Source organism: Gorilla gorilla, chromosome 2 (assembly GCF_029281585.2).
Source record: "Gorilla gorilla gorilla isolate KB3781 chromosome 2, NHGRI_mGorGor1-v2.1_pri, whole genome shotgun sequence".
Classification (NCBI taxonomy): Eukaryota; Metazoa; Chordata; class Mammalia; order Primates; family Hominidae; genus Gorilla; species Gorilla gorilla.
In genome coordinates this window covers 43,665,998-43,810,176 of record NC_086017.1, presented here as the reverse complement: position 1 = coordinate 43,810,176, position 144,179 = coordinate 43,665,998, and the positions used below count along the sequence as shown (strand labels likewise).

The window sequence follows — 144,179 nt, the reverse complement described above, 5'->3', positions numbered from 1 at the left end:
CCCCATAGACAAAGGTAAGTGTGTGCATGCACACACACACATATGTACACACACATTCACTCACTCATGCACATGCACACACATGCGTGCGTGCACACACACACACCCATCCCACCCTGCCAGCATCCCATCACCAGGTGCCAGAAAAACCCCAACTGTATAGCAGGTCCCCCTGATCTGAATATACCACAGAGAATATAAGACCTCTGAAACTTGTATCCCACAGCTCCAATCTGTAAACTCAGTTTTCAGAAGCCTTTCTTCCCTGCACCTTGAGAAGCCCCATGTCACGTTTGTCTGACCATACACTGGGGCTGTCAGTGGAAGGGTAGCCACCAATGGCATGGGCCTCCCCACACTCCTTTTTCAGTGTTTCACAAGCCTCTGACAAAAGCAGCTGCAGAATGCCTGCGTAGCATATTTTCACACTGTCTCCCTAAGAAAATTCCACTGTCTCTCTCATTTATCATATTCGCATAAGGGGCATGGGGATGTGATCCACAACTTGTGGCTGATGCAACCACATCTTTGCCTGCACAAGCTGGAGACAGAAAGAGACAGAGCCAAATTGAAGTTTGAGGGCAGCCAATCTGGTCAGAGAAGGCTCTGAGAAGAAGTACTCACCTCTGGAATGAAAAAAGAATCAGAAGACCATGAGAAAACTGACCCCTATAGAGCAGGGAACCTAGGAAAGAAAAAGAAAACATGTGTCCACCATGGTGTCAGGCAATCTACACCCTCGAGTTTAATCCCAGCTTCCATCCTGTCCAAGGACCAGCTGAGGCTTCAAAAAAGGGGTGGTGGCAGGAGCTGCTTCAGATCATGGGCCCTGAAGCTCTCAATTGTGGCACTCACTCACTGAGTAACACAGCTCTGGGCCTCAACACTTTATAAATGGGCCTCAGTTTGTCCATCTATAAGGTACAGATTAGGATTAAATGGCTAATGTATATAAGGCCCAGGGCATCATGTCTGGCACATAACAAGTACTCAAAATTACATTAGAGATTAACGCAAAGATAAATAAGAATCTCAACAAGATCTGGAGGGCTGTTCTTAGTCCAGAACCACCACTGCTAAGGTTGTTTCCGGACAAAAGGCATCATTCCACTCGTGGCTCTTTTGTTATCACCTCCCCTGGACAGCCTGGGGGACCCTCTTCAGTCTCCGGATGTTCCTTGGGCCATTGTTATCACTATCCATTTTTCCTTCTGGTGACAGGAAGAGGAACAGAAAGGAAAGAGCAATGGGAGGGATTGCTATGTCCACCCTACTTTGTGCCATGATGGCCTCATCACTCAGAGGCACCCACAGGCCTGGCATTCAGGGCCCAAGACTCGCTCTCCTTCCCAGAGAAAGCCCCAACTGCAGGCCTGTCCTGAGTCATTGGGTGAGTTCCCCAGCAATGTTCTCTGTCCCCACCACCACCATAAGCCCATTCTTGGGGTTCCTTGTGCACGTACAGCCCAGGAAACTGGATGCCTCCATGGTCGAGACACCTGGTGATCTCCAGGCCCTTGGTCAACATCTTTTGAAGAAATTGATTATATTTTAAGTCAAGATGGAGATGAAGGAGCCAAGAAATCCCCCAGTCCTCTTTCTCCTGCACGAGGTTTCTACCTAAGAAAAAACCTCTTGTTCTTAGCCTGAGAAGACACAGTGGTGGAACCTGAAAGTTTATGAGACTAAAGAGACTTAAACAAGATGAAAAACAGGAGAAAGAGAAATAGCTGCACCAGTGTATGCGTGGGAGGAAGCTGAGTCCAGGGTGGGAATTAGAAGCCTGGGTAGTGATGGTGAAAAGTGAGGGGCAGCAGGGAGGGAAGAAGTCTTGGGGCCCAGAGTAGGGTGAGGAAGGAAGACACAAGATAAACATTGAAAGGATAAAAGACCAGCCCAAGCTCCTGAATCTCTACCTCACATTCATCATCTCGAAAATAGGATGCCTGCCATCCCCACTCTAATCTTGACAGGAAGCACTTCATAAATATGCTGTTCTATAGAGGTGTTTGTTGTCATACAAATGCCACCTTTTGCCAGGCCTCCCTGTCAACTTGCTCCTTTCGTCGTGAACTGCAGCTAATTGAATAAAATAAGAGTGGTTTTGTACCCGAGAGCAAAAACACTGAGCATCCTCAGTGTTTAGGAGTGATGGCACACCTTCAGGTTTCCATTCCGAAAAAAATATATATATTTTTACCAAATGTCTGTGAAAGGCAGATAACCTAAAATGGAAAAACGCTTACAGCAGAGATTAAGAGGGAATAAAGGAGAGAAAGGGACGAGTGAAACAGCTTCTACATCCCAGTTTCTTCCAGTTACGTTCGGAAGGTTGAAACATCCCCCAAATGCTCAGCTCGCTCACTTCTCAGAATCCACGTGCTTACCCTCTGTACATTCCAGGGAATGACACTCCATGCAGAGGATGCCAGAAGGTGCTAGAAGACACTGGAAGGTGCAGGTAGCCCTTGTTGACTGCACAGCAGCAAGAGATTTTGAAGGACCCTCAAGCTTTTCTCTCCCCATCTTTATGATCCCATTTACTGAACCATCCCACTGAACCTCCAGCTGCACAAGCCTTGTCTGCATCTTCATCCTCAGAGCCTGTCACGGGAAATACACATCAAGCTCAGGAAGTTCTCATGCACTTTTCTGGAACAGGAGGGCCTAGATACTCAATTTCATACACACTGATAGGTCACTGATATAACAGGCATGGTTATCTGGTTGACCTGGAAACTCATAGTTCCTCTCCATGTTATAAATACTGAAGCACTTCAAACAGCAGAGACAGTGAAAAACCAAGAAAGCTAAAAGGATAGCAAATAAGGGGGGAAGGGTGGAAGAAAAACATAACAGTCTGGAGGCATTTGGTGCAAACTTGAGTGAAGTTCCTCAAAATAGCCCCTAAGTGAAGCCACAGAGACGGTGCTGCAGCTCAGAACAAGAGGAGCCGCATCATCTTCATGCAGCAAATGATGTACTCAGCATACTCAGAATTCCTCATGCCTATCTCAAAATCCTTCTCAAAAATGAATATTTTTCCATTTCTTTGCATCTATTAATAATGACTTCATTTTCAAAGGGAAAAAAAAGTGCTACCACAGCACAGTACAATAAAACACCCTCATTTTTAAGAGATGAAAGAAAAGTCCTAAACTTCAATTCTCCAGAAAGAGCCTGTGAATGCCCAAGGTAAACCCGGTATTAAAATTCAGCTAGAAAAGTCTCTCTCAAACTCTATGTGTTCTTACTTAACATAGAATTTCAACACCTTTCCAGACTGGATTACAGAAGACAAACTATGGAAAGTTCTGGTAAAGGCAAGGATACAGATAGGAGAAATACACTGAAGGGTAATATCTACTACCACACATACTACATAAGTACTGTTCATAATGATGACCTTAGGTCCGCATAGAAAAGGTGAACTTACATAATCTATGGAAGAGGAGGGGAGTGGGAAATATAGATGGAATAAGGTTGGTCAAAGTTGGCTATGAATTGTTGAGGCTGGCTGTTGGGTACATGGGGTTTATCACATGATGCTCTCACTTTTGTATATGCTTGAAATTTTTCACAATTATAAAAAGGTATTTTAAGGCTGAATTGATTTTAGGGTACTCTGCTTTAAAAGGGTAGAAATCACATCATACATTTTGAAACTATTTATTTCAAAAACAATCCCACTAAAATATGAAGGCACTTTAAAGGATATACTCCAAAAATACACATTCATCTAAAAATAACTCATTTCTCGGCAGTAATTTCTTTATGTGGGGAGAGGGGCTGTGTCTATGTGGATCCTCTCTCTCCCTCTCCTTCCCTCTCTCTCTGCCAGGGCCCAAGTCTATTCTTTCTGCACTGATAATCTCCTCCACACAAACCAGCCAGCTCTGAAACATGCAGCCCAATGCACTGGTAGCCATAGGAGATGAAGATGCTGGGCTTTTTGCCAGATCTTGCATCAGGAAAGATGCCTTCCCGAACTGAAGGGCACAGGTACCTGGAATCAGGATTTCTATCTGCCACTGACTGACTAGGTAGGCTGGTGAGGGCCAAGCTAGATTCAGGTTCTCAGATTTGGGGTTGGCACACATGCATCATCACTACCCTACTCCTGGAGCCTGAAGGGTTTCACCTACCCGCTTCACGTTGGCCATTAGGGAAAATTGGTGCTGCAGAGCAATGCACTCTCAGACCAACACCAAATTGAGTTTGCAGGAAACATAAGCAGTCAAGTCTGAGCAGAATCTAATCATTCATTCCAAAGCAGGTTAATTTGTTCTTTATATGTTCACATCAACAATGTCGCAATGATTTGGGCTCAATATCCCGGGATTGTGGAAGGCAGCCAGCCTTGGTATTCCAGGGGGTGTGCTTTGAAGCTGCAAATTATTTGCTCTTTGTGAATACTTAGAGCTACTGGCCTTCCCTATGTGCTCCTGTCAAGAACCATTTGAGGGGGACCTTGGTAGTGATTCTTGAGGAAACAATGCACCAAAGTGGGTAACTCTTATGGACAGTCACTTAAGGCAATAGTGGTCATCCACTTATTTTATATCAGTCCCCATCTCATGGAGTGGCACCATCAGCAATCTGAAAACAAACCTGGACACTCACCCAGATGCTACCCTCTCCACTACCCCACATCCAATACAGTCCATTTTAATTCCTAAATATCTCTCACACCCATCCCAACTCTCCGTTTCCACTGCCAATGCCCTCATCCGCTCTAATTTCCTTCAGCTTATTGAGAAAAAAGTTCAAAATGAGGCCAAGGAAGGGAGGAAGCACCTCTGCACCCCAGGAAGGAAGATGCTCCATTCCTGCAGGTAAAATGTGGTATCATTGAATGTCAAATCCTCCCTGTGTCTCGGCATCTGACTCAACCCGTCATCCAGAAGTGGAGCTAGTCAGGCCCAGCACCCAGGAGGGAGATTTGCTTGAAGGGTTATCCCTGAGAACCACTCAAGGTAGGAAGCAGAAAATCAAAAGCTCCATCCCAAGGAGAATGAGAAGGTGGTTGAGGAACCCAGTCACGAATCTGGCATGAGGCTGCTGGGGTAAAAAGCTAATGGTTGCATCTTCCAACAAGGCAGGCTGGCTCCATGTGAAGCTCATTCTAACTCTTGAGGTACTCAGAGAGATAGCCTGTTGACCCAACCAAAAGCAGATTTTGTTCATGGTGTTTTCCAAAACTGCTCTTCACAGTCTTTAGCTGGAACACGCCATCTCCATTTCATCCAATGCCCCACCATACCTGACAGCATGAAACATTTCTGCAACCTTCTGAACCCTCGACACATTTAATTTTTTACTCCCATAATTTGAGCCTAACTGTCAACAGAAAGGCCCAGGGGAGCACTTTTCTTCCTGATCCAGTGGTTTCTAGAAAAGGAGGAAGGTAGGGTCTGGCCCAGGACCTCATGCCAAAAACAAAAAATAAGGCAAGTCAAATGTCCTTCAGGTATTCACAGGCCAATAGACCCAAAGAGAAAAGCAAACAGCCCTCAAAGTCAAACTAATGAGAAGTAGAGTGTACAGCAAACTTCTAAGACCAGGCGGCATGGGAGTGGCGGTGGTCAGGGATATCACCCAGCTGAGGGGCTGGCTCATGTGTCAGCCTCCCTTGGTGCCAGCCACACAAATGGCTCATTTGAGGAACCCCTACAGAGGTCATCAAATGGATGGCTGCAGTCTCTTCCATAGTCCCTGCTCCTGCCTGTGCCTTCTCACCAAGGGCAGAACATCCCTGGGTGAAAGAACAGTTGAAAGATCAAGGCTGCAGGTGTCCCTTCCCCTGTGCTTGCCCCAGACAAGACTCTACTACCACTGGCCCTCAAGGGGATAGGAGGCCTCTGTCAAGTCCTCCCCATCCCAAGTGGAGTTCCTCATGTCCAGTAAGGTCCTGGCACTTCCATCTCCTGCCTTTTAAAGAATGTGGTTCAACCTGGCCGGGCATGGTGGCTCATGCCTGTAATCCTAGCACTTTGGGAGGCCAAGGCGGGTGGATCACCTGAGGTCAAGAGTTCAAGACCAGCCTGGCCAACACGGTAAAACCCCGTCTCTACTAAAAGTACAAAAATTAGCCAACTTGGTGGCAAGTGCCTGTAATTCCAGCTACTCAGGAGGCTGAGGCATGAGAATCACTTGAACCTGAGAGGCGGAGCTTGCAGTGAGCCGGGATCTCACCATTCCACTCCAGCCTGGGTGACAGGAGCGAAATTCTGTATCAAAAAATAAAATAAAGAATGTAGTTCAATCCAGCTATTTTTTTTTTTTTTACTTTTGAAACCCTTTATAGAAATCTATATTATCCAGAATCCCAGGTAGAAGGAGCCAATTTCTGGGTGGTTCTGGAGGTGGTAGTATCCCTCCCAGACAGAAGAGATCCTCTCCAGGAAGCCCAGAGGAACCATCATAGACTTGAACACAAAAAGGAAAATTCTCGTGTGTAGATAAAGAAATTGAAACCCAGATAAGTTAAATGACTTTCACAAGGTCATGCATCTGTTTTACAATAGGCTAGAACTAGAAAGTACATTTTCTTATAGGAATATGCATGGCGCTGTCTCACCAGACATCATGTTCTCTTCCTAACTTTGAATAGCAAGCACCCTCACCTCTCAAGGAGGGACCTAGTTTTGCATCATAGAAATTGCCTGAAACTGAAATATAAATATGAGTCTAACTAATGATAGAATTCTTATCCTTAGGTGAATAACATTCTGTTAAGAATGTTAAAAGGATGGGAAAACTATTTGGCAACTTATAGAAGATCCTCATATGTCATCATACTTTCCAAGTAAAGTTATTTCCAAAAATATCTACCTGTAACTTCAATTGAATACAATATGCATAGATAAAATCATAAAGATTTATGTCAGCTACTTGAATTAGCATAAGTCCCCGGCCTGAAAGAAATTAAACAAGTTTTTTTTTAATGTAGTGTCTTGAAAGTGTTTGAGTTAAAAAAAAAAAAAGATACACTCTCATACACTGTGACAGACTATATGAAAAAATAGTCAAAAATTCTTTGCTATGTGACTTCACAACTTCTCCCATCAAAAGGTAGAGTCTATTTCCCCACACCTTGAATCTGGACTCATCATGAGATTTGCTTTCACCAATGAGATGTTAACAATAAGTACAAGATAACTGGAGGCTAGAAAAGCAATTGTACCCTGGGACTTGCCCTCTCTCTTACTGCTCAAGGAACCATGCAAACACAACCACCATGTAAATGGGTCCAGCTAACCTCCTGGAGGATGAGAGTCCATATGGAGGAGAGCGGAAGTGTCCCAGCTGACAGCCGGCCAACCACCAGTCCATGCAAGTGAGGTCATCCTGGACTGGTCACAAGCCAATCCACTAACTGCCCACAGACTCAGTGAAAGCCCATGTGGAAGGCCATCATTCCAGCGATGCCAGGTCAGGAGAACCATGCCAACCCACAGAATCAAGAGCCACCAAGTGTTGGAGTGGCTCGTTATGCAGCAAAAGCTACCCGATTCATTTTCCAGCATGGCAGATACCTTCATATTATCCAAGTCCAATGACATCAGAAATCTCTTTCATTTTGTTAAGGAAAAGAAAAAATAGTATGGAGTGGGCCAGCAGAGATTTCAACCTGGGACTGATAATTATTTCTCTGAGTTTTCTTCCACACCAGCCCAAGAAGCCCCGTGGTGAAAGGCCTCCCATTTGTTTTTATTTCTTTGCTGATAACCACCACTTCACTGTGGTTGAAACTTCAGTGTGGGTATCAGAAATCAATAATCAATACCAAGACTCATCTAATGTCCACCAAGGATTCCAAATGATGAAAGAAAGCAACAGAGATTAAGTTACGTGGTACCCACAGATTGGTCTCTTTAATTTCACCAACCATGTTCATTGTGATCCTGTCACTGAGCAGTACGGGATTGGATCTTCTTTGAGTTTCAAATCCTAGATGAGTTGTACATGTCAAGCAATGGCTGCTCTTTTCACCTGTTGGGATCATTCACTCCTGCATTCATGTTTTTATTTGCCCATTTGTTCATTCATTGCTATCACACACTTAGAATAAAACTTGAAGTCCTCATTTTGGCTTACAGGGTTAATAGCTACATCATATCTCAACACTCAGTTCACCCTGACCTCCTAGCTGCTCAAGTCACACACATAAAACATCTTTGTCCTCAGGGCTTCTGTACTTGCTAAGGCAATTCATCAGCTCCATGTAGTCTCTCATCCTCCAGAAGCCTAGCCTGGGCCTGCCTACACGGTAGTAGGTAGCTCAGCAAGTTTCTGAGAAAAAGAAAGCAAGCACACAAGACCTAGGGTGGGAACTGGCACTTAGTCACTGCTGCCACATTCCACTGACCAGAGCTGGTCACAGGGCCAGCCCAGATTCAAGGGATGGGGAAGCAGACTCCACTTCTTGACAGAAGCAGCTTCAAAGTCACAGAGAAAAGAGGGATAGGTAGTGGAAGGAGAGAAACTTTGACCATTTTTGCGATCCATCATATTGACATAAGCCTACAAAAAGGCCTAAGAGAACCATCCCAGGGGTGGGAGCTGGGCTTTTTACTTTTTAAATTTTTTATTGGTCTGTAAGAGTTGTATATATTGGGTGGGTACATGTGATATTTTGATACATGTATACAATGTGTCATGATCAAATCAGGGTAACTGGGATATCCATCACCTCGAACATTCGTCTTTTTTCTTTATATGCTTTCTCATCTCTGTTGGATTTTGAACCCATTAAACGATAAATAGACAAATTTTAACTAAATTGTTTTGAACCTTTTTTATTCTTAATGTCTAGTAAGGAAGGAGATGGAAACTTTTAGCTAAAGAAAACATGGGGCTTTGGGCTGGGCACGGTGGCTCAGGCCTGTAATCCCAGCACTTTGGGAGGCCAAGGCAGGCAGATCACCTGAGGTCAGGAGTTTTCGAGACCAGCCTGGCCAACACAGAGAAACCCCGTCTCTACTGAAAATACAAAAATTAGCCGGCATGGTGGCAGAAGTCTGTAATCCCAGCTACTCAGGAGGCTGAGGTGGGAGAACTGCTTGAACCTGGGAGGCAGAGGTTGGAGTGAGCCAAGATCGTACCACTGCACTCCAGCCAGGGTGACAGCGAGACTCCATCTCCCAAAAAAAAAAAAGAAACAAAGAAAGAAAGAAGGAAGGAAGGAAGGAAGGAAGGAAGGAAGGAAAGAAGGAAGGAAGGAAACATGGGGTTTTACCATTTAATATGAATAACCACATGTTGGCTGGGTCACATATCTCATTTGTCAACTTCTTTGCGTTTCGGTTCTTTCTAAAGTTCTACCTGTCCTTAAAGTGTGAGATAGCTGAAGTGTCAGTCCAGAGGGGCAGTATAATGTGATGTTACACCCATGACCTCCAAGTCACACCTACAAGGGTTTGAGTTTGAGTTATGCCATTTCCTGTCTGTGAAATCTCAGGCAACCCATCCATCCTATTTCAGTTACAGTTTCCGCCTCTGTAAAATGGAGATAACATTTATCCTGTAAGATTTGGGTAAGGATTAGAGAAAATATATACGGAATACCTAGGGAAGTATCTGGCACATAAGAGATGCAACAAATGGTAAGTATTATTTAGAAAGTAGAAATTTGCATTTTCTTTCCACAAACCATTTCCTATATTACTTTTAAAAATAAACCCTTTCAGATCAGACAGCTAGCTAGTGCCCCCACAGGAAGCCTGTTAGTCAACTCTTGAAAAAGGCATGAAAATCTGCTTATTGTCTTTGATTTTCAAAACCCAGGTCTACTTAAGGTAAACAATGCTGGTGTTAATCATTGTCACTCAGAAAGCAAACCTATCCCCTAATCCATTAAATATACCATCAAAAGACACTGGGCATTTTTTACAGATACAAATGAGTCAGGTCTCCAGGCACCCAGAGGCTGGGACCAGCACAGAGAGGAGTAGGGTTTGGAGAAAATTAGACTCTAATTCAGAATTTAGGTGGCTAATAAGAAAACAGTATGATGCTATATGCTCTGAAGGTCTCCTATAAACTCCAGAGAAATGAGGCTCAGGTCTATAAGATGCCTCCTGGGATTTGAGCCTATAACTGGGATGGATCAAGTGGATTATCAAAATTTTAACTAGGCTGATTGCATTCTTGCCAGCTTAAGCACAAAGGCACATCTCTGGAAGGGTAGGGCTCCACCCTGGCTAAGAGCTCAGAAACAGAAAGCTTATGGTACCCACCCAGTGGGGGTCAACACCGTCCTGGGCTAAGATGTGAGGCAGCTGTTCGGGGTGCCTGCTGGGTGGCTAAAGACTAAAGACATTTGCTTTCCAAAGACAAGCTCCAGCTCACGCTCATTCACACATACAGATTTATTACCCAAACACTGTCTGAGAAGCAAAATTTTATGTCTTTGACAAAGAAAGAGCATTGTGAACTAAGAATTTACAACAACCAAGAAACAACAAAAAGATACAGTCCTTTGCATCCAAACAGTGCGGCAGTCTGAGAAAAGATCATGGCTGCGTTCCTTGAGGGCATTCATCAGAATGACAATGAGAAACTGGAAACTTCCACAGTGGAAGGGCCAGCGCTGGCACAAGTGTGATGAGGGCTGAAGTGCTCATCCAGACTGCTGGCTGTTCTTGCCTCCTAGTTAGCCTGCCCTGTGATTCACCCCTGTATCCTCTCCCTCCTCCATCCCATTCCTCCAACATCAAAAGCTAACCCTGAGGAATGATCGAATTAATCCAGGGACTATCAAACGTTTTTCTGTTAAATGCCAAATAGTAACTATTGGAGGTCTCACAGGCCACATGGTCTCTGTTGCCAACTACTGAATTCTGCCACTATAATGCAAAATTAGCCATAGACAAAACGTAAATAAGTGGCCATAGATGTGTTCTGATAAAACTTTATTTATGGATACAAAAATCTGAATTCCATATAATTTTTGTGTATTATGAAATCTTTTGCTTTTTTTTCCAACCATTTAGAAATGTAAAAATTATTCTTAGCTCACAGGCCACACAGATACAGGCTGGCAGGCAGAATTTGGCCTTGGGGCTATAGCCTGCCAACTCCTGATCTAATCAATTCACACATTCTGAGGAGTAAATGACTACTGAGGTTGAAAGTGTCACCTTTCCCAGGGTTATATGCATGTAAGGGCTCAACAGAATCCATTCTTTCAATAAGTAGTTACTAAGCACCTTCTAAGGGCCAAGCAACAAACTAGACACTGGAGATATACCAGGTGACCAAAAAAAGGCCTGGTCCCCAAGTTCCTGGAGCGGATGGGTTAGCAGGGAACTTCTCTGATTATACGATGTGAAGACATAGCTGGGCAATGGGGAGAGGATATCTTAAAATGACCACAAGGCTCCCTGGACACAGAATCCACACCTCTGAGCCCAAAGTGGACCTTGGACAAACCCAATGGCTAAGCCAGCCACAACACAGCCCTGCCATTCTAGACAGTTTCTTCAGGCTCTAGAATTTCCTGAGGAAGCCACAACTGCTTTTTCCCTGCAATGCTGTTAGATGATAGGCCTTAACTGTGTGTATCTTGGAAAGACTCGTGCTTTTTGTTTTGTGCTTAGGGTGCAGTGCAGGGGTGAGGGGACCGGGCAAGGGAAAGAATTGAATGATATTAAAGCTCAAATCACAGAGTTGTGATGGGATTAACATCTGTTCCTAGGCAAATTTACCAATGATAATTCAGAACTTCACATTTTCTGGGCAACAAGACTCATTTACACAGAGCATTTGAAAATTCTGTTGTTCTGTCTCCCTAGCCGGTGAAGAGCGTGCAGAACGCAATCTGCACTTGCTTATTTTGTATCTAAGCAACTGTCAGATTCCATATCTACTAATAAGAAAGGGTATAATTATACCCTGATACTTTAATTAGTAGCAGATGCCTGTGTTTGTGAATAAAATGTAAGATTTTTAGAGGCCCGGAAGCTCAATTATATGCAAACTTCAAGTGCCTGATGTTTAGGCCCCTAATTCTTCCTGTTGGTCAGCACAGACACAGAAGCCCAAACTGTAGCCTTTACCAGATTTCACAATAGTGAGGAGGGCTGGGGGTCTATTTGCCTGAGATATTCATATCATTGCATACCACTGTGTAATTGATGCAGCCATTCACTAGCAATTTTCCAGAAAAGATGGTAACATCTTTATTTTTAATTCACCATTTCTTTCTACCTACAAAACCTACTCAAGTAATACACCCTAAAAGAAAAGAAGAAGTAGAACTTGGAGAATGAGGGCAGCCCACTGTAAATTGTGGTTGGGTTGCAGTTTGGACAGCATCTTCCCGGGGGTATTTTTGAGTTTATCTATCGCAGAAGGTGTATTTCCTCAAGCAAAAAAAAAAAAAAAAGAAAGAAAGAAAAGAAAAAAAAGCCTTTAAGTGTACTAGCTTGGTTTTTTTCCCCCTCTTAGAAGTCAAAGCAAGTTCCTATAAATTAAAAAATAAATAAATTTGCTTCCTCAGGTCTAAAAGCACTATGTCTTGTATCAAGGCCTTTGGGGAAGGACAAAAGTGATCAAACATGTCCTTGGAATCACTAATATTGCTGCTTACTCATTTCCACCCGGTAAATGCAAAGCCCTCAAGGTTTAAAATATCATCAGAATTTAAAAAAAAAATGAAGGAAGGAAGGAAAGAGGGAAGGCAGGGAGAGAGGGAAGGAGGGAGGGAGGGAGAGAAGAAAGAAGGAATGAATCCTTCCGTAGTCTATGCCTGTGTTCATCACTCACCAGCAGGCCAGCCAGGTGATGACCTGGGCTTACAAGTTGAATCATAAGCTAGATGGATAAGCTGATCACTAATCCATATACTAATAGATACTGTGTCTCGTACTCTTCATTATAACCTAGATCTCCAGCACAGGGATTGGCCCAGAGTGGGCACTTGCCTATGTTTTGCTGAAATAAACCACATGGAATTCTCTGGGCCTCAGTTTTCCCATCTGAACAAGGCAAGAGAGAGACAGAATAATTTCTAGCATCCATCCTGTAATTCTGAACCCTATTACCTATAGGCTTGTAGACTTCTGCACTGGTCAGCTGTCCAGCCAAGCCTAAATTCAGCTTAGAGAAAGAGAATAACGTGCAAAAGTCCAGATCCTGAACTTAAACACTGAAATCTCTAAGAATAATGTGTCTCTACCCACCTGTCATGACTCCAAGATATTTCAGGCAGCACTCTCACCAACAAGTCAAGAAAACATGGCTTTTTCTTCAATGACTTTCCAACAAAATTCTTCAACTTTTGGCTCCACTGACCATATGAGAGGGTCCTCCTGGAACCAACCACCATAGAATAAAAGAGGCCAGCTCCATAAGGTGACCCTACAATTTGGGGAATTTCACAAAACTTTCCTTTGCCTTGTTTTCTTAGAAGCCAAGTCCCTCAAGTCCAAAGGTGGACTCCAGCCTCTCCAATATGAGTGCAACAGGGCTCCACCCTACAAGTTAGTCCCAGGGAAACTGTGGAGGGTGAAGAAACGAGAAATTTAGGAGCCAGGATAATTCTGCTTTTTTTTTTCCACCCCAGATTCAGCCAAACAGCTGGACACAAGAGGACTGTGATCCAAGCACTTCACCTCCAAGTCTTTAAGAGGCATGAGGGTGTTACCCGCGAGCACCAGGGCAGCGTGTGGGCACATCATGCCAGCACAGGGCATGGTGGGAAAGGATGTGCTCATTCCCTCAGGCCAGCTTTCACTAACCAATGTTGCAGACTGCCTGCCACTGCCTCCCTGACCTCAGGGAGTAGATTAGGAACTTTTTACCCATGCTTAATTCCCTCAGCTTCACCATACCAGCTGCTGACATCCCTCCCCTGTGGGGAGACTGGTGTGTTTAACATAGCTAGAGGCAAAAAAGAAGCAACTACTCTTGCCCAAATCTCTCATTCCACAAAACAACCTTCCCAGACTTGCTGGTGAAGTCTCAGTTTCTTTAATATTATCCCAACAATCTCCCTTCACAACCCAACTGTGCTCAAGCGCACTTCCTCCCCCAGCAACTTGCCTTTATCATTTTGTCTTGCCCCTTGACAGTGACAGAGCTGTGCCTGCTTCCCGCTCGTGCCTGGCCATCCATTGCCATCTAGCGTTTGCACACTGGCAGATCTGCCTAACTCAGAGAGCTGCTGAGAGTATTTCTTTGGGCTATTTTGTTCATTCCCCTGGAAACAGATACTAAAACTGGGTTTGGCTTTCCCCATCCCTTGCAGGAAAATCGTTGTTTCTGACAACAGGGACACACCAGCATGGGACTTCTAGGTGTTGCATCTGCCCCAGCCCCCATTCTGAAAGAAGCCCTTGAACTAGCTTTTGTATAGCAAAAACACCTCTAGAGCTTCTCAAATGGTACACTGGACCAAGGAGGACCTTGTTAAAATGCAGATTCTGATCTAGCATGCCTGGGGTGGGTGGATCCAGGAGTCTGCAGTTCTAATAAGCTTCCAGGCAGTGTCCATGCTGCTGGACAAGAGGCTGTGCTTGAAACACAAAGAGCTAAAGGAGAAACAGAGACTTGTCAACACTTAATTAGCAGCTAAGTACTCAAAAAGAGCCTCAGTTCTGTCTTTAAATAGCACAGTGGCCCCTACACAGTGCACAGGACAACCCTGTTGCAGACAGCTTGGAGTGTGCAGGAAGCCTGCAGCCATAGTGGGCAGCAGAGAGGAGTGTTTCAAGTACTTGCACCTGGAGCTTAAAATCTGACTCCACCACTTACAATGTGGTCTCATCCTCAGTTTTCTTCTTAACAAAATGGGGACAATAATGACCAACTGACTGAGATAATACACATAGAACAATTTAGCCCTGTGGCTGGCACTGAATGGCTCACTATTATTATGATTCACTGTTAGGAAACCACCAAGTCCCCCGTTGCACTGCCCTTGACTGTCACTTTGTTCCACGAGAGATGACGAGTATGAGAATAGACAGGGGCTTCTCGAGGCCACAAGAGCAGACCCTTATATTAAAAAAAGCTGGGAGATGGAGAGGAGAGATGTGAGGAGCAGACGAGGTAATAACTGCTGCTGCCTTTTGATTTCTGCTGAAGCCTCTGGAACCTGCCTCCTCAGTCGTAAATTGTTCTCCAAGGGAATGCAACAACTGATAACCCATCTGGGGGGGTGGGGTGCGGAGGCTGTCCTCCAGCCTTGCTCACTCACCTCCTCCCCCGCCCCTCTACTTGATGGCCACAGCTTTTATTTTTGCAAGATCTTCCTTGCTTCTACCCACTGGGCAGGAGAAGTGGGTAGTCAAGTCCCAGCTCTGGGGGCTTTGGGCCCTGAGGTGACACCATGAGGAGTGGGTGTCACCCAGGACAGTGGTGGGTGATAGGCAATCCTGCTCAGTCCTCTGGCTGAGGCCCCAAGGAGCTGACAGTGTGAGGAGTCAGGGAGGACAGAGCTTGTTTTCTTTATTCAAGTCATCTTGCCCAAACTAACCTGTATTAAAATTCCCACATAAAGGAATAAAGATTATAAACTTTTTTAACAAAGTTCATTCCTAGTTCCAGCTTCCTCAATCTGATAGCTAGAAAGAGTTTTCTGCCTGCTAAATCCCTTTGTTATTTGAACCCATAATCAGCCTGAGAAGCAGCCATGATCTAAAGCTTTAGAAGCACTGAGAGGAGAATACATTTGCATTGTTCTGATTAATTCTTCCCAAGGCCTTTTTCATTGTATTTTTCTTTTTCTTTTGTTTTCGAGACAAGGTCTGTCACCCAGGCTGGAGTGCAGTGGCACGATCATGGCTCACTGCAACCTCAAACTCTTGGGTTCAAGTGATCCTCCCCCATTGGCTTCCTGCCATTCTGTTTTTCTATATTTGAATAGCAATTCTATAGAAAATGATTTTTTTTAAGGTAGCAAACCTTTGCAGGGCTGGCAGTACTTTACAACACATCTCCAGGAAAGCCTTGGAACTAATGACTTCAGAGTTACAGATGGGAAGACTGGGGCAAGTTTTTGAAAGAATTGGAGCCAGAACATCCAGCTGAGGTAATCTCAGGGTAGGCCAGTCTCATCTCACTTCAAGAGGATGCCAGTGGGGTAGTCTCCTAGTGATGGTCTTTTGAGACACCTCGAGCTTCCCCCTCCCTTTCCTCCATATCTGCTTTCCTTGTTTTGAACCTGAACTATGTTCCTACTGACTATAAGGCAGCTTCCTCCATCCTTTCCACCACAGACAACTTTCTGCTAAAAACACTGCACTGAAGGACACTGCCATTTGTCCTTCCAGAAGCGGCCCCATTCTGAGGCTTCAGGGGCAAGAGAAGGCTCAAGCCCCATGCAACGAAGGGCTAGGTCAGGAGGGCCTGCTGTCCACCTTGCAGGCCTTCTGGTGAGAGGGGAAGACAAGAGGTCCAGGTGGTATACTCTTTCCCACCTGTAGGAGGTCACCTGTAGGAGGTCAGAGGGGTGGTGTGGAGAGAAAGAGGTAGGGAGTGGGAGGAGAACAGGTCATAGAGGCCAAAGACCAGATCCTCCAGGGCCTGGTGGGCCAGAGTAGGGACTCCTGAACATGCCAGGCACACCCTCCCTCCGGGTCTTTGCACTTGTTGTGTTTTCTGCTCTGAAAGCTCTTCCCACAGAAATCCATATAACTCACTCCTTCACTTCCAAAAATCTCCTTCTCAGTGAGGCCTTCCCTGACTACCCACCAACACTTTGCATGCACCTTTCCTCCTTTATGTTTTTCTTCCTGGTATTTATCATTACCTACCATATTGCATATTTTACTTATTTGTCTTATTTATTGTCTGTCTCCCCTGTTTGAATAAAAGCTCCATGAGGGCAGGGGCTATTGAATCCTGAGTGCCCAGAACAGTGCCCGTCACATAGTAAGATGTTCAGTGAATTTGTGTGGAATGAATGAATGAATGAGTGAACCTGGGTTCATTATCGAACCTAAACCCTCAAATAATATCAAGTAGTTACGGAGCATTAACTATAGGCAAAACCCTGTGCTGGGTGCTATGAATTCAATGAACAATAATGCATTGTCCCTGTTACAAAATGCACACCGTTTTACCTGGAAGACAAGTCATAAATGTCAGGAAAGTTAAATAATAAAAAAGGACTTAACCTTTTGTGACCTATCAGGATTTTATGGTCTCTCTAAGACAAAGTCTTTATGGTTTAGGAGGCTGAGCTTCTGGTTTTATAAATTAGTGATTCCCTACTCATTGAAGAGCCCCTTATCCTCACAAAATGACAAAAACCTCTTAATATGTGCATGGGGCAGTTTTACAGATATGATAAAGCTAGTACATCAGTCGAGGTGCCAAACCAGAGAAGTAATACACAAAATTTCAGTGTGTTACGAGCTCAATAAGAATTTAAAATCATCATTAAATAAATACCATAAGCAGGTATGTTTAATGTTACCATGTAAACCCCAGAGAATATTATTACCAAGGGAGTCAGGGGCAGTAGAAGTCACTTACGATGGCTTAAATCAGGACAGGTCAGCGGGGAAGCCAGTTCTAGCCAGAGTCTCAGTTGACCAAGCCAATTTGAATGTTGCCTGTGGAGAGACCCACAACATAAATGGAGACATTTCCCAGAGACAGAGGAACTCCTCTGACCCATTAAAAACATGACCAAACCCCAGAACACTATGCTCTCGGAGTTTCCTTCTCAGAAGCTCCCCCCTCCCTCAGGGGTGTCTCGATGAAGCACCCTGAGGGCTTCAATCCACTTAGAGCACCTATGCCATGCTTAGTTTCAAGGATAGTGGTCTTCATTTCCCAAGAGATTTCCCTTTTGTCCTAGTCTAAGGAATGCTGAGCCTCGGGGTGTCTTTTAGGACTAATAGCTCATGCCTGGTGGAGCAGGCCTGTCTTCTCATCCACAACTTCACTTACTGTCTTTCATTCATAAGTAACTCTCACTTTCACTACCAGGTTCAGTGAGTTGCTACTTGGTGAGGCTTTGTTGTGTTGGAAGTCTCTAGATGTGAGTAGGTGTCATGCTCAGGAGAGAGGGAAAGACAATTATCTGTTGAAATGTACAACCACCAAAATAGTAAGGTGGTGAGTCACTGAAAAATGTCAACCATGAAGATTATGATAGTGATATCATCACATTCAAAGAGAAAGAATGAGGGAGAAAAGAGGAAATACTCTCAAATTCATATTCTCCTTTAAAAAAAATAAGAGCTGGAATATGAAATGGGGGTGAAAGCAAGAAATTGTTCTCAGCAATAAAGATCATTCAGCAGAATATGACAGCCTCCTCACTCTTCCAGCCCTCAACCTACCCGCTCCTGGAAAGTGGGTCCTTGCTGCCTAAAGGAAATTCTTGAGATTCATCCAGCAAACATTTTCTGAGCACCTACTGTGTGCTGGGCTCTGTGTTAGGATGAATCAAGTGAGCATCTAACACAAAGGAGTTCAGTCTTTGCAAGGTACTCTGAAGTCTGGTTTCCAATTCCTACTCACAAACTCATCTAGACCGTTTTTATTTTAAGCCTGTCTGAGAAGGAGCTGCCATCTAAAAATCAATCTTACTCAACTCAGCTTCCAAAGAGAGCAGTTTCATTTGCCCCTTGCAAGAGTCTATTATATCCTGTACATGACAACACAGAGCCAAGAGGGGAGGAGGATACTCCTTTAAAGTCTAACAACAGAAAAGCTATGTGCAGAGGGCACTCTGCGGAAGTGTAGATTCCATCTTGATCTACCTGCCTTCTACTTAGGGGGTCCATACAGCAAGACAAAAACTGTGGCCACACCGTGCAGCTTTGTGGAGCCAAGGAGGGTCCTCTCCCAAGAAGAATTAGATGTCTAAGTTACTGCCCTCTCTTGGGAATAGTTCTAACATCCAGCTGATTCCCTTATTAATTAATTAATTAAATAAAAATTTGATACATTTTCATTCTATGTTTGTAGGAGAACAATGTTCTTTACTTTTTGAAAATTATATTTTGATAAATCCAATAGCACTAGATAGCATATAGTTTCCAGTTTGGGTTTGAACCGATTCACCTGAAGGTTTAGGAATAGTGTTTAGTTGGGGAGGGGGCAGTGGTGAGGCAGCTGAAATCTTTGGTTGGGAAGAGGAGCGGTTAATTTGATTGTAGTAGCTACCCATTATAGTTTGGGGTTTACTCCTTAGGCCCTACCGAGATCCTTTTATTTATGATCTTTTTTTATTCCTTCCTACCCTGCAAATATCTCAGTTCATCCTCTTTCACAAAGAAAAATTATTATAAGGTCCTGCCCTCTTTTGACAGAGAAGAAAAGAAAAATAATATTGTTTCTTGCTTGGAGATATATCAGAAAAGCCTGCAAGACAAAATTAAATCCAAAATCAATCAGAACCTCAGAAGAGCCAGATTGCAGGGTTTAGCCCTGCAGAGAGCCCCACCACTCCTCTGGGGAAAAGGGACTTGGAATAGAGGAGCTGCAAAGACCAGGGAACCCCCCAGGTGACCCCACCCCTGCCTCTGAAGGGTGCCCTGAGCTGCCCTTTCAGTCCCAGGGCCTTCTCTTCATGATGATGATAATTTTCTTAAACTTGCTCTGATTCCTGATTTCTAATGTGTTTTCTTCATCTTTTCTCACCACGTTTTCCTCAACAGTGATGTCAGTGATGAAAAGTAAAGAGTTGAGAACATGCGTATTTTAAATAAGCTGAGGATAGTCTTCGTGGGTTGTCAAAGAATGGCAATTAGCAGCTAAGCGTTGTGCCCTTCCTCTGTCATTTTCCTTAACTTGGTAAGAAATAAGTTAGGTTGATTTGGGATTTTCTTTTTTTCATTTTAAATTGCAAGTAGCGGAAGCCTAAAATGTCACAAATACAAAAATAACATCTCTTTACACTTTGCAGCTTAAAAGCGTTTCACAGGGAGAACTATATGTTCTGTTTCTCTACATTTGTTTGGCTTACATCATTCTTTCCCTTCCATGTCTTGTTGATAAAAATCACTGGTTTCTTTCCTATCCCTTAATTTTTGCTTGCTTTCTGATCTTCTGCAGCACTTTTCCTTTCTCAACTTCCCTCTTTCCTGTGGGTTCTAAACCTGCCTATCAGAGTCTCCCAGCAGCCAAGTCTCCCCAGCAGCCCCATCTCCAGCCTAACTTTTGGCCCAGGAATGCCCACCCTCTTATACACAGGAGCCAGTTTCCTTAGGTGATGGACTCTTCCTACCTGCTCCCAGACCTCTCTCATCATTCTCTATGCTGATGATCTGTGGTTCAGTAATTGGAGCTGAGGCTCAGGTGAATGGAGACCTGGGCCTAGCTCCAATGCTATCATTTATCAACTGGATGATAGGAGCAAATCACTCATTGCCTCGTCTACGCGATGTGAGCGATGATAGCCGCAGCATCTCAGGGCTGCTGTGGGGACCAATGAGATGATTTATGAGAAGGCACATCAAAGAGTCTAAAAAGCACTAAACAGATGCTAACTCTGGTTTTCTTTTGCCAAATGCATGGCCATGGTTTCTCTCACTCGGAAATTTCCTGTGAGGTTTTCCTAAGGCAATCCAGCAGAACACCTACCCCAGAGTAAGAAAGATGACTCTGGCTGAGAACTGGAGAACCGGAGTCCTGGCTTCTGAGCAGCTGTGTGGCCCTGACCAAGTATTGAGACTTCCAGGGCCTCTGCTTCCTCATCCATGAAGTAGGAATAACAAATACCTCCCCAATCTTTCTCAGAAGTTATCAGGAGGAGTAAATGAACATTTTTTGTAACCATCAATTTTATAGAAATGAAAGGCATTATTATTTCTTCATTTAGAGAAGAGGGGGCAGTCCTTGGCTTCTATTCGAAACTTTTTCTCATAACCTCCTGTCCCTCCTTATAGGAAAACTGGTCTCTTAGATGATTTCTCCTAAGAAAGCTCATTCATTCGTTCATTTATTCAGTCCATCAACAAAAATTTTCTGAGCACCTGCAATGTCCCTCTGCCAAGCAGTAGGCCTTAAAATTGAGTGAAACAGTCCCTGCTATCTAGAAGGTCACAGGTGAGCAGGAGATTCAAACGCCCAGGTGAGACAGGAAATGTAATGGAGTGGGACAGGGAGCTTCAGGAACACAGGGGAAGCGCAGCCATCTCCATCAAGGCGACGGGGAAACCTGCGCCCCGTCCTTGGTTGATGGAGGCATGAGGCCAGTGACCTTCCCTCTCTGGGCTCAGGGGCCCCTCGCATGAAAAATGGAGAGGTTGAAGTAGACATTCTCTAGGACTCATAAATGAGTCTACCATGTCCTGTTATTCAAAATCCTATTACCAAAGGAAAAAAATGAAGATTAAAAAAAAAAAGATTCTAAGCCTCAGGAGGTCTACATGCTCTAATCAAATTGAGATGCCACACACAAATTTCCTTCCATCATACCTCTCTCTGTCTCTCTCTCTCTCCCTCTCTCTCTCTCTCCCTCTCTCTCTCTGTCTCTCTCTCTCTACACACACACACACACACACACACATGCACACACCCTTACCATTCACTCTGAGGGGACTTGGCACATAATTCACAACCAGTCAGCCTTCCATCCATCTCCCACTCTTTTGGTCATGGCTGAAAAATATTGCAAGGGTCTTCTGGATGCAGCTGGAATAAATTCAGGTTGTAGCCTAGCCTGGCATAAAGCTGCTGAAGTTAATATGGAGGATATCACAGCTTCGGGAGGTGGTTCAGGACTTTGAGCTATTTATAGTCTTTGCAATATGCAGAGCTGTTGCTTTACAATTTCCATTAACCCCTCAGAGGTTTGAGCCATTAGATTAATTTCCCAGTTCCCTGAGGAATGCTGACCTTTATTAACCCCATTAGACCATTTTCTTTTGGGGTTCAATTCTCTGCATATGAAAAACACTCAACATCTTCATAGGCCTATTCAATTTACTTTGTACTTCTTACGCCAGAAAAGTGAAAAAGAGTTTCCAAATTGTAAAAATCCAAAGCACCTTTCCCCAAACACCTTTCAGGGCAAACAAATTCAACATTTGAGGTTGGTGGGAAAGTGGGGAGAAGAGGACATAATTAGAAGAAATAATGCATGACCCATGTATAAGCATGGTATTTTATATACATACATAAATGATAATATGCATGACTTTGTAAGTATTTAATCAAACTGTTTTAAAAAAAACTATATACTGGCTGGGCGCAGTGGTTCAAGCCTGTAATCCCAGCACTTTGGGAGGCTGAGGCGGGTAGATCACCTGAGGTCAGGAGTTTGAGACCAACCTGATCGACATGGCGAAACCCCGTCACTACTAAAAATATAAAAATTAGCCAGGCTTGGTGGTGGGTGCCTGTAATCCCAGCTATTCGGGAGGCTGAGGCAGGAGAATCGCTTGAACCTGGGAAGCAGAGGCTGCAGCAAGCCAAGATAGAGCCACTGTACTCCAGCCTAGGTGACAAAGTAAGACTCCATCTCAAAAAAGAAAAAAAAAAAAAAACTATATACATGACCTGATTTTAGTCTGCAGCTCTGCCACCAACTATTGCCATGACCTTGAGCACAGCTTTCTACCTCTTTGGGCATAAGTTACCTTTTGTGTAAGATAAGAGAGTTGGAGGGCCGGGCGTGGTGGCTCACGCCTGTAATCCCAGCACTTCGGGAGGCCGAGGCGGGTGGATCACGAGGTCAGGAGATCGAGACCATCCTGGCTAACACGGTGAAACCCCATCTCTACTAAAAATACTAAAAATTAGTCGGGCGTGGTGGCGGGCGCCTGTAGTCCCAGCTACTCGGGAGGCTGAGGCAGGAGAATGGCGTGAACCCAGGAGGCGGAGCTTGCAGTGAGCCGAGATCGCGCCACTGCACTCCAGCCTGGGCGACAGAGCGAGACTCCGCCTCAAAAAAAAAAAGATAAGAGAGTTGGAGGCCGGGCACAGTGGCTCATGTCTGTAATCCCAGCACTTTGGGAGGCCGAGGTGGGCGGATCACAAGGTCAGGAGATCGAGACTATCATGGCTAACACGGTGAAACCCCATCTATACTAAAAATATAAAAAATTAGCCAGGCGTGGTGGCAGGCGCCTGTAGTTCCAGCTACTCGGGAGACTGAGGCAGGAGAACAGCATGAACCAGGGAGGCGGAGCTTGCAGTGAGCCAATATAGTGCCACTGCAGTCCAGCCTGGGCGAAAGAGCGAGACTCTGTCTAAAAAAAAAAAAAAAAAAAAAAAAAAAACGGATAAGAGAGTTGGATTAAATCAGTCATTTTCAAAATTTATTTCTTTCTTCACATTATATTGTAGGGAATCTCAGTATATAAAAAAGATGCTCCAATATACAAGGAAGATGCTCCCACAGGCCCAATGGCCCTGAATCCCACCTGCCTGTCCTCTCTTATCCCCATCTTGGCGCCCCCAAGGCATCTCAGATACCCTTAGGGATCCCTGGAGCACAGACTGAAACTACTTGAACTGAGTTTTAAATCCTCACCAAATCCCAAGTTTCGTATTCTCATTGCCAAGTTCAGCCATCATCATCCCAATCACCATCTTAGGATGCTGTGCTGTTTTAAACGGTTCAAATATATAATGGAAAAATGTCTAGGACAAAAAATTATAATGATCATTTCACTTGGGGTAACGACATATGACCCAATTCTTCCACCACACAGCACTGGAGCACTGGGAAGCAAGAAGCAACAGAAGTGACCCCACTTCACAGGGGGCTACAGTAAAGTGTGAGGATTGGACAAATGGCTCAAGATCACCCAGGAAGACGCTGGATAAGTGATAATTCAGATCTCCACAACAGAGCATTCCTTGCACACATGGGTCCACCCATTACCCACCTGCAGCTGTCCCTAGAAAAGGATGCAAAGATGCAGGTGAATCTTCAGGGGAAGTCGTCAGCCACTGGGCAGCATTCAGCTCTGAGTATGAGTAGCTCCAGCAACCATGGGCAAAGCCTCCAAAAGTCTTGGAATTCCTAATCCCTGCAAAGACTCTACAGCTTCCATAGTCCTCAGTCAAAAACTCAATTTAAGGAATTATCTGCAGGCTTCATTGCCTGTTCCATTAGGCAGACAATCTCCTGCTGGACCTAATGAGGAAAGCTAGCAACTTGTCTCTTCCTTCAACAGATATTGAATGTTTATCATGTGCCCTGAAATGCACCAGGAATTAAGCAATAAATAAGACAAACGTATTCCTGCAATGTCACTAAATCCAACAGACATTTATCAGTCTTTATTTTATGGAACTTTTCAGCATTCGACACAACTGACCACCCCCTTCTTGGATCACTTGCTTCCTGTGGCTTCTACAGATGAACTCTGGTTTTTCACTTACCCCTTGCATCTTTCTGCTTCTCCTGTGCAGCTTTATCCTTCTCTGCTTGGTCGGAGACTCCATGCTAGCATTGTAGGTGCTCTCTTCCTCTCACTTGAGACCAGGAGTTTTAACTTAGGGTTGACGGACAGTAAACATAAATGTGAAAATGTCTGCTTTGGTATTTTCATTCACCTCTTCCTGAAATTTAGCAATTCCTTTGATTATGAATGCAGGCAACAAACTCCAGCAGTATTAGCAGGACCTGTGACTTTCTCTCCAATAATGAGGCCAAGTGTCTTCATCCTACACAACAGTTGTTGTAGAGGTCTCAAAATATACACCCATCACTGCTTTGAAATTATAGTAATTGTAAGAACTGCTACTGTTTATTGGCATTTAAGGAGTTAAATAGAGAAGCATATATACCTTCACATCACAAATTTATTTTTAATATTTGATAACTATATTTCAACGCAATTAGTTTCCACTGTTATCCTATGCATTTCATTTTGTACATTTTAAAACATTGGGCTGGGTGCAGTGCCTCATGCCTGTAATCCCAGCACTTTAGGGGGTGAGGCGGGGCGGATCACAAGGTCAGGAGATAGAGACCATCCTGGCTAACATGGTGAAACCCCATCTCTACTAAAAATACAAAAAATTAGCCAGATGTGGTGGCACATGCCTGTAGTCCCAGCTACTCGGGAGGCTGAGGCAGGAGAATCGCTTGAACCCGGGAGGCGGAGGTTGCAGTGAGCCGCGATCAAGCCACCGCATTCCAGCCTGGGTGACAAAGTGAGACGCGGTCTCAAAAACACACACACACACACACACACACACACACGCACAATGGCTGCCAAATGAGTCCAAGGCACCAAAAAAAAATGGTGAGTCACTTCCCAGGGGATCTTATTTATGACTGTGGCTTCAGCTGTCACCAACTCACTTACAAGTGTCTTCAGCTTACACCTGTCCTCTGAACTCCAAACCTCTAACTGCCTGCACAAGATCAACCTTTGAATATCTCAAAGTTATTTCAAACTCAACATGTTCAAAGTTAAATTCATGATAGCCCCTTCCCAAACTCCTCACCTAGTGGAGAGAGCTCTGTGTGATCGAGTCCTGCCACCCTCCCCAGCCCCATGCTGTACAGGCAACTCCTTACTCTCTGCCCTCCAGCCTCTCCTTTCAGTCCTTTATATCCCACATTCTGCCTCCCACCAGGGTATGGTTACAGCTGTCTCACCACACCCTTCCCTTACCCTCAGCCTTTGCCTAGTAACATTTACTCTCCATATCTCAGCACTCAGCAAAGCCTTCCCTGGCCTCCTAACTGTATCAAATTGCCGCATTAGAGAGGCGTACAATGCCATGCACCCCCTCTTTTGTAGAACTTACCTCTACTGCAATTTTACTTTTGTTTTGGTAGTTAGTTCTTAATGTTGGTCTCCCTATGTGATTATAAATTCCTCGAGGGCAGGAACAGGGTCTGTTTGTATCACCACTATATCCCCAGCACCTTAGCACAATGACTAGCACATAACTGGTGTCTTAGTCCATTTTATGTTGCTATAAAAGAACATGTGAGACTGGGTAATTTATAAAGAAAAGAGGTTTATTTGGTTCACACTTCTGCAGGCTGTACAAGAAGCATGGCACCAGCATCTCATGTCAGAAGACAAAAGAGGAGTCACCTGTGCAGAGATCACATGACAAAAGGAAGCAAGGTGGAGGTGAGGAGATGCCAGGTCTTTTAATAACCAGTTCTCTTGGGAACTAATAGAGAATTCATTCACCCCCAAGGAAGGGCATTAATCTATTCATGAGGGATCTGCCTCCACGACCCAAACACTTCCCACTAGGCCACATCTCCCAACACTACCACACTGAGGATGGTGTTGAATGTTGAAATTTGTTGGGGACAAAAAAATCATACCCAAACAATAGCAACTGGCATCCAATAAACATCTGTTAAATAGATGACAAAATTAATGAATTAATTAACTAGTTACAGTCCATGGAATACAGGAAAAGATAGATATTAAACCAACGTTCAAAATAATTATTATTTCATTCCAATGGTCATAAGTGCTACCAAGAAAAGAAAGATGTGCCATGAGAACTTATAACTGGAGAACCTCATCTAGGTCGTCCAGATTAATCAATAAAGATTTCCCCCAAAGAAAGAACGTTTGAGCTGAGACCTGAGAGATGAGAAGCCACTGAAGAGACCAAGGAGGAGTAAATAGAACAGCCTCTGCCCCCATCAGATCTTGACACTCTAGTTGGAGAAAAAGATGGAATTCAAGGAAACTGGACCCCAACTGGAATAATGAGGAGACATCGGGGTTGCCCTTTCAAAGCAGCCTCCCCAAAAGCAATGGGGGCCTTTCCAGTTGGAGCCTTTCCCGACTCCATGACTGCCGTGCTTAATACTCCATGGTTCTGTATGTGGCAAACAAGGCCCTTCAAGGGCTGGGGCCTAAATGCCTACCTCCCTAGACTTAACTTCCCTCACTCTGACCTTCCACCTTCTGCCACAGCAGGAAAGGACAATGGTTACAAGCATAGGCTCCACCTTAAGGCTGCCTGGGGGCAAATCTTAGCCCCACCAGCTATGTGCTATCTTTCTGGGCATCACTTTACCGTTCCCTGGTTTCCTCATCTGCAAAGTAGAGAGAAAATTGTACAGACTTGAATGTTGTGAGAATTAACTAAAATAATGTTTAGCACAGTGCTTGGCACTCAGTAAGTGTGCAGAAAGCATTAACTGCAATCATTAGATTCTGGCTATTATTATCATTATCATTATTATGGACTTTGAAGTCCAATAAACCTGATCCACTCCTTATTAGCCACTTATGAACGTAAATTTCAGATAAGTCATTCAACCTCCCTGTGCCCCAGTTCCTGAACTATGAAATGAGATAATGACACTTCTTACTTCTTAGGCGTAGTGTGAGGACACAAGAGACAAGGCAGAGAAAACAGAACATTCCCTGGCACTTGGTAAATGAGCAATACATTTTAGCCAGGAGTCACAAAGCAGTGTGGTGGTTGTCAAAATATGTCACGCTATTTGGCACCACTGTGACTTTCCTGTTTAAAATGCCCTTGTCCATCCACCAAGCATCCATTCATCATGGGAAACCTGCCCACACCCCTCTTCCCTAGAAGCTTCCCTGATACACATAGTAGCCCAGCCACCCTCTCCTGGGTACAGCTGCTATCAAGGGCACAAGATCTCTAATCCTTCTAACGTTGCCCATATCTCTTTGTGTTAAGGGTAACTGCTCACACATCCGATCTCCATGAGTTTCCCAGACACCTCTGGACCCCCAGAGCCCAGCACAGGGCCTGGAACACAGCAGAACCCAGTAAATGTTTGTAACACTGAACCTACTCGGCAACAGGGCATCTTTGACTCATAGTAAGGCTACAGCTGCAGAGTACAAAGCTCTGTGGACACATGGGTCCCTGAGAAAGATGGGGAGACACTGAGACCTCAGAAGGCAGTCCCTGTGCCCTTGACTTCTTCCCTCAATTCCACCCTCTCACTTTTCTCAGCCTTCCTTGTACTCCTACCCAGAAGGGAAAATGGAAGCCCTGAAGAAGTAAGAGGCTCTGCAGGTAAGGACATGCCATCGGGACTTTTCTGCTAAGTGGCCTGAGTTTGCAGGTTTCCTGAAGGCCTAGCCCAATCCTTAATGAGTTGGCAAGAAAAGATTTCTCATCCCAGCTTGCTGCTCCCACCTGAGTCAAAAAAATGCTAAATGACATCTTTCTGTTCCAAAAGGAAGGAGGGTCACACTGAGTCTGTCACGTTAGATAACACACCAGCAGGCTGGGACTTGTGTGAACCTGGATGCACCTTCCTGTCTCCTACTCTCCTGGTAATTGGCCAGGGCTCTCCAAGCAGGCCCTTTTCCCTGTACTAATGGCCTCACAGCCTGGCACCACCAACTGCTTTGTGCACTTTACCCAATGCTGCCTGGAAATGCTCTCAGGGCTCTCCTCGGTCATTAATTCAAAGTTCCTCATGTCCAAAAAGACTCTGGGTGGTAGGCCTGAACACCAGAAGCCACCTAAGTATCCTATCAACTGTCTCCATCAGGACTGTTGTGTGTGGGTGGGAGGGACAGGCTTGGTGGGAAAGGACAGAAAGATGTTCTCTATTTTCCTTTAAAAATCTAACACAAAATGAAACTTCTCACTCATTTATTTATTCATGTTTTAAAAATGTATTGAGCCGGGCACTGGGGCTCACGCCTGTAATCCCAGCATTTTGGGAGGCCAAGGCAGGTGGATGACTTGAGGTCAGGAGTTCGAGACCAGCCTGGCCAACATGATGAAACCCCGTCTCTACTAAAAATATAAAAATTAGCCAGGCGTGATGGTGGGTGCCTGTAATCCCAGCTACTTGGGAGGCTGAGGCAGGAGAATCGCTTGAACCCAGGAGGGGTAGTTTGCAGTGAGTCGAGATCATGCCACTGCACTCCAGGTTAGGCAGCAGAGCAAGACTTTGTCTCAAAAAATAAATAAACAAATAAATAAACAAACGAATAAATAAAAATATATTGAACACCCACTACATGCCAAGTTCCATACCCATACTAGGTGCTAGGTTCACAGGAGGCAAAGCAGACATGGTCCCTGCTGTCTCTTGTGCGGTTTACACACTGGTGATGGAGGCAGATTTGAATTGAGGGATGTTGGAAGCAAAAGCTTAATTATGCTCTGTAATAGCTGTTACAATATCCAGAGTGATAGCGTTGTGGCCTGCACTACAGGACAAGAGGCCCAGACTGGGTGTGAGGCTGGGGTTTTGCAGAGGGCTTGCTCCTTGAAGATTCAACAGATGGAATGCATCTGATGCAGAAGCAGGAAGTAATAATGCCTGACAAAGACGGAGGGGAATGGGGAAGGACAGAATTAGGAGCATTTTACGGGAAACGGTATGTGTAAAGTCCCCGTGCTGAGAAAGAGCAGAGCCCAGGGAAGAGAGTGATAGGCTTAAGTTGAGTCTGGAGAGACAGATAAGGCCAGATGGCTCCTGGAGAGCAGTAGTTGTTATTACATGAAGACAACTGTAAATATAAAAATGACTATAGGATCTAGTCACTGCCACTGTCGTCATAACACCTTTGCATTCTAGCATGAGCCTTTGATATTGTCACACAAAGGCAGAGGAATATGGCAGTTTCAGATAGAAGTGCAGAGTCAGCGGGGGCCATGCTTTGGGTGTATGCACATGTGCATGATTAGCAGCCTTCCTCCCTCACATACCTCACTCAGCTAGTAGGGAAACTGAGAGCTCTGAGGCTGGTTGTAGGCCAATAGCTGGGAAAGGACCTAGAAGGAGAGCCATCCAGGTTCTGAAGAGTCACCCCTGCTGTGGAACCCACCAATGGGCCCTCCAAGTGTAAGAACAGGGCATGTGAGTGCAGAGGTGGCTCATCAGAACCTGCCTGATCACAACTCCAGGGAAATCAGGCCCCAGGAAGCAGGACTCCAATAAGCAGGACTCCAACCCACCTAATCACAACTCCAGGGAAATCAGGCTCCAGGAGGCAGGACTCAGGAGAGGACACCAAGTGATCTGCAAAACTCAAGTCTCATGGAAGCCAGGTACAACCCTAGAGAGTGTCATCTCCATAAATTTTGCCCCTGCAAGTAGAAGTGGCATGAATGATAATCACAAAAATTGGGAGGAAAAAAGCAACCATGAATATAGATAAATTCTCATTGTTAAGGGCTTCTTTTAATAGAAATGAATAGAAAGATTTCATCCATTCATTCCCTCATTCATTCATTTTTTCAGCTAATATTCATTGGGTATTTACAATATTGGGGTCACTAGCATTATATTGGCATTGTGGAATTAAAATAAAATCATACAGCAATAAAAACATGCAAACTGTTGATACATAGAAGAACATGAATGAATTTCATAGACATGATGAGTTAAGGAAGCCAGATACAAAAGAGAACATGCTGTATGCTTCTACTTATAGGAAATTCAAGAACAGGCAAAACTAGTCCATGATGACGGAAGTCAAAACAGTGGAGATAAGAGAAGTTATTGACTAGGAAGGGTCACAAGAGAAACTCCCAGGGAGCTGGAAATGTTCTACATCTTTGATATGGGTGGTGATTCCACAGGTGTATCTATAAAAAAGTTCATCAAACTGTGCACTTAAGATTAATGTACTTTGCACCTTTTATGTATGTTATGTCTCAATAAAAAAGAAAAAATAAGTTAAATTAGATTCAAGTTCAGACCTCAAATCTGATCACGTCCTGCCCATCTTAAAAAGAGATGTCTGGTCACTCCTAGTCTTTAAACTAGAACCCACACTCCACATCCAAGGTGTTTGACTGTCAAGCTTCATTCCACTCCATCCCACTCCCTGTGCTCCAACAGCCCTGAATACTTCATCACACCTGAACATATTGGGTCTTTCTCTCATGTCTTCTCACAAGTTTTTTTGGTTTTTGTTGTTGTTGTTGTTGTTGCTGTTGTTGTTGTTGTTTGAGATGGAGTCTCACTGTGTTGCCCAGGCTGGAGTGCAGTGGCACAATCTTGGCTCACTGCAGCCTCCGCCTCCAAGGTTCAAACAATTCTCCTGCCTGAGCCTCCTGAATAGCTAAGATTACATGTGCATGCCACCACGCCCGGCTAATTTTTGTATCTTTAGTAGAAATGGGGTTTCACCATGTTGGCCAGGCTGGTCTCAAACTCCTGACCTCAAGTGATCTGCCCACCTCGGCCTCCCAAAGTGCTGAGATTACAGGCGTGAGCCACTGTACCTGGCCATCTTCTCACATGTTTTTCCTTCCCTTGTCTTATCTGCCTAGCAGAATATCTTCATATATTCACTCACCAAATATTTATTGAGCACTGATTGGATTTCTATCAGGCACTCTTAATCTTGCTTCAAGACTCAACTCATTCATCAACACCTCATAGCAGCATCTCCCAGGTCTCTGAGCCCCAACACATTGTAGAATCATCCATGACACTCATTCCCATGTCACAGATCTGTTTCCATAAAAAGCCTCTCCCTTCCAGACTGGGAAATCCTGTAGCACAGCACTAGGACCCTCCCACCCTGTGACTTCAGTACCTGGTAGTGAAAGAGTGCTCACTCTGTGTATGAGGAAGGAGTGACTGGGCACAGGAGGCTTGAGCCAACAGAGAATAGAAGACAGACATAGAAGCCTATAACACAAGGCTGAAAGTGACAGATTCCACACAGGTCCTAAGAAAGGGCTCCTGGACACCACAGGATGGAGAGGCCACAGAGACTAAAAGGTGCCATCCCCACATCCTAGACACTGTGCAAACTCAAGATTATAACAGGGGCTTAGCTCTAGTGAGAGGCACCCCTTTCATGCCTAGAAGAATTACAGCTGTACAGACAGAGCAGAGCAGAGCATGGATACACCAAAAACAAAGAAACCAAAATGAGCCAATCCTCCTTATAAATATCATCGCACAAACTCTTAAATATTAGCAAACAGAATCCAGAAACAAATTTAAAAATTAATACTACATGGCCAAGTGGAGTTTATTCCAGGAAAGCAAAGATGGTTCAATATTAAGTAATCTATTAAAATAATTCAAAAAATAGTTTAACCATCTCCAGAGATGTTCAAAAAGCATCTAACAAAACTATATATCTTCTTGAGGACAATTTCATTTAATAAAAATAGGACTATTTCAGAGACCTGTAGAAACTGTTAGGTGTTTCCAATATGCATCCTTTCCTTGCATAGTAATTAAGTACCTGAACACTATGTGGACACTTGGCTGCCTAGAATAAAAATGGTATTCTCCTAGCTAAGTGTAACCATGTAACTAACTTCTAGATAATGGGATATAGGCAGAAATGGCATGCACAACTTCCTGGACATATACTTAAAAGAAGAGAGAATGTCCATTTTAGTCCTTTCCCTCCTTCCTGCTGGTGGGAAAGTGGCACAGCTCCTGGTGCTGGAGCAGCCATCTTGGACCACAAGTGGAAACTGAACATTGAAGAGAGCAGAACAACAATGAACCTTAAAGTAAACAGAATTTGGTATGCACAGGTAGGAAGCTTCAAGTTACAAAACATAAAAAGTGATATTATCCAGTACAATTAGGGAGACAGCAGACGGCAAAGACATAGACATGGGTACTTGTCTAAGCTGTACATTTTTGCACATTCTAACATCTCTGAAAGTGATCTGCATCCTAAAGCTAAGAGCATCTTACAATTGCCATAGGCCTTTTTTTTATATGTTAACATTTTTGAGTAAGATGTGTCTAACAATTACTAACATCTTACATGAAATACAGTACCACAGGCTGATAATCTGGTGACTCTTATTCCATACAAAGCTCATGGGTGAGTTAAACCCTCACAGGTGGTATCTTGAAGACAACCTGCCAAAAGAGGCTGAAGCATTAGGAGAAAATCTTAGTTTTCGTGGGCATTAGCTGCTTCTGTGTTTTCTTTCATGCAACTCTACAAGACAGATGACCTCAGTCTAGAGCCAGCCCATCAGAAACAGAGATGGAAGGGAAAATAATTTTGCTAAGAGAGGTACTTTCTGTCTGTGGCTGAAAACCTAAGTTGACTGATAGTGCAGTATTTTTATGGCCATGAGCAATAAAAGACAAGGAAGAAAGTTCCCTTGGGCAGAGGCAGGGACATCAGTAGATAATGAACAGGGCATTTTTCCCAGAGAACAGAAACAGGAGATCCAAGTAGCCCCACCATGAAATGTGTTCTACAGCCAGAAAAGGGAATCTTTGCCATTAGAGCCCACTGTAATCTCTGCCATGGACCAACGTCTACAGCATTTCCCATTTTCCCTTTTGAGCATGGGAGTTTCTGTTGTGATTATCCTGTGTCCACTGAGTGACTGTATGTCAGCTGTGTTGTGACTAAATAACTTTTCTTTTAGTTTAAAGACCACCAGACCAAGACAGTGGCTCACACCTATAATATTAGAGCTTTGGAAGGCCAAGGCAGGTGGATTGCTTGAGGCCAAGAGTTCGAGACCAGCCTATACAACACAGTGAGACCCTGTCTGTACCAAAAAAAATGTAAAAATTAGCCAGGCATGGTGGTGTGCCTGTAGTCCTAACTACTTGGGAGGCTGAGGCGGGAGGATCACTGGAGCCCAGGAGTATGAGGCTCCAGTGAGCTATGATCACACCACTGCACTCTGACCTAGGTGACAGACCAAGACCCTGTCTCTAAAATAATAATAATAATAATAATAAACCAAAGGAAGCCTATTTGGACTTCATGGACAGAACTGGCCTTTGGTCAGAGGCAGGACCTAAATGGAACTCCCCTTGGGGCAGGAATTATTATGTTCCACATAGAAAAAAAAGCAGATACTTAGCTACCGTAAGCAGTTGGTTGTAGCAGACACTGCTAATGACAGATGCTTTGTTGATGTGATAGATATATGTATCTCAGTCTTTAAACCAGCCTCATATTTAATGGGAAAACACAAGACGCACTCTCATTAAAGTCAAGAAAAAGAGAAGAATGTCCACCATTGCCCTTATTATTTAACATAATTCTGGAAATTCTATCCAATGAAGTCAACAATAGATGGAAATATAAAGTACAAAAAAAGTTAAAAGTGAAGACAAAGATAGGAGTATTTGTAACTGATATGATTATTAACCAATAAAAGTCCAAGAGAATAAGATGAAAATCTATTGTAAACAATAAAACATTTTGTAGGTTAGAGGGATAGAAAATTAATATGGAGAGCTTAATAGCCAGTTAGAAGGTAACATAGAGGAAAACATCTCATTTGTAATAACCAAAAATGATAAAATACATAGAAATAAACTTAAGATGTGAAAAATCTGTGTGAAGAAAAGTTTAAATTACCCCTAAAGGATGTATAAAAAAAAGACCTGTACTAATAAGAAGGCATACCATATTCTTAAATAGAAAAATCCTTTACATGGGCAAAGAAAGCTTTTCAACAAACATCTCATTTTAAAAAGCAATTTGAGACATTATGATATGTTACCATATTATAGTAATTAAAATAACAGGGCAGGACACATGAAAGAATAAATACATGAAAGGAACAGAATGAAAAGCCCATAAAGAGGCCCATGTGAGTCTGCATAAATAGATAAACACATCACATATGGTCAGGGTTATACTTTAAGTCAGTAAGAAATGGTTTTTTTTTTCAACAAAATAATGTTTGGAAAACTAAATAACTGATAGCAAGGCCACCACATTACAAATATTTTTTCCTAATTTGTTGGGGTTTTTTTACTGTCCATATGGTGTTTTTTGCAACTCAGGTGTTTTTTTTAATTTCCATTTCTGTTTTATGTAGTCAAATGCATCAATCTCATTTACTATGATATCTGGGTTTGTATAGTTCTTAGAAAAGTCTTGCCCATTTTGAGATTAAAATAATTCTATTTTCTACTAATATTTTATGACTTTACTTTTTAAATGCCCAAATCTTTGATCTACCTGGAACTTATTTTAGTGAAAAATGTGAGGTAAGGCCAAGTTTATTTCTTCTAGTGTGACTTCACAGATAACCAAGCTGTGTTCAGTAAGAAAAGAAATCCCTTCTCTGGTTCCAGGTTCTTGCCCCGGAACCAGATGACTTTACCATTCTTGGCATTAGAAAAGTACTTACTGCAAGGAATCAAACAGCCTGCACTGGATGGGGCCCCTGTCTTCAGCACCAACCCTGCACAATGAAATGTGTACCTGTCAGTGACCCTGCATTGCCTCCAACAAGAACAGGCTGAAGGAATTTGGGACCCTGCCCCGCTTTTCACTGCCATCTCACTGTGGCTTGCTCTCTAACCTCATTATCTGGGATGAAATACCTTGTGGTTCCTGAAATTCACCTCTCACCACATTCCTTGACTAACTCATTTTTCAAAACTAAACTTTGCCATTAGTACTGGAAGCCTTGCTTTACACAAGACACAGACACACACACACACACACACACACACTAAACTACACTTTCCTTACCCACACCCATCCCTCTGGGTAGTCCCTCCCTTTGCTTCCAAACCCCTTCACACACACTATGACCAAAACAGAAACCACATTCCACATTGTGCTGTTCACTGCTGTGTATCTTCCCTTCCAGACTCCAAACAAATATATCTGCTGCTTATGCTGTCTCTTCAGTTAGTGCAGAGGGGTGCTGAATAAATGGTTCCTGAATGACTAAAGGTCTTCTAAACCTGTTCCATTAGTAAGTATTTTTCTAATGCCAAGAATGGCAGTCTTCAAGAAGAATATGATATTCATGACACTGCTATACATAATGTCCAAAAATGCAAATTATAAATGCTTAATTTCCAACAGAGCCAATAGTCAGCCAGCCACCCTGGTATGCGACAGCATGGCAGATTTTTTTGCAAAAATAGCCCAAATTATTCTCCTCCCTATATCAACACCTCTTTTCAATGTGACTTTGCACATCCTTCCATCCAGAAGCAGAATCTGTGTCTGTCGTTTGGGTCTGACCCTGGGACTAGCTTTGGCCAATGAAGTATGGCAGAAGAGACATTTTTGCCAGTTTCGAGCACAGGCCTCGGGGATCCTTGCATGTTTTTGCTTGTTTTCTTGGAACTCTGTCCTACCATAAGAAAAGCCTAAGCTGGCCTTCTGGTGGATGAAATACTTGTGGCGAGTTATCCCCATCACTCCCATTGACCTTGCAAGATCCAGAAGCAGATTGCCTAACTGATCAGCAGCAGACCACAGATACATGATTGATGCTAGTCAAGGCCATGAGAATCACCTAGCTGATGCCAGCACAAATTGCCAACCCACAGTTTCACCCCAGGGATGCAGGGATAGTTTAACACATGCAAGTCAATAAATGTGATACATCACATAAACAGAATTAAAAACAAAAACCAAATAATCACCTCAATAAATACAGAAAAGTATTCAATAAAATCCAACATCCCATTATGATTTTTTTTTAAAAACCCTCAACAAACTAGGCATAGAAGGGACTTACCTCAAAATAATAAAAGTCGTATATGACAAACCCACAGCCAACATCATACTGAATGGGGAAATTTTGAAAGCATACCCCAACAACTGGGACAAGACAAGGATGCCCACTTTCACCACTTCTATTCAACATATACTGAAAGTCTTAGCCAGAGCAATTAAACAAGAGAAAGAAATAAAGGACATCCAAATTGCAAGAGAGAAAGTCAGACTATCACTGTTCCCCAATGATATGGTCATATACCTAGAAAACCCTAAGGACCCCTCCAAAAGACTCCCAGATTTGATAGATGAATTCAGTAAAGTCTGAGGTTATAAAATCAGTGCACACAAATCAGTAGCACTGCTATACACCAACAACAAACAAGTTGAGAATGAAATCAAGAACTCAATCCCTTTTACAACAGCTGCAAAACAAAACAAAATACCTAGGAATATACTTAACCAAGGAGGTGAAATATCTCTACAAGGAGAACAACAAAATACTGCTAAAATAAATCATGGATGGCACAAACAAATGAAAACCCATCCCATGCTCATGGATTAGAAGAATCAATATCGTGAAAATGATCATACTGCCCAAAGCAATCTACAGATTCAATGCAATTCCTATCAAAATACCAACATCGTTTTTCACAGAATTAGAAAAAAAATCCTAAAAATCATATAAAACCAAAAAAGAGCCCAAATAGCCAAAGAAATCATAAGCATGAAGAACAAATCTGAAGGCATCACATTACTGGAATTCAAATTATACTACAAGGCTCTAGTCACCAAAAGAGCATGGTACTGGTACAAAAAGTAGACACATAGGCCAGTGGAACAGAATCGAGAACCCAGAAATAAAGCCAAATACTTTACAACCAACTGATCTTTGACAAAGCACACAAAAACATAAATTGGGGAAAGGACACTCTGTTTAATAAATAGCGCTGGTGATTCTAATGCCCCTTCCAAAGATGAAAAAGTTTGGGTATTAATGGAAAGAAGGAGAAATAGTAGCTAAGAGTAAAGAAATAAATAAGTGGGTTATTAATTGAGGAAAATTCAATATTACATTAACGACCCAAGAGTCTCAGAGCAAAAGATGACATTGTCTCTTAGCTCATTATTCCAGATACCTGTAAGGGTGAAGCTGTATATTTACCAAGGCCACTCCTGCTTTTGGAACCTGAAAAGATTGAGAGGAAACCTACAAATGTGAGTGGCCTCATCCTGGGAGACATTCATACAATATGATAGACTGAACTAGTTATTAATGATTGTGTATACAGAGAGATAGATAGATAGATAGATAGATAGATAGATAGATAGATAGATAGATAGATAATAGATAGATAGATAGATGTAAAGGATCCATGGTTAAAAATCAGGAGTAGCCTGTGGTGTTATGATATATATTGATTTTCATCCACAGTTCTGGCTCATAACTCCCATAACCCTTGTTGCAGTCTTTTGTTATAATGCTGGGTGTGTTAGGCCTCTGACCTTCTCCCGCCCTCCTTTCACCTGCCCCAAGGTAGGACTCTAATGTTCTCCACCTTTCTGATTGTGGATGTTAAGACTCTCCCATGAGAGGGTCACACACTGTCCCCTGGGGCAAAGTAATACTGATGTAATGAAGCTTCCATAAAAACTCAAGAGGACTCAAGAGGGTTCAGTGAGCTTCTGGAGAGCGAACATGAGGAAGTTCCTGAAGCAGGGCCCACCCAAGGAGAGCATGGAAGCTCCAAATCCCTTCCCCTATACTTCATCCTATGCTTCTCTTCATCTGTATCCTTTGCAATATCTTTTATAATAAAATGGTAAATTAAATAAATTAATAAATGGTGCTGGGAAAACGGGCCAGCCACATGTAGAAGATGAAACTGGATGCTTATCTCTCACCTTACCCAAAAATCAACTCAAGATGGAGCAAAGAACTATTTAAATCAAAGACCTGAAACCACAAAAATTCCAGAAGATAACCTAGGAAAAACTCTTCTGGGCATTGGCCTGGGCAAAAAATTAATGACTAGGACCCTAAAAGCAAATGCAACTAAAACAAAACTAAATAAATGGGACCTAATTAAACTAAAAAGCTTCTGTACAGCAAAAGGAATAATCAGAGTAAACAGATAACCTACAGAATGGGAGAAAATATTTGCAAACTATGCACTCGACAAAGGACTAATACCAAGAATCTACAAGGAACTCAAACAAATCAGCAAGAAAAAAATGAATAATCCCATCGAAAAGTGGGCAAATGACATGAATAGACATTTCTCAAAGGAAGATCAGGGAAATGCAAATTAAAACTACAGAGAGATACCACCTTACTCCTGCAAGAATGGCCATTACTAAAATGAAAAAAAAAACAATAGATGTTGGTATGGGGGTGGTGAAAAGGGAACACTCACATACTGCTGGTGAGAATGTAAATTAGTACAACCTGTATGGAAAACAGTATGAAGATTCCTTAAATAACTAAAAGTAGAACTACCATTCAATCTAGCAATCCCACTACTGGGTATCTACCCAAAGGAAAAGAAGTCATTATGTCAAAAAGACACTTGCATGTGTATGTTTATTGCAGCACAACTCACAGTTGCAAAGAAATCAATCAGTGTAAGTGACCATCGAACAATGATAAAGAAAATGTGATATACATACACACCATGGAAAATTACTCAGCTATAAAAAAGCACAAAATAATGTCTTTTGCAGCAACTTGGATAGAGCTGGAGACCATTATTCTTTCTTTTTTCCTGGCCCACTGGCTACAAAGGGGAGGAGGCCATTATTTTCAGTGAAGTAACTCAAGGATGGAAAAACAAATACCGTACGCTCTCACTTATGAGTGGGAACTAAGCTATGAGTATGTGAAGACATACAGAGTGAGAAAATGGACTTTGGAGAGTCAGAAGAGAGAGGGTGGGGCACAGTGAGGGATAAATAAACTACACATTGGGTACAATGTTCACTGCTCAGGCGAAGGGTGTGCTAAAATCTCAGACTTCACCGCTATGTAATTCATCTATGTAACAAAAAACCACTTACACCCCAAAAGCTATTGAAATTTTAAAAACTATATTAATTTTTAAAAATTACAAACCCACAGAATTATGGGCTAAATGGATTGTTTCTTTTAAGTCACTCTGTTTTAGAATGGTTTGTTACACAGCCAAAACTAACTTATAAAACTGGTTATTAAATTGTTGCAGGGGCCAGGCACAGGGGCTCGAACCTGTTCCAGCACTTTGGGAGGTCAAGGCGGGAGGATGGCTTGAGCCCAGGAGTTTGAGACCAGCCTGGACAACATGGTGAGACCCTGTCTCTATAAAATAGATAAATAGATGAAAATGAATTGTGGCAGGAAGATTGCTTGAGGCAGGAGTTTGAGACCAGCTTGAGCAACCTAGCAAGACTCCCACCTCTACAAAAAAAGAATTTTAATTAAAAAAAATAGTTACATTTCTTCCATATCAGTTAGTAAATATTCCCTGCCCAACCTCCCAACCACCAACAATCTACCCTACAATCCAGCAACAAGTGAATTAATGTCAGGTCCTTCAGAGAACTCCAGGACATACTCTGTTTCTATAGCCTAGAGTGTTCTGATTGATCAATATGAATATCAGTTGTTAAATATTTTTGAAATTACCACTGGCCAAAGGAGAATGACTAAGCCAATTATGATATATCAAAATATATAGTTACTAAAAATAACTATATGAACTGTATGTTTATAAATCATGCCTATAAAATAATATTAAATGGAAAAGAACAGATTACAATCAACTGATATGCATTCATTATAATAACACTAAATGCCTATGTGCACATTGACAAAGATGAGAATTGAAATTATAGTACCAAAAGCTTGGTGGGGTTTTTTTCTCTGTACTTATTTTATTTTAGTGCATAAGAGAAAACAACTATGATTTTTCCAAGTAGAATGTATTTAGAAACTTTTCTTCCTGGAATTGGGAATCTCAGAGCAAAGCCCTAATCTTGAATATAATGCATTAAGAAAAAGTGTTTAGCTTCCTATAGGCAATATGTCCTAAATGCCCATTTAAATTTCTATTTTTAAAGGCTAAAAATTTGCAACATGAAAACAAAATCAATGTGCTCTAGAATCAATCATACTCATTTAGGCTAATATTTATTCATCTGTAAATAACTTTGCTTAATAAACTCCTATTCCCCAACCCAACATGGAAAGAAACCCTGTTTTTGCCAAGTCAGCTCCCAGATTTTTGTGATGCAAAAGTTATGAGTATGGCAGACATTGCTAGCTTCTTACACAATATCCATTCTTCCCTTATCTATTCAGGGCCTTATTTCCAAGGCTCCCCTGTGGCTAGCAATGGCCATGTGACCATCTCTGTCCAATGAGTGTAGGGAGAATTCTACTGGCTGGGGCTTCCAGAAAATCAATTGTTTTTCTGATGTAAAGAGACCATTCAGCAGGCACATATCTTTTGCTTTTGGCCATTCCCCCTCTTCTAACCCGGAATGTAAACATGACGCCCAAAGGTGCAGCAGCCATCTGTGAGATGAAGCAAACCATCCACCCTAACTGGCAGAGCAGAAAACCAGGAAGAGCTTCTGGCACAGCTGCAGAGCATCTTCCTATGGACTTCTTGTCTGGGGAGAGATTATAAATCTCTTACTTATTTTAGCCACTGTAATGAGGTTTCTGTAACATACTGCCAGACACAACACTGGCAGATAAAACAGGGGAGATGAGTCCTGAGAGACAGGAAGAAGGTAGGGAGGATATGCGCAGAGAGGCCAGGTCAATCTCTTTAACAAAGAACTAGATGAGGAAGGAAGAAGCAAGAGAAAAATCAGCTCTGGATTGTGGTTACAGGAGCAGCTTGGGTGCTGGCACAAGAGACCATACGGAGGAGCTGAGGAGTAGAGGCAAGGGTCCTTGAAAAGTGGAACTGTGGCTGGTGAACCTTATCCCCTCAAAGTTCAACAGAGTCATGCAGCAAATAGAATTCCTTCTCAAGTACTTCTGGCTGCTGAATTTTGTTTTGTTTTTGTATATGGAGAACTCTGCAGAGACTGAGTCATGTGGAGGCCCAGGGTTCACTAGGGTTATAGAAGAACTAATTTGGGAAAGTTATAGATGACAAGGACAAGCGTTGCTGTAGTGAAAAAGGCAGAAACAAGGAAGCAGGGGATGTGAGTTCAAGTCCTCATTCTTTCACAATCTGCTGTGAAGCATTAAGCAAGCACTTTGTCACATCTTGCTTCAGGTGCCCTTTTGTAAAAGCAGGGAGGCAGACCAAATGTACCCTAAGAACCCTGTCAGCTCTGTGACTATAGTATTCCGAAAGCTACTGTAAGGGCAGGACATCTGGACTCCTAGAAGGATATCCCTTCCTCATGTAGCTTTTCTTCTTGTCTTTGATGGCACTATATTGGGTGCATGAGGGTGGGGTTTGCAAGGAAAAAGAGGTCCAATTCACTAACCAATATTCCAATTCAATAAACATCTGCTGATCACCTGCTCTGAGTTGAGCACTCAGATTAATATGGCCAGAGGATTCCATCTAAGCTCCTTAGCAAGCCCCAGAGGCCCCCACCATAGGGCCCTGTCTGACTCCTTGGGCTTACACCCCCCTGGTTCTCACCCACATCCTTACTTCTGGTGTCCCTCAGCCTACTGGGATACTCGGTACCTCCCCAGGCCTACTCCAGATATGCCTTCTTGCCTGATATGCCCATCCCTTTTTGACCTTCCAATCTGGGAAACTCCTACTCAACCTTCAGTGCCCAGAGGTGGAGGGGTGATGGGGAAGCAGCCTTGAGAGTTTTCAGCTGGTAGCTGGCCTCATCTCTACCTGCTAGACTGTGTTGTCCCCTGATGAACACAAAAACTTTCAGAGAATATCAGTAGCAATTGAGAACTTCAGAAAGACTTCAGAAAGAACTTCAGGAGCAGATGGCTGCTCCATCATCAGACCTGAACAGAGGTAAAAACAAAGACCCTGTGCAATCACAAGAGTGACCAAACCTCCCTCTCCCTAGGCTAACATGAGATGCTGCTGCTTCTTTTCCAGTGATACCTCTAACCCCAGTATTAGTATACTAGTACTAGTGTAAGATGCTCACTCACCAAATTGCCCCACTTTCTGACAGCACCAATCCAGACCAGAGCCCAGCTTCATTGTACTCTTCCCCAAATCACCAAACACATGCCCAAATCCTCCAGTAAGCCCCACTAACTCCCTCTTATCCACACATCCACGGTTCTCTGTGGCATTCACTCTCTTTTGGTGTAGCAAATTATGACTGCAGGTGTTTCCCTGGTGGCCTTTGGCAGGTGGCCATTGACAATCTTTTCCACTCTGATCTTCAATCCAGCAGAGCAAAACTTCTCTCTCACGTACTCCTGTGTTACCTGTGCACACTTCCAGCTTCCTTGAATCCTTTTTGGAACAACACTCCGTTGCAACACTTCTCACTCCATATTGCATTTCCTGGTATCCATGTCTGTCTACATCTCTCCCCTGTGACTGTTTATTCACCAATGACAGGGTCCCTGTCTTCCTTATAACTTCCTTCCAGCACCTAGCCCAGGGCCCGGCACAGAGTAGGTCCCCAGGATGTCTTTGTTGAATAAATACCCCAAGACTCCACACAAAGCAGCATGGGTGGACTCTGAGAATCTCAATTCAAAGCACCAATTGGTTCATAACTCTCTTTCCTTCACAGCTCACATCTCATGTGGAACCACAGGAGGAGGATATTAGAAAGTTGCTCTTCATCAGCACTTCATGCGGCTTGTCATTTCTGCCTCGTGTGCTGTTCTTAAATTTGCAAAGTTGACATCACTGTTGATTATCCAGTGAGGCCACCTCCGTGACTTCAACATCCCCTGACAGTGCCAGGCCCGTTTATTGAAAGCAGAGGACTGCAACTGCAGGCAAATAACAGGAACACGAGCTAATGAGTTGGTAACACCAAGATCCTTCACAAGAGGGAAGAAAGGAAGAGTCCCAGGGTTTAAATCACCTCCATAAAACATCCACAAACAGGACTCTGTGAGGCTGTCAGGAGCCTATGGTTTCTGTTTAACATGCACAATTAGCATTTTTACAAAGCAGCCTTTTGGGGATAAGTATGTCCTGAAGTGTACCCTTTTATTCCTTTTTCAGTTAAAACACATCCGCTTAAAGGCAAACCTGCCCCTGCCCTGGCCCATGCACCAACAGTGCACCATCCCTGGCTCCCCTCCCATCCCATCTTCAAAGGTGCTACGGAAGAAACTGCAGCTGCTTTCACTAAGGAAAATGTGATTTTTCTCAGTTTCACCAAATGTGAAGCAAATATTTTTTAAGTGGTCAAAAATAACAGAAGTTTTTTTGTTTTGTTTTGTTTTTTCTCTCCAAAATGGTTCCCTTGGATGACAAGGGTTGTACAGACCCCACTCACTGAAGCTTCAAATGAAAACTTTACGTCCACTCCCGTGTCCTCACTCACTCTGCAGCCCCCACTCCTGGTACCTCGCTCACGTCAGTAAAGAATTAGGGTCATGGACAAATACACAGGAACAAGGCGCCCAGTGGGCTCTCTGAAAAAAGAAAAGAAACAGCTCTCTTTTTTCATAGTTGAGGGGAGGTTTAAATATAACAAAATGACCTTTTTTTCCAACAAAAGTTAATTCTACCAGCCACAGGAAGGGTTGTAAATGAGATGTCACTTCTCAATGGTTTAAGAAACATGTAACCTGGAGAATCACCTCAATTTTGTCACCTATAAAGCAAGGTTCTGTTACCTGACCCCAGCATCAAAAGGTTGTTATAAGAAATATTTGTACAATATCTTTAAAGTGCCTGTGGTTTCTCAAAGAAAAAAAATGGAGTATGAGGCAAGACTATAAAATCGAGTGTGGGCATGTTCATAAATAAATGAAACAAGTTCTGAGACCACAAGCAGAAATTGATCTTGCGGCTTAGAATTCCAGCACACCCAGGACTGACCCAGGCGGAGGAAGCACCAGGGCCCTCTGGGAGAATAGCCAGGAGTCCTGCAGAGCTAGAATCAGGCACACACCTAGTTCTTGAAGTTGGCACTACCATGGTGGTCACAGCAAGGATGGCCTCCAAGGAGTCAGAGAGAAGCGCTGGCCCTCCTATCTTGTCACCACTGCCAGAGTCTGCCACCACCAACTGCTGCCCCTACGGCTCCATCACCACCACCAACCAACTATTCCATCATCATTTTCCAACCTACACTACCAACAGCTACCTCCTCATCACTCCACCAACCCTTCATTATCATTCCATCAACCACACCAACACTACCTGTCCATCACTCCACCACCATCACAAACAGCCACCCCAACCAACCTATCACTCCAGCAACACCAACCACCCCACCATACCAACTATGCACCACCCTCAGTCCACATCATTCCACCAACACCACCATCACCAGAAACAACCACACCAACACCACCTGACCATCACTCCATCACCATCACAAACAACAGCCACTCCACCACCCCACGTCACCCCACCAATGATGACTACCCACCACCACCAGTACACATCATTCCACCAACACCACCATTACCCCAGAAACAACCACAGCACCAACAGCTACCTCACTACCACCACCCAGGCATCATCACACCACCCCACCTTCACCCAACCATCACTCCACCACTGTGGTACCACCACAGTCCCACTGCCACTGATCAACTACCTCCACCATCACCCCCACCACCGTACCACCCAGGTTCATCCACCCCCATCCCATCCTCACCCCACTACCGTAGCATGTTGAGGAAACAGGGTCCAGAAGCATGAGACCACTGGTCTAGACTGTCTGGAAGATTCACACAACTCTTGAAATTTGTCATCAGAGAATGTTTAGCAAGTTGTCTAGGACAATAACAGTAATAATAATAGCTCATAATTTTGAGTAATTGCTAACGTGCCGGGGATCATTCTAAGTACTTTTCATGCATTAACTCATAATAACTTTATGCAGAAAGTACCATTATGGTCCCTACTCTAAAGATGGGAAACTAAAGACAGAGACACTAAGGAACTTGTTTAAAGTCTTGCAGCCATAAGTCATATCTGGGACTTAGCCCAGGCCATCCAGCTCCAGGGCCCATGCTCTGCACCAACTTGTCACACTGTCATCTCACAAAATAAATCCTGGCACTTTAGTGAAGAGCAGTTATTAAGTTCACCAGGTTATTGGCAGCACCAGTGCCATAAAGTGAGGCAGGATGCACCAGCAGCCCATGCTCTTGGCTACTATTTGTCTGTCCCATGCACACCACATGCTTAAGGAACAAAGCTGTGATCCTCAGTAACAATGGCCAGGCACGGTGCTAACTGTGTATACGACCTGTTTCCTTACTTCTCACCACAATCTCCTGAGGTAAAAGAATTCCCATTTTATGTATGAGGAAACTGCGGCTCAGAGATGATCAACAACTTGCTGGTCACACGGTAGACACACCTGAAAGGACCGTATTCAGAGGGGTTGTATTTACCCAACACATGCCAAGCATCCTGTGAGCTCTAGGGATCCACAGCACTTATGGCTGGTTCCCTTCTGTGGCCCCAGCATTTAGGATGGAGCCTGTAAAGCCCTGCTTTCAACAGTGAGTTGTTCAATGTTGCTCATAACTAACATTGGGGGAGAAAAAAAAAACAGGCAACAATCCCTAAAGGCCAGAGAGGCAGAGAGTGTAACAAATGTTAATTTTGGAGTCACAAGTAGGTTTGAACTCAGAACTATGTTCTGTGGCCGCGACTGCGCCCACGTGGACATCTGCTGCATTTCCTCCAGCCTGACCTACTTCAGGGCAAGTGAGGGACTGCAGAGCTGCTCCTCCGTAGGATGCTGACTTGTGAAAGTGGCTGCCGCCCTTTGCAATTAGACACTCTAAGACCTCAATTCTGTGCACTTAAATATATAAGGTGACCTAAGTGCTGATGTGGCCAAACGACAAGGGAACGCGTGAAATTGTTCCCATTAAAATCAGCCCTAGGGGCAACCACTGCATAACCAAGTGGAAGGCCTGGCCAGGTCCTCGGGTTTTTATTATAGCATCACAGCCTCTCTCCACCTCTAAAGCTCTTATTTCCCTCCCTCCCACGCCAACCCTGCCTCTGCCCCCTTCCCACACATACACACAAACAACACATTCTTCTAACAGCCACTGTATTCGTGGAAAACCTTCAGCTGTGTTTCTAACCTGAAGAAGGAACTGTTCCTATGAGAATAAAAAAGGAGGTATCGTCTCTGCTCTACAAGGTTTCAGGGGGCAGGGGGAAGACAGCAAACAAGCTGGGGCGCTAAACTTCGCATTCTCATCTAGTGCCTGGGAGACTCACTTTTTCATATCACATCTTCCTGGATTCATGAGACAGGGATGCTTCAGCTCTTGGCGGGGTATCCGCTACAGAGCCTCATCACAGCACCCCAATTACACTGCTAACGGTAAAGAAGAAAATTCGAACCAATTTTAGAACGAGTTAAGAGGAAATAAGAAAAATCCCAGCTATGCTCTTTTTAAACATAAGTTGTGAAATAGTTCCCTCTTGTGGCTAAACTGGGAATTGCCACTTTATCCTTCCAGTTCTCCAATGTCTAGAAGTTAATCAATTTTTTAGTGTCAGAAGAAGCCTATGGACTTCTTCCGAAATTCATAATTACAAAGAAAACTAATTGCATTTCAATTAATTTATCCAATTGTGAAACAAGTGGGGGCTATGCAGATACATGTTCTTTTTTAACACAGTAAATAACAAGACCTAGTGGCAGGTCTAATTACCATAAATTCATGATATGCTCCTTTATGATGGGCATAAATGACATTTTGAGAAATCAGTGGCAGCTGTAACAATATGTGAAAAGCTGAGATTTCTATAAATAACAAAGTCTCAGTTTCTGGTAATACTACAAAGGTTGGTTTGTTGATATTTATAACTGAAGGAAATTCTAAATTTCAAAAGTTAAGCTCTAATCTCCCATTCTAGTTCATTGAGCTGTTGAAGCCTCGGCCTCCCAAAGTGCTGGGATTACAGGCGTGAGCCACCATGCTTGGCCCTCTAGTTCACTGATCCTTTGAATTCTGTTCCTGGGCCCCTTGGGCTTGGTGAAACCCAGCTATTCTAATCTAGCTTAATTTATTCATTGAGCAGTCTCTCTACATGAGGTGAAGTTACCACTTTTGTAGTATTTCTGGGGAAAAATCCTCCAAGGTGTGTGAGAACTAGGAAATCTGAATTAAATGGTCAACCCAAAACATTGTATCCAGCTGAAGCAAATCCAAAAAAGTCAGGAGCACCAGCTTCTGTCCTGTCCTGGCTGAACATCCCCCTGTTGAAGTGAATTTCAGCAAAATAAAGTGTAGAGAGGATGGGGGCAGAGGAGGGCCAATAAACCCAGCAAAGTCTCCACAAGCGTGGGGTGGTGGGGGCAGGTTTGCCTGTACTAGGAATAATTAAAACAGCCAAGTGTCTGAGCACCTACCAGGGCCAGTCTGTTCAGCTTTCTACCACTCTCAAGAAGGGATTATTACTCTCATTTCAACAGTGAGGCAATGGAGGCTTAGATGCAAAAGTCTTGCCCAGAGTCATACGGCTGCTTGGTGGTGAGGCCACCACTGCCTCCCAGAAGACCCCATGGGTCCCCACGGCTTGGGGAGAAAAGCCAGTCCACAGGGAGGCTCCCTGTTGTATCTGTGCCTCTGGGAGAGGCAGCGAGTAGGCAAGACTGAAGGTCAGTTGAAGGCCCCACAGCCACAGATAGTGACTCCCACAGCACAGCACCCATGGCCCACAAAGGACGCCCTGGATGGAGCACCCAGACCCCTCTCTATAAGCCTCTAATCTACCAAGGAATTCCGCACCAAGTCCAAATGTACTCCTTCTCCCTGCTGAGCTATCTAACCCTCATCTGACCACTCCTCTCCTGTGCTTACGCTTTCTTGAGGCTTTTTACATTTAATTGAGGTCTCCTGCCTGCTGCCCCTTCTCACCTCTGAACCCCTCAACACATGCCTCTTTGTCTGAAATGCTCCACTGCCCAGCCGGCACAAGCACCACCTTCCCCACTCCACACGAAAGCACACACAGAGAGGGCAGCAGTCTCCCCTAGGAAGGAGCACCAGTGGTGTCCTACCAACTACTCTTAGGCCCACCCTGGATTCCTGCCCCCAAGCCCTCCTCAGCCATTAACATCAACTGCAAGATTTCTTGATGGCTGAACACCCTGTGAAATGTCCCATGTCTCCCCACATGTCCCAGTGGCCTTGTCAGGACCAATCCCCAAGGACGGTATGCCTGGCTAACCCCACCGTGCCCCCCACCGGTAGGCCCCCGCTCCCCACAAAGGGCAGAGGGTAGACCCTCACTCTTGGGACCCAGGATCAAAAGCCCATTTCCCAGGAGTTTGGGAGGGCCCTTCAGGATAATTAGCTTTGGTGACATGTCAGCATGTGCTGGCCTGAACAGCAAGGCCTGGGTGCGAGCCACCAAAATCAGCTTTCTCTTTGACTGGTTTCCATCACTCGTTAGTACCCAGCCTTTACAGCGTCTGTGGTTGGGAGCAGGTGTGAGGGTGAGGGTCTGTCAGATAGAGCTTGGAATGGGATATGCCACTCAGGTTTGTCCACACCGGTTCTGAAGACACAGCCCTGGCTTGTGAAGTCTAGCACTGAGGACGAGCCCCTGCACCCTGTCCTCACTGGGTAGGTGCAGACACTTTTCGGCAGCCCACTGTGTGCTGGTGATGGTTGCAGCACCAAGAAAGCCTACTCTGGAGCTCTGAGTAGTCAGACTCAGCACTGAACCTTCCTGTGCTCTGAAAGCCCTGGGGCCCGAGGGCCTCACCCTTGTGATGTCACTGAGCTCTGCAGTTTCTCAGCCTCTGATCTGGTGCATCTCAAAAATGGGCCCCAGGGATCAAATAGGCATCTTCTGACACTAAAAAGTTGATTAACTTCTGGTGCATCTCAGAAATGGGCCCCAGCAAGACTCAAATGCTCTTCTACTGGGGCCAAGTGGGAGCTTCATTCTCCCCAAAACACCCATTGTTTCCAGTGGGTTCATTTCCACCATGACAAAACAGCCTTCCCCACAGGTGGGGCAATGCATTGGCCTAGGCCTTACATGGCATGACCAGGCTGGGCCACTGTAGGAATATTCTTGAATGCCAGGATTCAGGTTCTTCTCTCTCAGTCATAGGGTATTTTGCCTGGGAAATAAGAAAAAAAAAAAGAAAGAAAGAAAGACGGAAGAATCTCAACACTGTGGAATAAGTGATTTACCTCCTCTCCATTCTGGTGACCCTCACATCTGACCAGTGGGTGAGAGCATTCAGGCTGCTCTTCAAACTCAGCTTCGTCTTCATCCCCTTCCCAACAGCGGCTTCTGAGAGCCTTATTTCTGCTCAGCAAATCTCCAATGGGCGTCATCATCAGACCATGGGGTGCAGTTGTGCGTGATGTAAATATTCTTTGCCATTCCAGAGATGGACCAAATGTGGTGGGTGGATGTGAATTGAAGCCCACCAATCCAGGGACACAAGAAATATTCACTGATTGATTGATTGATTGATTGAATTTGTTTCTGCCTCAGAAGCTCATTCCTCAGGGTGCTGAGAAATTCCATCTCAGTAATTACTGGTTCCCCACACAAACACCCCAGGGGTTGCCAGGCACTCCCTGGGCTGCTGCCTGGCCTCGCCGTCCCTTCAGATGTGGAAGCTCCACTTTGTTTGAAGCATGATACCTCTGGGAATGCTGTGATCTCCTAAACCAAAACCTCATCCCCTCTGAAATGTTACCACTCCCTTTGACTCCTGCCAGAGACCCCAGCTTCTGCTCCCACCCACCCTCCAACCCAACAAACAATCCCAGGGGCAGGAATATGCAACGGGTTTAGCCACCTGGCTGGAGATGAAAACAGGGACAAATACAAGAGCACTGCCACCCACAAATTCACATCTTAATACAGTATTCACTTGCAAACCTATCCTTCTAGTTCAATATCCTTCTCTTCTGGAATGCAAATTCCCAGGCACAGTTTAATCCCCAGCACCTAGAAGAGTAAGTAGTCTCTCAACATATAGTTTTGAATGACTGGGAAGAAAAAAAAAAATGAAGGGATAAATGATGGATGTAAGGAATGAGAGCAAAAGTCTTTGTACAAAACAAAACTCCATGAAACAGGAGAAACTTTGAAAACTAACATCTAACTGCAGTGAGATCCCAGCTTCATCACAGGCCAGTCCCAGGTACTCAAGCTCCCTGTGCCTTATTTCTTCCTCTCCTGTAAAATGAGAGATCAAATCAGTGGCCACCTCACAAGTGGTGCTCAGCTAAAATAAGTTAATGGACTTTAAATTCTTAAAAGAGGACCTGTAACATGACAAGCACTCTATAAACATTAGCTGTTTTCAGACACAGAGGCAAGAGCAGCAGACAAGAGGAAGCTACACTTGTTGGAGCAGTTCAGATGAGAGGCAACAGGGCGAAAGAAACCTGAGCCCCAGCTCAGCTACTTGGCAGCCATGTGGCCTTGGACAAGTTGCTCAGCTTCTCTACAACGAAGCTGACTCCTCTGTTTTGAATGAATATGAATGAAAAAATACCATTTTCATAGGGTTCATATGAAACTTCAATGAATTACTACTGGCTGGGCATGGTGGCTCATGCCTGTGTGAAAGGAAAATCTTGGAAATCTTGGGGCTCCAAAATTACTAAGCTAAAGGGAAAAGCCAAGCTGGGAACTGCTTATGGCCAACTTGTCTCCCATTCTATTAAAAGCCAACCTTCTGCTCACTGAGATAAATGCACATCTGATTGCCTCCTTTGGAGAGGCTAATCGGAAACTCAGAAGAACGCAACCATTTGTCTCTTATCTACCTATGACCTGGAAGCCCCCTCCCGGCTTGAGTCCTTGAGTCTTCCTACCTTTGCTTCAAGTTGTCCCCCTTTCCAGACCAAACCAATGTTCATCTTATATATGTTAATTGATGTCTCATGTCTCCTTAAAATGTATAAACTGTGCCCTGACCACTTTGGGCACGTGTCGTCAGAACCTCCTAAAGCTGTGTCACAAGCGTGTGTCCTCAACCTTGGCAAAATTAACTTTCTAAATTAACTGAGACCTGGCTCATATTTTGGGGGTTCACACCTGTAATCCCAGCACTTTGGGAGGCCAAGGCAGGAGGATCACTTGAGGCCAGGAGTTCAAGATCAGCATGGGCAAAATAGTTAGACCCCCATCTCTACAAAAACAAAAATTGAAAATTAGCCAGGTGAAGTGGCACACACCTGTATTCCCAGCTACTTGGGAGGCTGAGGTGGGAGGATGTTTTTGAGCCCAGAAGATCGAGGCTGTAGTGAGCTATAATCATGCCACTGCTCTCCAGCCTGGGCAACAGATTGAGACTCTGTCTCTGAAAAGTAAAAACAAAATGAATTATTCAAACACTCACCAGTGCTTAGAACTAGCAAGTGCAAATACATAGTTGATGTTGAGCAAGTCACTATTGTAAAGTCAGCCAAGAGAAAGGACCAGCAGACCCAAAGTCAGGCAAGTGAGTTTACTGACCTGCCGGGCTGCTCTTTGACAGGCAGAGGAGGCAGCCCTGAGCTCATACGCTGGGGTGGTTTATGGGGGTTGGCTGTGGGGGCTGGTATGGCATACATTCTGCGTAAACCCACATCCTAGAGTTGTTTTGCTAAATTCTAACAGCGCTGCATTATTTCTAGCTCAGGTTACATAACATCTAAAGGAAATGGGGAGGGGGAATCCTTGCAGGAACAGGGGGCTAAGTTTCAACTAACAGCGATTATATAAAAAAGAGCGGCTACCATGATATCAGTGAAATCAAGCAGCTACTATCTACAGGGGAAAATGTGAGATCAGTAAAGATTGTACCAAATCACAAAATATCATGGCCATATTTGAAAATGTTTTGGAGTGCTCAACATCACTAATCATCAGAGAAATACAAATCACAACCACAATGAGATGTCATCTTACCCAGTCAGAATGGCTACTATTAAAAAGACAAAAATAACAGGTGTTGGTGAGGATCCGAAGAAAAGGGAACTCTTATACAGTGTTGCTGGGAATGTAGACTAGTACAGCCACTATGGAAAACTGCACAGAGATTTATCAAAAAGCCTAAAATAGGAGAGGTGGAGCAAGGTGGCCAAATAGAAGCCTCCAGCCATCATCCCCTCTGCAGGAACACCAAATTGAACAACTATCCACAAAAGAAAGCACTTCACAAGAACCAAAAATCAGTGGTTGGACATATAACAACATTCTCTATAAAAAAGAGTATATTGAGAAGTAAAACTTAGTGATGATTTTACTAAAAATGTCAGTCCCTAATCATTCTTACAGTATTTTGCTGTGTTGAGAATGTAAAAGAAAAAAAGTAAATTGCAAAAAAATTATATCTATAAGCAATTTAAAAATCTTTAGTATTAAAGTTAATTCAAAAAAATGGTTTTTAGTTTTTTTTTTAAACTAAAACTAGAATTGCCACTTGATCCAGTAATTCCTCTATTGAGTATCTACTCAAAGGAAAAAAATATCAAAATACCAAAGGGGCACCTGCACCCACAGGTTTATGCAGCACTATCCACAATAGCTAAGGTATGGAATCAACCTAAGCACCTATCAATAGATGAATGGATAAAGTAAAGAAACTGTAGTATATATACACACAGTAGAATATCATTCAGCCATAAAAAGCAAATACAATTATGTCATTGGTAGCAACATGGATGGAACTGGAGGTCATTACCTTAAGTGAAATAAGCCAGGCACAGAAAGACAGATACCGCATGTTCTCACTCAAATGTGGGAACTAAAACATTTGATCACTTGGAGGTAAAGAGTGAAAAACTAGACAACAGAGACTGGGAAGGGTGAGTGGGGGCAAGGAGAAGAAAGAAAGTGGGGTAAAGGGCACAAACGTAGAATAAGATGGAATAAATTCAGTGTTTGATCGCAGAGTAAGGTGGTTATGCTTAACAGAAATGTATTGTTCTTGGGTGATGGGCACCCTGAATATCCTGGCTTGATCACAGTGCATTATATACATGTATCAAAATGTCACATGTACCCCATAAGCTTGGACTAACTTTTTAAAATGCATTGGTGACAGTGTGTGGCAGACCAAGTGCTGCAGAAAAAGGAATTGTGAAGTAGATTATTTCAAGAAACTTCTCCAATCAAGAAAAAGGTTGAAGATTAAAATAATGGGTAAAAAATAATAGTAGCTAACATTACTAAACATTTATTATGTGCTACATAGATAGAAAACATGTGGAGAGATCTAGTATCTGTAACAATAGAGATTCCAGAAGGCAGTCGAGAGCACATGGAAGAGAAGTGAAAAATCCTCCAAGCTTACTAAAGGCTTGAGTATTTGGGTCCAAAGCTCATCTGGACTTCTGGGGTTCTGCTCTGACATGTGAAGAGCTCAGCAACCACCCCTTCATCCTCACAACAAAAAAGAGCTGAACAAACTGAAAATCAACAATTCTTTCTTTAATCCACCAGAGAATTGAGATCGCAGGGCAAACAAATACCCCCAAGACTGGAGAAACAGACAAATACAGAAGCAGGAGCCGAAGCCACTGGAGCCAGGATCTAGGAGGAAAAAAACTGTAATGGACAAACTGCTGGAAGCTGAGTGGGGCCTAGACTGTGTGTTAAAAACTCCTGGGGCCCAGTCCTAGAGAGGCCCCCATGTTTTCATGAGTTTCACCTGCAAAAGCCCTACCAGGGTCTCGTGGTGAAAATTTGGGGGAAATACCCTGATGCTTCCAGCAGAAGGGGAAAGTAACCATCTGAGCATTCTGTTCTCCACTTGCCCTCAAGGGAAACTATACTGGTTACAATGTAGGGGAAAGGAAATACAGTCCCCACTCTGTGTCCATAGGTTTTGCATCCCTAAATTCAACTAACGTTAGACCAAAAAAAAATTTTTTTAATTGTATCACTACTGAACATGTACAGACTTTCTTTACTTGTCATTATTCCCTAAACAATATAGTAAAACAACTACATAGCATTTACATTGTATTTGGTATTATAAGTAATCTAGAGATAATTTAAAGTATATGGGAAGATGTGCATAGGTTATATGCAAATACTATGCCATTTTATATCAAGGACTTGAGTATCCATGCACTTTGGTATTTGTGAGAAGTCCTGGAATCAAGCACCTACTGATACTGACAGAGACAACTGTACCCAACTCCAGCCCCCTTTAACTAACTTCCTGTCTCACCTAAGGAGTAAAACAAAAGCTGGGAAGCACGTGTGAGGGTCACAGGCCATGGCCACAGGCTCCTTGAAAGATTGAGACCAAATCACAGGATTATAGAACACTTCTACCCTCACACCTCAACACCACATCAATAAGGCTCCTGTGTGACAACAGAGATTACAGCTGAAACAACTGCAAGCCTGAGGCTCTGTTTAAGAAAGAATGTCTAGGGAAAACCAAAAACAACAGGGAAAACAAAAATGAGGACACTGAAGAAAACTGAAATCTCAGACATCTACAGCTATGGTAAGTGATAAACACAGCCAAGTTCTTAGCCAGATAAACATAAACCCTTATCCTAAAGATCTGTTTACCTCAGGTCCTTTTAGCCAATATATCAAATCTGCCTTTCAACAGTAAATTACAAGGCACATTAAAAGGCAAGAAAAACACTCTGAAAAGATAAGCAAACAACAGAACAAGACTTACATATGGAAAAGATTTTGATACTATTTGACTGGGAATTTTAAATAACTATACTTAATATGCTAAGGGTTCCAATGTAAAAGTGGACAGCATGCAAGAACAGATGAGTAATGAAAGCAGACAGCTCGAAACTCTAAGAAAGAAATGAAAGAAAATACTAGAAATCAAAAGCCCTATAATATAAATGAAGAATGCCTTTGATGGGCTCACTGGTAAACTAGATACAGATGAGAAAATATTCAGTGAGCTTGAAGATATGTCAAGAGAAACTTCCCAAACTGAAATGCTAAGAATGAAAAATTGGAACAGAATAGCCAACAACTGTGGGACAATAACATAACATGTAATATATTCACAAAGAGAACACCAGAAGCTGAAGAAAGAAAGGAGAAGAATAAATATTTGAAGTAATAATGGATTAGAATTTTCCAGGATTAATGACAGATACAAAACCACAGATCCAGGAAGCTTGGAGAACACGAATCAGGACAAATACAGAAAAGTCTACACTTTAACAAATCATATTCGAACTTGCAGAAAACCAAAGACAGAGAAAATCTTGAAAGAAAGCAGAGAAAAACCTGCCTTACCTATAGAAAAATAAGGATAAGAATTCCATTAGACTTCTCTTCACAAACAATGCAAGTAAGAAGAGAAGGGAAATATTTACGGTGTTGAAAGAAAATAATCACCAACCTAGAATTCTGTATTTGGCAAAATTATCCTTCAAAAGTAAAGGAGATGATCATAGACATAAATATAAAACATAAAACTACAAAATTTCCAGAATATAACATAGGATAAAAGCTAGGTAATCTAGGGTTTGACATAGATTTAACACCACAAGCACGAGCCATGAAAGAATTGGTAAGTTTGACTTCATTAAATTAAAAACTTTTGCTCTGTGAAAAAGCTTTTGCTCTACAAACTGGAAGAAAATATTTGCAAAACACATCTGATAAAGGAACTACATTAAAATATACCCCAAAAAAGCATTAAAATTCAATGAGAAAATCCAATTCAAAAATGGATAGAGGTCCTGAACAGATGTCTCACCAAAGATACAAGATGGCATATAAGCATGTGAAAAGATGCTCAACGGCATAAATCATTAAGAAATTGCACATTAAAAATAGTAATATACCACTACACACCTATTAGAATGGCTAAAATCCAAAAATCTGACAATACCAAATGCTAGCGAGGATGTGGAGAAACAGGAACTCTCATTCAGTGCTGGTGGGAATGCAAAATGGTACAGCAACTTTGGAAGACAGTTTGGCAGCTTCTTACAAAGCAAAACATAGTCTTTTATGATCCATGAATTGTGCTTCTAGGTTCTCACCCAAATAAGTTGAAAATTTATGTCCATACAAACCTGCACATTAATGTTTATTCATAAATGCCAAAAACTGGAAGCAACAAGTGTGTCTTTCAAAAGGTAGATGGATAACCAAACTGATATATCCAGTATTCTCATACAATGGAATATTACTCAGCACTAAAAAGAAATGAGCTATGAAACCACAAAAAGGCACAAAGGAAACTTACATGCCAAGAAGGCGGTCTGAAAAGGCTACATATTGTATGATTCTAACTGTATGACATTCTGGAAAAGACAAAACTATACAGACAATAAAACGATCAGTGCTTGTCCAGGTTGGGGAGAAGGGTGAGTAGGTGGAGCACAAGGGATTTTTAGGACAGTGAAACTATTCTATATGAGACTGTGATGGTGAATACATGACATTATGCATTTGGCAAAATCCACAGATGTACAACACAGAAAATGAGCCTTAACACACAGAAAATGAGCCTTAACATAAATTATGTACTTTAGTTAATAATAATGTGTGAATACTGGGTCATCAATTGTAATCAGTGAGCTACACTAATACAAGATGTTAACAAGAGGAGAAACTGTGAGGGGGTGGGGTAAGGGGGGTATAAGGGAACTCTATGCTTTCTCCTCTATTTTCTTTAAACCTAAAACTGCTCTTAAAAAAATCTATTTTTTTAAAAAAGTTCATACATTACCAGGTAATTTGACTAAAGACAGATCTTTGCTGGAGAAAAATTTCAACTCTAATGGTTAAAAGTTTTGTACCACATTACTTACAAGGAAAAAAAGGCAACAGATATCTCTTCCACAGCACTGTGGTCTGTTTCCAAGTGCCTTCCCTTGTGCAGTCGCCTCACTTCCATCTACATTGTATTTCCTTTCTGAAAACCCCAATAGTGATAAAAGACACTGTTATGGAAAGGGAATAACATAAAGACCCTAAAATACGAAACAAGAAATAAGAAAGTGAATCTTCCTTTAGGAACCAAATACTTTTTCATTAAAGGGAATGGTGCAGCCAACGCTGGGCCCACGTGGCCTTTGTGGAGTCACCACCGTGTTGTAAATTCCCACCTTCCTGCTGATGAGAGAAGCTAGAGGATGCAGTATATTCGGTATAACCCAGGGAGCAGAACAAAGAAGTTGCTAATAAACCAAACTGAGTATAATTTATTTCCTGTTGCTACGATAATAAACTACCACAAACTTAGTGGCTTAAAACAACACAAATTTATCTTACAGTTCTGGAAGTCTGAAGTCCAAAATTAGTCTCACAGAACTGACGTCAAGGTGCTGACAGGCCTGTGTAGGCCTTCCTTCTGTAGGATCTAGGGGTGAATCTTCCTTCCCTTTCCCAGGTTCTAGAAGCTGCCCACTTTCTGTGGCTCATGGCCCCATCTTCTTAGCCAGCAGCATTAGGTCAAGTCATTTTCATTCTGCCATCTGTCCTTTTCTCCTTTTTCCATCTCCTCCTTCCACTTTTAGGAAACGGAAATCACACGGATTCAGCCTGATAATCCAGAATCATCTCCCTATTTTCAAATCAGATGATTAGCAATCTTAATTCCCCTTTGCCAAATAGCCTAACGTATTCACAGGTGCTGGGGAACAGGACACGGACATAGGCCATTATTCTGCCTGACGTTGTCAAAAGGAATTAAATGTGGTTATGCTCTGTTCCCTTTCTAGGTATAGCTATTCTCTGTGATTCAATGTTACAAGTTTCTTGCTGAAAAACTACTTAAATATCAGCCTAAAATGCAAATCTTTATAAAAAATTATGATATATACTTTGGATAAGTTTGAAAGAACATGAAAGCATAGTGGGATTAGAAATTGGCAGTGATTCAGTACATGTTACTGTTCTTAATAATGTCAAGCGTAGCTGAACTTAGAAATAATTCTCTAGCTAAAAACAGTCTTTGGTCTCTATGAAAGAATAAAACTCCAGTTTTAGATGCAACTATCACAACTCATTGTGTGCCTTCCACAGAGGGTCACAACACACCTGCTTCTGGGAGCTGTTAAGTCTAAATACAATGTGAACCCTGTGCGCCCTGGTAGTGGAGACTGTCTTAAGAAAGAAAACTGGGTCAAGCAACAGGGGCAGGAAGGACACTTACTATCATTCACCATTTTCTACCTTTTGAAATTTATACCGTGTGTGTATTGCCTATTCGAAAAACATACTACTTTTAAAAAGAACTCATTATGCAGCCCAGTCCATTGTGGGAGGCTGATGAAGGCTGAAGGGGCCATTCTTATGCACCCCTCTTCTTCCAGGGTTCAGTGGAAAAAGAAGACACTGGCCCCTCAGGGAGTTCCTCATCCAGAATCACTGGCACCTGCTGACAACAGAGAAGCCCACAGGCTGGAGGCAGAGTAAGATTGGTGTAAGAGAGAGGGCAAGACCAAACCTCCTGAATGTTCAAAAGCATCCCAAGAAGGGAACAAGAGAAGAGGACCAGCTATAACCAAGTTATAATAGACCATGTTTACATATTTTATAAATTGAGTAATAAAAAAATGCAAACATTAACAATTATAATCGAGATGTACAATGTAAAAATAATAGTGCATTAGCAATTATGAGCCTAAACCCTGTTTATATGTTTTCCCTTCCCCATCCCCCTCTTTTTTTTTTTTTTTCAGACAGAGTTTCACTCTTGTTGCCTAGGCTGGAGTGCAATGGTGCAATCTCAGCTCACTGCAGTCTCTGCTTCCCAGGTTCAAGCGATTCTCCCGCCTCAGCCTCCTGAGTAGCTGGGATTACAGGCACCCACCACCACACCTGGCTCATTTTTTGTATTTTTAGTAGAGACAGGGTTTCACCATGTTGGCTAGGCTGGTCTCGAACTCCTGGCCTCAGGTGATCCTCCCACCTCGGCCTCCCAAAGTGCTGGGATTACAGGCGTGAGCCACCAGGCCCAGCCCATCCCCTACTTTTTAAGAAACAACATATGGCTGAGAAGGAAAAAAAGAATATTAATGCTTTCAAAAATTATAGGTAATAAACAATATTTCAAACAACTAGGAAACATAAAAGAACACATAATCCAAGCAATGACAGATATAGAAAATAGAAAGGATAAAATATTTGTATCAGACAAAAATATCAGATCATTTAATTTTACCAAAATTGTTAAACTTCCCTTTTAAATTACAAAAAAAAAAAAAGGTTGAGTCAAGTAACTAAATCTAAACATCTAAAACTAAAGCAAGTGCACACATTAGGTTAGAAAACCTGCTAATGCATCCAAAAACAAAACAAGAGTAGTCATATAAAACAGTAGCCGGGTGCAATGGCTCATGCCTATTAGTAATCCTAATACTTTGGGAGGTCGCGGCAGGTGGGTTGCTTGAGCTGAGGAGTTCAAGGCCAGCCTGGGGAACATGGTGAAACCTCCATCTCCACAAAAAAAAAATTAGCTGGGCATGGTGGCAGGTGCTTGTAGTCCCAGTTACTAAAGAGGCTGAGGAGGTTGAATTGACTGAGCCCAGGAGTTTGAGGCTGCAGTGAGCCAAAATAGCACCACCGCACTCCAACCTGGCCAACAGCGAGAACTCGCCTCAAAAAATAGAATATACTGCAAGATGGAAAAGGGCCACTTCATGTTCACAATAAAGACATACTTGATGAGTGTGAATCATGTGGGCTTCAAAGTGTGTAAAGCTTAAAACAGCTAAAAATATAGGAACACTTAAAAACAATGGTAATAGACTTGAACCTCTTCACCTGTATCACCTGTGTTCATAACTTACGCAACTTTTAAGCAGAAAGGATCGCGGGAGCCACAGAACTGAGAGAAGCCAGGATCCTTTGCACAGCACCAATGAGGAGAAAAGGCAGACAACTTGGATGTGCCCCAAATTGCTAACTTACAAAGGCAAGACCGGTCCTTGGGCAGGGACACTGACTGGCAGTAGCCTGTGGTCTGAGGCTCGGTGGCATGAAGCCCTCTGGTTCACAGGCTGTAGTCGGTCTGCTCACAGGGAGTTCCTAAGCCAATCCTGCCCTGTGGTAGTAGTAAATACTAAAGCAGGCCAAGCACACAGCTTCTCAGTCATCTTCACTCGGGATGCAGCAGAACCCATCCCCATTCCCCTCATCAGCTGATGAGTATAGTAATCTTGCTGATCATTTCCAAAAATTAACCTAAAAAGTGGTATTTGAAAAGAATACTCCTAGAGTAAATCACATAAGCAATGAAAAACATGGCCCATCCATGACTGCTAAATTATCAGGTTGCAGGTGTGGAAAAAAAAAAAATTTAAACACTATCTTCCTTTTGTAGTCTCATGCATTTAGTCAAAGTGGGTATTTTTTTTACATTTTCCAATTCACCATTTGTCAAAGAAATAATGGAAACTATAAAGCTGAAGAATAAACACTTTAAATAAGAATTCATACTCCAAAGAAGTAAGAATCTTTCAACTTTTATTTCTAGGATACATTCATCTGGACCTTTTTGTTTCTTTACAATGTTCCCCCTAAGATAAATGAATACAATAAAAATATAATCCAACTACCAGCAATGTTTCTAACCAGAAAAGAATCTATAATCTCTGGTGTGATAATATAGGATTTTTTTAAAAAATATAAACTTCATACCAGAAATAAAGCCTGAATATTCTCTTTCTTTAAAAATATAATTTTTCCTTCTTTGCTCTTCCATGTAAATCTTAAAATGAACCTGTTAGTTCTAGTCTATTTTTAATCCAGCAATTATAACACTACCTAGCAGGGTTTTTTCCTTTATACCTTGTTCTGTACTGTAAATCAACTAATAATTGCAAACGTCTTTAAAAAGTGAGATGCCATTTGGCTGTAGCAAGATTCTTCAAGAGATGCTGAAAATTAAAAAACAAAACACAAAAAATCCCTATTAGCAAACTGAAACCCACTTAACAAATTATATTATCCTGTTTCTGAAATTAGAAAATGTATAAAAGCACTTTTGCAAACTGTAAAGTTTAAATGGAAAACATTTTTTATAATCTGTTTGGACTATAAAGACTGCTGACTGGGACAGAACTTTAGGGACACAAGGCTCTGTGAAATCCATTTTTTTCTGCAACTCCTTAGTTTTGAAGGGGAGGTTTATAAATTGCAAACAAGCTGCGGTATGGATACAGGAATATCTCATAAAGATTGATTGGTTTGTCGTGACATGTGACTGTTTTTCTTAATTGAGAATAAAGACCAAGGGGCACAGGGAGAGTTCTCTTAGATCAATACTTTATACCAGACTGATAAAAATTAGACAGTGTTTTCCCCACTTCTGACTAGTTCCTCTATGCAGAGCTTCATTATTTAAGTACAATCCAGTTTAAAATAGTATTCCAAAGCTCAATATAAATGGTCTGGGGATGATTTCCTTTCCTTGATTTAGGAAGATAATAAAGCCTTATTATAAACATGGGTACAACACACCTGAATCACATAGTAGTACCCTTCCAACTCCAAATCAACAGTATGATCCTTAACAGTAATAAAGGGCTGCATTTATTGTGATTGTCTGTGCCCAGACACAGGTGATCAAAAAGAAACCAAAGGATGAGTGAACTGACAAGAGGGAAAGGGTTTGGGTTGCTACATTTAAAAGGTTACACTAACAGAGCCGAGTGAGTCAGGTGTGCTGTGGCAGGAGCAGCTGTGGGGGCCTCCTTTCCTAGTTTCTGAATGATCTTCCTGTGGCTCTGTGAGCAGGCCCAGCATGGGGAATGGGCTAAAAGGCTTATACATCTCTTTTGGCCCTCAGATGCACTTACCCTTTTCTTTGGTGCCCTCTTTCCCCAAGAGAATATTCAGGCCAATTTTGTTTTTTTCCTTTTTTCTGCATTAGTAAGACATTATAAACTAGCAACTTGTAATACCTCTAACTCTCACTGAGTGTCTTATGTTAGTATAAAGTACCTCAAGTAATAAGAATGTGGAACTTAAATGCCACTTACAGAAGTCAAACAAGCCCATGTCACACTTTGATGAATCCAAAGTATTAAATCTTAGCAACTGATAAAGTAAAAAACTATTTTTGCTAAGGTTTAACTATTGGACTTTAAACCAACTTTAATATTCCATGAAATCAAAGGTCATTTATATTGAATTAACATGCCTTCATGTTTCCTACACACAACAAAGTTTAAAATATACATATATTTTTAAACCAATTCACTCCCTTTTACAATCATACTTTCATTTGAACATTTAAAATATAAATCCAAACTGTCAATGAAAACAACAGTGGGACAAGTAACACTATCATTAAAATGAAACAATAATGCAAGAAAAGGTCAGCGTTGAAACTCAGAAAATAAACATAAATAGATTCACTGGAAATCTGCTCATATGCCTAATGTGTTCAGAAATGAACCTCACAAAAAACAGATCCCACTGTGATGTTAGACAACTCATTCCTTTCTCATTTTCTCATTCCATGATGCATGTCTTCACTATTTTTACTGAGGTTTATACAGTGAGTAGATATCCTAATGGCAGAGATTAATATTAAATACATAGCCTATTCCATAATTGGCATATGCTCCCAACCATTGTTTTGTATGCTCCTTGAATTATAAAATAGTCCAATCTTTAAGGAAAAAAAATTAAATGGCTTAGATCTATTCATACATATTGGGCATTAAATGTCACTAAGTTAACACAGTAAGGTGGAAAAAAGGATGAGAGGGTACAGGAAGTGTTCCCCAAACAATTCCATTATATTATGAAGTATTGCCAATGGCGTATTTATTTTAACCAGGTTATGGGAAAAAAATGCAAGAATTATTACCAGAATTTGCATCAATTTTCTGGAGAAGCTAACAATAAAACATTAAATATACACATTTATTTGTATGTTTATTTGAAGAATCTTTGGTAGCAACTGTTTGTTTCTTCCACATTATAGGACTTTCTAAAATAAATGTCAAAAATCGTTTACTAATCAGCATACGAAAGATAAACTATAATATTCTTTTGATTTCCCTGTAAAACATCCTTGATAATAACTTGTACTATTCATGCACTTAAAAACAGTATCTGTTTAACTTATATACATACAAAATGAGACTAATACCAGAAAAAAAATTAGACAGTAATGAGAATCAATAACAAAACATAACAATGACAACTGTTCTTAAGTAATTTATTTTAAAATTATAAGATTTACAGTGCCTTGATTATGCAAAATAGCATAATGGAAATTAAACCAAATCAATAAACCAAAGAGAAAGAAAACTTAATTTTCTCTAGTATCCATACTTAAACCATCTTTGTAAGTATCTGATGTCCCAACCATGTCTTATGTAGAAAGTATAATCATTTCAAATGTTTCACTTGCAGGTTTAATTTCTCATTTTCAATTTTTATGAACTGTAATGCAATTTCAAATCCTATTATACCTAGTGTTTATACTGCAACAGCAGCAAATCTCACATGTGTAATCAAATGTGGAACTGGGGCACAGCTTCTAGCTGTAGACAGAAATTATACACTGCATTCAGTCCAGGAGAGTACATTACATTAACCAGAGCGTAGAGTTTAGTACACTTATTGCAGGGTTGGTATTTCTTTCCCTCTGATCTGAATCAGCTGAGCTGCTGAGCAGACATATTACTGCTGTGGATAGTAAGACTGCTGTGGGGGCTGAGGGAAGGGGTATGAAGGCTGCTGGGGTCCCGGGTATGGAGCCTGTCCAGGACTCTGGTGATACACTGGTGGATATGGCATATTATACTGGCCATACGCATAAGGATTATAGCCCATGGGCATGGGCATTTGGCAATACCTGATAGGGAGAAGAAAACAAAAAAATCTTGATTGGTAAATCAAATACTAAAAAATAAAACAATAATTATTCTAGAACTACGTTTTTCACGAAAGTCATTTCTATTTTTTAGTCTATTAAAGAATAGTGGAGTGAAAAAAACTGTTTCAAGGCACTTGTCAGAGAAAAGCATTCCTATCCTGTTATTAATTAAAACAAAAGGGTACCAAGTGTTTAATACTATCCAAAAAAAAAATACTGAAGAAAATAAGATTAAATATTTGAGTATTAAAGAAAGAAAAAAAATGGAGACCCTTCATTTTAACGTGGCAAAACTAGTCATCTAAATACATTCCTCTTCCACAATATTCAATATTCACTGTGATGTACATAAATTTACAACTTATAAAGTTCTAATATTTGGCAGACAACATGTACTTACTAAGTAAAATTTAGAGCACATCTTAAAAGGTAGTCAAATGTTTGGATTTTTAAAATTAAGAAATTACCACAGAGATTAACCTTTAAGAAAGTGCAACCCATAATTAGATAAATTTCTATTCAACTGTTTATTAAATGCCAAGTATTCTAAGTATAGGGACGTAAACAAGGCTTTATCAGTTTTGCTATGCTACGCTCAGAAAAGGTACCTGTTTATCACCTAAAGTCCAAGGAAACACCTACTAAACTCTATAATACAGAAAAGATTATTTAATATAAACCCAATATGTAAAATATAAAAACATAAATTTTAAAAGCCTAGGAAATAGCTATCCTATTCATGTAAGTGACCATAACATTATTTTCATTTCTGGATAAGCTGACAGTGTAGCTTATTCATTCATGACACCTCCATTTGGAGAAGGGGTGACCCTGTTTTTAACAGGTTAGCCAGAGCCTAGAAACAACATTAGCCAACTTGGGATATACAATGTTGCAGCCTTACCCAGGATATCCTGGATAGGTGGGATAGGGTGGTCCCTGGGCCTGTGGAGGAGGAGCTGAGCCAGGCGTTTGTGATGGAGCTGGTGCAGCAGTCCCAGCCCCCACTGGAGATGGAGCAGTAGCAGAAGGAGCTCGATTTGCTGGAAGCACAGGTGGTGGAGGCCTGGCTGGGGGCTGGGGCTTAGTAGGCTATAAGAAAAAGTCAGCATTGACTATAAAATGTTTCATGTTTCTCTCAAATTGCTATTAATTAAAATTAATAAGGACATATGAGAAACTCTAGAATCCAACCAAATATATTTTTAATTCCCATTCTTAAATACCGGCTTATTACTATAGAAATATATCATAGTTGAATAATTTTCCAACCTGTGGAAACTCCATAGCCACTGCTTTTTTCCTGGTGCCTAATATTTAATCATTTACTGCTTCCTCCAGTGGTTGGACATTTGAGGTGGAAGGAAGCAGCACAGGTACTGTTTACTACCATCATCTCCTCCTAGTCCCCAAACTTTATATGAAAAATGTCACACACCAGAAAATTTTTTAAAAATAGTATATAAAATAATCACACATCTACCAATGAAATTCAACAACTATTAACATTTGCCATTTCTGCTTTATCTATAACTACATCCATATATATTTGCAGAATCGTTTGAAAGTAAGTTGCAAATTTCATGACACTAGCCCTAAAGACTTCAGCACTCAAGTTCTCATAAGGATATTATCCTACATAATCACAATACCATTTTCATCCTTAAAAAACTAATGCTATTCCCCAATGTCATCAAATATCCACTCCAAATTCAATTTTCCCCTAATTAACACAAAAAAGCTCATATAGCTATTTTTATAAACCAAAAGCAAATAAAGTTCATATACTGCATTTGATTATAGGAAACTTTCATCTCTTTTCATCTAGAATATGCCTCTTTTTTAAAAAATCTATGACATTCACTTTTAGAAATGATCAACTCAGTTATTTCATATAAATGTCCCATGTGATAGATTTGTCCAATTGTTTCCTAATAGCATAATTTAACTTCTTATTTTATCATTTGTTTTATTTGCTATGAACAGAAAGTTTAAGGGCTTGATTACATTCAGGTTAAGCATTTTTTTGTCAAGAATTCTTGAACGATGCTGTGTTCTACATATTGCAAAATATCATAAGGTTGGTTACCTGATGCAGGTGGTAACCACTAGATCCTTCCTACATACATCATGTTTTATCCGTTAGAACAAGTAATCATCGTAATGTAAAACCTCTGTTTAAAATATTTATTTGCCTACTAACCGGCATGGTTCTTGGCGCTGGAGTTGGAGGAGTTGGTGCATGTCCTCCTGCTGGCGAGGACTGATACGCAGGTGTAGGAATTGAAGGAGCACTAGGTTCTCTGGCAATGCTTTGTTGCAAGTCCCTTATCAAAGACAGAGTGTTAAAAATTTACATGATAGAAAAAAATTAACACACATAAAATACCAGCTTTTCTTTTCTTCATACATGAAACATAGAAAATGGATTCCAAACAATGATGGTATTTTAAAATATACTACATTTCAAATTAGTACAGTGACTATGGAAAACAGTATGGAGGTCCCTCAAAAAACTAAAACTAGATCTACAATATGATCCAACAATCCCACTGCTGGGTATATATCCTAAAGAAAGGATATCCACATACTGAAGAGATATCTGTATTCCCATGTTTATTGCAGCACTTCCAACAGCCAAAATATGAATGCAACCTAAGTGTCCATCAGCAGATAAATGGATATAGTGTAGTATATATATGCAATGGAATATTATTCAGCCATAAAAAATATAATGAAATTCTGTCATTTGCAGCAACATGGATGGAACTGGAGGCCATCATGATAAGTGAAATAAGCCAGGCACAGAAAGACAAATATTGCATGTTCTCCTCCATATGTGTTAGCTAAAAACAAGGAGACAGAGTAGAATGATGGTTACTAGAGTCAAGGAAGAGTAGGGGGTGGGGATGAAGAGAGGTTGGATAATAGGTACAAAAATACAGTCAGAGAGAATAAATAAGTTCTAGTGTTTAATAGCACCATAGGGTGATGATAGTTAATGATAATTTATTGTATATTTCAAAATAGCTAGAAGATTTGGAATGTTCCCAACACAAAGAAATGATAAACATTTGAGATGAATATCCTAATTACCTTGATTTGATTATTATGCATTGTATTCATGTATCAAAATATCACATGTGCCCCACAAATATGTGATGAATATCCTAATTACCCTGATTTGATTATTACACATTGTATTCATGATCAAAGTATCACATGTACCCCATAATATGTATAATTATTTATCAATATAACAAAAACTGAAAAAAATAAAATATACTACATTTTTATTCTTGACTAGAATCTAAATCCTCTTTCTTCCTATCGTTTAATAAAATGAAGTTGTATCTTTTTTATATTTCTGAAGACTAGGGGGAAAAAGTAAACATTTTCAGAGATCACAGTTACAGCTAGAGTAAGAAACATGTCAAATTGGGCAAGTAATCCTAAAAGACTGCCCACCCTCTAATAAAAGGTAGTCCCTGGATTTAAAAAACTCCTAACATCATCTATCTAAAAGTTATCAGAAAACTACAGTGACTCATAGTTATGTAGCTAATGTTTTAATCACTGTATCAGTGTTTATACAAAATAAAACAGGTGAAAAGGCTAACCTTTTATGCAAACCATTATGCAAATTTCTAGATAAAAACTTCCTGAAGATATTCAAAGAAATGTGGCACTGAAATATTTTATATTAAAAGATAACACATCACCTGTCACTAAGGTAAACTCATGAAAGATATATTGCTGAAAATACTATTACAATTTAGTATTAAATATTAGAGAATTTTGTCTCCTCTAACAGTAAATTGAAATTTATCCCAAAATCACATTAAACAATACCTAAGGTAAAATGCACTGCATGTAATACATGATGTCAATCATCTTTTCACTGCACTGATTAACGTACACAAAGAAGTAAATATGACATGTCCCAAAACATCTGAGACAGTACCTTTTGCCCTGATTTAACAATTAACAGCAAAGCCCCACACTGACCGCATCCAACCTTCCCTCTCAAGAAGGGCCCCAGTCACTCCAGACATAAAGAAAACTAGTATACATTCATCAAAAAAAAAACAAAACTACTTCTTAAGTAAATAACTGCTTATAAAATAAAGTTTTTAATCAATATCAAAATTCTAAAAGGCCAGATTTTGAAATATCTAAAATATATACGTATATTATAAAGCTTTAACACAATACCTTTCTTTTCCTTTGATAAACTCTAGGGATGGTTGCAGTAAATAACACATTTATAGAGCAAATGATAATTTCCTAGCCACTTATAAAAGATATAAATCAATGCTATTAAATAAAATCAATAATGTAAAAGAGCAAAAAGATATAAAATAAAATGCCACTAGTACTATGCCCAACAACCTGACGGTAGTATTCAAACCATTAGTCAAAAGAAAGTAAAGCTCAGAGTAAAACATTCACTCTTCTTAAACGCTTTAAATTTCTGATGAAAGATTTCAATGAAAACAGAAATTAAAAAGCAAAGCCTCCAGCTAATAAGTATATAAAAAGGACATATTAGTCATCAGGAAAATGAAAAATTAAAATCATACAATGAGATAATACTACAAACCCAGCAGAATAGCTAAGGGCAAAAATGTGGAGCAATCAGGACTCTCATATATTGCTAGGAGGAATATAAATTAGTACAATCACATTGGAAAACTATTCGACAATATCAACTGAGCATACACACATATCCTTTGACCTAGATATATACCCAACAGCACTGCATATAACATGCTCACCAAAAGCATGTACTGTCTAATACAGTAACCATTAGCCACACATGACTATCAAACATCTGAAATGTAGCTAGTCTGAATTGAGATGTGTTGTAAGTATAAAATACATATTAAGCTGGGCTCGGTGACTCACGCCTGTAATCCCAGCACTTTGGGAGGCCGAGGCGGGTGGATCAGGAGGTCAGGAGTTCAAGACCAGTCTGGCCAAGATGGTGAAACCCGTCTCTACTAAAAATACAAAAATTAGCTGGGCTTGGTAGTGGGCGCTTGTAATCCCAGCTACTCGGGAGGCTGAGGCAGAGAATTGCTTGAACCCAGGAGGCGGAGGTTGCAGTGAGCCGAGATCGTGCCACTGCACTCCAGCCTGAGCGACAGAGCAAGACTCCATCTCACAAAACAAACAAAAAAAAAATACAGATTAGATTTCTAAGACTTAGTGTGAAAAAAAGTAAAATATCTCTCATTTGTAATTTTACATTGATTATATGTTAAAATAATACTTTGGACATACTGGGTTAAATGAAATATTGAAATTAATTTCACCTGTTTTTTTTTTTAACTACGGCTACTACAAATTTTACATTTTCAATTGCATATGTCACTGCATACATAGTACTTCACCATATAGATGTAGTTTTATTTAATTAACCAGAACCAGACATTTGACTTGTTTCCATATTTTTACTGCTACCAGCAATATTGGACAGCAGTGATTTACAACATTCATGCCAGCACTATCTATAAAAGCTCAAAACTGGCAACTACTCAAAATATTCAACAGTAGAATAAACAACTTGTATATTCACATAATAAAATATATGCAGAAATGAGAATAAAAGATCTACAAATACACACAACTATACTGATGAATCTCACAAATATAATGTGGAATAAAAGCCAGTCATGGAAGAGTACATAATATGTGATTCTATTTATATACAATGCAAAAACAGGAGAAAGTAATCTATGTTCTTACAAGTTAGGATAGCGGTTGCCCTGGAAAAGAAAGATAAAGACTGACTGACTGGGTGGATGCATTAACAATGCTTTTAGGGTGCTGAGAATTTTCTGTGTATTGATCTAAGTGCTGGTTGCCTGGGTGTATGCAGTTTGTGAACATTCAACAAGATACACACTTATGTATACTTTTCCGGTATACATTATATCCAGTAAGATTTCAAAGGATTTTGGCCTTCAGTATTAACAACGACTTTAACAAAATAAACTCTCAGATATTCAAAAGCTAATATTATTATATGGCCTACTTTTCCATCTTTCATTCACCTTTCAATCACTGAGCTGAAAATACTTGACAAGTGTAAATAAAATATACACTTGTTTACAACAAACCTGATTTTTAAATTAGATATATGAAATATAAAATATTTTAAATGACGATATTCCAATCTTTCTTCCTTAGAATATCCAGAGCTTCCTTGTGCGTAAACAAGCCAATTTCTATATTTGTTATTTTCTTCCTTTTTACACAAAACATACTCTACACACTGTTCTGTGTCTTTTTACCATAACTATCTTGGAGATCTTTCCATATCAGTAAATTGAAAACACCCTGATTTTTAAAATAGCTGCACAGTATTTCACTATACAAGTATAGCTTTATTTCACCAGCCCTGGTCACTTTGTTTCTACTTTTTTACTGCTATTTGCAATGTAGAAATGAATAAGCTCATAAATATGTCATTTCTAGCATATTCTAATATATCCTCAGAATAGACTCCCAAAAACAGAATAGCTGGATTAAAGGATGTTTGAATTTGCAGTCTTATTCTTTACAGCTAAAATGCCCAACACAAGGATTGCACCATTGGGTATTCTCACGGCAATGTATGAAATCTATTTCTCCAACATGTGACAACAAAGCATGTTATCAAACTTTCAGATTCTTGCCAATCTGAAAAATATTACTTCAGACTAATTTTAATTTGTATTTTATAATGAATGAGGGTATTCATTTTTTTTTCATTTATTTAAGAGCCATTTGTATTTCCTTGTCTGCAAAATTCTGTTTGCGTCTTTTCCTCAGTTTTCTATTGGGTTTTCTTCTCGTTCATTTCTAGGAGTTCTTTTCTAAATAAAGTAAATTAGCCTTTTGCCTGTAAATAAGTTTCAAATATTGGATTCCCAATTTGTCATATCCTGACTCTGTTTATCATATTTCTATGAGAAACTTATTCTTTTATTTTTTTTAATGGCTTCTGGATTTTAAGTAGGAGTTATTAGATCCTGCTCATCCCAGCTTTATTACGGAATTCTCCTCCATTCTATTTTACACCTTATATTTCATTTACAAATTTCAAGTTTGGTCCACTCAGAACTTACTCTGGTATAAAGATAACTTTTATTTTCTAAATGGCTGGGCAGTTGTCCACCTCTTCTGGTTGGCTGAAGATCTTTTACACTAAATTCACATATGTATTTGAATCTATTTCTATTTTCTATTCTGTCTTTGTCTAATCATGTACCAGTACCACTGTGTTTTAATTAAATATGGTATTATATATCTTAATATCTGGTACAACTAGTATCCCTTCACTACTCTTTTTATTGTTTTCCTGGCTGACCTTGTTTCTTTTTCTACTTGAACTTTAGGATCAACTTGTCTAATTCCAAATGAAAAGCTGCTGATTTTTTTTAATCAAAAGCATGTTTGCATATCAAAAGCATATGAATGCTTTTAATCAAAAGCATATGAATGCATATGTTTATTTCTTTTGTTTTTGTTTTGTTTCTGTTTTTGAGACAGAGTCTCACTCTGTCGCCCAGGCTGGAGTACAGTGGCGCAATCTCAGCTCACCGCAAGCTCCGCCTCCCGGGTTCACGCCATTCTCCTGTCTCAGCCTCTCGAGTAGCTGGGATTACAGGCGCCCACCACCACGCCCGGCTAGTGTTTTGTATTTTTAGTAGAGACGGGGTTTCACCATGTTAGCCAGGATGGTCTCGATCTCCTGACCTTGTGATCCACCCGCCTCAGCCTCCCAAAGTGCTGGGATTTCGGGCGTGAGCCACCGCGCCCGGCCGCATGTTTATTTCTTTATTTATGTTTGTTATTAGAGATAGGGTCTCACTGTTGCCCAGACTGGAGTACAGTGGCTATTTACAGGTACAATCACAGCGCACTACAACCTAGAACTCTAGGGCTCAAACCATCCTCCCACTTCAATCTCCCAAGTAGCTGGGACTAGAAGTGCATGCCATCACGCCCAGTTGATGCATAAGTTAACTTAGAATTGACATCTTTATGAAGTTGAGTCATCCTGTCCAAGAACATGCTTTTTAACTTGCTCAAGCCTTCTTTTTGAAATACTGTTTTCTTCACATAGGTCTCATATATGACAAACTTATATTTTATATTTTATCCTTTTTGTTGCTACTGTAAGTGGGTCTCTTCATCTTATCCTCTATAGGTTTATTTACATGAAAGCCACTGATTTCTACAAATTATTTTTATGATCAACAACTTCAGTAATAATTATTTTATTATTTGCAGAGTTTTGGGGTTCTCTTGGATTTTCAAGTAGTTGTACAATCATAATGTCTGTAAATAGTGCTAGTTTTACTTCTTCCTTTCCAATTTTTTAATTTCTCTCTCATGTGATTGTCTTGGCTGGTACTGCAGTATAGTATTTAAAAATAGTGCTGACGGTGACATTTGTTGTCTGTTCTTGACTTCAGAGGGAACTGTTTATAGTGCTTCTCCATTAATCACTATACTGAGTTTTGGGCAGAAATATATACACACACATACATATATATATTTTCATGTTACGGAAGCATCTATCTTCTATCTATTCTTATTTTACTGAGTATCAGAACACTCATTTTCTCAAATGCTTCTGCCTCATCTATTAAGACAAACCTGTGATCTTTCCTTTGATGTGAAAACACTGAATACTGAATACTGGAATAAATGTCCCCCTCCCCTTGGTCAATAATTATTTTTTAACGTCCTGGTGACTATTACTGGCAAATACTTTATTTAGGACTTTTGCATCCATATTCATAACTGAAAGTGGTCTGTAGACTGTTTTGTATTAATCTTTGTTAGGTTTTTTTTTATCATTAAGACTAATATGGAGAATACTCATCTTTTTTTAGGCTGGGGGGGTGGCTCACGCCTATAATTCCAATTACCTGAGGTCAGGAGTTCGAGACCAGCCTGGCCAACATGGTGAAACCCTGTCTCTACTAAAAATACAAAAATTAGCCAGGCGTGGTGGCGCACACCTGTAATGCCAGCTACTAAGAGCTGAGGCAGAAGAACTGCTTGAACCCAGGAGGCGGAGGTTGCAGTGAGCCAAGACTGCAACCTGCCTGGGCGACAGAGCAAAACTCCATCTAAAAAAAAAATCACCTTTTTTTAAACATTTAGAACCATTTTTAAAACATTCTAATTATTTGCTTTTTATAGGTTTTGTAGAAATATTCTAAAAACAACTAACCTGCTCTTTCTTAGAGGTAGAAGAAAATAACTTCTCTCATGAACATGAGCAGAGAGATGAATGAACATGAACATGTTCATTCTCTGTTCATGAATATGAACAGAGAGATGAATAAAGATCTAGTTGGCTGAAAGGGTCATCGGTATAAGATTCTTTCAGCTCTTTATATTTATTACTAATGAATATATGGCTTTTTATGTACCCGAAAGACAGTCTGGATATAAAATCTTTAGCATGTATTTACTATATGATATAAAATCTTTAGCTCATATTTACTATCCTTGAGATTACAGCAATCACTCCACTCTCTTCTGGCATACAGAGCTGCCAGCCTAATTTTTTTCACCTTTTTATAAACTGGCTTGACTGTTTTGCCTGACTGCCTAAAGGATTCTGCCATTATCTTTTAAGGCCAATAATTTATATGCCTTGATGCTGACAGTTCTTGATCATTTTCCCCTACCATATGATATCCTCTTTCAACAATCTTCACTTGTTTTAAGAAAATGTTCTTGAGTATCATTAAATAAGTGTTCTGTTTACAGAACGTTAAATAACTGTTCTGTCTGGTTTTTCTTCTGAGAGAAATTCAGTTTTGCCTATATTAGATCTTCTGTGCCCATTTTCTAATTGTTTCTTGACTGTGGTTTCATTTTAATTTCCTCATTTCTACTCTGTGTTTCTGTGTGTTCTTCAGTGTTTATTCGCCCTTTGTGCCCTTTCCCATGTCATGGTTTTATTCTTCCCTTCTACTTCTTTTCTGAATTCTGACACCTCACATCTTATCACTTCCTGTTTTCTTACCATATTCCTACAGTTCTGGAATTTCTGCTCCAAGTGTTCCTTAGAGGAGCAGTCCCCAACCTTTTTGGCACTAGGGACCGGTCTCGTGGAAGACAATTTTCCACAGGGGAGCGGAAGATGATCTCAGGATGAAACTGTTCCACCTCAGATCATCAGGCATTAGTCAGAGTCTCATAAGGAACACACAACCTAGATCCCTTACATGGGCAGTTCACAATAGAGTTTGCGCTCCTATGAGAATCTAATGCTGTGGCTGATCCGACAGGAGGTGGGGCTCAGGCAGTAATACTCGCCCAGCCGCCCGCCTGTCTGCCACCAACCTCCTACTGTGCAGCCCAGTTCCTAACAGGCCACGAACCAGTACCAGTCCAAGGCCCCAGGATTGGGGATCCCGGCCTTAGAATGACCGCCTCCTTACATTTGTTGTTGTTGTTGTTTTTGTTTAGTTCATGGTCAGATGTTTTGCTCATAATTTTCACCTATTCTGTGACAATATTATTTTGGTAAATGTTCTTCATCTATGAAGTTTTATTAAATTTTGTTAATGTTTTCCACCTTTTATCAGCGCTGTGCTACTCTGTATTGATTACTCAGCAGGAAATGAGTCGTATGTTAACTGGCCCTGCTTTCTCAGCAGCCTCCTTCTGAAAGTGATTTTGCTGGTATTCTCTGAGCTATTCATGCTGTCTCCTCCATGTTCTATAGCTCTAGTTTTATGTAAGGAACCTATTTGCCACTTCAAAATAAATTGCTTGTATTTACTGGCACTTCCTGAGATCTGCCACCTGAACTGTTTTTATCATTTCTGTGATCTCACTGTACTTCCTGCATCTAGAGTTTCTGCTTCTTTTCATCCTTTCATTCCCAGATTATGCAGCTGTTTACTTGTTGCTTTGTAAAATACTCTATCTAGTTCCTTCTTCCATGAGAAAAGGAGGAAAATTGCTACCTCATACTACCAAGTTCATACCAAAAGTCTCTACAGGATTTTTTAAAAGAAAATTCTTTAAGTACAATTTGGTACACAAAACAGACTTACTTTAAGAGTTCATCTCTTTCTGTCTTCCGTGCAAAAACTATATCACTGCATTTGTTCTGGAACCTGACCAGGATTTCAGTCAACTCATTGTAAAACTATGAGCAAAGAACAAATACAAGTAATGAACAAGAACAATTTTTTAATCCAGAGAGTAATGTGATCTAAAGCTAATTTGTCAATGATAGTTAGAGCCGAAGAACTGAGATCTGCATGAGATACATTTATACAATTTACTAGGCCCAACAACTTAATATTAAATATGATCTAAGACTCCTAAAGAAAATAAAAATAATAAAAGCATTTTTACAGAACATTATCATAAAAAATGTAACAAGTTAAAAGTTTCATGATCATGAAAATCTTCCTAATTCCTAGAGAAAAGTCAATTGTTTAATAACATTAAACCTATTTAAGTGGAAGGATTAGGTTTTCAAATTCACTACAGAAATGCAAGCATACTTCAGAAACCCTTAAAAGAATTTCTAAAGGCTCTCTGGAGGGTTTTCTCAGCTTACCTATTTAAACAAAGCATTTTAAACCAAATTAAAATGGCATTTTACTATCCTCTCTATTTGGAAGGCTTTGCAGTATTTTCACCCTCTCTTCAGAGGGTTTTACATTTTACCTACTGTATTTATATCAAGGTAACTTTATTCAGTGATAATTATGAAGTTAAGTACCAAAAGGAATTATGCATCTGAAAAAACTTAAAAATCACTGTTCCCTCAAAAACAAATTGATAAAAAGAAATACAAGCGAATTCTCTAAACTTTTTAAAGGACAAGGCAAGAAAGTACTTACATATTCAGTAAGCCTTCTGACACTTGGGCAGGCCACAAGTCTGTCCTCAGCAAACCACCACAGAGAACATAAAAGTCATGCCCCTCCGCTTTTCCATCACAAATCAGCTTTGACTACTCCTGCCCCTCAAAATTCATCAAATTAGTCAACTTCCTATCCCTTAAAAAGGTGTCATTGACATCTCTGCTAATTCCTGCTACCTGGAATATTTATACCCCTTTTCTGCCAGTTGAAATATGCAATTCATTCTTCAAAGTTCCCATGAAATGTTGCCACCTTCATTAAGCTTTCTCCCTCCTATAACAAACTTCGCAGCAGCAATGGCATTAAAGCTAAAATTCTAGGCAAAGAGCAATTTGGTTCAACTGGAAATACCACTTAACTTCCAAACTATGCGTTCACATCTGTACTTGCTAGCTATGGTTCCTTTTGCATGTACTTCATACCTTTGTGCCTTCCTTCAAATTAGCTACAAGTTCAACAAAGTTGTCATATGCAGTAGCTAAATTCTTCAAAACTTCTTCTCTTAAGTTAGCTTCATTATTTGATTGTTTCATTTTCGAAAATTCCTGATGTGAGACCTTGTTAAAAGAAAGATTTACGTATTTACATTTATTTATAAAATTAATATAGCTCATAACATTTTTATTGATCTTTTCCAATTATGAAAATCATATGTAATTAAATACATATGCAAAATTACTAGAAATACCTAGTACACTCTTTTGAAGCCTCATTATGCTTTAAATCTTTCTTAAGTAAAAATTTCAAAAATCCAATAGGAGTCAAAACAACCAATAATGATCACAGATTTCTATTAGTATATATAACACTTGTAAAAAATATAATAACGAAAATTATTTTACCTTTTGGAGTATTTTATATCATATATAGATACAATGTTTAGGAGTAGAAATATATGTTTAATTTTGCACATTAACTATTAAAAGGGCAAACTTTCAAGTCTTTGTTAGTCCAAACTACCTATCTGTAAACATTAAAACTAACTTCAAACTTCTCAACATATTTACTTTGCATTATTTTTTTAAAAAATGACTGAAGTCTGTATGTATGTTAGCCATACAATTAAAGGTATCAGTAATTCCAACTAATTTCGATTTTCCTCCCATATGGAAAAAAAACCAAAGCTATTAAAAACTTGGAACCATGAAAAATATCTGAAGTATCAAGCACTCCTAAGTAATATGCAACATTTTAGCCATAGAAATGACTTTGTTTCTGCCGGGCATGGTGGCTCACGTCTGTAATCCCAGCACTTTGGGAGGCCAAGGCAGGAGGATCGTGAGGTCAGGAGATCGAGACCACCCTGGCTAACACGGTGAAATCCCATCTCTACTAAAAATACAAAAAATTAGCCGGGCGTGGTGGCGGGCGCCTGTAGTCCCAGCTACTCGGGAGGCTGAGGTGGGAGAATGGCGTGAACCTGGGAGGCGGAGCTTGCAGTGAGCCAAGATCGCGCCACTGCACTCCAGCCTGGGTGACAGAGCGAGACTCTAACTCAAAAAAAAAAGAAAAAAAAAGAAGTGACTTTGTTTCATAGATAAAATTGATGTGCCAAGTTTAATTTTACAAAATATACATGTATTAAGTTCTACTCTTAACTACAGATATTCTCCAATGTCATTTTCCTAACTGAATATAGGTTTAGTCCAGACATATCTTTTCTGTAATTTTTAAAACACAGATCTTATTAAATACATAAATTTCACCTGAATATTTTTAAGAAGTCCCTCCTGTTTCTTTAGAGATTCTTGGACTTTAGTTGTAAGACCTCCATAGACTCGATCTAGTTCAGTAACAGAAAGAGCTTCTTCATTTATCACACCATCTTGAGCCAGGGCTGTCAAAAACTTGCTTGTCATGTCAAAATTCACAGATTTCAAGTCATTCTCCAGACCCTCTCTTTCCTTCTTTACTTCATCAAGATTTGACAATAAGGATTTTAAGACATTTACAACCTAAACAAAAAAGACATCTTAGTTTAACTGAAAAAAAAAAAAAAAAAGCCAATTTCGAGAAGGAAATAATATATAAAGGTTCATTCGGGCTGAGAGAGAGATGATTTCTCAGAGAGCCAAATATAAATTGAATGCCAGGTTTATATAGATAGACATTGTACCTTCAGTTGACTCATATTAAAACAAAAGCAGCATTAATAATAGCCAACATCTACAATTTACTGAACTCTTATGTGTTAGGCACATGCTAAAACACTTCAGAAATATAATTTCATATATTCCTTACAATACCCCATGGGGTATATATATTTATGACCTCTATTCCAAAGATAGGGATAACGAGTCTCAGAAAAATTAAGTGACATGGTTATACAGCTACTAAGGGGCAGGGGTGAAATTTGAGACCTAAGTCTGACTAGTTCCAAAACCAATCTCTTAGCCACTCTACACTCTACTCCCTCCCAATCATGGCTGTGAAGCAGGGGAAGGTATGATTTTGCTAGGTAAGTAGATATCCTATTTTGCCTAGAGAGACTGAGAGAGATATAGAGAAAGAGGTGAAGACAGAAATAGAGACAGTTATGAAGCAAGCATGGTAGATGGAGAAAGAAATAGAGAAAGATACAGATATAAAGGTATATACCACATTTATTTTATATACTGGGAGAGGAAAAGGAAAGAGGGTTCTTGTGCCTCTCTTCATATCATTAAGAGTTTTAGGCCAGATGTAGAGGTTCATGCCTGCAATCCCAGCACTTTAGGAGGATCACCTGAGCCTAGGAGTTCGAGATCAGCCTAGGCAACAAAGTGAGACCCCATTTCTACATTGAAAAAAAAAATTAGTTGGATGCAATGGTGTGCACCTGCAGTCACAGCTACTCCAGAGGCTGAGGCAGGAGAATTGCTTCAGCCCAGGGGGTCAAGGCTGCAGTGAGCCATGATCATGCCACTGCACTCCAGCCTGGGTGACAGAGAGAAACCCTGTCTCAAAACAAAATACAAAAACAAAACAGAGATTTATCTCTTGTATTCAGTCAAGACACTCTCTGACCTATACCCACCTGATTCATAAATACCCCTTTATATTCGTAGCGTTCAAGTGCCTTCTAATGAGCACTTTCAAGCTGCCCCTTTCACTCGTCTCTTCATACTTTGCTAAGACCACCAAGAACATCAACCCAGTCTCCCTATTCTGCTTGCCCCAATGATGCTCATAGAAAGAAAACTGGGGGAAAGACAAAGGAAGAAGAGGACATCACGAGCCCTGTCTCCACCCCTGTCTTTCTCATTACCAGCAGCAATTCCAATTCCCATGGATTCCCCTACCAACTGCCTGTTTCTAAAAATTCCTATTCTATTCTTTCTTCCACAGTCTTAGTTAACTCCTTGATAGGAACGTCCAAAGTAACATCCCTTTGTGAAGACCAGAGACTCGAGGTTTCTGCTAAATGTAGGTGAATTTCCTTTTTGGCCTTGTTTACATCCATATCATCCTAATTTTAAAATGGAAGGAAAGGAAAGGAACAGAAGAGGGAGGGGGGGAAGAGAGGAAGGAAGGGGGAAGGGAAGGAGAAAGGGAGGGAGAGAAAGAAGAGGGTACAGGGGAGAAGGCTGTGGAAAGAGAAAGAAATATGATTCCTAGAGTCTAGAAAGCATCAAACCACAGAAACTCTAAAAGGAAGGAGGAGGAGAAAGAATCATACATGGGTGGATATGACAAAGTCTGTTTAAAGACCTAGTAGAACTTGATATCAGACAATGTGAATAAAAGTTTCCTTCCAAGTGACTTCCAGGACATATTATTAAATGAGAAAAAAAGGATACAAAAGCATATATAGTATGCTGCAATTTGAGTAAGACAGAAGGAAAATCAGAAAATAAATATACACATACATAATATGTATATATGTATACATATGTATGCATAATTTGGGGGGGGGGTGTTTGTTGTTGTTCTTGCAAAAAGAAAATCAGTAAGGACAAACCAGAAACTAACGAATATGGTTACTTACAGCAAGTATACAGGAAAGAAGTAGAGGGAAAAGGAATGAGGCTTCTCTGCATGTACCTTTTGAATCATGAACATTTTTTACACACTCAAAAAACGAGATTAAGTCAAAACTTGAATATGGAAACAAATGGGTCTATCAAAGTGAAACGTAATTACATTAAAAAAATGTAATTACATAGAAAATAAAAAACACTTCAACTCTGACTATACTCCCTTAGAGACCATAATGGACTTAGTTACTGTGCAATCAAGGACAGGTTACTACTAAGAAAATTCAATTTTCACAACTGCAAAATGGGCATAATAGTACCTATTTCAGGACTGTTGTGAAGACTGAGATAATCTATATAAAGTGCTCAACATAACTTCTAACAAAGGGTAAGTATTCAATCATATTACTTAGATTAGGAAGAAAAGCTAACCACAACTTCCATGGTATCGAACCAGACTGATACAGAGGGTCAAATAGTTAACAAATTCTGTGATATTCAAAAATGCAATAATTCTAACTTTCTGGGGAAAAAAAATGCCATTTCAAACAACGAATTTATGAACCAACTTGTGGACTACCACACAAAGATAGAGATCCCTTATATTATGAACACCTTTTTAAAAAAATTCATATGCAGTACACTAGTTTAACATATTTCAGATTATAAGGCACTGGCTTCATTTTAACAGAGTAAATGAAGTAGAAAATGAATTAAACTGCTTCCACAAATGAATGACCAAGATAATAAGAAAACCACTGCCTAAATTTTCTTATAAATTCAAATTTGAGGTTTAACATGTTATCAAAGTATATAAATAATTAGAATCCTAGCATATTTATTTCTTATATACAGCTCCAGCTACCTTTCAACTGCAATTAAATGTATCCCTTTATTAAGTTAGGCTGCCAGTGATGATCATTCAAACAAATACTTTTTGTTTTGGGTACCATTCTAGATGCTATGGACACAACTACTAACAAAAACAGTCTTTTCCTTCATTTGGGGACCAGAGAGGATTAAACAAACATGCAAAGGGGAGGATTAAACAAATACACAAAAATAGAATAATGTGGGTAGACAATGACAAAGATGGAGAAGAGGTGACATCTGAGACTAATGAAAAAGAGGTAACAGCCACGGAAATGGGAAGAAAGCCCTGCACAGAAGGAAACGCAAATGTAAAAGTCCTGTGGCAGGCACAAACTTGGCAGGATCAAAGGAAAGAAAAAAAGGCCACTCTGGCTGAAGCATAGTAAACAAAAGGCAGAACAGGAGATGAGGTCAAACAGAATGGCAGGAATGGCATCACCTAAGTTGTCAATACTTTGTCTTTCAGATCAGGAACTTACAAACTTTTTTGGTAAAGGACCAAACAGGAAATATTTTTGCCTCAGTAGGCCACAGTCTCTGTTGCAACTCTTTTAACTGTGCTTTGTAGTGTGAAAGACAATGTGTAAATGAATGAGCGCAGCTACGTTTCAACAAAAATGTATTAACACTGAAATCTGAATTTTATATAATGCCCACATATTAAAACACTCTTTTGACTTTTTTTCAGCCATTTAAAAAATGAAGTAGGAAGTAGAGTTTTACATTTTAAAAATGTAAAACTCATTCTTAGCTCACAGGCCATACAAAGAGAAGAGGCAGGCTGGATTTGGCCCACAAGCCACAGCTTCCTGACCCCAGTTTTAGATTTAAAATCCTCTGTGGCATTTAACAGCACCAAGTACAATATGAGACAAGAAATGCCCTCAATGGGCCGGGCGCGGTAGCTCACGCCTGTAATCCCAGCACTTTGGGAGGCCAAGGCGGGTGGATCACAAGGTCAAGAAATCGAGACCATCCAGGCCAACATGGTGAAACCCCATCTCTACTAAAAATACAAAAATTAGCTGGGCACAGTAGCACATGCCTGTAGTCCCAGCTACTCGGGAGGCTGAGACAGGAGAATTGCCTGAACCCAGGAGGCAGAGGTTGCAGTGAGCCAAGATTTCGCCACTGCTCTCCAGCCTGGGTGACAGAGCAAGACTCCGTCTCAAAAAAAAAAGAAAGAAAGAAATGCCCTCAATGAAATCTTCTATTTTACTTTTATAACCTTGTCATTTTATTTTCAGAAAAGGCAAATAAGCAACTATGTCTACAGCAACGAACGCAGAAACTTGGTAGATTTACCCTACACTAAAGGTAACCTAGAGGAGTTTTTTGTCTCTTTATGTTAGGGACTCAAGGTACTCAGCACAGTTCTGCTGTGTTTGCAGATCCTCCACTAGTCTGTGAATCCAAAAAAGGCACTCCTCTGGGAGGGCACACAGTTTTAAACAATTCTCTTTATGCTCTACCTCTAAGGAGGTAAAGGGTTTTTTTTTTTTTAAAGTACCCCCTCCATTACTCCCAGCAGATGTAACACTTTGAGTATAACTGAACATCACCCTCGTGCAAAAAAATAGATGTTCCTTCCTCTGGCTAGACTCAGCCCCATATACATTAGGGCCAAGGCTTGGCCAGCCAATCACAGACTAGACTTCAGGCCACAGTAGATCATAGGCAACCAATCACAAGCAGTGATCCTAGGTATTTAATACAAAAATCTTTAAATACAAATTACCACTAGTCTGCAAAATCTGTCAGAGTATCTCAATATCTAAAACCAGATGTCCAAAGAGACTGAAAATAAGTAACCAGACAGTAGGCTTCTTCACAATAAAAGAAAAAACAGCCCTACCATCAAACTTGGACTTTCTAATAAAACATGTACGTTTGCATCACTCTAATCAGCAATCAAAAAACTGAGTTTTTATCATAAAAATTCTGGCTAAAATGCATCATCAACTATTATTACAACCATCTGAAATAGCTTTGATAAACCTGATGCTTGCCTTATTTGATTAAGGCACATGACAAACGAATATACAGAGAGTACTGAAATTTTTGTGGTTACCCCATCAAGAAAATCTAGCTTCCATAAAATTACTTCATACTGACTATAAAAGTTCCTTTTCTCCTGTGTAACACAAGTAAGGATTAATAAAACTGATATAACTGAATAAAATACCAATAAATCAGTGCATACTAATGCAGATTTTGCTTAGCACAAACCATTTTTGCTTTTCTACTGAAAGCAGAAGAATCAAAGGACGAAAGCCACGTAATTCTGAGTCATGTACAAGACACCAAAAAGAATACAAAGAAAGTACTAACCAGAAATCTTTTTCTAAAATAAAAAAGGCACCAAAATTTATTGCTGTTCGAAGGGTCTGCAGTTTCTTCTTCAGGTTCATTGTTCTTCACAAGTTAATCTTCTGACCACCTCCCTTTTCTCCCCTATGTCCTCAAAACAACAACTCACACATTCCTTGTTCCATTGGGTTCCCCCGTTAGATCCAGGTTCAATGCACATTCAGCTACGTAGCCTTCTCTTTCCTTTGAGAGGTGCCCAGTACCTGTGCATTTACTCTACACTAAAGGTAACCCAGAGCAGTTTTTTGTCTCTTTATGTTAGGGACCAAGGTGCTCAGCACTGCTCCTGAATAGTAGGCCTTCAAACACTTAGTGAATAAATAAATAAACAAACAGATTCCAGCCATTCTCAACATGTCTATAAACCTTCTGTCACAAGAAATCAGGAGTAAAAGCTGTCTTTGCAGATCCTTTGTACTTCGGATAACTCTCTAGACACAGCCATTACGCAGCCCTTCTCCGATCCTACACGTTTACTTTTTCTGCCTATCTACTCTGTTCTCATAATGTGCCAATCTCTTAAGAAGCCTCTGAAGAGAACTACTCCAAAATTACTGAAATTTAAGTACTTCATCTAAATCCTCGTAACATACTTCCTATACTTTCCCTGTGACATTTTTAAACTTCTTCCCTATATTACAGTCATCCTTGTACATGAGTAATATTCCACAATGGATCATAAATTGAGGGTAAAGCCTGTGTATAATTTGTATGTTAATTTTCCAATGTACCTACCACAGTGCCTTACACAGAGCAGATATCCAGTAGGTCTTGGAATAAATATATGAAATATATAAAATGCTTCTATGGAAAGACAAATAAGGAACAAAACTCATACTTTTCAGAACTTACTATCCCAGGAAATTTACTTTTTTCAAGAAGTTTTCAGCAGTATTTCTTGCCCTTTGGCTTGTTTTCCTGTGCAGAGACTGGGACCTCTATCTTTTCCTACTAACTTACCCTATCTCCCCGTGATAGGTCATTAAATTATACTTGCACTTTCTCTTCTTTTAGGACTTTCCAAATCAGATACCCTACTATTCAATTTTCTCTTTCCTGTCATCAGTAGAAACACCATGATGGTGCTATCCATTTATTAACATGCACATCTTGTCAATCTTCCTTTCAAAGGTAGTTCCGGTGAAACAAGGTGGAAGGGAGTATAGAATAATGTAAGAAATAAAGAATTTGTGTATCTGGCTATACCCAGTCCTTTCATTTCAGGAAATGTCTATACTTCCAAGCTTCTCTCTTTTATAAAACCCAAATTAAATACTGTTGACCTATGAAGTATCTATAATTTAGTTCAAAAAAGGGCATTCAATAAATGGAAGTTACTATTACAGGACAGTTAATATTAGTATAATTATCTATTACACAGTCTATATACTACTTTAAATATAACAACCCCAATTTATTTCTGCATTTTTTTAAAGTTGACAATAAGAAATTGGCAGTTCATTATATAAAATGGCTTGAATGTGGTTTTCTTAAGCAGATGACAACCCACATCAAAGTGTCCTTCTTACCTCACTGCCCTGCATGGTCTTTGCTGGATTAGCAGAAGGGATGGCAGCATTCAGCTCAGGCTCTGGCTTACACAAAAGCACGATGGTGTCACGATGAGACTGGTAACATTCTTTCACTTGTCCATCTGCCTGCACAGCTTTATCTAAAACTGTTCTGAAGTTGGTTCCCTCTGGGAGAAAATAAAAGTTTGCAGAGCACAAAAATGATTCTAACAGCAACGTTTATCGGCTGGTTATACGTTGAGTTCTAGTCTCCAACTTTACTTATCCTCCCCTTCTATAGACCCCAATTCACTTAATAATAAAAACAGCTTCTGACAGTCTTTGCGTTCTCCTTTTTAGAAAGATGACAAAATCACTTATAAAATCAAAAGCATAGCTATACCTTAAAATACATTTGGTGGTTACTATCTGCCAAATAAAAGCTAATTAATATTAATCTTTTCCTATAACTCATGAATGTAGAAGAAATCATTCTCTCCAAAAATTGGTCCATTTATTTTAAAAGTATTCCTCTGTCAAAAGAGCAATGTGACTTAAAAAAAAAAAAGATTTTTAGAAAAATCTCAATAATATACGAACTTTTTACAAAATAAAACTAATCTCCAGTCACCATGAAGATAGCATTTATCTCAGCAAGCACAAAATCTTAATAATCAAAGTCTTAAGAAGCATAAATTTGGCCTCAAAATAACTTAAAGCTCTTTTTTTTTTTTTTTTTTACCACCCAGGATTCACTACTAAATGAAAAAAATTACAAAGCCATAAATGTAATATGCTCTCATTTATGTTTTTAAAATATGCACAGGGGCCAGGCATGGTGATTCAAGCCTGTAATCTTATCACTTTGGGAAGTGGAGGCAGGTGGATCACTTGAGGCCAGGATTCAAGACAAGCCAGGGCAACATGGTAAAACCTCGTCTTTGCAAAAAATACAAAAATTAGCCGGGCATGGTAGCACATGTCTACAGTGTCAGCTACTCAGGAGGTTGAGGTAGAAGGATTGCCTGAGCCCTGGAGGTTGGGGCTGCAGCGAGCTGTGATCCTGCCACTGCACTCCAGCCTGAGTGACACAGCGAGACCTTGTCTCAAAAAAAAGAAATAAAATAAAATATGCACAGAGTTTGGAATAGAAAATGAAAGTTGGAGGATCATTTTAACTTTTCACTTTATACCCTTCTTAAAAATCTGTACTTCTCACAATTGGCAGATTACTTTTGTGAACTTTTTTAATCTTTATACTAAAACTGAGGAAAAACAGTTTCGGTAAAAATGAATTTACAACTGAGCCTAATTTAATCAAGCAAAAATGTGGGTCGAAATTGGGAATTTATTCAAATGAAGGTCATTTATACACATTTTTACCTGCTCTTAAAGGCTTATACAGTTCATTGGATGGTGTCCTTTGCCAGCGTTCCTTAAATTTTGCTCTTAAATCATTATCGGTTGCTTCTTCTTCATCCAACAACCTTAATGACTTTAAAAGGAAGCAAAAAGAACCCTGAAATGTCATTTCTGGTATAAAAACTTTAATACATTTAATAAATGTTCATACACAATATAAGTGAGAATTTGGTGAGATGGGAATACTAGGTTAGAATATAAATCGACTTTTTTCTTGCAGACATCTAAGTTATAATGCATTTAACAAAAAGTCTTATAAATTTAAGGGTGAATTAGCTATCACCTTTCTCAGTTAAAAAAAAAAAGGAAGAATAAATAAGAGACTATTTACATCCATATATCAATTTAAAGAAAGTTTTAAGATTAAAATAAATAAATAGAAGCTATAAACAAAACAAAGGGGAAAACTGATCAATTACATTAAAAAATAAAAAATTTAGACTTTCATTCCAATACAACAAACAGAAAATTATGTTTAATATATTTTTAAATGCCTTTTTAATGCACAGATAAGATGACAGGATAGTAGGGGGCCAGAAACACAAGGAAATACTAATCTACCAGTAGACACAGTGCTAGCACCAACAATGTATGACAATCCCTGATAGCTTAGGACAAAGAATAGCAAACTTGTGTCAAACACCACAGAGTAAATATTTTAGGTTTTGTGGGCCACAGTCTATGGTACATAGAATTCTTCTTTTTTGACAATGCTCTAAAAAAGATAAAAATTATCCTTAACTAGTGAACCATACAAAAGTAGGCCACAAGCTAGCACTGGCCCACCATCCATAGTTCACCAGCTGTGTAGTTCACCATTGACTTGGATTGTGAATTTAGAACATGAAAAGTCAACAAGAAACATAGGTAGGGACAATAAAAGGTGAGAGGTCAGATCAAAAGCACTCTCCACCCTCAAACTGGTATACTTCCAAACAGGTGATTCTCAGTGGATGAATTTTTGAAACAGAAAACTGCCCTACAGAAGAAAACACGCCTGTCTGGACCTTGGCTCTAAAGAAAAAAGAAAAAACAAGAAGTATTATCTGAGATTCCTGATCAAAAGCCTGAACTTGGGACTAGAAACCGCACTATCTGTGTGACACAAAGTCTTAAGATACATTACTACTATAATTAAAAGATTATAAAAGAAAGGAAAAAACCTCTTAAGTTTGAGGAGGTGCCAGGTATATAATGCCTTTTTATGGCAGAAGCAAACACAAATTCTTTCTAGAATTCACCTTAAACCCAGATCTCAATGAATTCCCACAAATAAGTACAGGAAATATGAATGCACAATCAAAACTCACTGAACACTAAATGCAATTCAGTATTCTGTACTGGATCTTGGAACAGAATGAGGAACACTGGTGGAATAACTGGTAAAATCTGAGTAATAATACTGTACCAATGTCAATTTCCTAGTTTTAACAAATGTGCCATGACCGCATAAGATTTTAACTTTCAGGGAAGCTAGGTGAAAAATATACAGGAACTTTCTACACTAAATTTGCAGTCTCTGTAAATCTGAAACTATTTTTTAAAGTTTTAAAAAACAGTAACAAAAAAACTGAACACAAGAGAAAACAAGCCACCATAAGCAAGAATCAGCAAAAATTACACATCATAGACTCAAACCCACAAAAACTACAGATATTGGAATTATAAGATAAATAATATAAAACAAATATATTTAATATATTTTAAGAAATTAGGGATAAATTAAAGGGTTTAACCTTCCAGGTTAAGACAAATTAAATTAAAAAGAAAAATCTTGCTACATGCTATGTATAAAATAAATCAATAATTACAAAGACTGAACAGTTTGTATGACAGTTGATTTCTCACAGTATACTAGTTTTACACAGTGGTCATTTGAGTTTCATTAGTGTGTACTTACTTACCCTTAAGATAAGAATGAAACCCATTCTCACTCAACCAGAATTTCTCTTATGCTAAAGAGAAGGCTCTGGGCCACAGTAAATTCATCAAAGTGATGAATACTAACTATACTGTACTAGCATGAGGAAGTCTCCAGTCCCAATCCCTGCTGGACATCAACGGATCACAGTGTTTATACTTGAAAAGCAAATCTTATAAAACATACCTCATCTAGGATTTCTCTATTTCGTTGCAGTAATTCAGGCAGTTCTTTAATCAACTGATCAACAGTCTGGATGCCTCCCTGTTCAATCACAGATCTGGATTTAGTCAGTATAGACTGAGGTACAGTGTCTCCAGACACATCTTCAATTGCTGCTGGAAGATTAAGGGAAGCTAGCACCCTGAAAAAATGAGATACTATGTTATATTGAAGTCTAAAACAATTTAACTCCTCACCAATACTTACTTTATTTAACTTAGTATTCTATAACCAAATCAACAGCAATGGAGTTAGCACCCAGAAAAACTGGATAAGCCCTATCAATTAAAAGCAAAGCAAAGATTAACAGAAAACAAAAAAAATCAGTGATTGATAAAATTAAACCAAAATCATTAAAAAATGAAGCCCACAATTCAGAATTAAAAGCCAAAAAATAGGCTGGTGCAGTGGCTCACACCTGTAATCCCAGCACTTTGGGAGGCCAAGACGGGCGGATCACCTGAGGTCAGGAATTCGAGACCAGCCTGGCCAACATGGTGAAACCCCATCTCTACTAAAAATACAAAAATTAGTCAGGCGTAGTGGTGAGCACCTATAATCTCAGCTACTTGGGAGGCTGAGGCACAAGAATCACCTGAAGCCGGGAGGCGAAGGTTGCAGTGAGCCAAGATCTCACCACTGCATTCCAGCCTGGGCGACAGAGTGAGACTCCGTCTCGGAAAAAAAAAAAGTCAAAAAATAAGAAAAACTATGACCGCATTAAAATATATTAGGTATCGTTGGCTTACAGTTCAAACTTCTTTCAGTCTAAGTAATTAAAAGTCAAAAATTCTATCCTAAAAAAGCAGTCTTTTATACTTTTGATTGTTACAGCATCTCTAACAAATCAGAAACAATACACAAAATATTTTTTTCTTTTTTGCTCTCTTTCAACAGAATCAATAGTTATAATTTCACATCATCTAGGCAAAATGTCAACAGAAAATAGATGATCTAAGTATTCATTACAGAATCTTCATCTGTTCTCAGTTTTGTAGCACAATAACAATTCCTCAGTTATTTCAGTTACATGATGGGGAAGGGAGGTACATATCCCTACCTACTATGTAAAGACAAAAAGGCAAATGAAATGATGTAATACAATGAACTCCTCAGAAAATAAGCTCTGTAAAATCTCAGACTGCCTGTTTATCATATGCTAGAGTAAACTTACATTCCTTTCTTGTTAGAGAAAAATGATGGTAAAATCGATGCATTAATCAAAACTAAAAACATGAAAAGGCAAGCCAACTACAAGAGAAATACAGTTGGCCCTTGAACAACACAGATTTGAACTACGTGAGTCCGTGTACCTGTGGACTTTCACCTCTTTCACCTCCGCCACCTGTAAGACAGCAAGACCAACCCTCCTTCCTCCTCTTCCTCAGCCTACTCAAACTTGAAATAGACAAGGATGAAGACCTTTATGATGATCCATTTCCATTTAATCATAGTAAATATATTTTCTCTTCCTTATGATTTTCTTAATAGCATTTTTTCTCTAGCTTATTTATTATAAGAATATACTATATAATACATATACAAAATATGTGTTAATTGACTGTTTATGTTATCAGTAAGGCTTCTGGTCAACAGCAGGCTATTAGTAGTTAAGTTTTGGGGACTCAGAAGTTATATGCAGATTTGACTGTGCAGGGGGGTCAGCATCCATAACCCCATGTTGTTCAGGGTCAACTATATTCTCAATTATATGTATCTGACAAAGGACTTGCCTCCAAAATATGTAAAGAACTCTTTAACTATTAAGAAAAACTCAGTTTTAAAAACTGAGAAAAAGATTTCAATAGATACTTTACAGAAAATATATGAATGGCTAGTAAGCATATGAAAAGCTGCTCAGTATCATTAGCAATTAGGAGAATGCAAACTAAATCACAGTGAGATTCTGCTACACACACACTAAAGTAGCTAAAACTAAAAAGACTGACATACCAAGTATTGGTGAGGATGCAGAACAATTGTATTTCTCAAACAGTGCAGATAGGATATAAAATGGAACAACCACTTTGGAAAACAACCTGGCAATTTTGTATAAAATTAAATATGCTAACCACACAACCTAACAATTCGTCTCCTAAGTATTTACCCAAGAGAATTAAAATATGTCCACACGAAGATTTATACATGAATGTTCACAGAAACTGAAATGCCCATTAACAGGTGAAAGAGTTAACAAACTGCTCTATAACCATAAAATGGAATACTGCCCTATAACCATAAAATGGAATACTGCTCAGCCATAGAAAAGACTGAAACTGATACACATAATATAGATGAATCTCAAAAACAGTAGCTAAGTGAAAAAAAGCAAAACACATTCTAAGTATATACTGTAAATACTCTAAGTACTGTATATGCATATGCTAGAATGATTACACGTATTTTAAATTGTATAAAAAGTAAAACTAAACTTAAGACAGGGAGCAGATCAATAGCGGCCAGGGGCCAGAAGAAGAAGGACTGGGAAAAGGGCATGAGAGAATTTTTTTTAGGGTAACAGTAATGTTCTCTAACTTAATCACAGTGCCGGTTACATGGGTACATACATTTATCAAAACTAACTAAATGACCAAGCATGGTGGCTCATGCCCGTAATCCCAGCACTTTGGGAGGTCAAGGCAGGAGGATCGCTTGAGCCCAGGAGTTCAAGACCAGCCTGGGCAACAAAGTGAGATCTTGTCTCTATAAAAAAATCAAAAAATTAGCCAGGTGTGGTGGCTTGCACCTGTGGCCTCAGCTACACAGGAGGCTGAGGCAGGAGGATCACCTGAGCCCAGAAGGTTGAGACTGCAGTGAGCCATGTTTAGTGTTTACACCACTGCACTCCAGCCTGGTGACAATAAGACCCTGTCCCAAAAAACAAATATATATATATATACACATAAATATATATATATACACATACACACACACACACACATATACATATAATAATAATTGAACTGTGTACTTAGAATAGGTGTATTTTGTGTGTGTAAAATATACCTAAAAATTTTTTAAACCAATGAATTATTTTCTTAGTATTCAATCCATCAGAAACAAAAATTGGTTCAGAACACTAAATGTACCATGCATCTGAGTTCATTTCTACTTCTCATTTCCCCCAAATAAATACCTCTTAAAATATAAATTTTTAGTCAAATATCCTCACCTTGTTTCTATAATTTCTTCCAACTATATTTGCTAGAGCTTCATAAATACAGTGTCCAACAAAAATAGTTGTGTGTGTCTACATTTTCTATTTTATATACTCTTGACATTTAGCTCTAAGCTCAGAAACTAAAATGTTCATAAACTAAAGAACAACCAAACGGAAAACTTTAGGCTCTAAAATTAAGCTCTACCTACCCATTTGCCAAAGTGGTGGCTTCTCTCATCTGAGCAATTGATCTGTTAACCAAATCGGCTTTCCTCTGATTATAGGCAGCCAAAGACTGCTGTACTGACACAGGAACCATCTTCTCAAACAGATCTAAAATTAGGAAGAGAAATTACAACAAAATTTTAAGACAAAAACCCGAACTGTAAAAGTGACTGTTTATATTTTCTTTCCAATATTCACATAGTCTATAAATATTTGATATTTAAAGATCAAAATGTCAATAGTCTATTGACATTTAAAGATCAAAACTAAATCACTATTTAAAGCACAATGATAAAGAGAATTTTTAGATCACTACATTCATGGACAACGGCGACAATGAAAAGTTTCTTCTTTGAACTTAATTTTCTTTAACTTTTTCAGATGTGTTGATCACTGAGTTTGAGGGATCTTCAGTGACACTGTTCATCTGTTGATTAAACTGAATGAGGGGCCGGGAGCAGTGGCTAAGGCCTGTAATCCCAGCACTTTGGGAGGCCGAGGCAGGTGGCTCACCTGAGGTCAGGAGTTCAAGACCAGTCTGGCCAACTTGGCAAAACCCCATCTCTACTAAAAATACAAAAATTAGCCAGTGTAATGGTAGGAGCCTGTAGTCCCAGCTACTGGGGAGGCTGAGGCAGGAGAATCGTCTGAACCCAGGAGGCGGAGGCTGCAGTGAGCCGAGATTGCGCCACTGCACCACAGCCTGGGCAACAGAGCAAGACTCGGTCTCAAAAAAAAAAAAAATTGACTGAGTGGGTCACGGCAGCAGGATTCCATTTCTGGCTCCAACACTTCCTAGCTATGTGACCTTGAGGAAATTACTTAACCACTCTGTGCATCAGTATCCTCATCAAATAGGGATAATAACAGTACCCATCTCAGGGCACTTCTGAAAACAAATGAGCTAATATTTGTAAAGTGCTTAAAGAGTGCCTGGCACATGGTAAACACTTTGTGTTTACTAAATAAACATATAATCACCCTTTCCCAGTAACAGAATATTCTCCTTGGAATCTCAGCTAGAGGCTACCATCTGTTGTATACATCTACAATATAATAACATTTATTTATCTCATACAAATACCACTCCAGAAGTTTACATGTTTAAAGAAATAGGCCGGGCACGGTGGCTCATGCCTGTAATCCCAGCACTTTGGGAGGCTGAGGCAGGTGGATCACCTGAGGTCGGGAGTTCCAGGCCAGCCTGACCAACACGGAGAAACCCCGTCTCTACTAAAAATACAAAACTAGCTGGGCGAGGTGGCAGGCGCCTGTAGTCCCAGCTACTCGGGAGGCTGAGGCAGGAGAATCACTTGAACCCGGGAGGCAGAGGTTGCAGTGAGGGAGATAGCGCCATTGCACTCCAGCCTGGGCAACAAGAGCGAGACTCCGTCTCAAAAAAAAGAAAAGAAAAAAAAAGAAATATTTTTGTGGTTATTTTTATATTTATATTTATTTTATTTTATTTATTTATTTATTTATTTTTGAGAAAAGATCTCACTCTGTCACCCAGGCTGGAGTATGGTGGCACGGTCTCAGCTCACTGCAACCTCCACCTCCTGGGCTCAAGCAAGCCTCCCACCTCAGCCTCCAGAGTAGCTAAAGCCACAGGCATGCACCACCATGCCCAGTTAATTTTTTTTTTTTTTTTTTTGGTAGAGACAGGGTTTTGCCAGTTGCGCAGGCTGGTCTCTAACTCCTGAGCTCAAGCAATCTACCCATCTCAGCCTCCCAAAGTGCTAGGATTACAGGTGTGAGCCACCACATCCGGCCATATTTGTTTATTTTTAATGGCAGCATCTTAAATAACAAATGTTAAGTTAACAAAATGACAAGTGCTACAGTCTTAATCAAACACACAGTTTCAAGTCTTCTAACTATTGTATACTTTACATATGCTTTATTATTGTTTACTTTCCATCTTAACATTGCACTGACACAATATTTATTCTCATATTCATTTTAAACAACATGAATACAAATTATATTCAAAGCATACAACAGCAATTATGTGATTTTTAGCTAGGAAAAACAGAGTAAACTAGAGAAAAATGAGATTAAAGTGTGTCTGAATAACTGACATACCAGTAAATTTCTGACTGATGGGTACATTGACTGGGGTAGATTTCACAAGTGTGGCTTTGCCAATAGGATCTAGATCTTTAAGGTCTGGAACTCGATCATGATAAATGAAGTCATTATCCTTCTTTGCTGCAGTAAGGGCACGATTGATTTTGTCAGAAAAATCCTTCACATTAACATATTCATCATAGCGAGACGCCACGGTTTTAATCAGTTCTGCTGCATGCTAAAAAGAAAAACGTCAACAACAAAAAAAAAAAGAGGGAGGTGATTTTCTTTCTCTTTCCCCACCAAGTATTTAAGCATTGGTTTCAAAAAAAAAAATCTTTAATTTGAAGACTTGCATTTCCAGCAATGTGGCTGACAGGATTACCTGGAAATTCTCCGATCACAAAATACACGAAAACTGAAGGATAATATATAACAGCTATCCCTATAAACACACAGGCAAATTATCAAGATAATAAAAGAAATCCATGAGCCCATCAGTATAAACTGACATTGAAGAAAGCTGGCTATTGGGTTCTTTCTTTTTTTCCTTCTATTTTTTAGACAGAGTCTCACTCTGTGACGCCCAGGCTGGAGCACAGTGGCGCGATCTCGGCTCACTGTGACCTCCACCTCCCAGGTTCAAGCAATTCTCCCACTTCAGCCTTCCAAGAAGCTGGAATTACAAGCATGCACCCCCACGCCAAGCTAATTTTTGTATGTTTTGGTAGACATCAGGTTTCATCATATTGGCCAGGCCAGTCTCCAACTCCTGATCTTAAGTGATCTGCCCAACTCAGCTTCCCAAAGTGCTGGGATTACAGGCTTGCGCCACTGTGCCCTGTCTGGCTGTTGGGTTATTTCTACATCCAAAGAATTAGCAATTAAAACTTATTAAAGGCCCTCATGGAGAACTGAAACAAGGGTCTGGAAACCACACAACACAGAGAACTGAGATGCACCTCTTTCACTCCTTCACATGAAGGCAGGAACCTCAAACGGCCTAACTCTCAGTGAAAGGGTGGATCTGAAAAAAATTATCCAACAACACAGGAAGTGAACAACATGTCAACATCAATAAGAATTTTTTTTTAAGTTTGGCCTTATAAAAAAATGAACATATGCCACATACAAATTTAGGTGGTATTAGATATAGTGACACCATATAAAATAAAAAGCATTATTAGGGATAAATATAATACATAATCTTTTAATATTTGCCAATTTGCCAGAAAGATGTAAAATTTCTTATATTTTGCATGTAATAGTATCTATATAAACAATTATAATGAGAAACTGACACATTTACCCATAATCAAAGTGGAAGATTTTTACATATCTGTCTCAGCAATGGCTGGACCAGATTAAAAAAAAGTGTAAGATTATAGAAGATTTGAGCAACACAATTAACGAGTTTGGTTTACCAGACATAGAGAACACTAGACTCCACAAATAGAGAATATATTATATTCTCAGGCATATAGAAAGCATCTACAACTATAAAATGACCAGATGAAAAGATAAGGCAAGTCTAAAACACCAAAATAACAAGAATACAAAAATGGTTTAATACTAGAAAATCTACTTATATAATTCTCCAAAATAATAAGTTAAAAAATCAAATTTCTCCATAGATGTTGAAAAAGTATTTGATAAAATTCAATATTCTTGATTTTTTTAAAATCTTCGTAAAATAGAAATTATAGTTCCTTAACATGATAAAAATCTTAACCTCCAAAGCTGGTATCATGCTTAGAGAAAGATAACCAAAACAAAACAAAAGCTACCCTTCAGCGTAAACTAGGAAACGGGAGATTGAACAAATTTAAATCACTTTTTAAATTTGTAAATCAAATTTGATTTGTAAATGTGGTTGAACCCTCCCCCAAATAGCAAACACTAGTACCAGAACCTGTGTGCTATACACAGAGGGGGAAGAAAGGGAAGTGCTAAGGGTGCCACCCTAAGTTAAAACTACTTTAAGCAAATCTGAAAACAACAAAACAGGATGAGAAAACCTTGCCAGGTGACGGTAAAGGCAAAGCCAACTGGCCCCTATCATGCCACCAGGGGACCACAGAAAAAAATGTGATGCTGAGGGGCCTCATCCCAAGAGAGCTGGTGAGAAAAAGAAGCAGACAGATTAACTAAAAAGACAGGGTTGCTAGGGGGAGCAGAAAGAGAGAACAGAAAAGTAGGGAGGGAGAAGAAAGGGCATAAGCACTCAGAAAATGCCAGCAAAATATAAACCCTAAAAGTAGATGCATCAACTTGAAATGCAAAGGCTGTGAGGAATTCAGGGAAGCACAGGTACAGAGGTAGTGGGATTCTTCCTAATCCAGGGTAGGCTTTAAGAGCCAGAGAAGTGCACCTTAGGAGGGAGCCCTTAACACAATGATGCTTATAAAGCTAACCCTGCCCATTTCCCTGCACAGGAACCCCCAGCAAAATCAATCTCATTCAAACCTAAGTAACTGAAAAGTCAACTCATCTCTCAATACAAAAAAACCATAAGGAAAAAACTGAAAACAAGCAGTATATCTTTCCAGTAGATAATGAAAGCTCATCAAAGAAATATTGCCACAAAGTAGATGAAAACAGCATGCTAAAAACTAAACTAAACTAAAACACTTAAGAACACAATGACAGTACCAAAAGAACAGAGGACTGGATGGCCCAAACCAGAGTGAGTGATAGCCAAATAGCAAAAGAATATGAAACAGGAAGTGACAGAACTCACAAAAGTAAAGAAAAATACAAATTTATTTAAGAAAGCAAGACTGAGACATTTATACAAGGAGCAAAAGGGAAAACAGACATCACAGAAATCATAGTAAAAAACATACAGAACAAGAAAAAGTGAAGAAAACAACACAGAAGTTGGGAAGGAGGAGGCTGTTACAAATTAAAGATTTAGAGGGCATATCAATCAAACGCAAAGTGAGGACTTTGTGTGGATCCTGATTTGAACAAACCAAGACCCCTGAGAAAAAAATCAGGGAAAACTAAACTAGATGTGGATAATACTGGATTACGACTATTAACTACTAATTCATATTAATATTAATTTTGCTAGATTGGGATAATGACCCATCTAGCAAAATTTCTTAATTTTTTAAATTTTTGTTTTTTAATTTTTTTAAATCTTTATCTCTTAGAGACACAGGCTAAAAAACTTAAGAATGAAATGATACGTGAGATAGTTGTAAAATACTCCAAAAAAATGAGGAAAGGAGAAGTAACTAAAACACAAAATAGCGAAATACTGATAATCACTTAAGTTGGGTAACAGAAATTCAATGATTCATATTTTTATATATGTTTGACCATCATAGTTACACAACTACACGTTTATGTATGTTTTCCATCATAGTTAAACAAAAGAAAATTCATATGAAGAAACATATGCAAGAATAGTCAGGAAAATCCAGAAAATGACAAAATTTAGGAAACAAGCAAGGACAGGCAGAAAAATTCAAAAAATGAGAGATAATACCTATCAGACATTAAAACAGTCTCAAGTATAAATAACTAAAATGATATGGAACTGGAGTATGAACAGATAAACAAGTCAATGAAACAATAAAAGCAGAAATAGATCCCAATATATACCGTGAATCTAATGTGTGATAAAGTCAGAATGTCAGATCAGTGAGGTAAACAAGGCTATTATAAAATAAATGGTTTGGGGACAACGGGCTAGCCATTTGGAAGAAGACTTTAAAAACTGGATCCATATCTAGCACCACACATCAGGATAAATTCCAAGTGGATCAACAACCCAAATATGTAACAAATTACAGACGTATTTATATTTTGCTATTGGCAATCCCATTTCTATTAATTTATTTAAGATATACCTGCTGCTATATACGGGACTGTGCTCCCCAAATTTCGTATCTTGAATCCCTAACTCCTAATGTGATGGTATTTGAACATGGGACCTTTGGAAAATAATGGGGTTTAGATGAGGTCATGAAGGTGGGGCCTCATAGGGGATTAGTTCCCGCACAAGAAGAGACACCAGAGGGCTTCCTCCTGCTGTTCACCATATGAGGACACAGAGAGAAGGCCATCTGTACATCTCACCAGAATATGACCATACTGGCACCCTGACCTTGGATTTCCAGGCTCCAGAACTATAAGAAAATAAATTTCTGTTGTTTAAACCACCCAGTTTATGGTGTTCTTATGGCAGCCTAAGCTAAGACACCTGCTGAAGTACAAGATAACTTGTGTACGTGATTTTTTACTGTAGCATTGTTTATAACAGTGAATCTTGGAAACATTCAAGTATCCAGCAATAGGAGACAGCAATAAACTGTGGCTTACACAGTGAAGTACAATGCAGCTCTAAGGATGGTCTCCCTGTTGCTGAATTAAGATGAAGAGATCTTCAGGATACATTGTTATATGAGAAAAGAAGGTACACAACACTGTATATATTAATAGCATACTACCACTTCAGTAAGAATGAGAAGTGAGAATGTGCAATATGTGTGTGTGTGTGTGTGTGTGTGTGCTACGTATATATTTGCTTCTATTTCAAAGAAAGAAAAAAAACAAGAAATTAATGGAAATTAACTATGGGGCAGTGGGAATAATGGAAGGAGGGAACAGGATAGAGGGAAAAAGAGGAACAGGAATTGAACTATATAACCTTATATATACCTATTTTCCCAATTTTGAAAAATTTCAAGCCCACAAAATAATTAGCTAGGTTCAACAATTACCATTTTGCCACATTTGCTTTATCTATTCCTTTCCCATACAAACACATAATCAAGTACCTTTTTTTCTTTTATTGCAGAACTATCTGAAACTGAAGTTAGATGTTAAAAGCCCTCATCCCTAAACACATCAGCAAGTATTCTATAAGGACAATCTCCTTAATACCTACAACCTAGTATCATAACTAAGAAAACAATACTTGCACAAAATCAGATTTACAATCTTGCTAGGTCCCTCATTAATGAGTCAAATAAATCTTTGACATGTAGTCATTCTATGTGAGTCATGTTTTTATATCTGTGTGTGTGTGTGTGTTTCTATATCTTTTTGAAAATTGTATTTCATCGTCTTTGAAGATCCACCAAGATGACCAAGAAGATCCATCTTCTGGGGCCACATAAACTGCACTGTTCAAGAAGTGCAACTCATGAGCTGTATTAAGCTCAGGTACAATTTTTCTTGGCCCCAGAAGTGATTGATTCCAAGCAGTTATTTTACCTTTGCTGCCATTTTATCTATTGTTTTGATTTTCCTGATTGTGATTTTATTTTCATTTCTGGTTTGCACAGGACCAATAAGTTATTTCTCTTTGCTAGCAGCCATAACTAGAAAGTTGGTTTAATAGTGTGACCTCCTAAGATCTCCGTCAGAATCATGGGTTATTATTCTCTACTAAGTGAGAAACTACAGCGAATATGGTTTATTGGTCAGCTTCTTGTCTGTTCTGTTTGCCTTCTTGGGAGTGCAAATCAATTAAAAAATATTTCATGCCTACTGGAAAGAATAACTGCCCTCTGAAATATGGATCAGTGAGTGTGTTTTGTGTTAACTTTTTTTTGAGAAGGGGTGTCACTATATTGTCCAGGCTGGCCTCAAACTACTAGCTTCAAACGATCCTCCCACCTCAACCTCCCAAGTAGCTGGACTACAGGCAGGTGCCATCACACCCAACTTCTGTCTTAACTTTAACCTATAACTAAAGCTGTAAAACTAAAGCTGCAAAATCTATGTGTCTATAACTGAGGAAAAGTCTTTACCTCCCTCCCATTGTGTGAATCTGAAATAGTTTCCCTTTTCAGGGGTACTTAAAAATGAGATTAAATTTCAAAAGGAGTTCTTTCTCTGACTGATTTATAGAGACTAAATATGGGCTTATTTAAATCTAATAGTCCCAGAAACCAGAAAATAAAGAAACTAAACTTACAATTTAAAATATGCTAGCCTTAAAAAAAAGAATCCTTCCCACAAATTCCTTGTTCAGAATCATTTTTATATATAAATCTAAGTTACTGTAATCAAAGTGAAGCCCCAGACACATCTCGGTCTGACTTTTTTAAAAAGACTTTCTCTGATTTGGTCACTGTGAGATGCTTTCCCATGAAAAGGCTAATTAATTAATCTGAACCTCCTAAACAACATTTCCATTGTTATGGTCTGAATGTGTCTCCCAAAGTTCATGTATTCCCAATCCCAAAGTGTTGGGACGTGGGGGCATAATAAGAGGTGATTAGGTCAAGAGGGCTCTGCCCTCATGAATAGATTAATGTCATTATCATGGGAGAGGGTTAGTTATCAAGAGAGGGGCTTCATTGAGCAGTTCGGCTCCCTCTTGCTCTCTCTCACTCACTAGCACTCTCTTGCCCTTCTACCTTTCACCACAGGTAACACAACACAAAGGCCCTCACCAGGTGCCAGCACCTTGATATTCGACTTCTCAGCCTTCAGAATTGTGACAAATTTCTGTTCTTTATCAATTACCCAGTCTGTGGTATTCTGCTATAACAGCATAAAATGAACCAAGACATCCATAGTATCTTCTAAAAATCAGTACATATTTAAACTTCCCTAACTCAAATGCCATAAGTCATCTTTCTATCCTCTGTCTACCAATACTCAAAACACAAACAACTCATACAAACAGCTCTTGCTCCTGCTGGCAAGTTGCCTCAGGTGGCATAATGTCACAGCAAGTTTCTGACAACCCCAATGCCAACAGTATGAACACAACTGCATAGAAGGTACTCTGCTGTTCACAAGATATATATATATATATATGCACACACATCTCTCCACTGTCCTCCTCAAGTTGTGGAAGTATATGCCCCAGTTTAGACAAAGACCAGGCCACAAGTTAAACACTACACATACTCCTGGAGCATGGCAATTAATTTAGAATTATTTTTACACTAAAATAAACATGACCAAAAAAGAGAACTGAATGCAAATTCTGCATGAATATGCATATAAAATATGAGACCTCAAAAAACCATGCAGTAAAGTCTAAAGACAAAAACAATCTGGAGATGGCAATTAATTTAGAATTATTTTTACATTAAAATAAACATGGATAAAAAAGAGAATTGAATGCAAATTTTGCATCAATTTTTTAGATAAAATATGAGACCTCAAAAAAACATGCAGTAAAGTCTAAAGATAAAAACAATCACTTGTCCCTGCTGATAGGGGTGATGAACGGGAAAGGTTTTTAAGGGCAAAATTGGAAATCTCACTAGGAAAAAAAAGAGAGATCCAAGTTAGTTACTTAAATACTTATTACCAAGAGACTCACCTGTAACCTTGCAATTTCTTCTCCAAATTTCTTCTGCTGTTTTGCCAGGATAGACTGATGGTACTCAGCATTGGCCTGCATGATACAGTGCTTTGCAGCCAAGACAGGGAACACCTCCTGGAAATAAAAATACTGACCAGGGGAGAGTCCAACCACACAAACCACCACAGACAACATGGGATGCAGGAAGAAAAAGGAAAAGAAGACAGAAATTAGAATCACTCCATTAATGGTTTAGAGATTAAGGTTAGTCATTAGGTGTAAACAGAGAAGACGACATGATTTTGTGTGGACTGAAATCTATGAATTAAATTTTTTTTCTTCCAATTGAAGGGGTTTTTTTTAACTGTTAACTGAAGCCAATTTAGGTTTTTACAATTCTCTTTAATTGATCCATGAAGTCAACATTTTGTTTACAAAAAGAAAGAAAAGCATGCATTATTAGAAAGAGAAGTAGAATGGACACTCACAGAGGAACACAAAGCACAGGGCTTTAGAAGCCTTCTTATGAGCCCTTACCCAGCCTGTAGAGTTAACTAAACCATCATTACTCACATATACTAATGAAATTGCTCTATAGATGACTGTTTCATCATGTTTTAAAAAAAAGACAGTAAATTTTCACTTAAATTCATATCCTAAGAGGGTTCTTACTAAAGATGATTTTAGCCACATAAAAATGATTTAGTATCATAGATACACTAATATTTCAGTATCATATACTCAAAAACATATCATAGACAAAGGCACTAAGTATATGACCAATGATAATGATAAAGTGTTATTTTGCCTATTTGTTTTGAAAATAATTCCAGTCAAAATTAATTTCAAAAGATCCAAAGACATAAAGCAGGAAAGCAATTATACTAGTAGTGGCTCTTCCAAAACGTCAAAATCTAACCTGTAACCTCACTGCTTTTAGGAAGTATATGATATTAAAAAAATCCAAGGAATTAGGCTAGACAATCACTATCTAAACAAAAAATGTAAGAGAATCAAAAACTGAATTACTACCTTGTGTGCTTTCCTGTCTCCCAGGGAATAATTTCCTACCTTCCTGGATCACTACTTGCAGACTTTTCAGTTTTATAACTAGAATATGAAAATACCTTATGAGCTTTATTAGTAAAAAGGAAAAAATAAAAGACATCTAAATTTCAAACTACACTCATGCCAGTTCTCAAGGTAAGGCTGGAGCAACTTGGTTCTGAAACAGGAGATTTTCAAGGAATACCAGGAATGCTGCAGAGGTAGCTTCCAAGTCTTTGTAGGTGACTTTCTTCTCTCCATGACAGGACTGAACTAATGGCCCAACAGGATGTAACGGAACACTGTGCAGCTGAACATGAGGTCTTTCAGATGAAAAAAACATGAGAGGAGATCCCAAGTCTCTTTTTAAGAGGAAGGCTGTTAATACCCAAGAATCCTGGGCAAATTTATACTAGGCTCTTGGTGTATCTTAAATCCCCAGGAATCGTCACATTAATTCCTTATTGATCATTTTCTGAGTAATAAGTACTGTTAATGCACTTATGTGCATTTTTACTTCACCCCCAAGTTGTCTGCAATTTTTTAATGTACAAAGATTCCTGAATATGGCTTATGAATCAATAAATTAACCTACCAAAAAAAATCATGTAACAGATACCATATGATGAAACTAATTCCTTGAACATTTCTGAAGGAAGTAGTTGAAACATATATTTCACTCAATCTTTAAGTTTTCTTTATTAATCATTCCAAATTTACTAGTGATTTGCTTTGTCATTAACAAATGATCATCACTGAATAGTCTTTTCAATTGTCACTTCAGAAAGGTTTACATTAAAACATTATACTTCCTGTGATATGTGGTTTAAGATGGTTGCTTTCCTTAGCTGTCCATTAGCAGCCCAATTTTTTATCCCTGTTGGCAAAACTGAATTCTAATCAAAGTATCAGATGAATTTGTTAAGTTTTCTTTTCCTTTTTTCTTTATGTCTGTTTTTGCACTTTAAGGCTCATCTTTAAGAAAACAGGACAATAATTAAAAGTGTGAATAATCAACATGCTCAAGTATACATGCTTGTACCAAATCACCAATGATTCAGAACTACACAATGCCTTGATTTGATAAAAGTATTGAAAACAGATGGTCAACATTTTCCAGCAAGAGTTCTAGCTTGGAAAAACAAGTTTAGTAAAAGGTAAAGACAAAGGCATCCCCTAAACATAAAAGAATTGTTCATGCATCTTAAATTAAAAAAAAAAAACAAAACTATTTCTACTATATACTTCAGATAACTCTATTAAAACTTCAAATTTCTTTATAAGTTTCAACTTGCTTCTTATACACAAAAAAGTCTAACTATTTCACATGCAAAGTAAGCAAGTGTTTATAAAAACAATAACTGACCTTGGGGAGAGTATCTTTGTATTGACACTGTTTGAAAGCATCACCAAAATAATCTGCAGCCTGATTAGCCAATTTAGCTATGATGGCATCTTTCATTTTATCTGGAATACAATATGACCATTATAATTAAAATAAATATGAGCTAATTGGACATGTCTCAGTATAAACACTGAGATCACAAGTTTGTACACGCATCTTAAAACATTTTTCTTGATGAAATCACATTTTCTGCACAAAATTTAGAACAGACAAAATAGATTAGTGGTTGCCAGCAGTGGGGGAAAGGGGAGTGAGGAGTGACTGCTAATGGGTACACGGCTTCTTTCTGGGATGATGGTAATGTTCTAAAATAAGATAGTGGTAATCAAAACTCTATGAATATACTAAAAATCTTATGTTGTATACTTAGAAAGGGTGAACTTGAGTGTATATAAATTCTATCTCAATATAAGCTGTTATTTTAAAAGAAAAAAGTATTCCAATTCCTATTTCTTCCACATCATGACTTATCTCTTATTTTCAGTTTCAGCCCATATTACATATTCAGCCCATTTTCAATCTCTCATGCTAACTTATATGCCTTATAAGAATTATTCTTATTCCCTCATTCCCAGGGCTAGGGACTGTGCCTGGATGACTCCTTCTTGTCATTTAGGTCTACTTTAAAGAGGACCTCCTGAAAGAAAGCCTTCTTGACTAATGAATCTAAAATTAGCCCAGCTTCCCCAACATCCCTATCCCATAACCATACCACCAGCCACTATCATATAATTCTCTCATTTTTTATAGCAATTATTTCTGAAATCTTATAGCAATTATTTATGAAATTATCCTGTCTACTTAATTCTTGCTTATCATCTCTCCCATCGCCAAAACGTAAGTTGTTTTCTAACTCCGTTTATCTAGAAACTAGAACAGTGACTGGCACAGAGTAAGTACCCAATAAATATTTGCGAATAAATGTCTGACATGTTAAAAACATACATAAATACTATTCCAGAATGGAGTGTTTAAAGACAATTACTAAAAATCCATTTCATGACTTCAAACACAGCCTACATTCTTAAATGTAAATTTGTGCCACAAATTCAGAAAAGGATAGCTGAAAATGTTCCATAATTCATGTATCAAGTTCAAGAAGGAAAGCTCGACACTGAACATATTATATTCTAATCACTTTCTTAATTTAAAAGCCTTATCACTTCTTTTCACATGCAACAAAAAGACAAATTGGAGTTACCTCTTGTGGCTTTTAAAAAAAATACTTCTTGAGCCTGTGCCAGCATAATAAGACTGAGGGTCCCAACAGTATCTGGAGATATGTCCACGGTAGGCTCTCGACTTAAGGCAGATAAAACCGTCTCTTTAATATGTAAAAAGGCACCACTAGCAAACTAAAGGGGGGAAAAAGAACTTCTTTAAAACCTATAGGAACTCAGCAAGACTTAATTTCCTACTGTTACGTATAAAAGCCATTTCAAATGTTAACTCAGTGAACAGTTAATATATTTAAATTTTTATATTATGCAAAACCAATCTAAAACATCTGACCTACAGACAATAAGGTTATCTTTCTAAAACTCTATAGCGTAACAAGAGATTTAACAAAGATTAAAAGTAAATTACAAGGAAAAACAAAGTAAACTAATGGAACAATCTGATTAAACTATTTTTAGATATACTTCCTCAAAATTAACATGAGAATAGAGGCGGGGATAAACATTAAAATATTTTTAGTACTGCAATGCTCTTGCTTTGGTCCCAAACAAATTCATCTTTCAAATAATTAAACATGCCGTAGTTAGGGGACACCCCAGATAGTACATACACCTAGTCCTCTGAGGAACAGCATTACTACCCATTGCTAGTGATTTCTGTCTGGCCTTCAGAGCTCACTAGTGAAATGTTCCCCATCAGATTTTTCATCTCAATTATATTTTGTTAATACTAAAATAACTTTGCTTTTATGAAACAAATTATACTAAGAAAAAGAAATAAATCAGTCTGGGATTAAAAGGTGTCATGAGTTGGCCGGGTGCGGTGGCTCACGCCTGTTAATCCCGGCACTTTGGGAGGCTGAGGTGGGCAGATTACCCGAGGTCAGGAGTTCAAGACCAGCCTGGCCAACATGATGAAACCCCGTCTCTACTAAAAATACAAAAATTAGCTGGGCGTGATGGCACACACTTGTAATCCCAGCGCTCAGGAGGCTGAGGCAGGAGAATCACTTGAACCCAGGAGGCGGAGGTTGCAGTGAGCCAAGATCACGCCATTGTACTCCTGCCTGGGCAACAGAGCGAGACTCCATCTCAAAAAAGAAAAAAAAAAGGTGTCATGAATTAGATAAATAGACAACACAGAGAAAACTCAAAGTCAAATGTATTAAAATGAACAGCATGTTTCTGCAGTCAGTAAGTATTATAACACTAGAGTATCTGCTAGGAATGAACAACTGAACTTGTTTAGTAAACTAGTGAATCAAAGTCTAGAACAGCAAAGTGTCTGAGTCTCTCATTTACAGAAAAGGAACTGGAGGTACTAGAGAGGTTAAAGAATTTGCCCAACGGCACAAAGCTTCTGGGTGGCAAGCAGCCTAGACAAGGACCTAGGTCTAATACCACCAGTTATCTTTCCATGATACCAGGTGCCCTGCTGTGAACCCTCACAGAATGGAATGTTTTTTTCATAATTCAGAATGACCTTTCTAAAATCTCATATACCAACTAACTGAGTTACAGTTAACCAAAAGCTAAATAAAATTTTACTTCATTTTCACTACTGTATTTTATTTTATTTATTTTGAGACAGAGTCTTGCTCTTGTCGCCCAGACTAGAATGCAATGGCACAATCTCAGCTCTCTGCAACCTCCGCCTCCTGGGTTCAAGAGATTCTCCTGCCTCAGCCACCCGAGTAGCTCAGACTACAGGCGCCCACCACCATACCCAGCTAATTTTTCTATTTTTAGTACAGACAGGGTTTCACCACGTTGGCCAGGCTGGTCTGGAACTCCTGACCTCGTGATCCGCACACCACGGCCTCCCACAGTGCTGGGATTACAGGCGTGAGCCACCACGCCCAGCTCGTTTTCACATTTTAAAATATTTGCCATGTATAGCCTCAAAAAGAAATAGCGTATGCATTATGTTTGTCATCTATGCCCATTCAAAACTGTAAGGCAAGCCACAATTTGGAGCATGTTGTTTGCTTAAGGTATATTTTCCTTTTACTTTCTCAGAACAGCATCACTCACCTCTTCTCTAAACATAAACAACGGGAAAAAGCAGACTACCTCTGAGACAAGCAAATTTCATGGGAGGTTTGGGGGTGAAACAGTGGAAGGACATTTGGAATTACATGAAATTTGGAATCAGAACTATTGAAACCCAAATGGACTACTTTATTAAGACTTCGGACCTTTAGCCTCCTCGTATGTAAAATGGGAATGACATATGACATACATCACAAGGTTTATCTGAGAGTCAAATAATGTACATGAAAACACTTTGTAAATTAGAAAGCAATATAAAATGACAACATGATTATATATATATTACTTAACAGTAATCATTTACTGTTCTTTTAACCAAAACAAAAAAAAGCTGAATAAATAATAAACAACTGCTGGCCGGGCATGGTGGCTCACATCTGTAATCCCAGCACTTTGGGAGGCCGAGGTGGGTGGATCATGAGGTCAGGAGATCAAGACCATCCTGGCTAACACAGTGAAACCCCATCTCTACTAAAAATACAAAAAAAATTAGCCAGGCAAGGTGGCAGATGCCTCTAGTCCTAGCTACTCAGGAGGCTGAGACAGGAGAATGGCGTGAACCCAGGAGGCGGAGCTTGCAGTGAGCCGAGATTGTGCCACTGCACTCCAGCCTGGGCAACAGAACAAGACTCCGTCTCAAAATAAATAAATAAATAAATAAATAAATAAATAAATAAATAAATAAAATAAACTGCCACAAAATAACATGCCATATTAGTAAATGATCAGTACGTAAAATAACTTAGGCAACTTATGAACATTATGTGTCTGACCATATTTAAATATGACCTCTCCACAAGTCTCAAAGTTAAAATTTTATTTTCTTGCCAATTTCTTGTCTTTATTTTTGTAACAACAGTGAAATTTCAAGTGTGTCTCACTCTAAGAAAACATGAAAACAATGTACAAATTTTTTTTAATTAGGTAATTTATTTAAAATGGATTTACCCTAAATGCCTGAGATGAAATCTCAGACATTTCATAATTTCTTCAACCAACAATTACTGAGCCTCTATTATGTGCCAGGCACTGTGCTAGGTGCTGGGTATAAAACAATGAGGAATAACAGACCTGGTCCATAGACAGTTTATCTAAGGGCTTCAACAGTAAGAATCAATTCATTTTAAAAGTGCATTCGTTTAAGAAAACATCTGTTGCGTAAGAAGTATCTATAAACCTAAATGCAAATTATTTTCCACTTAATCCAATTTAGTGTTGGCCATTATTGTAGTAACTACTTTTCAGCATACCTGGTAATGCTTAGCAGCGATTTTCAATCCTTCATCATTATCCAGGTTCTGTTCTGCTGCAATTTGGCTAGCTAAGGCTGCACAATTGAACAACACACAGCTCTTTTCATATCCTAAGCTTGCAAGAGCTGTAAAAAATTGAGAAGGAAAAATTCATCAGATTATTTTTTCTAAAGAAAACAAATGTTTCAAAGAGAAATACTATGACCTCTCTCATCCCGCTGACTCTCACAAAAACAAGTTTCCAGACCTGTTTTCTTGCTGTCATATGCTCCCATATTTCAAGCTGCCCTTACAGGCATTTATTTCCACAACAATATTCCCATCACCCAAAACGCTAAAGAACAGTAAGTTATTCTTTCTCTCCTTCCCTTTACTTCCACATTTCTATTACAATCAAATTCAAATGTAAAAGTCATTTTCATGTCATTTCTCTCAGTTTCTTAAATTTGAATAAATTATTTCCATTTTTCCATCACCTCTCAAAATCACATTGTCCCACCACAATCAAACCAGTTCCTCATTACCACAAATCTAAGTCAATGCAATTATCTCCTAGCTGGTCTTATGCTTTACTCCCTCATGCAAATACATTTCTCAAAGGGCTAGCAGGTTAGCTGGGCTAAAACCCAACTCTGATTAAAAAAAAAAAAATCTACACACCTCACATCCACTTAGGATAGCTCCTATTAAAAAACAAACAGAAAATAAGCATTGATGAAGATATAGACAAACTGGAACTTTCCTGTACTGTTGGCAGGAACACAAACTCGTGGTTGGGCATGGTGGCTCACTCCTGTAATCTCAGCACTTTAGTAGGCTGAGGCAGGAGGATCTCTTGAAGCCAAGAGTTTGAGGTCAGCCTGAGCAACACAGCAAGACCCCATCTCTACAAAAAAAAAAAATTGTTTTTAAACAGCCAGGTATGGTGGTGCATGTCTATAGTCCTAGCTACTCGGAGGCAGGAGGACCACTAGAGCCCAGGAGTTCAAGGCTGCAGTGAGCTATGATCATGCCACTACACTTCAGCCTGAGCGACAGAGCAAGACCCTGTCTCAAAATAAAAAATAAAAATTAGAAAAAGTGCAACTGCTGTGGAAAACAATATGGCAGGTCCTCAAAATATTAAAAATAGAATTGCTATTTTATCCAGCAATTCCACTTTTGAGTATACACCCCCAAAAAAATGAAAGCAGAGTCTCAAAGAGATATACGTATGCCCATGTTCATAGCAGCATTATTCACAAAGCCAAACATGAAAGCAACCCAAGTGTCTGTGATCTGATGAATATATAAACAAAATGTGGTATATACATACAATGGAATATTAGTGAGCCTTAAACAAGAAGGAAATCATATGCTATAACATGGATGAATCTTGAGGACATTAAGCTAAATGAAATGTCAGTCACAAAAAGACAAATATTGTATGATTCCACTTATATGAGTTACCTAGAGTAATCAAATTCATAGAGACAGAAATCAGAATGATGGTTATCAGGGATGGTGGTAGGGGGAGGGGGATTGTTGTTCAATTAGTACGTTATTTCAGATTTGCTAGATGAAAAAGTTCTGGAGATGTATTTTACAACAATATGAAATACACCCAACACTAGTGAACTGTATACTTAAAAATGATTAAGATAATAAATTTCATGTTGTGAAATTTTTTTTAAATGCAGTCTATGACTCTACTTGTATGAGGTACCTACAGTTAAATTCAGAGACTGAAAGAATGCTAGTTGCCAAGGGTTGAGGGGGGAGGGAAGAATGAGACATTATAATTGTTTTTTTTCTTTTGAGACAGGGTCTCATTCTGTCACCCAGGCTGGAGTGCACTAGTGCAATCACACCCATTGCAGCCTCTACCTCTTGGACTCAATCAATCCTCCTGCCTCAGCCTCCTGAGTAGCTGGGACTACAGGCACAGGCCACCACACCCGGCTAATTTTTGTATCTTTTGTAGAGACAGGGACTCACTATGTTGCCTAGGCTGGTCTTGAACTCATTGGTTCAAGCAATCCTCCCACCTCAGCCTCCCAAAATGCTGGGATTACAGGCATGAGCCACCGCCCCCAGTCTGTGAAGTTATCATTTACTGGGCAGAGGTTGTTTTGTAAGATGAAAAAGAGTTCTCGAGATGATGTTTGCACAATAATGTAAGTGTACTTAATACCACTGAAGTGTACACTTAAAATGGTTAAGAAGGCATATTGTGTATATTGTATCACAATTGAAAAATAACTTTTAAAAAAGAATCTACAATAGCTCCCTATTACTCACAGAATTCAATCACTTTGGAATTCAAGATCTTGCATAATGTGCAAGGCATTGACCACTAGGCAAAATAAGGCTCCTTACAAAAAACACTGAACAAACCAATCCAGGAGAATCAGAACAACACTACATTTGTATGTTTGTGCCACAGAGTAGTACCATAAAGTAAAGCCCTCCTTGTTACAGTACTTTGGTGGCCTCCTAGGTAATAAAGGCCAGTTTTCAACTTGCTTCCAAACCAGTTCTAGTCTCCTCATTCTAAACTAAAGCAGACATAAACACCAGCTACTCTAACCTACTTTATTAAACATATGGAAAATCTAAAATAACCAGGTTGTGAAAAAAGCCTGCAGCAAAATAAAGGAAGATCAATGTGAACTGAAAAACTAAGCCCAAAATAAATAAAGACAATTCCAGTCATAAAAGATTATATTCCAAATATCACAATTAGCATACCTTAAAGAGATTCAAAGATGGTACATCCACAAAAGAAAAGGATTTTTTTAATTAATAAGAAAAAGCTCCTAAAAATTAAAAACTTGATTGTTAAATTTTTTTCAAAAGTTTTAAGGGCGGAGGAAGGAAAAAAAATTTTTTTTCAAGTTTTAAAATTAATATCTAGGCAATCTCTCAGAAAGAACATAAAGTCAAGAAAAAATATAAAAATTATGAGTGAACAACTCAGAACAACCAACATCTAATAAAGTATTCCAAAGAAAGAGAGACAAAAGAGACAAGAAAAATATCAAAGAAATATAAGAAAACTTCCCAGAGCTTAAGGGAGATATAAGTGTTCAAACCAAAAGGGCCAAAAAGAAATGCCCTACACATGAATAAAATGAAATCCCATTAAGTCTTTTGAGATTTCTAAACATGAAAGATAAAGAGAAGACTGTAAAAATATTCCCAACAGCAAAGAAACAGATCACTTATAAAATAACAAAAATCAGACTTTTCATCAGTAACACTAGATACTAAAAGGCAAGGGATTGGCCAGGTGCAGTGGCTCACGCCTGTAATCTCAGCACTTTGGGAGGCTGAGGCGGACAGATCACGAGGTCAAGAGAACAAGACCATTCTGGTCAACATGGTGAAACCCCGTCTCTATTAAAAGTACAAAAATTAGCTGGACGTGGTGGCGCACGGCTGTAGTCCCAGCTACTTGGGAGGCTGACGCAGGATAATCGCTTGAACCTTGGAGGCGGAGGTTGCAGTGAGCCGAGATCGTGCCACTGCACTCCTGCCTAGCGTCAGAGTGAGACTCCCTATCAAAAAAAAAAAAAAAAAAAAAAGCAAGGGATCAATGTCTTCAAGTTCTGAATATAATTTTAATTAATTCAATAAATATATACATTATGCCAGTGTGGCAGGAGAGAGCAAGGAACAAAATTAAATATCAGCCAGGTGTGGTGGCTCACACCTGTAATCCCAGCACTTTGGGAGGCCAAGGTGGGCGGAGCTCTTGAGGTCAGGAGTTCGAGACCAGCCTGGACAACATGGTGAAACCCCGTCTCTACTAAAAATACAAAAATTCGCCAGGCATGGTGGTGCATGCCTGTAATCCCAGCTACGCAGGAGGCTGTGGCACGAGAATCACTTGAACCTCAGAGGCAGAGGTTGCAGTAAGCCGAGATCGTGCCACTGCACTCCATCCACCCTGGGCAACAGAGCAAGACTGTTCTCCAAAAAAAAAAAAAAAAAAAAAAACACACAAGAATGAAATATATTCCAAACAAGAAATAAAAGTAAACTGTTTATATATCGGATACATATCTCAGTCTATTATGTTGCCCATAAATATCATACCAGACTGTAGTCTCTCATTTTATTTTGACAATTTCTCATGTATAAGAGCTTTTATGAGATTTTACATGTAAGAGCTATTTTATCTTTTTTCCTTTATTTTCTTCTATCCATCTAAACTTAAACCAGGTTTTCAAAACAATATTTAATTTTCCTTTTTTCAAAGATGCCTTTCTAAGTATTTAACTGTATTCTTGTTTCTTACTTGCTCTCTTTTAAGTTTTTCTTTTATCTTTTTTTTTCTTTTGAGACAAGGTGTCACTCTGTCACCCAGGCTGAAGTACAGTGGCGTGGTCATGACTTACTGCAGCCTCAACCTCCCAAGCTCAAGCGATCCTCTCACCTCAACCCCCTAAACAGCTAGGACTACAGGCACACACCACCATGTCTGGCTAATTTTTTTATTTTTTGTAGAGACAGAGTTTCGTCTGTTCCCCAAGCTGGTCTTGTACTCCTGGGCTCAAGTGATCCACCGGTCTCGGCCTCCCCAAGTACTGGGATTACAGGCACGAGCCACCACTTCCAGCCTCTAAGTTTTTCAAAATGAAAATAACTCATGAAAATAACAGCTTTCTAAAATTCAAGCAATTTTTCTAAACTACAAAAAAATAATTAAAAATCACCCAAGATCTCATCTTCCAGAGTTAACCAGAATTTATTTTTTGGTATCTCACAAATAACTACATAAACATTCACACACATAACTTTTCACAAAGTGGATACTATACCACACTCGAGTTGCCTGGAATGCACAACTCGAGGGAGGAGGAATTACTCTGGGTTCTATATGAGGAGTGTCCCAAGGAGCCCAATTCAGGGGACCCTGGAGTTGTACAATGCAACAACTCTGAACTCAGGCAGGCCTTTTATTCAATATTCCATTGATATAACTTTACATATCAACAAATACATATATGCATTTTTATTCTTAGTATTCCAAAAGTACACAATATTCAAATGAATGAGTAGCCTTTTATTTAACCAAGACATTACTGAAGGACATTTAATTACCAATTTTTGCTACTAGAAATGCCTTGATGAACCACCTCCTGTTTATGATCTAATTTTTTGCTTCCCAGTTCTTCTGGATACTTGAGTTCATCACTCAAGTGTCTCCTAGTTCTCCTGCCATCTGCTCCTTATTCTCAGCCTACCAAATTTCTTAAGTCATAACAATACTAAAAATCCTTTTCTTCACCTTGGCTCCCTCTCAGAATGATGCTCCCTTTGTCCCCAAATCTTTACTGTAGATTTCCTGAAATGAGCAACCCACATTTACTGTTTCCATTCCCTCACCTCCCATTCACCCCTCAATCTGATGCTTCTTCAGGATACTCCAAGAGAAACTTCTCTCTGCTAAATCCAGTGACTTCTCCAACCTTACATGACTTGAGTTCTGCCACAATGACTCCGTCAAGGATGTTCCAGCCTGGACCTGGGATGATCATCAGAATCACCTGGAGATATTCTCTTTTTTTTTTTTTTTTTTTTTTTTTTTTTTAAGACGGAATCTTGCTCTGTCACCCAGGCTGGAGTGCAATGGCACAATCTCAGCTCACTGCAACCTCTGCCTCTCAGGTTCAAGTGAGTCTCCTGCCTCAGCCTCCTGAGTAGCTGGGATTACAAGGCGTGCGCCACTATACCTGGTTAATTTTGTATTTTTAGTAGAGACAGGATTTCACCATGTTGGTCAGGATAATCTCAAACTCCTGACCTCGTGATCCACCCACCTCGGCCTCCCAAAGTGCTGGGATTACAGGCGTGAGCCACCGCACCCGGCCACCCGGAGATATTTCCAAAGATACTAATTCCAATGCCCTACTCCAAAACTTTCTTCTATCACATCTGGCACTCTGTATCTTCATCTTTAAAGATAAACCTTTAACATTTTTCCCAGGTAATACTAATACGCAGCCAGGTTTGGGAACCACTGGACCACATCACCTTTGAAACTCTTCTGGCATTCCTTCACATCTCTATTTTACCCTGGTTCCTGTAAGATATGAAAGCTTTTTCTCAACCTCATTCCCAGAACCTCTTCCTCTATTTCCCCTGAATGTTATATTACTTAGCTCTGACTCTGATACTTTTCTCAGTCAATTATCTGCCAGAAGGAATAAATTTATTATCACCTAATAATTGTTCCCGAATGTATATCTTTCTCTTCTGAGCTTTAAATCCTTTATTTCAAAATGCCAGAGAAATGTCTACCCAGACATAACACAGAAAAATCAGAGTCAACCTTTCTACTAAAGAGGAATAAATATCCAACAGGTCAAACCAACTTATTAAATCTCAGAGTCAAGCCTCAACTCTTACTCTTCCTTCTGACTGGTAGTCAGCAAATTCAGTCAACTTCACCTCTGAAAAGTCTGAAATCCCTCTCTTCTGTAACTTGCACACACTAGCTTGTCTAACCTCATCATCTCTCATCAGTCTCCTAACTGGTCTGTTTCTCTCTAGTCCCGGGAGTTAGGCCTTCTAGATTCATATCCCAGCTTCATTAAATCCTAACCATATGACTTCAGAAAATCACGTACTCTTTCTAAACCAGTTTGTTCAACTGGCAATAATAGTGCCTTTTCCTCATTAAGCTATTGGAGAATTCAGTAAGACTATTTATAAAGTCCCTTCCAGAGTACCTGGGTAAAATAAATGCCCAATAAACATGCACTATTATTATATAAGAGGGAAAAGTACAAAGTCAGGAGCATAATATTTGCAACTCTCCACAATCTGCTTTCTAATACCATCACCCTCCATAATCCCCAATTCAACCTATGGTTACAAGCCATAACAATAATTATTATTAAATTAACATTATATATAATATCTACTATAAAATATATATTTCCATTTCCTCACCTATATATAAGTATTAACCTTATATAAGATATATAGATATATGTATGTATATGGTATGCACATACTATATAATACATATTATATATCTGTATCTTATAAGGTATATAGTATATAATATAGCATATCTTAATGTATATGTATACTATAAAAAGGATATACCATAAGGCATATTATACATACTTATATATAATACATGTGTATATATACATATTTCTTATATATAATATATACATATATGTATATGTGTATATGAATATATGAATATATGTATATATGTATATACTGTATATACATATATGTATATGAATATATACATACATATAGTATACATGTTATATATACTATACATACACATAAATGTATATATGTATATATGTATACAAATATATACTATATATGTGTGTATATGTAAGTATATATACATATGTGTATATGTAAGTATATATACATATATGTATATAATACATTATATACTTACATATATACATATATAATACACATTATATACACATATATACATACATGCATATATAATACACATTATATATGCATATATAATACATATATACATATACTACATATATACATTGCATATATATATACATGAAATATACATACATCGCATACACATTATAATGTTATATAATAATATAATTATTCATTGCAGCTAATAAAGCACTGTTCTTAGGACTTTACATGTATTCACTCATTTAATCCACATAAGAATCTAACGGAATAGGCCAGGGGCTCACACCTGTAATCCCAGCACTTTGGGAGGCTGAGGCGGGTGGATCACCTGAGGTTGGGAGTTCGAGACCAGCCTGGCCAACATGGTGAAACCCCGTCTCTACTAAAAAAATTACCAGGGTGTGGTGGCAGGTGCTTGTAATCCCAGCTGAGGTAGAAGAATAGGAGAATCACTTGAACCCAGTAGGCAGAGGTTGCAGTGAGCCAAGATCGTGCCACTGCACTCCATCCTGGGCAACAAGAGCAAAACTCTGTCTCAAAAAAAAAAAAAAGAATCCAATGAGATAAATAGTATTATCTCCATTTCACAGATAAGAAAATTAAGGCACAGAGAGGTTATCTTGCTGGAGCTGGTAGATCAAATGTCCTCACCCTTCTGACCTATGGTTATGATTTTGTATCTGTAATACTATTTTCTACAAATCCATCCTTCAAGGCCTAACTCAAACATTGTCTGCTTTCAAAAGGTAGAATTACTTTCTTCCTCATATATGCTTCCATGAGTTTGTTCATAGGCTATTACATATTATACTTTTAAATGATCAACTATCTTCCCAACAACTAAGTACATCGGTTTTATTCATTTTTATAACTAGGACAGTGCCTGGCAAGGCATGGGCTCTCTACAAATATTTCAAAATTGCATTAAAAGTTGAAGCTAAAAAGAGAATGAGATGTAAAAAACTTTAGTATTTACAAAGAGTCATTAGGATAACAATTTTAAAAACTAAAAACAATGCAAAGTAGTTAGACCAATTTTCCTATCACTTTTATTAAAAATTACATACCCAGTTTTACAGAGCCTCCAAAAAGTGAACCTTTATCAAAAGCATCCTTCCAGGTAAATGTCAAGCAGATCTGGATAGAATGAAAGAAAACAGAAAATTAGGTTACCTTCCTGAATCTAATTAAATATTAAGTCTTCTTTGAAGAAAAATCCACCATGAAAAAAAGGACAAAAGCTCAAAATATTATCTCGTATAACCACCCAACTTCCTTTCCTTCTCCTTTTAAATTGAAATCTAAAAAAAGTAAAATACTGGCACTGGGATATTTCAAATGGTCATTCTGCCTTGGTAATCATAAACACTATCTTATTCATCTTTATAAACACACAATGACTTTAACGGAACAAAATAAGTAGTAGATGCTTGTCAAATAAGCCAAGTGAAGCAAGGGAAATAAAAGTAAGTACTACAGGTTTCCTAGAAGATGAAATTAAAAACTATTCCATGATGACAAAAGTAGGAGAATGGTTATTTTGGGGAATAGGTTAATATTTTATTTATTTATCTCGGTGGTGGTTATACAGGCATATTCACTTTGTAAGATTCAAGCTATACCCATGATTTGTTCACTTTTCCATATGCTACATGAAAATTAAATGTTTATTAAAAAACTCTCCCTCTGCTCCTGAAATATGTATTATCACATACAAAGATTAGAAAGAAATAAACCTCATTTAAATTATTTATTGCAATCTAATACAAAAATTTCTAAACTCTTGATTAGGGAAATTTTCAAACATACAGAAAAACTAAAGAGAATAAAGAGAATGAACTCCAGTACATCCATCAGCAGCTTTAGTCTTTTGCCCTTCTTGGTTCATCTACCTCCCAATTTGCCCTGCCTCCAGCCATCTACACTTTTTTTCCAGGAATATTTTAAAGGAAATCTCAACATATAATTATTTCACCTGTAAAAACTTTAGTACAAGAATGTTTAAAGTACTTTTCTTATAACTATTTTAAAATTTAAAAATATCACTAATTTTAAAATCTTTATCCAATCTCCAAAATAAAACTATAAGAAATTATCAGCATTTTCAACATCTAGCCTTTAAGGAGAAAATAGTTGACATTCACGTAATTAACATTTAATCAAAACAGCATTTGCAACTTTTACATGCAAATGTAACTTGTGCAAATAATTTTTAAAGCACATAAACTGAGACTAATAATTCCTGAATTGTGCAGTTTCCTTCCTAATTCTGAAAACGTCAAAGGAAAGGACACAGCAGATTAATCAGTCAACAGATCCTACTGACATAAAATGAAGACCAAAGAAAAAGAAACCATTGCTCTACATGAGCCCCAGAAGTGACTGAAGAATGACATGAACAGAATTCCAGGAGATTCTTTCTTCAGAAGCACATATATTCGCATTAGACAGACCTAAAAGCTCCTATTTTTATAACACTATCTCATAAAACTCTAAAGACAGTGAAGATATTGGCAGAAGGAAATGGGTGCTATTACCATATAATTTTAAGACAGAATTAATGACTTACCTGATTTTCAGAAAATGGGAATTTGGGTTCAATAGAACAAATCTGATCATAATATCTAAAAAATAGAGCAGAATTAATAATTACCAGAGCTAAATATTACATGCATTTATGTAATTACAACCGGTTTAAAATGATACAAAAATTATTCACGCTTACTTTGAGCAGCTATTTTATATGAAAAAAAGTTTTTTAATACGTAAACCAGAAGCTTAAAAAATATATGCAGTGAAAAACTATGAACAAAAACTCATACCCACCACCACAGAAAAATATTTATCAACTGTTATTGGCTAAAAGCAAACAAACATCTGCTCCGAAAACCAAAATATTTCTTAAAAATACTATTTCTTACTAAAATAAATAAGTTTGTATCCATTAGACAAATTAGTATCTCTGGTAAACTGCCAATTAAAAACAGGTTTACCGACTTTTAAATGTTTTGGGTAAGCCCGTCTCTATCTGTCTCCAGCACTGCCACACAGCACATCAAAGCTACCACTGTCTTTCAGCTAGAAATCCAAAAGTTTCCTAGACAACCTCTCCATCTCCTTTCTCATTCTTTCCGACCTGTTTTCTGCATAGCAGCCAGAATGATCACAAAATATAAAGCAGTCTTCCCCCCATCAGGGTGAGCTGTCAGTCAGCAAGTCTGGCAGGGAAAGGAGGAGAAAAGGGTCAGGCCAAGCTTTCTAACTGGCCTCTAATCTTTCCTCCTTTCCTTTTTCCCTTATACTTCCCCCACCCCTTCATCAGGGGTATTTTTGTAATGATTATTTCTGGGGGCAAATTTTCAGCAGGAGTGGGCAACATATCTGAGACCAAGCTTTCGGCTGGCATGGCTATGAGTTTGGTTATAAACAGGAAAAACTATCCAATTAAGTAAATACACTGAAGATAATGGAAGCCAAGTTTCTCAAGGTCAGAGATACAAATACCTGAAAGGGCCAGGCACAGCGGATCACGCCTGTAATCCTAGCACTCTGGGAGGCTGAGGCAGGTGGATCACTTGAGCCCAGAGTTCAAGACCAGCCTAGGAAACACAGCGAAACCCTGTCTCTACTAAAAATACAAACATTAGCCAGGCATGGTGGCGCACACCTGTGGTCCCAGCTACTTATGAGGCTGAGGTGGGAGGATCACTTGATCTGGAGGTCATGGCTGCAGTGGGTCAAGACAGCGCCACTGTACTCCAGCCTGGGCAAGACCCTGTCTCAAAAAAAAAAAAAAAATCCACAAATATGAGAAGGCAGAAGGTTAGAATAACTCCACAGTTTTAAACTGGAACTGGAGATATCAATGTGAACTTTTTTTGTTTGTTTACAGACAGGGTATCATTCTGTTGCCCAGGCTGCAGTACAGTAGCACAATCACAGTACATGGTAACCTTGAACTCCCAGGCTCAAGCAATCTGCCCACTTCAGCCCCTGAGTTGCCAGGACTATAGGTGCATGTCACCACACCCAGCTAGTTTTTAACTCATTTTTTAAAGGTAGCAGAGAGAAACAAGTATAAATGTGTAAGTATGTATTTCCTAAATGTATACGCTAAGAGGGCCTGCCTATAAGCAGTAACACTTCACAGTAGCAATAAGCACACCTACTGCCCAGATAATCTTTTGCATTAAAAGGAGCCAAGTGCTCCTTAGAGAAATGGCTGACTCAAGGGCTGAGACTGAAAAAATTCAATATTCAAGCCTAAAACATCTTGCTATGCCAGAAAGTTAAGGAAGTACTCAAAAAATGATGAGGACATGTCAAAAGGGCACAGGAGGTAGCTTTAAGGGGCTCCCAATGGCTAAGCATTGAACCAATCTAAATAAAATAACAGTAAAAAAATAAGAGCCCATTGAGGAAAAGAACACCATTCTGAGGTAAATAAACAGGTGAATAGGGAAAACTCTATCCTACGGTACCATAGTCTAGATGAAATTAGAAAAATTACCATTTGGTACCTTTCAGAGTATAATATCTAATTCTGGTAAGATTCATCAATAAATGATAAAATAATGAAAAGTGTGTAATGAAACAGGATATTACATAGTCCCAAAGTATCTCCCCACAAAATATTTACTAATTAGTACAACATGCTTATTAAATGTAAGGTCGAGAAACCCGGCAAACACCATCTTAACCAAGCGATAAAAATAAACATTACCACTACAGAACAAATCCACATCTTATTTTTCCTGATATGCACTAGAAAGAACACAGCATCACTTCGCTGGTACTCCTATGCAAAAATGCAGAATCACAAGAAAATGAGACAAGCCTTTATTGAGGAAAATTCTAAAAAGTAATTAGCCTGTACTCTTCAAAAATGTCAAGGTCATGAAAGACAAGAGAAAAACTGAAGAACTGGTCCAGATTGAAGGAGATTAAAGAGACGTAACAATTAAATGCACTGCATGATTCTAGATTAGATCCTGAACCTGTAAATAATATTAGGAAAATCAGCAATATTTGAATGAATTCTATGGATTAAATGGTAATAATGAATCAATGCCAACTTCCTGACTTTGAAAGTTGTACTATGGTTATATAGGAGAATATCTTTGTACTCAGGAAATAAACTCTGAAGTATTAAGTACTGAAACCCTTTGGTGGATTCCCATTACACTTAAAATTACATCCAAAAATGTTGAAGGTCTTACAAGATATGGGTATCATCCAACTCTCCAGCCTCATCTCAGGATATTCACTATACATTCGAGTCACTAAATTATATGCTCTCCTTGCTCAGGGCCTTCACTCTTTTTACCACCATTTCTCACTATTGTCTGGGCTGACATTGTTATCAAAGAAAGTTTTCCTCATTCATTCATTCAACAAATATATACTAAGAGCTTACTATGCACCAAACAATTTTAGGACATTAAGAATTTAGCAGTAAACATCTAAAAATCTGTGCTCTTGTGAAGCTTTTAGAGGGGAAGACAAAAAAGCAAAAATATTATATAGAAGACAGTGGTAAGTGCCACGGAGAATAAAGAGACAAGAGGAATAAAGTGAATATATGAGGAGAGGTAAGAAGGTTGTCGTTTTAAATAACATGGTCATTTGACTACATGAAAAAAAAGTTTTAACTTTAAAACAGCATGACCATAAAAGGCATGCAAAAGGTGATGAGGTGAGCCAAGCAGATATCTGAGAATTTCCAATCTAGGGAAAATCAAGTGCCAATACCCTGGGACAAGAGGGTACTTAAGAATGTATCTGGCATGGCAAGGAGACCAATATGATCATAGAGTGAGCACGGGAGAAAATAGTAAGTGATGAAGTCAAAGAAGTAATGATGCCTTGAGTGCAACTGTAAGACTTCTGAGTTTTACTATATAGTGTAAGAGGGTGAATCATCAAAAGGTTTGGACAAAACAGCAACATGACTTATTTTCATATAGTCACCATGACTGTTGTGTAGAAAACTGACTGCAGGTGTGCACGAGCAGAAGTAGAGAGATCAGTTAGGAAGCTACCGTAGTAATCCAGTCAAGAGATGATGCTAGCACGGATCAATGGAGTCCACGGTGGCAGCAGAAGTGATAAAGTTAATCTAGGCCAGGTGCTGTGGCTCATGCCTGTAATCCCAACACTTTGGGAGGCTGAGGTAGGAGGATCACCTGAGCCTAGGGGTTTGAGACCACCCTGGGCACATAGTGAGACCTCATCTCTACACATACATACACATGTCAGCCAGGTGTGGTGGTGGGCCTACAGTCCCCCAAAGGGACTATGCAGGGAGATAAGGTGGGAGGATCACTTGAGCCCAGGAGGTCAAGGCTGAAGTGAGCTGTGATCCCACCACTGTACTCCAGGATGGGCCATGGCGTGAAATCTTGTCTCAAAAAAATACAGTCAATATAACCCCTTTTTAAAATTAGTTGCCCCTCCATTTATAATCTCTCAGGTCCCTGAACATTTCCTTCATAGTATTTAACACAACTTGTGATATATTATTGGTGGGATTATGTTTATTGTCTTTTCTCTCAAAGGATTCTAAATTCCATGAAAGCAAAGACTAGATCTATTTGCTCTCTGTTTTGTTGCTAGCCCCAAGCAAATGAATCGGTAAAATGCAAAGTTTTCTTCTATCTCTGAAAAATAAAACCTAAAATTCTGGTTTGTGAATGAACAGGAGCTATCAAAGAACAAGCCCATAAGAAGGGAACAGCAAGTGCTAAAGGTCTGAGGCAACCACGCCTAAAGGTGTGCTTGGCACAGCAAGGAGGCCAATATGGCTATAAAGCCAGGACTGGCAAACTTTTTCTGAACAGTGATATTCTAGACTCTGCTGGGAAAAAGGCTAAATCAAGCATATAAGTATGTAACTACTTATATAACAAGAGGAAAAACCCCTGCCCTGCCCTGCCCTGTACCTTTTTTGCCTAGGTTGGGCCATCCCAAAATTGTGGCACACAGCTGCCCAGGTGCCATCCTGGAGACATTCTCCAAAGAAAAAGTACCTGTCTGATGGAGAGGAGCCATGGGGAGACAGGAGGAGTGACCAACATGGTCAGTTTTACTCTACCCCAATGAGACCAAAATTCTCAGGGAGAGTCTACTGTGGGCACCTGCCCCAGCTGGCTGTAGGTGAGATACTTTGCTGAGTCACCAATTTCCAGACTGAGATTCTACCATTTAGTGCCAAGCCAATGCCAAGCAGAATATTTACTCTGGTGTAGGCAGCACCAGAGTAAGTCTGGGCAGCAATAAAGCATGGCCACTGGCCAGGGTGACAGGAGCTAGAAGCAAAGGGGAGAATGGAACAGAGGCAAACAGCTAAGCTAGTTCTCCAACACTCACAATGCTAACCCACTGGAGTGGTGCCCATAGGCCATACAAAAACAGGCAGCTGAGCAGGCCTTATTTTGCTGACCCTTGCTATAAAGTAAACAAGGAAGGGAGTAGTAGGAAATGAGGTTACTTCCTCTGCAAATGGGTGAGGAAAAGAAGAATGGCTAAACTGAATGCAATAAAATTTTTATACCCATTCTCTTCACCCCAAAGTTTTTGAGGCCAACTAACAAAACCTGAGCTGTATGGGGGGAACAAGCCATTTATATCCTGTATTTGAATGATTAGAAGCTATGCGATGAAACCCTCAAAGTAAAATGGCTATCTTAGGACAGATTATAGAAGTTGAAATAAAAGTACAACAGGAGGGCAATCACTGGAAATCAACAATGTCTGATCAGTATAGAGAAAACTCCAACAAAATGAGAGAGATCAACAAATGCTTTACAAAAGAAAGCAGCCATTGCTAACTGCAGTTACCACGAGCAAAATCTGTTCCAGGAGATCCAACTACCATAAGCTACTCCTTCAATATAATTCCACAAGGTATTATCCCTCATAGTTCAGCCCAGATCACAAGCATCAAAGTTCTCTAGATAGGGAATCCACAGAAACAAGAGAATCTACCACACCCTTCTCTTTAACATTTAAGTACACTTTACTATAGCAGCAGACTCTAGCCTAGGATTTATCTCTAACAAAGTAGACCTAGGCTGCAAGTTTTGTATAAGTAGGCACAGGGAAAGCCAGTATGCTAAGCCAGGGAGTTGGCAAAAACTAGCACATTGTGGAAAATAATGGTGCAAAAAAACTGGTGTCTTCATAGATTCTATTTTAGAAATAAGTGAATTTTTTTAACCAAAACTATAAAATCCCAAATATATTTAAAAGGTATAATGTCACAGTCTTTCAAGTCAGATAGCCCTGAGTTTGAATCCCAACTCTTAGCTATGTGATCATGAAAAAATTATTCAATTTCTCTGAACCTTTCCTAAAGAGTAATAATACCTCCTTTAAGCGTGAGGAATAAATGGTACTGTATATCAAGTGCTTAAAATAGTGCCTGGACACACGGGAGTACATGTATGACAAATGGTAGTTATAGATTACTGTTTTGCAACTATGGAGAAGTACTTATATATGTTCTCCAGTATTTTATAAAACTCAACCACTTTGGCACAAATATATAATAACTCAACTTAAAAATCTCATGGGGAAAAAGAAACTAGGAAATAAATACATTTCTTTGAAATACCACAAATAGGTACAGGACAAATTCCCATTAGAAATTCTAGTTTAGGCTGGGCACGGTGGCACACGCCTGTAATCCCAGCACTTCGGGAGGTCGAGACCAGCAGATCACAAGGTCAGGAAATCGACACCATCCTGGCTAACACAGTGAAACCCCGTCTCTACTAAAAACACAAAAAAATTAGCCGGGCGTAGTGGTGGGCGCCTGTAGTCCCAGCTACATGGTAGGCTGAGGCAGCAGAATGGCGTGAACCTGGGAGGTGGAGCTTGCAGTGAGCCAAGATCACGCCACTGCACTCCAGCCTGGGTGACTGAGTGAGACTCCATCTCAAAAAACAAAAGAAGAAATTCTAGTTTAAAAAAAAAAAAAAACTGGCCAGGCATGGTGGCTCACACCTGTAATCCCAGCACTTGGGAGGCCAAGACAGGAGGACTGCTTGAGTTCAGGAGTTCAAGACCAGCCTGGGCAACACAGCAAGACCTCCTCTCTACTAAAAATTTAATAATTAGCCAGGTATGGTAGTATGCACCCACTTGGGAGGTTGAAGTAGGATTGCTTGAGCCCAGGAGATCGAGGCTGCAGTAGGCTATTGTGGCGCCACTGTACTCCAGCCTGGGCAGCTGAGCAACTGAGCCAAGGCCCTGTCTTAAAAAAACAAAAATGTTAAAATGTTTAAATAAAGATTAAATTCTATATTTAATTTTTAAAAAGGAAAAAAAAAATTTGTTTTTTTTTTTTTTTTTGAGACAGAATCTCACTCTGTCACCCAGGCTACAGTGCAGTGGTGTGATCTCAGCTCACTGCAACCTCCACCTTCCGGGTTCAAGCAATTCTCTGCCTCAGCCTCCCGAGCAGCTGCGATTACAGGCAGCCGCCACCACGACCGGCTAATTTTTTGTATTTTTAGTAGAGACAGGGTTTCACCATTTTGGTCAGGCTAATCTCGAACTCCTGACCTCGTGATCCACCCGCCTCAGCCTCCCAAAGTGCTGAGATTACAGGCATGAGCCACCGCACCCGGCCGGAAAAGAATTTTTTAATTTAAGGGGAAGGTGTGGGGATCAAGAACAACCAATCCACATGGCCAAAATAATACTGCAATGCTAATTCACACAACCCTATTCAGCTGCAATCTGTATTTAGGGATGTGCAACTCCAGACCACCAACTAGAGGATGAAACAAGAGAATCAGAAGAGCTGGGCCAGAGATACTGGCTGGAGTTCATAGACTCTTTGTGAACTTTATTTTCACACTTCTTTCTTCACCCAATTTAACACATGAAAAATCATTAATCAAGCACTACTGCAGCAGAGAGTATGGCAAAAAGTAACTAGCTGGGGAATCAAGAGGTCAGGATCTTAGTCCAGTTCTGCCATAAAGATAGCTGGGTGGGCTTAAACCTCCTGTGTAAAGCACCTCAGAAGATTCTTCTTACAGATGCACAGAATGATGATAGTCCTGATAAGATTTACTAAACACCAGAAAAGTCAAAACACAGAAAAACAAATCAGATTTTAAATCTTCCCATATGTTTATTCACCTATGCGGAATAAAATTATGGAGCCAAAAAGGTCTGCCAATTACAGATATTCCTTGAGACCACGGACCAAGTATATCTTTATATCCTCCACATTGTCTCCTACAGTATGGTTCACACAGACTCTCCATTAGTATTTGGTTAACAAATTGTAGCAACGTCATTGTGCTAATATTATCTCAATATTGAGACAGCCAGGTGGGAGGGGGTCCCTGGAGAAACTCCAACCAGCCTGTTCACTAAGGTGGAGCCTTGGGAAGTTCCATAGGGAGGAGACTGGCCCCTCCTCTTCCTGTGTGGAACTTGAGATTCAAGCTGCGGGCGGGACGTGCTCTAACTGGGACTCTAGCTTTGTGAGAGTTCCTGTTTCCCCCTTTTCTTCCTTTTCACCCAATAAAACCCTGCTTTACTCACCCTTCAAACCGTCTGCAAGCCTAAATTTTCATGGCCATGGGACAAGGAAAAGTTCTGCAAAGAGTATGTTCACCACCAAACCAACAACAAGAATCCAAACAACAGTTATGAAGTAAAACAGAACATTTTCTTTACTGATCTATAAAACACTACCACGTAGAAAATATTTCAGAAATTAAAAGAGTATTCCATCAACTTCATTTTACAAATGAAAAAGACAGTAGGATGCAACCAATACAGACTGAGAAAAAAATACACAGTCCTAAAATATATTAGAAAAACCAAAAAGATGGAAAACTAACCAATCAATACAAAAAGATAGAAAAAAGGAACAAAGAACATTTTTTAAAAAAATGAATGACAAGGGCAGAAAACCAACCAAAAAGCCTTGGTTTTAAACAAAGAAAAGGTGGCTCCAAACCTTTGGCAAATCTGAGGGAGGAAAATCACACATAACACATGCACAACATTAGGAATAAGAAAAAAAATCTTAACTACAGATTATGAGATGACAACATTTTGGGAGAACTTCCATGTGACAAAAGATAGAATAAACACAGTTGAGAGACAAGAAACAGATTGGAAGATTTTTGCAACATACCTAATGAAAAAAGTATAAATATCCAGAAAATGCTACAACTCCTACAAATTAGTAAGGAAAAAACAACTCAATAGAAAATGGGCAAAAGAAAAGAACAAGCAATCACAGAAAAAGAAACAAAGTGGCCAGTAAACAAAAACTGTTCAACCTCAGTAAAATAAGAGGAATGCAGACTAAAGGTACTATCTCTCACCCATCAGTTTAGCAAAAGCAATAAATTAAATTATTAATCAGTAAGTATTAGCAAGGATATGGAAGAATAAAGTACTCCCATATAGCTGCTGATGAGAATGTAAATTGTTACAAGCACTTTGGAGAGCTGAAAATGCAAACAAGTTCCTCTTACAGTTAAACAAACAAATCTGAATATTAAACACCCTTCTTTGCTCCCCGCCAAAACCCACTAAAACAAGAATTTAAAAACGTAAAAGATGTACATGAACATGGACAAAAAGAATGGGAAACGACATACAGGATATAAGAGGTTTCAAAAAAATTTACTAAAAGGTGAAAAGTGAATGAAAAAGAGAAAGCCAAAATCTAACTGGCTAAGAGGGAAGGGAGCCAAAGCAGAAGCCAAATCATGCCAGAGAAGCCAGAAAAGGATCTGAATTAAGAAACATGAGGTACCTCTGAAGATAGTTCAATGTGAGGCTGGAACGAGAAGGTATGGTTGAAAATCCTTCAAAGTTCAGGCTCCCAGATCCTCTACTCTGAAGGTACGTTCACTCTCAAAAAAATGTCAGAGATTGGCCGGGCACAGTGGCTCACACCTGTAATCCCAGCAATCTGGGAGGCCGAGGCGGGTGGATCACCCAAGGTCAGGAGTTCAAGACCAGCCTGACCAACATGGAGAAACCCCGTCTCTACTAAAAATACAAAATTAGCCAGGCAGAGTGGTTCCTGCCTGTAAATCCCAGCTACTCAGGAGGCTGAGGCAGGAGAATCGTTTGAACCCGAGAGGCGGAGGTTGTGGTGAGCCGAGATCATGCCACTGCACTCCAGCCTGGGCAACAAGAGCAAAACTCCACCTCAAAAAAAAAAAAGAAAGAAAGAAAAAAATGTCAGAGATATCAAATACAACTAAGGTGGAGATCAAGCACTCCTAAGTGGGGCAGGGAGTGCTAATTGACTACATCATTATCAGTCTATCCTATTCCTTATTAACAAAACTGTGTCCCTTTAGCTGAGTATACAGCTGCTCATAACGAAAATTCCTTTTCCTAGCATCCTATGAGAAGGACACACAAAATGGCCGGTAACATATAGGCAGGGTGTTGTGGAACAGTTGCCAGGAAACACCCTAAAGGGCAAGCCCCGTGCCTTTCTCCATCCTACTACCTGAAACTTGGATATGATTGCAACCTGGACCTGAGAACAATATTCTAGGTTTCAAACAGCAGAAAGCTGAAAGGAATCTGAGCCCCAATTAACTCCACAGAACCACTACACCAGCCCTGGGCTACCAGAACTACCTACCTGCCAACTTTTTACAAAATAAAATCTTAACTCAGATAATTTGGGATCTACCACATAGAAATGAACCTAACCCTAATGCAGGTGTCATACTAAAAATAGATGTACCTGATAGACTGCATACATGATTGTTAAGATCCCCAACCTCCATTCCCCAGGATAAAATTTAGAAAGCTGATAAGCAGACTTTTTCATGGAAGACTAGAAGCTTTCTCTCTAAAGAAACTGATCACCACAAAAGAAATTACACAATGCTGGTAACTGGTATATCTGGAGCTTCAAATAAAATACAAAATAAAAAATAAAAAACCAGCAGGGTTCCCATTTGATCACCCTAGGTCACCATTTACCAAGGTCTAATCAATTTTTAGTAAAAGCCACTTTATAAAGGAAGAAGTATCATATAAAAGGGTTTTTTGTTGTTTTGTTTTGTTTTGTTTTGAGACAGCGTCTCAGTATGTAGTTCAGGCTGGTCTCCAACTCGTGGGCTCTAGTGATCCTTCTGCCTCAGCTGGAATTATGAGTGCATGCTACCACACCCAGAACAAATGAGTTTTTTAAGTACTCATTCTCATTATTATAATATGCATAAATGTATATTTTAGGAAATTTTAATAGAACACCTACAAGTTAGTAATAAGAAAACAAGTCTATCACTGGAGCAATATATGGAGCTGCATATCAGGACTTATCAAGCTGGCTTCAATTATTTAGGAATTAGTTTAAACTCTGTTTTTTCAAAGTTCATTAGTTTAAAAGTTCATTAAGTTAAAAAATTAATGTTAAGTTTACACAATTATCCAAACATAATTATTAAAAATAAGATATTCTGCCGGATTTGAATGAACATCACACAACTGATTCACATCTAATTTTACAGCATATATACCTAGAAAACTTTTGTACCTACCTCCATTATAAACTTTAGTAATATCTCCAAGCTTACCCTAACCCCTCTAGAAGCCCAAAAAGTGAAAATACTTAATATTTGTTGAATTAATGTGGCAGGAGGGGATTATACAGAGGTGACTAAAGAAACATGGTTAGTTTCAAAGAGACTATATCTACAACAGGTCCACTACCTAGGAACAGTTCACACATTTAAGTCTGGTAAAAAGAATAAAGGAAGGAACAAATGAATTAAGTTTTAAAGTTGACAGGAGAACCGTATCCAAACCATTATCCACCTACCTCCCATGTCTTGTTAGCTTAAAACCCAAGCACCAAGTGCTTCTGAAGACCCCAATCTGAGGGCTGGAACCAAATTTGATATATTCAACAAGATTTTTATCACAGGGTTCATTATACCACAACTATGTTTTCTTAATATTACTAATGGAAAATCCTCACTGAATGCTATTCATGCCTACATAAAAATTACCTTGAAATTGTTTAATTATGTTAATTCTAAAGAATGGCTAAGTATTTCTAGGTTAACTTTAAAAAAAATGCTTATGCTATTAGACTAATGATCCTTGCGGCCAAACAGTTGTAGCTCTAAAATTTGACACCAAGGGGTCTTAATTCCTCTGAGCAATCTATTCAATACCCCTTCCTTCGGAGAACCAACCCTTCCCCAGTCCGGACTCATCTTGCTTTGATCCATGGGGTAAAGAGAAATTAAACCGGCTGGATGACTCAGATAAGGGCAATTAACTTAGCCCATTTCCCACCATCATAAATGGGTGCAAACAAACCCAGGAGCCTCCCATGGACTTCCACCAGAGCTAAGGAGAAAAGCACTCTCTTCTGTAAGATACTGAGTGTTGTGGACGATTGTTATTACACTACAGCCATCCCTCTCAATACATGAACAAAGCTTTCGAGGGAAGCATCACGGAGGCAAGACGATCTCCAGTGATACCTAAAGCTAAGGAAGGAATATCCCTAGACTTTTCAGTTAGCAGAATAAGTCTTACTTTTTTTTTTTTTTTTTTTTTTTTTGAGATGGAGTCTCACTCTGTCGCCCAGGCTGGAGTGCAGTGGCGCGATCTCGGCTCACTGCAAGCTCCGTCTCCCGGGTTCACACCACTCTCCTGCCTCAGCCTCCTGAGTAGCTGGGACTACAGGCGCCCGCCACCACGCCTGGCTAATTTTTGGTATTTTTAATAGAGATGGGGTTTCACCGTGCTAGCCAGGATGGTGTCGATCTCCTGACCTCGTGATCCACCCGCCTCGGCCTCCCAAAGTGCTGGGATTACAGGCGTGAGCCACCGCACCCGGCAGAATAAGTCTTTTCTTAGCTCAAGCTAGTTTAGCCTGGGTTTCTGCTACTTGGATTGGAATACAATTGTGATTCTCCTGTGAAACAAGTAGAATATACTATACGGAGAAAACGAGATTAACAAGGTAGGCAAAAGAAATGTTTAACTATAAAATCGTACAAAAATGTTCTTATAACTATTAAGTATCATGAAAGGAACCCTCATTAAATCAGCATGAGCTAAATAAGCGTTTGCTAAAATAACAAATTTACTCTACTGTGTATATACCTGTTTGTGAACAAACTGCTTTTAAACAAGCTACCTTGAACGGTTCTACTATGTAACTAGAGTTTTATTTCAAATAGTTGTGGCTCCTAACTTTCAGAATTCTCCATCTATCATTTGATTATTTTGAACTGAGGAAGACGGTCCATTTCATGTGGACAATGTGATGAGCTGATCAGACATTTGGTCCAGTGTCCCGATTCCCCCACTTCCCCCACTGCCTTCAAGCAACTACTATTATGAAATCAAAATGTGGCCCAAGAAAGACAGTGATGGAAAAATGGGGCGAAAGGGGAAGCTTCAGTTAGAGACCCAAAAAAGTGAAAACTAGTTCTAAGTAAATGTGGCAAAAGAGATCAGTACAGGGCAGACTGCGGCTCCCAGCTATCTGATCCACGGAGCCCTCGCCGACCAAGGGCTAGAGCAGACGTGCAGGCAGGACAAACGGGCAGTCACAGCGGGCCTGCAGGGCGGGTCCTGCTCACCAGCAAAGAATGCAGACCACACCTACGCGCCTGGTCAGGCCGGGACGGGGCGGCTCGGCCCAGGTTACAGGATTGAGGGAAGGGGGAAGACAGGAAGAGGGGCGGCGAGGGACGGCTGGCAGACAACCTACCCACTCCCAGCCCCGCGCCCACCTCAGGAGCGTCTCGAGCGCGCCCTCGTGCTTGTCCAGCGGGCGACCGACTGCGGCGCGGCGCAGCTTGCTGAGCTCCTCCGCCGCGCGGCAGTACTGGGCCTGCTCTTCCCCGCCGCTCGGGTAAGTCTGCTGGATGAACTTCACCAGCGGCTTGGCCAGGTCCACCTCTGAGGTCTTTTTCAGCTGCACCGAGATGAATGTCGCCATGATCAGCGCCTCCGCCGCCGTTCGGGCCAAACAGACCGCGGACAGCTTACGAGGGCCGAGGAGAGAGAGGTACCGGGCTGGCGGACTGGCGGACTGACGGACTGACTGGCTGACGGACTTGCGCTCCGCCTGCGTTCCGGGTCCGGCAACTTCCGGGAGCTCCAGCGCAGGCGCACTGGATGCGGGGTCCTTAAGGTGTCCGCGGTCACGTGAAGGTGTCGCGGCGGCTACGCCCACCTGGACCCAGTTTACCCTGTACTGTGCTGCAAAATATTACTTTCTCCCCATCTGGAATTCTTCCCTTCCTCCTTCCTGCCGCAGTGGTGTACTGAGCACTTTCACGTAAGAGTATTCCTCCACTCGAACAACCCCCTGGAAAAGTACTCCTGTCACTGCCACCTGCGAGAGTTTGCGGCTACCTCCCCAAGAGGCAGTCCCAGGGTTATTGTGACCTATGATGTTTATTCAACTACTGTTGACGGGCTGCTGTGCACAGGTACGGAGTGCACAGGGAACCTAGCAGGCAAGACCCCTGCCATCGTGCAGCTTACTGTCAGGTTGACACAGACCTTAAGGTAAACGGAAAAAGTATCAGGAAAAAAACAGGGTGCTTGGGATTTAGGAGATGTTAAGATCGCTTGGAGGACCCTAATTTAAATAAGATAAAGAAAGTAGGTTTTCTCCGAGTAGGTGAACTGAAAATGAACCTGTGTCTCTGGTTGCTGTTTTGTAGAAAGAACAAAATTTTAAATAAATTAAAAACGACACCTGTAATTTGAGAAGATGCTTGATATCAGAAGAGGAGAAGAGTGGAGAGGGGTGGAGTGGCAAAGGAGAGCCTCCAAACCAAAAGCCTGCGGCAGAGGCCCTAGGAGGCAAGCACTTACCATGTTTCAGGACTAGAAACGAAACATGTGACAAGACCTTTAAAAACAAATAGAATGGGATGGAATAAAGTTGGATGAGTAAGCAGGCATCAAATCATTCAGAAACTTGTTGTCCAAGTTGAAGAATTTGTTTAGTATTGTATAATAAATGCAGAGGAAGCTATATACACTTATAATTTACATTTTTTAAAGGCCACGTTGTAGCTCAATCGGATAGTTTGTCTTTTGATGGGATGTAGTATACAGTATCATCATGGTATATTCCAGGCAAAAATATTTAACTTGAATCTGTCAAGCCTTTGCATCTAACACAGTTTATAAAAAATACAACAGATAGATGAACAAACTAAATGATGCCAGAGGAAGTAACTAGACAGATCCAGAAGGTGAAACATTCTGCAGGATAACTGGCCCATCTCTTCAACAATTTGTCATGATAAAAGCAACTGCTTTATGAAAAGAAATTTAAGGGACATAACAGTTTGAATTGGATCCTGGTTTGAACAGACTGTCTATAAAATGCATTTTCAGGACCATTAAAGAAATATGAATGTAGATGGACTGAGTATTGGATAAAATAGAACTGTATTGCCATGGAAAAGATCATTAACTGAAAAGAGCAAGTCACGGAATAGTATGTTACAGCATCTCATTTTGGTTTAAAAATGCACATATATGTATTTATGTACAACTAAAAAAATAGTGGGCTTATACCCTAAGGTGTTAGTATTGGTAATCTTTGGAAGTGGAAATGTGTATTTTTTTTCTTTGTGTTTGCCTATCTTTTTCATTGTAACTTTTGCAGCACATAGACTACTTTCATTATAGTAAAAGTTTATTTTACCACAATTTTTTTTTTTTTTAGAAAGAGTCTCACTCTGTCACCCAGGCTGGAGTGCAGTGGCACAATCTCAGCCCACTGCAACCTCCACCTCCCAGGTTCAAGCTATTCTCCTGCCTCAGCCTCCTGAGTAGCTGGGACTACAGGTGCACACCACATGCCTGGCTAATTTTTGTATTTTTAATAGAGACTGGATTTCGCGATGTTGGCCCGGCTGGTCTCGAACTCCTGGCCTCAAGTGATCCACCCGCTTCAGCCTCCCAAAGTGCTGGGATTACAGGCGTGAGCCACTGCACCCGGCCTATTTTACCACAATTTATAAAAATTTTTGTTTATTTTAATTAAGCTATTCTATGTTAAAATAAGTAGCCACCCTTGGCTGATGCATAAAGAAAACATTAGAGGAAGGAAAGAATGGAAGCAAGGAGGCAAATCATGAGACGATTTCAGAAATCAAGACGAAATCAGGAAAGCTAACATTAGCAAGAGTGAACCAAACTGATAATATCTTTGAATTTAAAACTGAAGAATTTACCAATGAACTGCATAGGAAAGTAAAGAAAAGAGAGTGGTCAAGATAGGTCCTGGTTTTGGGGCCTGAACATCTGAGTGGTTAGTAGAATCATTACCAGTTGATAACCCATGGAAGAGGGTGGGGGATGGGTGGTGTCTTGTAGGTTGGTTGACAGGACTGACCCATTGGGAAGATAATGAAGAAGCAAAGTATATGAAAAGAGGAGAAAGGGTAACCAGAGGAGGGAGGATACAAAGGGAGTGATTAGCCATCAGAAAGATGAGGGACATGACATTTGTTGAGGCAGATGGCAGAGAAAAGAAAGTTAACATAGATGTGGTTAGTTTTGTGGCATTGACCAAAGGAAGATTAAGGTGATACTATCTGATGGCTTGGAATGAAAACCAAACTCCCTGCCACAACATGATGATCTTTCTCTGCAACTTCATATTTTGCCTCTTGTTCCTCATTTGTTACCACTGAGTCACAATGGTCTTTTTAGTTTCTCAAACTCACCAAGATCTTTCTTGCCTCATGTGACCTAGAATGTTTTCTCCCTTTCTTCATATCTCAGTTGAAAGGTCTCCTCTCCTCATCATCATACTATCTAAAGTAGATTCCCTCCCTTGTTAACCTCTAGCGCAGCTATTAATTCCTTCATAACACTTACCCTAACTTGCAAGTATTTTGTTTGTTGATTTAATTTTTATCTGACTTCCCCACTAGAATGTAAGCTCCATGAGGGCAAAAATTGTGTGTTTTGTATACTGATGCATCTCTAGCACTTGGTATAGCAGGCATTCAATAAATATCATTAAATAAGTTTCACCCTTGTAAAAAAATATATATATATATATAAAATATATTCTCTACTTCCAAAATAACACACTTTCACCAACAACAAGCACTCCAGCTAATTAGGCAATAGGCCAATAAGCAAAGAATGATGGTATATTAGTCAAGATTGGCTAGCTTATGTTCTGACAATAAACAATTTCAAAATCTCAGTTTCAATTTTAAACTCAAAGATACTAATAAACATTTGTTCTTTGCTCACACAAAGTCTAATATGGAACAGGTGTAGAGTTGTCCTCCAACCAGTGTCTGAGCAATCCAGACCACTTTGATCTTGTAACTCTGCCATCCCAACATGAGATTCCACTTTCACTGCAGAAGAGAGAATCTATAGCATCATGCAGCAGCTTGTCACTACCTCAGCCCTCCCACTTCCACTTGCATTTCACTAGCTAGAACCTTTCACATGGCTCCACCAAACTGCAATGGGACTGGGAAGGGGGAATCAGATATTAAGGAGCATTTATAATGCCTTCCAAGGGTGTGTTTCACTGCTTCCAAACTTGCTTATGATGATGTTTTTCATTTATGTAATGAAATGCCATATGTTCTTAGTGTGTATTCTCAGCATAATGAGTACATTTGGGGAATATTAAGTCAGTGGACTTTCCTTCTTGAAAATTCCTAGTTCTGGGCCTATCATTAACCCTACTGATTGAACCAGTGGAAATAGTTGCCTCTTCGAATGGAGAGAACCCTGCTGAAGGCAGCTTTGAGTTTCAAAATAGTGTGTTTCAAGTCCACATGGAGACGATAGCCTGAAAGTAAGCACTTATGATTTTTGGAGGAGTCTTTGTTATTAAGGAGAAAAGAGGCTTACAGAAGTCAAATTCAGAAGACTGTAATATTTTTACAATAAATGAGAGTAAACAGTATAAGGATTTGATGTAAGGGAAGTTCCTGCAGTGCAAGAAAGAAAGTCCTTTTGGTGCTGAGCGGAACAGTCTAAGAGAGAGAAGGTGAAGAACAAAAGGAAAATGTAAATGTGGTATTCACACTTCCCTACTCCACGCTCAGGATAAACCTAGAGTATGAGGTAGAGGCGGGAATCTAGAGGGGAGGAAGCATAGAATAGGAACACCCAAATAGACTTGATGAAACAAAAAACATCAAGGATGGCTCCCGTGTCACCTGGGAAGACACACTTCATGTAAGGAATGGAAAAAAGGCAATGGTAAGGGACAGGGGCCCTGGATTTTTTACAACATGCGATAGAGAACTATTTGTCTCCTTAATTTATTAGCATATTTAACTTTAAAAAATAATAATGAATGAAAGAAAAATTACCCATTTTTCAAATATGGGTGTGTAAGTTTTTTCCACTTTGTACAAAAAATTTTAAAGAAACAGAAACTGCTGAACACCTTATATTCAGAATTACTCCCTGTATAAGCCCATTCCAATTCCATGTACTGCTGATTAAATTTCCATCAGTTGTCAGTTCTCTAATATCAGTTTCACTGCTATTTAACTAACTACTGCCCTTTGCTACCAGTGTCTCTCTTGGATGAGAGTCACTTTACTTGAATAAGATAACTTCTGAGAATAAATTTATGCACTATTTTGGAAGAATTGCTCTATAGAGTAAAAAATAATTCTGGATAATTGAAAGTTATCTTGTGAGTATCTGGACATTAAGGATACATTTCAAGACTCCTGTTTTCACTAAAATCCAATATTTGTTTAAGCACTTCAAGTTAAAGAGGAGCATCTTCCCCTTTCACCCTGACTATTGTTAATTCGTTTTTGAAGCTATATAAGAACGTTTCTTTAATCGGTTTTGCCTTAGGCATACATTAGCTCTCTGTTCAAGACTTAGTAGCAGAGAGTAGTAAGTAAATGGTTATTAGTGGTTCTTCATATAAAACACATTTGAGTTTCTTAGAAGAAAACTATGCATAAAGATTACTTTCAGATATCATGTCTGTAGTTCGTTAATAGAGAAGTTTCTCTGAACGTGTAGAACACTGTAATAAGATAAACAAATTTTTAAAAAGAAAAAGTAAGCATATATACAAAATGTATGTAATTTCATTTGTCTTCACTTATTTAATATTTATAACCATACATTAAATGAAAACCAAATCCTACAAGCTTCATGGTACAAAGTTTTGGTAATACTTGGATGACCAGACTAAGTTATTCAGCAGATATTTTTTGAGCTTATAGTGTGTGCCAAACAAAATGTAGTTCAAGAGAATTCTGTGACCAATCTATTAATCTATTGTATATATTTACAGAGGTCTTTAATCCACCCTTATATAAGGTAGTTCAGCAAACAGTTCATAGGAGGAGGTCTAGGAAAGCAGTTAAGGAAAGTCCTAAAATGGCATCTCTGCAGCAAGCAGAAACTACAACTAGCCCAGAATAAGGAGAGGGTGGAGGGGCGCAGGAGGAAGATCCAATAGAGGGAAAAAAAAGGTTGAAGGGATTAGATAGAATAAAAACCACCAGGGTTCTCGTTGGAAAAATTATTCTTTTCCCTTTGTAATTAACAACTAATTTGTGGGAATATAATTTGAGGCTATTAAACATACTGTTCCACATTAAACTTTCTTCCACTAGTTTTAGCATACTTCGATGATTCTTCCATGAATCTAGTATTTCTGTGATGATTGCAAAATGGTAATTTTCTTATCCATTATTCTGCCTATATCTATTAGCTGACATTATTCTAGAAAGAATTTTCTTTTCTCCCTTATTTATTCATTTATATGTTTATACCAGCATGGACCCATAGATTTTTATTTAATTTGATAGATTATAATCTGTTATTATTATTTATTTTGACGCTCAGATTGTCCAAGATTTGACTGATATGAACACCCTCAAGCTGGCTCCTGTGTTCTTTTTCTTCCAATATTTTCTTTTCTTTTCTCTTCTTTTCTTTGTTTTTTTGTTTTGTTTTTTTGAGACAGGGTCTTGCTCTTTCGCCCAGGCTGGAGTGCAGTGGTGCAATCATGGCTCACTACAGCCTCAACCTTCCAGGCCCAGGCTCAAGCAATTATCATACCTCAGCCTCCCAAGTAGCTAGGACTACAGGTGCACACTACCATGCCCGGCTAATTTATTTGTTTATTTTTTGTAAAGACGGAATATCCCTATGTTGCCGAGGCTGGTCTCAAACTCCTGGACTCCAGGGATTCTCCTGCCTCAACTTCACAATTCATTTTTAAAATTTCAGCCACAGCATAGAGTTTTGCAGTAAACGCTCACCTACCCACCACCTAGATTCTAACATTAACATTTTACTATGCATGCTTTATCTCACATTTGTCCATCTAATCTTCCCTCTATCCACCCGTAAATCTACCTTGCTTTTTGGATCCATTTCATAGTAAGTTGCAGTCATCAGAAAGGAAAAGTAAAATAAGTAAATTTATTGGTAAATAGGCAATTGATGGGAGTCAAAAGATATTTAAATGATATCAATGAATGTCGCTTAAAGTTAAAAAATCAAATAGCAGAAGGAGGTAAAGAAAAAAGGAAGTAAAGAAAAAGACTTTTAAAATGACTCACAAAAGAAAACCCAATGTGATAGATTATAAAATTGGCCACAAACTCTTCCTCTCCCTTTATCATGATTTTGCAGTGTGACATTGCAGATCTTCCCACCAGGAAGTGGAGTCTTTTTCTGCACCCTTTAAGTCTAGGTCATTGATGTGAGCTGCTTTGGCCAATAGGGCATTAGCAGTTGTGATGCAAGCAGACACTTCAGTCATCAGGGTTTGTCCTCTCTTACTGCACTTGCAACCCTGTGACCTCCATGTGTACCGTCTTGCCTGCTGGATTATGAGAGACGTGGTTGAGTCACTCTCCTAGCCCTAACCAACAATCTGCTAATTGTCAGACATATGAACAAGGCTATCTTAGATCATCCAACAACCAGGCAACACCCTAGATGACCTCAGACACAGAAGCAAGCACCTGAGAGATCAGCTGAGCCAATCTAGACCAGAACTGTTAAGCCAACCTACAGAATTATGAGCTAAATAAATGGCTGGTTTTTAAGTTTTGGCATGGTTTGTTATGCAACAGAAGCTAACTGATACACTATCATTATGGTACATGCAAGCAACATACCTAAAACAAAATGATTCAGAAAGGCTAAATAGAAAGGAATAGACAGACATACTAGGTGCTGTGGACTGAATGTGTACCCCCAACAGTCACTTCTTGAAATTCAGTTCCAAATGCAATGGTATTTGGAGGTGGGACCTTTGGAAGGTAATTAGATTGTGAGCACAGAGCCCTCATGAATAGGATTAGTGCCCTTCTAAGAAGAGACGCAACAGCACTTGCTTCCTCTCTCACTCTGCTATGTGAGGATACAGTAAAAAGGTGTCTATATGCAAAGCAGTAAGAGGGCACTCACCAAAACCCAATCATGCTGGTACCCTGCTCTTAGACTTCACACCCTCCATAACCGTAAGAAATAAATGTTGTTGAAGCCGCCCAATCTATAACAGCTTGGACTAACTAAAACACCAGACAAATGGAAACAATAGGAGTGCAGGGTCGTTCTTTTGATATCAGACAATTCAGACCAAAAAGGCTTAAATGTAATTAAGGACATTTTATAATGCTAAAGGCTAAAATTATCCAGAAAAAAAAATGTAGCTAAAAGCCACAATAAAGATAAGAGTTTGAAATATCAAACTTTTGTATCAGCTAACCCAAAATATCTGTGTACCAAGTAACACAGCAACCACCATCATAAAAAAGAAACTATGGGATTACATTTCCAAGTAATAATTTCTCATCTTTGGCCAACTCTGTGAGTAGCTAAGGGAATTTTAAAAAATATTACTCAGGGATGATCCAAAGAAGATACATTTGGAAGCAAGATAGGTGGATTAAGTCTGTGCTGAATAATAATTTGTCATACCTCATTATAAGAGATGTGGCCATGGCCAGGCGCGGTGGCTCACACCTGTAATCCCAACACTTTGGGAGGCCGAGGAGGGCAGATCTCCTGAGGTCAGGAGTTTGAAACCAGCCTGGCCAACATGGTGAAAACCTGATTCTAATAAAAATACAAAAAAATTAGCCGGGCGTGATGGCAGGCGCCTGTAATCCCAGCTACCGAGGAGGCTGGGGCAGGAGAATCACTTGAACCCGGGAGGCAGAGGTTGCAGTGAGCTGAGATTGTGCACTACTGCCTGGGTGACAAAGCGAGACTCCGTCTCATAAAAAAGAGAGAAAGAGAGAGATGGCCTTGTAAAATTATAGGACAGATGGACAGATGGGAAAGTATGTATCTTCTACCTTGTGGTTAGGCTGTACTCTATGAAAATTAATATTTGTCTTTGGGAGATGGTGATTCAGCAGTCCCCTGCAGCACAGTCAGGAGAGCAAAGAAGTTCATTGATGACTCACAAGAGAAGTGAGTTCCTTCACTGTGGGGAAAAGCAAGAGAGATCAGATTGTTGCTGTGTCTGTATAGAAAGAAGTAGACATAGGAGACTCCATTTTGTTCTGTACTAAGAAAAATTCCTCTGCCTTGAGATTCTGTTAATCTATAACCTTACCCCCAACCCCCTGCTCTCTGAAACATGTGCTGTGTCAACTCAGAGTTAAATGGATTAAGGGCGGTGCAAGATGTGCTTTGTTAAACAGATGCTTGAAGGCAGCATGCTCCTTAAGAGTCATCACCACTCCCTAATCTCAAGTACCCAGGGACACAAAAACTGCGGAAGGCCGCAGGGACCTCTGCCTAGGAAAGCCAGGTATTGTCCAAGGTTTCTCCCCATGTGATAGTCTGAAATATGGCCTCGTGGGAAGGGAAAGACCTGACCGTCCCCCAGCCCGACACCCGTAAAGGGTCTGTGCTGAGGAGGATTAGTATAAGAGGAAGGCATGCCTCTTGCAGTTGAGACAAGAGGAAGGCATCTGTCTCCTGCCTGTCCCTGGGCAATGGAATGTCTCGGTATAAAACCCGATTGTATGCTCCATCTACTGAGATAGGGAAAAACCGCCTTAGGGCTGGAGGTGGGACCTGCGGGCAGCAATACTGCTTTGTAAAGCATTGAGATGTTTATGTGTATGCATATCTAAAAGCACAGCACTTAATCCTTTACATTGTCTATGATGCAAAGACCTTTGTTCACGTGTTTGTCTGCTGACCCTCTCCCCACTATTGTCTTGTGACCCTGACACAACCCCCTTTTCTTTAAGCACCCACGAATGATCAATAAATACTAAGGGAACTCAGAGGCTGGCGGGATCCTCCATATGCTGAACGCTGGTCCCCCGGGTCCCCTTATTTCTTTCTCTATACTTTGTCTCTGTGTCTTTTTCTTTCCTAAGTCTCTCGTTCCACCTTACGAGAAAGACCCACAGGTGTGTAGGGGCAACCCACCCCTACACTTCACCTGTCCTTTCCTTTCTGGTGAAACCTGGATAAAGTTCCCCACGTTCTCCACCCTAACTTGGAATATGAGAGAACTCCTCTACTCTCACCCAGCACAGTCTCCCCCAGAGTATTATTCTAGCTTACTTGTTATTAAATGGGTAATTTTGCTCTCCAGTGGTCATTTTTGGTTGTCACAACTTGGTGGGAGAGGATGCTACTAGCCTCTAGTGGATGGAAGCTAGAGATGCTTCTAAACATTCTACAATGCACAGGACAGTCTCTCATAACAAAAATATTATCCAGTCCTAAATGTCACTAGTACTAAGGGTAAAATTCATTTGAAAAGCATATTACTCAGAACAGGCTCCAAATTTTGAGAAATATACCGCTAGGGGTATAGTCTGATCTATTTGCAAGGGGTGGGTTGTTCCGAGAATGAATAAAGTCTTGCTTTGAAAGGTGAGAAGAAGGAAGCATTGTTGCAGAGATATTGGCTCCTAAGAATAGGGGAGAAAAATAAGGAAGTGGAGTACATCAACGAGGGGTGAACTTCCAGAGGAATTTTCCATTAAACTAAAGAGAAATTTACTGCCATTTTCTTTATTGACCCCACCCTCATTAAAGGCAGAATGAAGGAACAAGACAGCAAAGAATGTGACTGGCCCCATGGAAAGGAAGTTGTATCCTATCCTGGGGACTCTGTCCAGATGTTCCAGGTGGTGACAAACAGCAACATAATATAGTGGTTTATGCAGACTTCTCCACACATGTGAGGAGCAAGCTTGGAAGTTCAAAGGGTTTGATGTAAGTTGCTCTGTCTGATAGGCATTGTGGTTCTTCTACCTTCGATATACTTTCACCCATTCGCCCCTCTCTGAAGTTAGTATCCTCCTGATCTCACCTGGGTATCCTCGCCTCTCCCTCTTTGTTCTTTGTCTTAAGCCTTAGGGGATAAGAATGTGGCTCAGGCCTTAGATCATTATCATAATCCCGTCCTCAAGCCCCAGTAGTACAGAAAAAAAAAATGACCCAATTCTGACTATAGAGATGTAAAAAGAGGTTTGCCAGAGATAACAGAGAAGGAAGCTTCTTAGCTCTTTTGAGGGAATTTCTGAAAGTGACCCCACTCTCTAGATGTGGCTGAAAAAAAGTATCTCTGTGTATTAGGGTTCTTGCACACAATAGAAATGAACTGTGGATAATTTAAGCAGAAAGCAAATTTATTAAAGGATATCAAGGAGTTCACAGACTCTCTGGAAGACCAGAGAATCCGGCTTCAGGGCCACACAACAATTTGTCCTATTGTAGAACTGCTCCAAAGAAAACACCACCATTGCTCCCAATGAGCACAAATACCCCACTGGCAAGGGTGCTGGTCCCTAGGGACTTTCACCTGAACTTCTGCAACTACTGCTTCTGGAGCTAGTACTGCCACTCTTGCCAGGAGGGTTTCTACATGGTGATTGCATCTTCATGTCACCAGATTTCACAGAGCTGCAAGGGAGACTGGGAAACAATTTCTGATTTTCACATTGAGGAAATAAGGACTTATAGGATGGAGAACTCTCCATAGGAAAGGTTTTCAAGGGTGCCTTGTGGCCATAAAGAAAACATATGTCCACTATACCTTGGGAGTTGTTGTCAGCCATCTTATAACTTTGATAGGGAATTAATTTGATGTCCCAGAAGCCAGAAAACGGAGTTAGAAAGAAACTGGGTGGACGATGATATCTCTGAGATGCTGAGTCAAACCCCAGGTGAAGTCCACTCTATTTCTGGGATCTCGGTCCATTGCCTAATAAATCCCCTCCATTCTTCAAACATGTTTGAATTGGGTTTTTTCATCGTTGTTCTTTACAAATGACTGCATCCTAATTGATACATTAAACAAACAAAAAATCATTAGAAAACACTCCTAAATTCCTTTTTTTTTTTTTTTTGAGACAGAGTCTTGCTCTGTTGCCCAGGCTGGAGTGCAATCAATGGCGCGATCTCAGCTCACTGCAACCTCTGCCTCCCGGGTTCAAGCGATTCTCCTGCCTCAGCCTCCTGGGTAGCTGGGATTACAGGCGCCCACGACCATGCCCAGCTAATTTTTGTATTCTTAGTAGAGATGGGGTTTCACCATGTTGGTCAGGCTGGTCTTGAACTGCTGACCTCATGATCCACCCACTTCAGCCTCCCAAAATGCTGGGATTACAGGCATGAGCCACCGTGCCCAGCAACACTCCTAAATTCTTAATGATGGCATTACTGGATTATGGAATATGTGCATTTTAAATTTGGGTATATGTTATCATAGATTATCTTCCAATTTTTTGCATGATTTTTTATTTCCAGTAACAGTTTTTGATAGTTTTCTTATACCCTCACTGACACTAAATTCTGTCCTACTTTTTAATATTTATTAACCTGTTAGATGAAAAGTAGTGTATCATTGTACTTTTAATCTTTAATGAATGAATTGTGAGTGAAATCAAAACTAAACATTCAAATTGATTAGGTGTACACAGTACATCATGTTTTCTACGTGTTTTTGTCCTTCCATGTTAAGTTCAGGAACAGAGTCCAAAAGATCAATCCTGCTTATAACTGACTTTAAGAAAGATAGAAAACTACTCCAGTCCAAACAGACCCCAGCCTCTGCTACCTCTGCCCCACAAGGTGTCACTATTGAGACACAGAATATCTACTATAGCACGACCTTTCACAGGATGGAGCTATTAAAATTTAAATGCTCTGGGCTGGGCGCGGTGGCTCGTGCCTGTAATCCCAGCACTTTGGGAGGCCGAGGCAGGTAGATCATGCGCTACTCGGAAGGTTGAGGCAGGAGAATCGCTTGACCATGGGTGGCGGAGGTTGCAGTGAGCCGAGATCACATCACTGCCCTCCAGCCTGGCTGACAGAGCGAGACTCTCTCACCAAGAAAAAAAAAATGTAAATGCTCTGACAATCTATGGTTCCAAAGTTACAAACACAAAGGGCTTTTTTCCTAGGACACACGTGTGATGCTAGAGTAAAATTTGTAGGAACTGAGCTAGAAACTTGTTGTTGCTGCCAGGATTAAGTCCAGGTAAGCAGTCCAGGCTCCCCTCTCCATGGTGAATTTCTCCTGTCTTTTGCTGCCACGTCAGGTCAGGGCCATTCCAGTCCAGAGGTGATATAGTAATATTAACCCTCCTAAAGGAAGTGATCAGGGGTCTCAGTAACTGCCTTCCCAGAAGCTTAGTCTTTGGGAAAATTTGCTGACTTTCTCCCAGCAGCT

General features: G+C 39.8%; 1 protein-coding gene and 1 long non-coding RNA gene across 4 annotated transcripts; one reads left to right on the top strand and one right to left on the bottom strand.

Annotated features, from left to right (window-relative positions):
* Positions 1 to 63,549: 63,549 nt before the first annotated feature.
* Positions 63,550 to 131,624, bottom strand: PDCD6IP (programmed cell death 6 interacting protein). Of its 2 annotated transcripts, none has more exons than XM_031009628.3 (18): positions 131,254 to 131,624; positions 118,056 to 118,110; positions 116,554 to 116,623; positions 108,074 to 108,201; positions 104,795 to 104,948; positions 103,555 to 103,655; positions 101,160 to 101,276; positions 93,875 to 94,097; positions 91,774 to 91,897; positions 88,369 to 88,546; positions 86,223 to 86,334; positions 84,858 to 85,027; positions 77,836 to 78,084; positions 76,552 to 76,686; positions 75,305 to 75,399; positions 66,430 to 66,553; positions 65,131 to 65,318; positions 63,550 to 64,205 (listed from the first exon to the last, which is right to left on the bottom strand). In XM_031009628.3, exons 1-18 carry the CDS (start codon positions 131,460 to 131,462, stop codon positions 64,031 to 64,033), a joined length of 2,607 nt encoding a protein of 868 aa, XP_030865488.1. In that variant the 5' UTR covers positions 131,463 to 131,624; the 3' UTR covers positions 63,550 to 64,030. The 2 variants fall into 2 exon arrangements, with proteins under 2 accessions (XP_030865488.1, XP_030865487.1); XM_031009627.3 differs by having other exon boundaries at positions 101,160 to 101,291; positions 131,254 to 131,462.
* Positions 131,625 to 131,887: 263 nt separating this feature from the next.
* Positions 131,888 to 140,838, top strand: LOC129532645 (uncharacterized). 2 transcript variants are annotated; one of them, XR_008678466.2, is made up of 3 exons: positions 131,888 to 132,037; positions 132,196 to 133,802; positions 140,134 to 140,838. It is a non-coding gene; the product is annotated as an uncharacterized lncRNA (long non-coding RNA). The 2 variants fall into 2 exon arrangements; XR_010132783.1 differs by lacking the exon at positions 140,134 to 140,838 and having other exon boundaries at positions 132,196 to 134,532.
* The last annotated feature ends 3,341 nt before the right edge of the window (positions 140,839 to 144,179 follow it).

Excerpts from the sequence above, each read along its gene's own strand:
- PDCD6IP (XM_031009627.3), bottom strand. The coding sequence starts at position 131,462 with ATGGCGACATTCATCTCGGTGCAGCTGAAAAAGACCTCAGAGGTGGAC. Across the intron at positions 66,554-75,304 it reads GAAAGAGATGAACTCTTAAA|GGACTTGCAACAAAGCATTG; the intron begins GTAAGTCTGTTT and ends GTCTTTGATAAG. Across the intron at positions 65,319-66,429 it reads CAGCGCCAAGAACCATGCCG|CCTACTAAGCCCCAGCCCCC; the intron begins GTTAGTAGGCAA and ends TTTTTCTTATAG.